A 144,179-nucleotide genomic window follows, 5' to 3' on the forward strand; every position below is an offset into this window, starting at 1 on the left:
TGGCAGGCCTCCTGCTGTTCGGGATGAACATCTCCTTGTAAATCCCCCGTGGTTTCTTGTACACTCGTGAAATTTGGCCAGGTAATGCAGTTTGCATCGATGCACAATTGCCCCTGCCTAGCTCTGCCGCGGTTGCAAACATTCAGGCGTGGCAGACAGATAGGCTGGTCCCCATAGGACACTGCCAGCTGACTGGGTATATCTGCTTCCCGTCCTTCTCACCTTAGTGTTACTGATTACAGCTTTGACGGCTACACTCTACTGAACCGGAACAGTTAGTTGAACCTCAATTTATGGCACTTTGTGAAGTGTTGAGAACTAGAGCTCAGTTGTTTGGCAAGCCACCACTGTCCATCCAGCACTATGGACGTCACTGCCTATCTCAGGCTCTAATTAGTGCATGGTTGAATTCAGCCCATTGACCTCTGCCGGGAACACTTAGAATGAGGTTCTGAGTTATAGCAACATAGGAGCGTTTCACTGCTTTCAAGGCTTCTTAGGAAGAATTCAGGAATCTTACTGCAGGCAGGCCTCCGGCTGTTCGGGGTGAACATCTCCTTGTAAATCCCCCGTGTTTTCGTGTACACCCGAGAAATTTGGCCAGATTATGCAGTTTGCATTGCTGCACAATTGCGCCTGGCTAGCTCTGCCGCGCTTGCATACGTTCAGGCGTGGCAGCCAGATAGGCTGGTCCCCGTAGGACACTGCCAGCAGACTGGGTATATCTGATTCCCGTTCTTCTCACCTGAGTACTACTCATTCCAGCTTTGACGGCTACACGCTACTCAACCGGAGCAGTAAGTTGAACCTCAACTGACGGCACTTTGTGAAAGTGTTGAGAACTAGAGCTCAGTTGTTTGGCACGCCACCACAGTCCATACAGCATTTTGGACGGCACTGTCTACATCTGGCTCTAATTAGTCCACGGTTGTGTTCAGCCGAATGACTTCTGCCGGGAACAGTCAGAATGAGGTTCTGAGTTATTGCAACAGGGGAGCGTTTCACTGCTTTGAAGGCTTCTTAGGAACAATTCTGGAAAGTTGCTGCCGGCAGGCCTCCGGCTGTTCCGCGTGAACATCTCCTTGTAAATCCCCGGGGGTTTCTTGTACACCCGTGAAATTTTCCAGGTTATGCAGTTTGCATTGCTGCACAATTGCGCCTGCCTAACTCTGCCGCGGTTGCAAACATTCAGGCGTGGCAGCCAGATAGGCTGGTCCCCGTAGGACACTGCCAGGGGACTGGGTATATCTGCTTCCCGTTCTTCTCACCTGAGTGCTACTGATTCCAGCTTTGTCGGCTACACTCTACTCAAGCGGCGCAGTAAGGTGAACCTCAATTGTGGCACTTTGTGAAAGTGTTGAGAACTAGAGCTCAGTTGTTTGGCACGTCACCACTGTCCATCCAGCACTATGAAATGCACTGCCTATATCTGGCTCTCATTAGTCCATCGTTGTGTTCAGCTGAATGACCTCTGCCGGGAACACTCAGAATGAGGTTCTGAGTTATTGCAACATAGGAGCGTTTCACTGCTTTCAAGGCTTCTTAGGAAGGATTCCGGAATCTTGCTGCCGGCAGGCCACCGGCTGTTCCGGGTGAAAATCTCCTTGTAAATCCCCCGTCGTTTATTGTACACCCATGAAATTTGGCCAGGTCATGCAGTTTGCATTGCTCCACAATAGCGCCTGTCTAGCTCTGCCGCATTTGTAAACATTCATGGGTGGCAGCCAGATAGACTGGACCCCGTTGGACACTGCCAGCGAACTGCTTATATCTGCTTCCCGTTCTTCTCACCGGAGTGCTACTGATTCCAGCTTTGACAGTTACATTCTACTCAACCGGAGCAGTAAGTTGAACCTCAAATTATGGCTCTTGGTGAAAGTGTTGAGAACTAGAGCTCAGTTGTTTGGCACGCCACCACTGTCCATCCAGCACTATGGAGGGCACTGCCTACATCTGGCTCTAATGAGTCCACGGTTGTGTTCAGCGGAATGAACTCTGCCCAGAAAACTCAGAATGAGGTTCTGAGTTATTGAAATATAGGAGCGTTTCACTGCTTTCAAGACTTCTTAGGAAGGATTCCGGAATCTTTCTGCTGGCAGGATTGCAGCTGTTCCGGGTGAACATCTTGTAAATCCCCCTTGGTTTCTTGTACACCCGTGATATTTGGCCAGGTTATGCAGCTTGCATTGCTGCACAGTCACGCCTGACTAGCTCTGTCGCGGTTGTAAACATTTAGACGTGGCAGCCACATAGGCTGGTCCCCTTAGGACACTGCCATCCGACTGGGTATATCTGCTTCCCGGTCTTCTCACATGAGTGCTACTGATTCCAGCTTTGACGGCTACACTCTACTCAACCGGAGCAGTAAGTTGAACCTCCACTTATGGCACTTTGTGAAAGTGTTGAGAACTATAGCTCAGTTGTTTGGCACGCGACCACTGTCCATCCAGCACTATGGACAGCACTTCCTACATCTGGCTCTAATTAGTCCATGGTTGTGTTCAGCCAAATGACCTCTGCCGGGAACACTCAGAATGAGGTTCTGAGTTATTGCAACATAGGAGCGTTTCACTGCATTCAAGGCTTAACATTAATATTTCCGGAATCTTGTTGCCGGATGGTCTCCGGCTGTTCCAGGTGAACATCTCCTTGTAAATCCCCCGTGGTTTCTTGAACACCCGTGATATATGGCTAGGTTATGCAGCGTGCATTGCTGCACAATTGCGCATGACTAGCTTTGCGGCGGTTGCAAACATTCAGGCGTTGCAGCCAGATAGGCTGGTCCCCGTAGGACACTGCCAGCGGACTGGGTATATCTGCTTCCCGTACTTCTCAGCTGAGTGCTACTCATTCCAGCTTTCACGGCTGCACTCTACTCAACCTGAGCAGTAAGTTGAACCTCAACTTATGGCACTTTGTGAAATTGATGAGAACTAGAGCTCAGTTTTTTGGCACCCAACCGATGTCCATCCAGCACTATGGATGGCACTCCCTACATCTGGATCTAATTAGTCCACAGTTGTGTTCAGCCGAATGACCTCTGCCAGGAACACTGAGAATGAGGGTCTGAGTTCCTGCAACTTAGGAGCGTTTCACTGCTTTCAAGGCTTCTCAGGCAGAATTCCAGAATGTTGGTGCCGGAAGGCCTCTGGCTGTTCAGGGTGAACATCTCCTTGTAAACCCCCGTGGTATCTTGTACACCAGTGAAATTGGGCCAGGTTATGCAGTTTGCATTGCTGCACAATTGTGCCTGCCAAGGTTTGCCTTGGTTGCCAGCATTCAGGCGTGGCAGCCAGATAGGCTGGTCCCGATTGGACACTGCCAGCAGACTGGGTATATCTGCTTCTCCTTCTTCTCACTGAGTGCTACTGATTCCATCTTTGACGGCTACACTCTACTCAACCGGAGCAGTAAGTTGAACCTCAACTTATGGCCCTTTGTGAAAGTGTTGAGAACTAGAGCTCAGTTGTTTGGAACGCCACCACTGTCCATCCAGCACTATGGACGGCACTGCCTACATCTGGCTCTAATTAGTCCAGGGTTGTGTTCAGCCGAATGACCTCTGCCGGGAACACTCAGAATGAGGTTCTGAGTAATTGCAACATAGGAGCGTTTCACTGCTTTCAAGGCTTCTTAAGAAGGATTCCGGAATCTTGCTGCGGGTAGGCCTCCAGTTGTTCCTGGTAAACATCTCATAGTAAATCCCCCGTGGTTTCTTGTACACCCGTGAAATTTGGTTAGGTTATGCAGTTTGCATTGCTGCACAAATGCACCTGCCTTGCTCTGCCACGGTTGGGAACATTCAGGCGTGGCAGCCAGATAGGCTGGTCCCCGTTGGACACTGCCAGCGGACTGGGTATATCTGCTTCTCCTTCTTCTCACTGAGTGCTACTGATTCCAGCTTTGACGTCTGCACTCTACTCAACCGGAGCAGTAAGTTGAACCTCAACTTAGGGCCTTTGTGAAAGTGTTGAGAACTAGAGCTCAGTTTTTTTGCACGCCACCACTGTCCATCCAGGACTATGGACGGCACTGCTTACATCTGGCTCTAATTAGTCCAAGGTTGTGTTCAGACCAATGATCTCTTCCGGAAACACTCAGAATGAAGGTCTGAGTTAATGCAACATAGGAGCATTTCACTGCTTTCAAGGCTTCTTAGGAAGAATTTCGGAATCTTGCTGCCGGCAGGCCTCCCCATTTTCCGGGTGAACATCTACTTGTAAATCCCCGTGGTTTCGTGTACACCCATGAAATTTGACCAGGTTATGCAGTTTGCATTGCTGCACAATCACGCCTGACTAGCTCTGCCGCGGTTGCAAACATTCAGGCGTGGCAGAAATATAGGCTGGTCTCCGAAGGACACTGCCAACGGACTGCGTATATCTGCTTCCCGTTCTTCTCACCTGAGTGCTACTGATTCCAGCTTTGACGGCTACAATCTACTCAACCGGAGCAGTAAGTTGAACCTCAACTTATGGCACTTTGTGAAAGTGTTGAGAAATAGAGCTCAGTTGTTTGGCACTCCACCACTGTGCATCCAGCACTATGAAAGGCACTGCCTATATCTGGCTCTAATGAGTCCACGGTTGTGTTTAGCTGAATGACCTCTGCCGGGAATACTCAGAATGAGGTTCGGAGTTACTGCAACATATGAGCGATTCAGTACTTTCACGGCTTCTTAGGAAGAATTCCGGAATCTTACTGATGGCAGGCCTCCAGCTGTTCCGGGTGAACATCTCCTTGTAAATCCCCCATGGATTCTTGTACCCCCGTTTAATTTTGCCAGGTTATGCAGCTGGAATTGCTGCACAATCACGCCTCCGTAGCTCTGCCGCAGTTGCAAACATTCAGGCGTGACAGCCAGATAGGCTGGTCCCCGTAGGACACTGCCAGCGGACTGGGTATATCTGCTTCACATTCTTCTCACCTGAGTGCTACTGATTCCAGCTTTGACGGCTACACTCTACTCACCCGGAGCAGTAAGTTGAACCTCAACTTATGGCTCTTTGTGAAAGTGTTGAGAACTAGAGCGCAGCTGTTTGTAATGCCACCACTGTCCATCCAGCACTATGGACGGCACTCCTACATCTGGCTCTACTTAGTCCACGGTTGTGTTTAGCCGAATGACCTCTGCCGGGAACACTCAGAATGAGGTTCTGATTAACTGCAACATAGGAGCGTTTCAGTACTTTCACGGCTTCTTAGGAAGAATTCTGGAATCTTACTGATGGCAGGCCTCCGGCTGTTCCAGGTAAACATCCCCTTTTAAATCACCCGGGGATTCTTGGACACCCGTGAAATTTGGCCAGGTTATGCAGTTTGCATTGCTGCACAATTGCGCCTGCCTAGCTCTGCCGCGGTTGCAAACATTCAGGCGTGGCAGCCAGGAAGGCTGGTCCACGTAGGACCCTGCCAGCGGACTGGGTATATCTGCTTCCAGTTCTTGTCACCTGAGTGCTACTGATTCCAGCTTTGAGGGCTACACTCTACTCACCCGGAGCAGTAAGTTGAACCTCAACTTGTGGCACTTTGTGAAAGTGTTGAGTACTAGAGCGCAGTTGTTTGGCACGCCACCACTGTCCATACAGCACTATGGAAGGCACTGCCTACATCTGGCTCTAATTAGTCCACGGTTGTGTTCAGCAGAATGACCTCTGCCGGGAACGCTCAGAATGAGTTTCTGAGTTATTGCAACATTGGAGCGAACACTGCTTTCAAGGCTTCTTAGGAATGATTCCGGAATCTTGCTGAAGGCAGGCCTCCGGCTGTTCCGGGTGAACATCTCCTTGTAAATCCCCCGTGGTTTCTTGTACACCCGTGAAATTTGGCCAGGTGATGCAGTTTGCATTGCTACACAATTGCGCCTGCCTAGGTCTGCCGCGGTTGCAAACATTCAGGCCTGGCAGGCACATAGGCTGGTCCTCGTAGGACACTCCCAGCGGACTGGGTATATCTTCTTCCCATTCTTCTCACATTAGCGCTACTGATTCCCGCTTTGACGGCTATACTCTACTCAACCGGAGCAGTAACTTGAACCACAACTTATGGCACTTTGTGAAAGTGTTGAGAACTAGAGCTCTGTTGTTTTGCAGGCCACCACTGTCCATCAAGCACTATGAAAGGCCCAGACTTCATCTGGCTCTAATTAGTCCACGGTTGTGTTCAGCCGAATGACCTCTGCCGGGGACTCTCATAATGAGGTTCTGAGTTATTGCAACATAGGAGCGTTTCACTGCTTTCAAGGCTTCTTAGGAAGGATTCTGGAATCGTGCTGCAGGCAGGCTTCTGGCTTTTCCGGGTGAACATCTCCTGGTAAATCCCCCGTGGTTTCTTGTACACCCGTGAAATTTGGCCAGGTTATGCATTTTGCATTGCTGCACAATTGCGCCTGCCTAGCTCTGCCGCGATTGCAAACATTCAGGAGTTGCAGCCAGATAGGCTGGTCCCCGTAGGACATTGCCAGCGGACTGGGTATATCTACTTCCCGTTCTACTCACCTTAGTGCTACTGATTCTAGCTTTGACGGCTACACTCTACTCAAGCAGAGCAATAAGGTGAACCTCAACTTGTGGCATTTTGTGAAAGTGTTGATAACTAGAGCTCAGTTGTTTGGCACGCCACCACTGTCCATCCAGCACTATGAAAGACACTGCCTATATTTGGCTCTAATTAGTCCACGGTTGTGTTCAGCCGAATGACCTCTACCGGGAACAATCAGAATGAGGTTCTGAGATATGGCAACATAGGAGCGTTTCACTGCTTTCAAGACTTCTCAGGAAGAACTCCAGAATGTTAGTGCCGGCAGGCCTCCGGCAGTTCCGGGTAAACATCTCCTTGTAAATCCCCCGTGGTTTCTTGTACACCCGTGCAATTTGACCAGGTTATGCAGTTTGCATTGCTGCACAATTGCGCCTGCCTATCTCTGCCGCGGTTCCAAACTTTCAGGTGTGGCAGCCAGATAGGCTGTTCCCCGTAGGAAACTGCCAGCGGACTGGGTATATATGCTTCCCGTTCTTCTCACCTGAGTGCTACTGACTCCAGCTTTGACGGTTACACTGTACTCAACCGGAGCAGTAAGGTGAACCTCAACTTATGGCCCTTTGTGAACGTGTTGAGAACTAGAGCTCAGTTGTTTGGCACGCCACCACTGTCCATCCAGCACTATGGACGGCACTGCCTACATCTGGCTCTAATTAGTCCACGGTTGTGTTCAGCCGAATGACCTCTGCCGGGAACACTCAGAATAAGGTTTTGAGTTATTTCAAGATAGTAGCGTTTGAATTCTATCTAGGCTTCTTCGGAAGGATTACCGAATCTTGCTGCTGGCAGGCCTCCGGCTGTTTCGGGTGAACATCTCCTTGTAAATCCCCCGTGGTTTCTTATACACCCGTGAAATTTGGCCATGTTATGCAGTTTGCATTGCTGCACAATTGCGCCTGCCTAGCTCTGCCGTGGTTGCAATCATTCAGGCGTGGCAGCCAGATAGGCTGGTCCCCGTAGGACACTGCCAGCGGACTGGGTATATCTGCTTCCCGTTCTTCTCACCTGAGTGCTACTTATGCCAGCTTTGACTACTACACTCTACTCACCCGGAGCAGTAAGGTGAACCTCAACTTGTGGCACTTTGTGAAAGTCTTGAGAAATCGAGCTCAGTTGTTTGGCACGCCACCACTGTCCATCCAGCACTATGAAAGGCACTGCCTATATCTGGCTCTAATGAGTCCACGGTTGTGTTTAGCTGAATGACCTCTGCCGGGAATACTCAGAATGAGGTTCGGAGTTACTGCAACATATGAGCGATTCAGTACTTTCACGGCTTCTTAGGAAGAATTCCGGAATCTTACTGATGGCAGGCCTCCAGCTGTTCCGAATGAACATCTCCTTGTAAATCCCCCGTGGATTCTTGGACACCCGTGAAATTTGGCCAGGTTATGCAGTTTGCATTGCTGCACAATTGCGCCTGCCTAGCTCTGCCGCGGTTGCAAACATTCAGGCGTGGCAGCCAGAAAGGCTGGTCCACGTAGGACACTGACAGCGGACTGGGTATATCGGCTTCCAGTTCTTGTCACCTGAGTGCTACTGATTCCAGCTTTGAGGGCTACACTCTTCTCAACCGGAGCAGTAAGTTGAACCTCAACTTGTGGCACTTTGTGAAAGTGTTGAGAACTAGAGCGCAGTTGTTTGGCACGCCGCCACTGTCCATACAGCACTATGGAAGGCACTGACTACATCTCGCTCTAATTAGTACACGGTTTTGTTCTGCCGAATGACCTCTGCCCAAATCACACAAAATGAGGTTCTGAGTTACTGCAACATAGGAGCGTTTCACTGCTTTCAAGGCTCCTCAGGTAGAATTCCATAATGTTGGTGTCGGCAGGCCTCCCGTAGTTCCGGGTAAACATCTCCTTGTAAATCCCCCGTGGTTTATCTTAAACCTGTGCAATTTGGCCAGGTTATGCAGTTTGCATTGCTGCACAATTGCGCCTGCCGAGCTCTGCCGTGGTTGCAAACATTCAGGCGTGGCAGCCAGATAGGCTGGTCCCCGCAGGATACTGCCAGCGGAGTGGGTATATCTGCTTCCCGTTCTTCTCACCTGTTTGCTACTGGTTCCAGCTTTGACGGCTACAATCTACTCAACCGGAGCAGTAATATGAACCTCAACTTATGGCACTTTGTGAAAGTGTTGAGAACTAGAGCTCATTTGTTTGGCACACCACCACTGTCCATCCGGCACTGCCTACATCTGGCTCTAATTATTCCACGGTTGTGTTCAGCCGAAAGACCTCTTCCGGGAACACTCAGAATTAGGATCTGAGTTATTGCAACATGGGAGCGTCTCACAGCTTTCAAGGCTTCTTAGGAAGAATTCCGGAATCTTGCTGCCAGCAGGCCTCCGGCTGTTCCAGGTGACATCTCCTTGTAAATCCCCCTTGGTTTCTGGTACACCCGTGATATTTGGCCAGGTTATGCAGTTTGCATTGCTGCATAATTGCGACTGCCGAGCTCTGCCCCAGTTGCAAACATTCAGGCCTGGCAGCCAGATAGGCTGTTCCCCGTAGGACACTGCCAGCGGAGTGGGTATATCTGCTTCTCGTTCTTCTCACCTGAGTGCTACTGATACCAGCTTTGACGGCTACACTCTACTCAACTGGAGCAGTAAGATGAACCTCAAATTAAGGCACTTTGTGAAAATGTTGAGAAATAGAGCTCAGTTTTTTGGCACGCCACTACTGTCCATCCAGCACTATGGACGGCACTGACTACATCTGGCTCTAATTAGTCCTCGGTTGTTTTCAGCCGAATGACCTCTGCCGGGAACACTCAGAATGAAGTTCTGAGTTATTGCGACATAGGAGAGTTTCACTGCTTTCAAGGCTTCTCAGGCAGAATTCCAGAATGTTGGTGCCGGCAGGCCTCGGGCTGTTCCGGGTGAACATCTCCTTGTAAAACCCCCGTGGTTTCTTGTACACCCGTGAAATTTGGCCAGGTTGTGCAGTTTGCATTGCTGCACAATTGTGCCTGCCTAGCTCTGCCGCGGTTCCAAATATTCAGGCGAGGCAGCCAGATAGGCTGGTCCCCGTAGGACACTGCCAGTGGACCGGGTATATCTGCTTCCCGTTCTTCTCACCTGAGTGCTACTGATTCCCGCTTTAACGGCTACACTCTACTCAACTGGAGCAGTAAGTTGAACCTCAACTTATGGCACTTTGTGAAAGTGTTGAGAACTAGAGCTCAGTTGTTTGGCACGCCACCACTGTCCATCCAGCACTATGGACTGCAATGCCTACCTCTGGCTCTATTTAGTGCACGGTTGGATTCAGCCGCATGACCTCTGCCGGGAACACTCAGAATGAGGTTCTGAGTTATTACAATATAGGAGCGTTTCACTGCTTTCAAGGCTTCTTAGGAAGAATTCCGGAAGCATGCTGCCGGCAGGCCTCCGGCTGTTCCAGGTGAACATCTCCTTGTAAATCCCCCGTTGTTTCTTGTACAACCCTGAAATTTGGCAAGGTTATGCAGTTTACATTGCTGCACAATTGCGCCTGCCTAGATCTGCCGCGGTTGCAAACATTCATGCATGGCAGCCAGATAGGCTGGTCCCCGTAGGACACTACCAGCAGACTGGGTATATCTGCTTCCCGTTATTCTCAGATGAGTGCTACTGATTCCAGCTTATACGGTTACACTCTACTCAACCGGAGCAGTGAGTTGAACCTCAACTGAGGGCACTTTGTGAAAGTGTTGAGAACTAGAGCTCAGTTGTTTGGCCTGCCACATCTGTCCATCCAGCACTATCGACGGCACTGCCTACATCTGGCTCTAATTAGGCCACAGTTGTGTTCAGCCAAATGACCTCTGCCAGGAACACTCAGAATGAGGTTCTGAGTTATTGCAACATAGGAGCCTTTCAATGCTTTCAAGGCTTCTTAGGAAAAATTCCGGAATGTTGCTGCTGGCAGGCCTCCAGATCTTCCGGGTTAACATCTGCTTGTAAATCCCCCGTGGTTTCTTGTGCACCCGTGAAATTTGGCCAGGTTATGCAGTTTGCATTGCTGCACAATTGCGCCTGCCTAGCTCTGCCACGGTTGCAAACATTCAGGCGTGCAGCCAGATAGGCTGGTTCCCGTAGGACACTGCCACAGGATTGGGTATATCTGCTTCCCGTTCTTCTCACCTGAGTGCTACTGATGCCAGCTTTGACTGCTACACTCTACACAACCGGAGCAGTAAGTTGAACCTCAACTGATGTCACTTTGTGAAAGTGTTGAGAACGTGTGCCCAGTTGTTTGGCACGCCACCAATGTCAATCCAGCACTAGGGACGGCACTTCCTACATCTGGCTCTAATTAGTCCACGGTTGTGTTCAGCAGAATGAACTCTGCTGGGAACACTCAGAATGAGGTTCTGAGTTACTATAACATAGGAGCGTTTCACTGCTTTCAAGGCTTCACAGGAAGAATTTCGGAATTTTGCTGCCGGCAGGCCTCCGGCTGTTCCGGGTGAACATCTGCTTGTAAATCCCCCGTGGTTTCTTGTACACCCGTGAAATTTGGCCAGGTTATGCAGTTTGCATTGCTGCACAATTGCGCCTGCCTAGCTCTGCCGCAGCTGCAAACATTCAGGCGTGCAGCCAGATAGGCTGGTCCCCGTACGACACTGTCAGCGCACTGGGTATATCTGCTTCCGTCCTTCTCACCTGAGTGCTACTGATTCCAGCTTTGACGGCTACACTCTATTCAACCGAGGCAGTAAGTTGAACCTCAACTTATGGCACTTTATGAAAGTGTTGAGAACTAGAGCTCAGTTGTTTGACACGCCACCACTGTCCATCCAGCACTATGGACGGCACTGCATACCTCTGGCTCTAATTAGTCCAGGGTTGTGTTCAGACGAATGACCTCTGCAGTGCACACTCAGAATGAGGTTCTGAGATATTGCAATATAGGAGCGTTTCACTGCTTTCAAGGCTTCTTAGGAAAAATTCCGGAATGTTGCTGCTGGCAAGGCTCCAGCTCTTCCGGGTGAACATCTGCTTGTAAATCCCCCGTGGTTTCTAGTTCACCCATGAAATTTGGCCAGGTTATGCAGTTTGCATTCCTGCATATTTGCCCCTGCCTAGCTCTGCCGCGGTTACAACCATTCAGGCGTGGCAGCCAGATAGGCTGGTCGCCGTAGGACACTGCCAACGGACTGGGTATATCTCCTTCCTGTTCTTCTCACCTGAGTCTTACTGATTCCAGATTTGAAGGCTACACTCTACTCAACCGGAGCAGTAAGTTGAACCTCAACTTATGGCACTTTATGAAAGTGTTGATTAGTAGATCTCAGTTGTTTGGCACGCCACCCCTGTCCATCCAGCACTATGGACGTCACCGCATACATCTGGCTCTAATTAGTCCACGATTATGTTCAGCCACATGACCTCTGCCAGGAACACTCAGAATGAGTTTCTGAGTTATTGTAACATAGGAGCGTTTCACTGCTTTCAAGGCTTTTTGGAAGAATTCCGGAATGTTGCTGCCGGCAGGCCTCCGGCTGCTCCGGGTGAACATCTCCATGTAAATCCCCCGTGGTTTCTTGAACACCAGTGAAATTTGGCCAGGTTATACAGTTTGCATTGCTGCACAATTGCGCCTGCCTAGCTCTGCCACGGTTGCAAACATTCAGGAGTGGCCACCAGATAGGCTGGTCCCCGTAGGACACTGCCAGGGGACTCTGTATATCTGTTTCCCGTTCTTCTCACCTGAGTGTTACTGATTCCAGCTTTGACGGTTACACTCTACTCAACCGGACCAGTAAGTTGAACCTCAACTTATGGCACTTTATGAAAGTGTTGAGAACTAGAGCTCAGTTGTTTGGCACGCCACCACTGTACATCCAGCAGTATGGACGGCACTGCCCACATCTGGCTCTAATTAGTCCACGGTTGTGTTCAGCCGAATGACCTCTGCCGGGAACACTCAGAATGAGGTTCTTAATTATTGCAACATAGTAGCGTTTCACTGCTTTCAAGGCTTCTTCGGAAGAATTCCGGAATCTTGCTGGCGGCCAAGCTCCGGCTGTTCTGGGTGAACATCTCCTTGTAAATCCCCCGTGGTTTCTTGTCCACCCGTGAAATTTGTCCAGGTTATGCAGTTTGCATTGCTGCACAATTGCGCCTGCCTAGCTCTGCCGCGTTTGCAAACATTCAGGCGTGGCAGCGAGATAGGCTGGTCCCCGAAGGACACTGCCAGCGGACTGGATATATCTGCTTCCCATTCTTCTCACCTGAGTGCTACTGATTCCAGCTTTGACGGCTACACTCTACTCAATCGGAGCAGTAAGTTGAACGTCAACTGATGGCACTTTGTGAAAGTGTTGAGAACTAGCCACCACTGTCCATCCAGCACTATGGACGGCAGTGCCTACGTCTGGCTCTAATTAGTCCACGGTTGTGTTCAGCCGAATGACCTCTGCCGGGAACACTCAGAATGAGGATCTGAGTTATTGCAACATAGGAGATTTTCACTGCTTTCAAGGCTTCATAGGAAGAATTCCGCACGGTTTCTTGCTGCTGGCAGGAATCCGGCTGTTCCGGGTGAACATCTCCCTTTAAATCCCCGGTGGTTTCTTGTACACCCGTGAAATTTGGCCAGGTTATGCAGTTTGCATTGCTGCACAATTGCGCCTGCCTAGCTCTGCCGCGGTTGCAAACATTCAGGCGTGCAGCCAGATAGGATAGTTCCCGTAGGACACTGCCACAGGATTGGGTATATCTGCTTCCCGTTCTTCTCACCTGAGTGCTACTGATGCCAGCTTTGAAGGCTACACTCTACTCAACCGGAGCAGTAAGTTGAACCTCAACTGATGTCACTTTGTGAAAGTGTTGAGAACGAGTGCTCAGTTCTTTGGCACGCCACCAATGTCCATCCAGCACTAGGGATGGCACTGCCTACATCTGGATCTAATTAGTCCACGGTTGTTTTCAGCCGAATTACCTCTGCCGGGAACACTCAGAATGAGGTTCTGAGTTACTATAACATAGTAGCGTTTCACTGCTTTCAAGGCTTCACAGGAAGAATTCCGGAATTTTGCTGCCGGCAGGCTTCCGGGTGTTCCGGGTGAACATCTCCTTCTAAATCCCCCGTGGTTTCTTGTCCACCCGTGAAATTTGGCCAGGTTATGCAGTTTCCATTGCTGCACAATTGCGCCTGCCTAGCTCTGCCGCGGTTGCAAACATTCAGGCGTGGCAGCCAGATAGGCTGGTCCCCTTAGGACATTGCCAATGGACTAGGTATATCTGCTTCTCGTTCTTCTCACCTGAGTGCTACTGATTCCAGCTTTGAATGCTACACTCTACTCAACCGGAGCAGTAAGTTGAACCTCAACTCATGGCACTTTATGAAAGTGTTGAGAAGTAGAGCTCAGTTGTTTGGCAAGCCACCACTGTCCATCCAGTACTATGGACGGCACTGCTTACATCCTGCTCTAATTAGTCCTCGGGTGTGTTCAGCGGAATGACCTCTGCCGGGAACACTCAGAATGAGGTTCTGAATTATTGCAACATAGGAGCGTTTCACTGCTTTCAAGGCTTCTTAGGAAGAATTCCGGAATGTTGCTGCCGGCAGGCCTAAGGCTGTTCCGGGTGAACATCTCCTTGTAAATCCCCCGTGGTTTCTTGTACACCCGTGAAATTTGGCCAGGTTATGCAGTTTGCATTGCTGCACATTGCGCCTGCCTAGCTCTGCCGGGGTTGCAAACATTCAGCCGTGGCAGCCAGATAGGCTGGTCCCGGTAGGACACTGCCAGCGGACTGGGTATATCTGTTTCCGGTTCTTCTCACCTGAGTGCTACTGATTCCAGCTTTGACGGCTACACTCTACGCAACCGGAGCAGTAAGTTGAACCTCAACTGATGGCATTTTGTGAAAGTGTTGAGAACTAGAGCTCAGTTGTTTGGCACGCCACCAATGTCCATCCAGCACTATGGACCTCACTGCCTATATCTGGCTCTAATTAGTCCACAGTTGTGTTCAGCCGAATGACCTCTGCCGGGAACACTCAGAATGAGGTTCTGAGTTATTGCAACCTTGGAGCGTTTCACTGCTTTCAAAGCTTCATAGGAAGAATTCCGCACGGTGTCTTGCTGCTGGCAGGAATCCGGCTGTTCCGGGTGAACATCTCCCTTTAAATCCCCGGTGGTTTCTTGTACACCCGTGAAATTTGGCCAGGTTATGCAGTTTGCATTGCTGCACAATTGCGCCTGCCTAGCTCTGCCGCGGTTGCAAACATTCAGGCGTGGCAGCCAGATAGGCTGGTCCCCATAGGACACTGCCAGGGACTGGGCATATCTGCTTCCCATTTTTCTCACCCGAGTGCTACTGATTCCAGCTTTGACGGCTACACTCTACTCAACCGGAGCAGTAAGTTGAACCTCAACTGATGGCACTTTGTGAAAGTGTTGAGAACTAGAGCTTAGTTGTTTTGCACGCCAAAACTGAACATCCAGCACTATGGACGGCACTACCTACATCTGGCTCTAATTAGTCCAAGGTTGTGTTCAGCCGAATGACCTCTGCCGGGAACACGCAGAATGAAGTTCTGAGATACTTCAACATAGGAGCGTTTCACTGCTTTCAAGGCTTCTTAGGAAGAATTCCGGAATCTTGCTGCTGGCAGGTCTCAAGCTCTTCCGAGTGAACATCTCCTTGTAATTGCCCCGTGGTTTCTTTTAAACCCATGAAATGTGACCAGGTTATGAAGTTTGCATTGCTGCACAATTGTGCCTGCCTAGCTCTGCCGCGGTTGGAAACATTCAGGCGTGGCAGCCAGATAGGCTGGTCCCCGTAGGACACTGCCAGGGACTGGGCATATCTTCCCCCCATTTTTCTCAACCGAGTGCTACTGATTCCAGCTTTGACGGCTACACTCTACTCAACCGGAGCAGTAAGTTAAACCTCAACTGATGGCACTTTGTGAAAGTGTTGAGAACTAGAGCTCAGTTGTTTGTCACGCCACCACTCACCATCCAGCACTATGGACGTCACTGCCTACATCTGGCTCTAATTAGTGTACGGTTGTGTTCAGCAGAATGACCTCTGCCGGAAACACGCAGAATGAGGTTCTGAGATACTTCAACATAGGAGCGTTTCACTGCTTTCAAGGCTTCTTAGGAAGAATTCCGGAATCTTGCTGCTGGCAGGCCTCAAGCTCTTCTGGGTGAACATCTCCTTGTAAATGCCCCGTGGTTTCTTTTAAACCCATGAAATGTGACCAGGTTATGAAGTTTGCATTGCTCCACAATTGTGCCTGCCTAGCTCTGCCGCGGTTGCAAACATTCAGGCATGGCAGCCAGATAGGCTGGTCCACGTAAGACACTGCCAGCAGACTGGGTATATCTGCTTCCCGTTCTCACCTGAGTGCTACTGATTCCCGCTTTGACGGCTACACTCTACTCAAACAGAGCATTAAGTTGAACCTCAACTGATGGCACTTTGTGAAAGTGTTGAGAACTAGAGCTCAGTTGTTTTGCACGCCACCACTGTCCATCCAGCACTATGGACGGCACTGCCTACATCTGTCGGTAATTAGTCCAAGGTTGTGTTCATCCGAATGACCTCTGCCGGGAACACTCAGAATGAGGTTCTGAGATATTTCAACATAGGAGCGTTTCAATGCTTTCAAGGCTTCTTAGGATGAATTCCGGAATCTTGCTGGCGGCAGGCCTACGGCTGTTCGGGTTAACATCTCCTTGTAAATCCCCCGTGGTTTCTTGTACAACCCTGTAATTTGGCCAGGTTATGCAGTTTGCATTGCTGCTCAATTGGGCCTGCCTAGCTGTGCCGCGGTTGGAAACATTCAGGCATGGCAGCCAGATAGGCTGGTCCCCGTAGGACACTGCAAGCGGACTGGGAATATCTGCTTCCCGTTCTTCTCACCTGAGTGCTACTGATTCCAGCTTTGACGGCTACACTCTACTCAACCGTGGCAGTAAGTTGAACCTCAACTGATGGCACTATGTGAAAGTGTTGAGAACTAGAGCTCAGTTGTTTGGCCCGCCACCACTCTCCGTCCAGCACTAGGGATCGCAATGCCTACATCTGGCTCTAATTAGTCCACGGTTGTGTTCAGCAGAATGGCCTCTGCTTGGAACAATCAGAATGAGGTTCTGAGTTATTGCAACATTGGAGCGTTTCACTGCTTTCAAGGCTTCTTAGGAAAAATTCCGGAATGTTGCTGCTGGCAGGCCTAAGGCTCTTCCTGATGAACATCGGCTTGTAAATCCCCCGTGGTTTCTTGTACACCCGTGAAATTTGGCCAGGTAAGGCAGTTTGCATCGCTGCACAATTGCGCCTGCCTAGCTCTGCCGCGGTTGCAAACATTCAGGCGTGGCAGCCATATAGGCTGGTCCCCGTAGGACACTGCCAACGGACTGGTTATATCTGCTTCCCGTTCTTCTCACCTGAGTGCTACTGATTCCAGCTTTGACGGCTACACTGTACTCAACCGGAGCAGTAAGTTGAACCTCAACTTATGGCACTTTGTGAAATTGTTGAGAACTAGAGCTCAGTTGATTGGCACGCCACCACTGTTCATCCAGCACTATAGAAGGCACTGCCTACATCTGGCTCTAATTAGTCCACGGTTGTGTTCAGCCGAATGACCTCTGCCGGGAACACTCAGAATGAAGTTCTGAGATATTTCAACATAGGAGCGTTTCACTGCTTTCAAGGCTTCCTAGGAAGAATTCAGAAATCTTTCTGCAGCCAGGCCTCCGGCTGTTCCGGGTGAACATCTCCTGATAAGTCCCCCGTGGTTTTTTGTACACCCGTGAAATTTGGCCAGGTTATGCAGTTTGCATTACTGCATAATTGCACCTGCCTAGCTCTGCCAAGGTTGCAAACATTCAGGCGTGGCAGACAGATAGGCTGGTCCCCGTAGGACATTGCCAGCGTACTGGGTATATCTGCTTTCCGTTCTCACCTGAAGGCTACTGATTCCAGCTTTGATGGCTACACTCTACTCAACCGGAGCCATAAGTTGAACTTCAACTTATGGAACTTAGTGAAAGTGTTGAGAACTAGAGCTTAGTTGTGTTGCACGCCACAACTGTCCATCAAGCACTAAGGATGGCACTGCCTACATTTGGCTCTAATTAGTCCACGGTTGTGTTCAGCCGAATGACCTCTGCCGGGAACACTCAGAATGAGGTTCTGAGTTACTGCAACATAGGAGCGTTTCACTGCTTTCACGGCTTCTTAGGAAGAATTCCGGAAACTTGCTGCCTGCAGGCCTCCGGCTTTTCCGGGTGAACATCTCCTTTTAAATCCTCTGTGGTTTCTTGTACACCTGTGAAATTTTTCCAGGTTATGCAATTTGCATTGCTGCACAATTGCGCCTGCCTAGCTCTGCCGCGGTTGCAAACATTCAGGCGTGGCAGCCAGAGAGGCTGGACCCCATAGGACACTGCCAGCGGACTGGCTATATCTGCTTCCCGTTCTTCTCAGCTGAGTGCTACTGATTCCAGCTTTGACGGCTACACTCTACTCAATCGGAGCAGTAAGTTGAACCTCAACTGATGGCACTTTGTGAAAGTGTTGAGAACTAGACCTCAGTTGTTTGGCATGCCACCACTGTCCATCCAGCACTTTGGACGACACTGCCTACATCGGGCTCTAATTAGTCCACGGTTGTGTTCAGTCGAATGACCTCTGCCCGGAACACTCAGAATGAGATTCTGAGTTATTGCAACATAGGAGCGTCTCACTGCTTTCAAGGCTTCTTAGGAAAAATTCCGGACGGAATCTTGCTGCCAGCAGGCCTCCGGTTATTCCGGGTGAACATCTCCTTGTAAAACCCCAGTGGTTTCTTGTACACCCGTGAAATTTGGCCAGGTTATGCAGTTTGCATTGCTACACTATTGCGCCTGCTTAGCTCTGCCGCGGTTGCAAACATTCAGGCGTGGCAGCCAGAGAGTCTGGTCCCCGTAAGACACTGCGAGCGGACTGGGTATATTTGCTTCCCGTTCTTCTCACCTAAGTGCTACTGATTCCATCTTTGACGGCTACACTCTACTCAACCGGAGCAGTAAGTTGAACCTCAACTGACGGCACTTTGTGAAAGTGTTGAGAACTAGAGCTCAGTTGTTTGGTACGCCACCACTGTCCATCCAGCACTATGGACGGCACTGCCTACATCTGGCTCTAATTAGTGCACGGTTGTGTTCAGCCGAATTACCTCTGCCGTTAAGACTCAGAATGAGGTTCTGAGTAATTGCAACATAGGAGCGTTTCACTGCTTTCAAGGCTTCTCAGGCAGAATTCCAGAATGTTGGTGACGGCAGGCCTCCGGCGGTTCCGGGTGAACATCTCCTTGTAAATCCCCTGTGCTTTCTTTTACACCAGTGAAATTTGGCTAGGTTATGCAGTTTGCATTGCTGCACAATTGCGCCTGCCAAGGTGTGGCTGGGGTGCAAACATTCAGGCGTGGCAGCCAGATATGCTGGTTTCCTTAGGACACTGCCAGTAGATTGGGTATATCTGCTTCCCGTTCTTCTCACTTGAGTGCTACTTATTCCAGCTTTGACGGCTACACTCTACTCAACCGGAGCAGTAAGTTGATCCTCAACTTATGGCACTTTGTGAAAGTGTTGAGAATTAGAGCACTATGGACGGCACTGCCTACATCTTGCTCTAATTAATCCATGGTTGTGTTCAGCGGAATGACCTCTGTCTGAAACACTCAGAATCAGGTTCTGAGTTACTGCCACATATGAGCGTTTCACTGCTTTCAACGCTTCTTAGGAACGATTCGGGAATCTTGGTGCCGGCAGGCCTCCGGCTGTTCCGTGTGAACACCTCCTTGTAAATCACCCGTGGTTTCTAGTACACCCGTGAAAATTGGCAGGGTTATGCAGTTTGCATTGCTGCACAATTGCGGCTGCCTACATCTACCACGGTTGCAACCATTCAGGCGTGGCAGCCAGATAGGCTGGTCTCCGTAGGACACTGCCGGCGGACTTCGTCTATCTGCTTCCCGTTCTTCTCACCTGAGTGCTACTGATTCCAGCTTTGACACTACACTCTACTCAACCGGAGCAGTAAGTTGAACCTCAACTTATGGCTCTTTGTGAAAGTGTTGAGAACTAGAGCTCAGTTGTTCGGCACGCCACCACTGTCCATCCAGTACTACGGACGGCACTGACTACATCTGGCTGAATTAGTCCACGGTTGGGTTCAGCCGAATGACCTCTGCCGGGAACACTCAGAATGAGGTTCTGAGTTATTGGAACATAGGAGTGTTTCACTGCTGTCAAGGCTTCTCAGGAAGAATTCCAGAATGTTGGTGTCGGCAGTCCTCGGGCTGTTCCCAGTGAACATCTCCTTATAAATCCCCGGTGGTTTCTTGAACACCCGTGAAATTTGGCCAGGTTATGCAGTTTGAATTGCTGCACAATGGCGCCTGCCTAGCTCTGCCGTGGTTGCAAACATTCAGGCGTGGCAGCCAGTTGGCCTGTACCTGTAGGACACTGCCAGGGGACTGGCTAGATCTGCTTCCCGTTCTTCTCCCATGAGTGCTACTGATTCCAGCTTTGAAGGCTACACTCTACTCAACCGGAGCAGTCAGTTGAACCTCACCTTATGGCACTTTGTGAAAGTGTTGAGAACTACAGCTCAGTTGTTTGGCACGCCACCACTGTCCATCCAGCACTATGGAAGGCACTTCATACATCTGGCTCTAATTAGTCCACTGTTGTGTTCAGCCAAATGACCTCTGCCGGGAACACTCAGAATGAGGTTCTGAGTTATTGCAACATAGGAGCGTTTCAATGCTTTCAAGGCTTCTCAGGAACAATTCGGGAAGGTTCCTGTGGGCAGGCCTTCGGCTGTTTTGGGTGAACATCTCCTTGTAAATCCCCCTTGGTTTCATGTACACCCGGGAAATTTGGCCAGGTTATGCAGTTTGCATTGCTGCACAATTGCGCCTACCTAGCTCTACCGGGTTTGCAAACATTCAGGCGTGGCAGCCAGATAGGCTGGTCCCCGTAGGACACTGCCAGCGGAATGGGTATATCTGCTTCCCGTTCTTCTCACCTGAGTGCTACTGATTCCATCTTTGACGGCTACACTCTAATCACCCGGAGGAGTAAGGTGAACCTCAACTTAAGGCACTTTGTGAAAGTGTTGAGAACCAGAGCTCAGTTGTTTGGCACGCCACCACTGTCCATCCAGCACTATGGAGGGCACTGTCTACATCTGCCTCTAATTAGTCCACGGTTGTGTTCAGCCCAATGACCTCTGCATTATGAGGTTCTGAGTTCCTGCAACATAGGAGTGTTTCAGTGCTTTCAAGGATTCATAGGAAGAATTCCGGAATCTTGCTGCCGGCAGGCCTCCCGCTGTTCCGGGTGAACATCTCCTTGTATATCCCCCGTGGTTTCATGTACAACCGTGAAATTTGGCCGGATTATGCAGTTTTCATTGCTGCACAATTGGGCCTCCCTAGCTCTGCCGCGTTTGCAAACATTCAGGCGTGGCAGCCAGATAGGCTGGTCCCCGTCGGACACTGCCAGCGGACTGGGTATATCTGCTTCCCGTTCTTCTCACCTGAGTGCTGCTGATTCCAGGTTTGACGGCTAAACTCTACTCAACCGGAACAGTAAGTTGAACCTCAACTTATGGCCCTTTATGAAAGTGTTGAGAACTAGAGCTCAGTTGTTTGGCACACCACCACTCTCCTCCAGCACTATGGACGGCACTGCTTACATCTGGCTCTAATTAGTCCACGGTTGTGTTCAGCCGAATGACCTCTGCCGGGAACACTCAGAATGAGGTCTGAGTTACTGCAACATAGGAGCATATCCCTGCTTTCAAGGCTTCTTAGGAAGAATTCCGGAATCTTGCTGCCGGCAGGCCTCCGGCTGTTCCGGGAGAACATCTCCTTTTAAATCCCCCATGATTTCTTGTAAATCCGTGCAATTTGGCCAGGTTATGCAGTTTGCATTGCTGCACAATTGAGCCTGCCTAGCTCTGCCGCATTTGCAAACATTCAGGCGTGGCAGCCAGATCGGCTGGTCCCCATAGGACACTGCCAGTGGACTGGGTATATCTGCTTCGAATTCTTCTCACCTGATTGCTACTGATTCCAGCTTTGACCGTTACACTTTACTTAACCGGAGCTGTAAGTAGAACCTCAACTTATGGCACTTTGTGAAAGTTTTGAGACCTAGAGCTCAGTTGTTTGGCACTCCACCACTGTCCATCCAGCACTCTGGATGGCACTGCCTACATCTGGCTCTAATTAGTCCACGGTTGTGTTCAGCCGAATGATCTCTACCGGGAACACTCACAATGAGGTTCTGAGTTACTGTAACTTAGGAGCGTTTCACTGCTTTCAAGGCTTCTTAGGAAGCATTCCGGAATCTTGCTGCCGGCAAGCCTCCGGCTGTTCTGGGTGAACATCTCCTTGTAAATCCCCCGTGGTTTCTTGTACACCCGTGATATTTGGCCAGGTTATTCAGTTTGCATTTCTGCACAATTGCGCCTGCCTAGATCTGTGGTGGTTGCAAACATTCAGGCGTGGCATCCAGATAGGCTGGTCCCCGTTGGACACTGCCAGCAGACTAGGTATATCTGCTTCCCGTTCTTCTCACCTGAGTGCTACTGATTCCAGCTTTGACGGCTACACTCTACAAAACCGGAGCAGTAAGTAGAACCTCAACTTATGGCACTTTGTGAAAGTGTTGGGAACTAGAGCTCAGTTATTTGGCACGCCACCACTGTCCATCCAGCACTATGGATGGCACTGCGTATATCTGGCGCTAATTAGTCCACGGTTGTTTTCAGCCAAATGACCTCTGTCGGGAAAACTCAGAATGAGGTTCTGAGTTATTGCAACATAGGAGCGTTTCACTGCTTTCAAGGCTTCTCAGGAAGGATTCCGGAATCTTGCTATAGGCAGGCCTCCGGCTCTTCCGGGTAAACATCTCCTTGTAAATCCCCCGTGGTTTCTTGTACACCCGTGATATTTGGCCAGGTTATGCAGTTTGCATTGCTGCACAATTGTGCCTTCCTATCTCTGCCGCGGTTGCAAACATTCAGGCGTGGCAGCCCGATAGGCTGGTCCCCGTAGGACACTGCCAGTGGAATGGGTATATCTGCTTACCATTCTTCTCACCTGAGTGCCACTGATTCCAGCTTTGACGGCTACACTCTACTCAAACGGAGCAGTAAGTTGATCCTCAACTTATGGCACTTTGTGAAAGTGTTGAGAATTAGAGCTCAGTTGTTTGGCACGCCACCACTGTCCATCCAGGACTATGGACGGCACTGCCTACATCTTGCTCCAATTAATCCATGGTTGTGTTCAGCGGAATGACCTCTGTCTGAAACACTCAGAATCAGTTTCTGAGTTACTGCCACATATGAGCGTTTCACTGCTTTCAACGCTTCTTAGGAAGGATTGGGGAATCTTGGTGCCGGCAGGCCTCCGGCTGTTCCGGGTGAACACCTCCTTGTAAATCACCCGTGGTTTCTTGTACACCCGTGAAAATTGGCTAGGTTATGCAGTTTGCATTGCTGCACAATTGCGGCTGCCTACATCTACCACGGTTGCAACCATTCAGGCGTGGCAGCCAGATAGGCTGGTCTCCGTAGGACACTGCCGGCGGACTTCGTCTATCTGCTTCCCGTTCTTCTCACCTGAGTGCTACTGATTCCAGCTTTGACACTACACTCTACTCAACCGGAGCAGTAAGTTGAACCTAAACTTATGGCTCTTTGTGAAAGTGTTGAGAACTAGAGCTCAGTTGTTTGGCACGCCACCACTGTCCATCCAGTACTACAGACGGCACTGCCTACATCTGGCTGAATTAGTCCACGGTTGGGTTCAGCCGAATGACCTCTGCCGGGAACACTCAGAATGAGGTTCTGAGTTATTGGAACATAGGAGTGTTTCACTGCTGTCAAGGCTTCTCAGGAAGAATTCCAGAATGTTGGTGCCGGCAGTCCTCGGGCTGTTCCCAGTGAACATCTCCTTGTAAATCCCCCGTGGTTTCTTGAACACCAGTGAAATTTGGCCAGGTTATGCAGTTTGAATTGCTGCACAATTGCGCCTGCCTAGCTCTGCTGCGGTTGCAAACATTCAGGCGTGGCAGCCAGTTGGCCTGTACCCGTAGGACACTGCCAGGGGACTGGCTAGATCTGCTTCCCGTTCTTCTCCCCTGAGTGCTACTGATTCCAGCTTTGAAGGCTACACTCTACTCAACCGGAGCAGTCAGTTGAACCTCACCTTATGGCACTTTGTGAAAATGTTGAGAACTACAGCTCAGTTGTTTGGCACGCCACCACTGTCCATCCAGCACTATGGAAGGCACTTCATACATCTGGCTCTAATTAGTCCACTGTTGTGTTCAGACGAATGACCTCTGCCGGGAACACTCAGAATGAGGTTCTGAGTTATTGCAAGATAGGAGCGTTTCAATGCTTTCAAGGCTTCTCAGGAAGAATTCGGGAAGGTTCCTGTGGGCAGGCCTTCGGCTGTTCTGGGTGAACATCTCCTTGGAAATCCCCCGTGGTTTCATGTACACCCGGGAAATTTGGCCAGGTTATGCAGTTTGCATTGCTGCACAATTGCGCCTGCCTAGCTCTACCGGGTTTGCAAACATTCAGGCGTGGCAGCCAGATAGGCTGGTTCCCGTAGGACACTGCCAGGGGACTGGCTAGATCTGCTTCCCGTTCTTCTCACCTGAGTGCTACTGATTCCAGCTTTGACGGCTACACTCTAATCACCCGGAGGAGTAAGGTGAACCTCAACTTAAGGCACTTTGTGAAAGTGTTGAGAACCAGAGCTCAGTTGTTTGGCACGCCACCACTGTCCTTACAGCACTATGGACGGCACTGCCTATATGTGGCTCTAATGAGTCCACGGTTGTGTTCAGCCGAATGACCTCTGCCGGGAACACTCAGAATGAGGTCTGAGTTACTGCAACATAGGAGCGTATCCCTGCTTTCAAGGCTTCTTAGGAAGAATTCCGGAATCTTGCTGCCGGCAGGCCTCCGGCTGTTCCGGGTGAACATCTCCTTTTAAATCCCCCATGATTTCTTGTAAATCCGTGCAAATTGGCCAGGTTATGCAGTTTGCATTGCTGCACAATTGAGCCTGCCTAGCTCTGCCGCATTTCCAAACATTCAGGCATGGCAGCCAGATAGGCTGGTCCCCGTAGGACACTGCCAGCGGACTGGGTATATCTGCTTCCCATTCTTCTCACCTGATTGCTACTGATTCCAGCATTGAAGGCTACACTCTACTCAATGGGAGCAGTAAGTTGAACCTCAACTTATGTCACTTTGTGAAAGTATTGAGAACGAGAGCTCAGTTGTTTGGCACGCCACCCCTGTCCATCCAGCACTATGGACGGCACTGCCTATATCTGGCTCTAATTAGTCCACGGTTGTGTTCAGCCGAATGACCTCTGCCCAGAAAACTCAGAATGATTTTCTGAGTTATTGAAACAAAGGAGTGTTTCACTTCTTTCAAGGCTTCTTAGGAAGGATTCAGGAATCATTCTGCCGGCAGGTTTCCAGCTTTTCCAGGTGAACATCTCCTTGTAAATCCCCCGTGGTTTCTTGTACACCCGTGATATTTGGCCAGGTTATGCAGTTTGCATTGCTGCACAATTGCGCCTGCCTTGCTCTGCCGCGGTTGCAAACATTCAGGCGTGGCAGCCAGAGAGGCTGCTCCCTGTAGGACACTGCCTGCGGACTGGGAATATCGGCTTCCCGTTCTTCTCACCTGAGTGCTACTTATTCCAGCTTTGATGGTTACAATCTACTCAACCGGACCAGTAAGTTGAACCTCAACTGAAGGCATTTTGTGAAAATATTGTGAAATAGAGCTCAGTTGTTTGGCATGCCACAACTGTCCATCCAGCAATATGGAAGGCACTGCCTACATCTGGCTCTAATTAGTCCACGGTTTTGTTCAGCCGAATGACCTCTGCCGGGAACACTCAGAATGATGTTCTGAGTTATTGCAACATAGGAGCATTTCACTGCTTTCAAGGCTTCTCAGGAAGAATTCGGGAAGGTTCCTGCAGGCAGGCCTCCGGCTGTTCCGGGTGAACCTCTCCTTGTAAATCCCCCGTGGTTTCGTGTACACTTGTGAAATTTGGCCAGGTTATGCAATTTGCATTGCTGCACAATTGCGCCTGCCTAGCTCTGCCGCATTTGCAAACATTCAGGCGTGGCAGCCAGATAGGCTGGTCCCCGTAGGACACTGCCAGCGGACTTGGTATATCTGCTTCCCCTTCTAATCACCTGAGGGCTACTGGTTCCACCTTTCCCGGCTACACTCTATTCAACCAGAGGAGTAAGTTGAACCTCAACTTATGGCACTTTGTGAAAGTGTTGAGAACTAGAGCTCATTTGTTTGGGACGCCACCACTGTCCATCCAGCACTATGGACGGCACTGCCTACATCTGGCTCTAATTATTCCACGGTTGTGTTCAGCCGAATGACCTCTGCCGGGATCACTCAGAATGAGGTTCTGAGTTACTGCAACATAGCAGCATTTCACTGCTTTCAAGGCTTCTTAGGAAGAATTCTGGAATCTTGCTGCAGGCAGGCCTCCTGCTGTTCCGGTTGAACATCTCCTTGTAAATCCCCCGTGGTTTCTTGTACACCCGTGAAATTTGGCCAGGTTATTCAGTTTGCATTGCTGCACAATTGTGCATCCCTAGCTGTGCCGCGGTTGCAAACATTCAAGTGTGGCAGCGCGATATGCTGGTCCCCCTAGGCCACTGCCAGTGGACTGGGTATATCTGCTTCACGTTCTTCTCACCTGAGAGCTACTGATTCCAGGTTTCGCGGCTACACTCTATTCAACCGGAGCAGTAAGTTGAACCTCAACTTAAGGCATTTTGTGAAAATGTTGAGAAATACAGCTCAGTTGTTTGGCACCCCACCACTGTCCATCCAGCACTATGGACGGTACTGCCTACACCTGGCTCTATTTAGTCCACGGTTGTGTTCAGCCGAATGACCTCTGTCGGGAACACTCAGAATGAGGTTCTGAGTTACTGCAACATAGGAGCGTTTCACTGCTTTGAAGGCTTCTTAGGTAGAATTCCGGAATATTGCTGAGGGCAGGACTCCGGCTTTTCTGGTTGAACATCTCCTTGTAAATCCCCCGTGGTTTCTTGTACACCCGTGAAATTTGGCCAGGTTATGCAGTTTGCATTGCTGCACAATTGCGCCTGCCTAGCTATGCCGCGTTTGCAAACATTCAGGCGTGGCAGCCAGATAGGCTCGTGCCCGTAGGACACTGCAATTGGAGTGGGTATATCTGCTTCCCGTTCTTCTTACCTGAGTGCTAATGATTCCAGCTTTGACAGCTAAACTCTACTCAACAGGAGCAGTAAGTTGAACCTCAACTTATGGCATTTTGTGGAAGTGTTGACAAGTAGAGATCAATTATTTGGCACTCCACCACTGTCCATCCAGCACTATGGACGGCACTGCCTACATCTGGCTCTAATTAGTCCAAGGTTGTTTTCAGGTGAATGACCTCTGCCGGGAACACTCAGAATGAGGTTCTGAGTTATTGCAAAATAGGAGCTTTTCACTGCTATCCAGGCTTCTTAGGAAGAATTCAGGAATCTTACTGCCGGCAGTCCTCCGGCTATTCCTCGTGATCATCTCCTTGTAAATCCCCCGTGGATTCTTGTACACCCGTGAAATTTGGCCAGGTTATGCAGTTTGCATTGTTGCACAATTGCATTTGCTTTGTCTGCCACGGTTGCAAATCTTCAGGCGTGGCAGCCAGATAGGCTGGTCCCCGTAGGACACTGCCAGAGGACTGGGTATATCTGCTTCCCGTTCTACTCACCTGAGTGCTACTGATTCCAGCTTTGAAGGCTACACTCTAATCAACCGGAGCAGTAAGTTGAACCACAACCTATGGCACTTTGTGAAAGTGTTGTGAACTTGAGCTCTGTTGTTTGGCACGCCACCACTGTCCATCCAGCACGATGGACGGCACTGCCTCCATCTGGCTCTAATTAGTGCACGGTTGAGTTCAGCCGAATGACCTCTGCCGGGAACACTCAGAATGAGGTTCTGAGTTATTGCAACATAGGAGTGTTTCGCTGCTTTCAAGGCTTCTTAGGAAGGATTCTGGAATCTTGCTGCCGGCTTGCCTCCGGCTGTTCCGGGTGAACATCTCCTTGTAAATCCCCCGTGGTTTCTTGTACACCCGTGAAATTTGGATAGGTTATGCAGTTTGCATTGCTGCACAATTGCGCCTGACTAGCTCCGCCTCAGTTGCAAACATTCAGTCCTAGCAGCTAGATAGGCTGGTCACCGTAGGACCCTGCCAGCGGACTGGGTATATCTGCTTCCTGTTCTTCTCACCTGAGTGCTACTGATTCCAGGTTTGACGGTTAAACTCTACTCACCCGGAGCAGTAAGGTGAACCTCAACTTATGGCACTTTGTGAAAGTGTTGAGAACTAGAGCGAAGTTGTTTGGCACACCACTAATGTCCATCCAGCACTATGGACGGCAATGCCTACATCTGGCTCTAATGAGTCCACGGTTGTGTTCAGCCGAATGTCCTCAGCCGGGAACACTCAGAATGAGGTTCTGAGTTACTGCAACATAGGAGCGTTTCATTGCTTTGAAGGATTCTTAAGAAGAATTCTGGAATCTTGCTGCCAGCATGCCTCCGGCTGTTCCGGGTGAACATCTACTTGTAAATCCCCCTTGGTTTCTTGTACACCCGTGAAATTTGGCCAGGTTGTGCAGCTCTCATTCCTGCACAATAGCGCCTGCCTAGCTCTGCCGCGGTTGCAAACATTCAGGAGTGGCAGCCAGATAGGCTGGTCCCCGTAGGACACTGCCAGCGGACTGGCTATATCTGCTTCCCGTTCTTCTCACCTGAGTGCTACTGATTCCAGCTTTGACGGCTATACTCTACTCAACCGGAGGAGTAAGTTGAACCTCAACTTGTGGCACTTTGTGAAAGTGTTGAGAACTAGAGATCAGTTGTTTTGAAGGCCACCACTGTCCATCAAGCACTATGAACGGCCCTGCCTTCATCTGGCTCTAATTAATCAAAGGTTGTGTTCATCCGAATGACCTCTGCCGGGAACCCTCAGAATGAGGTTCTCAGTTATTGCAACATAGGAGCGTTTCAGTGATTTCAAGGCTTCTCAGGAAGAATTCCGGAATGTTGCTGCCGGCAGGCCTCCGGCTGTTCCGGTTGAACATCTCCTTGTAAATCCCCCGTGGTTTCTTGTACACCCGTGAAATTTGGCCAGGTTATGCAGTTTGCATTGCTGCACAATTGCGCCTGCCTAGCTCTGCCGCGGGTGCAAACATTGAGGTGTGGCAGCCAGATAGGCTGGTCCCCGTTAGACACTGCCAGCGGACTGGGTATATCTGCTTTCCGTTCTTCTCAACTGAGTTTTACTGATTCCAGCTTTGAGAGCTACACTCTACTCACCCGGAGCAGAAAGTTGAACCTCAACTTATGGCACTTTGTAAAAGTGTTGAGAACTAGAGCGCAGTTGTTTGGCACTCCACCACTGTCCATCCAGCACTCTGGATGGCACTGCCTACATCTGGCTCTAATTAGTCCTCGGTTGTGTTCAGCCGAATGATCTCTACCGGGAACACTCACAATGAGGTTCTGAGTTACTGTAACTTAGGAGCGTTTCACTGCTTTCAAGGCTTCTTAGGAAGCATTCTGGAATCTTGCTGCCGGCAAGCCTCCGGCTGTTCTGGGTGAACATCTCCTTGTAAATCCCCCGTGGTTTCTTGTACACCCGTGATATTTGGCCAGGTTATTCAGTTTGCATTGCTGCACAATTGCGCCTGCCTAGATCTGTGGTGGTTGCAAACATTCAGGCGTGGCATCCAGATAGGCTGGTCCCCGTTGGACACTGCCAGCAGACTAGGTATATCTGCTTCCCGTTCTTCTCACCTGAGTGCTACTGATTCCAGCTTTGACGGCTACACTCTACAAAACCGGAGCAGTAAGTAGAACCTCAACTTATGGCACTTTGTGAAAGTGTTGGGAACTAGAGCTCAGTTATTTGGCACGCCACCACTGTCCATCCAGCACTATGGACGGCACTGGGTATATCTGGCGCTAATTAGTCCACGGTTGTTTTCAGCCAAATGACCTCTGTCGGGAAAACTCAGAATGAGGTTCTGAGTTATTGCAACATAGGAGCGTTTCACTGCTTTCAAGGCTTCTCAGGAAGGATTCCGGAATCTTGCTATAGGCAGGCCTCCGGCTCTTCCGGGTAAACATCTCCTTGTAAATCCCCCGTGGTTTCTTGTACACCCGTGATATTTGGCCAGGTTATACAGTTTGCATTGCTGCACAATTGTGCCTTCCTATCTCTGCCGCGGTTGCAAACATTCAGGCGTGGCAGCCCGATAGGCTGGTCCCCGTAGGACACTGCCAGTGGAATGGGTATATCTGCTTACCATTCTTCTCACCTGAGTGCCACTGATTCCAGCTTTGACGGCTACACTCTACTCAAACGGAGCAGTAAGTTGATCCTCAACTTATGGCACTTTGTGAAAGTGTTGAGAATTAGAGCTCAGTTGTTTGGCACGCCACCACTGTCCATCCAGGACTATGGACGGCACTGCCTACATCTTGCTCCAATTAATCCATGGTTGTGTTCAGCGGAATGACCTCTGTCTGAAACACTCAGAATCAGTTTCTGAGTTACTGCCACATATGAGCGTTTCACTGCTTTCAACACTTCTTAGGAACGATTGGGGAATCTTGGTGCCGGCAGGCCTCCGGCTGTTCCGGGTGAACACCTCCTTGTAAATCACCCGTGGTTTCTTGTACACCCGTGAAAATTGGCTAGGTTATGCAGTTTGCATTGCTGCACAATTGCGGCTGCCTACATCTACCACGGTTGCAACCATTCAGGCGTGGCAGCCAGATAGGCTGGTCTCCGTAGGACACTGCCGGCGGACTTCGTCTATCTGCTTCCCGTTCTTCTCACCTGAGTGCTACTGATTCCAGCTTTGACACTACACTCTACTCAACCGGAGCAGTAAGTTGAACCTAAACTTATGGCTCTTTGTGAAAGTGTTGAGAACTAGAGCTCAGTTGTTTGGCACGCCACCACTGTCCATCCAGTACTACAGACGGCACTGCCTACATCTGGCTGAATTAGTCCACGGTTGGGTTCAGCCGAATGACCTCTGCCGGGAACACTCAGAATGAGGTTCTTAGTTATTGGAACATAGGAGTGTTTCACTGCTGTCAAGGCTTCTCAGGAAGAATTCCAGAATGTTGGTGCCGGCAGTCCTCGGGCTGTTCCCAGTGAACATCTCCTTGTAAATCCCCCGTGGTTTCTTGAACACCAGTGAAATTTGGCCAGGTTATGCAGTTTGAATTGCTGCACAATTGCGCCTGCCTAGCTCTGCTGCGGTTGCAAACATTCAGGCGTGGCAGCCAGTTGGCCTGTACCCGTAGGACACTGCCAGGGGACTGGCTAGATCTGCTTCCCGTTCTTCTCCCCTGAGTGCTACTGATTCCAGCTTTGAAGGCTACACTCTACTCAACCGGAGCAGTCAGTTGAACCTCACCTTATGGCACTTTGTGAAAGTGTTGAGAACTACAGCTCAGTTGTTTGGCACGCCACCACTGTCCATCCAGCACTATGGAAGGCACTTCATACATCTGGCTCTAATTAGTCCACTGTTGTGTTCAGACGAATGACCTCTGGCGGGAACACTCAGAATGAGGTTCTGAGTTATTGCAAGATAGGAGCGTTTCAATGCTTTCAAGGCTTCTCAGGAAGAATTCGGGAAGGTTCCTGTGGGCAGGCCTTCGGCTGTTCTGGGTGAACATCTCCTTGGAAATCCCCCGTGGTTTCATGTACACCCGGGAAATTTGGCCAGGTTATGCAGTTTGCATTGCTGCACAATTGCGCCTGCCTAGCTCTACCGGGTTTGCAAAAATTCAGGCGTGGCAGCCAGATAGGCTGGTCCCCGTAGGACACTGCCAGGGGACTGGCTAGATCTGCTTCCCGTTCTTCTCACCTGAGTGCTACTGATTCCAGCTTTGACGGCTACACTCTAATCACCCGGAGGATTAAGGTGAACCTCAACTTAAGGCACTTTGTGAAAGTGTTGAGAACCAGAGCACAGTTGTTTGGCACGCCACCACTGTCCATCCAGCACTATGGACGGCACTGCCTATATGTGGCTCTAATGAGTCCACGGTTGTGTTCAGCCGAATGACATATGTCGGGAACACTCAGAAAGAGGTTCTGAGTTAATGCAACATAGGAGCGTTTCACTGCTTTCAAGGCTTCTTAGGAAGAATTCCGGAATCTTGCTGCTGGCAGGCCTCCAGCTGTTCCGGGTGAACATCTACTTGAAAATCCCCCGTGGTTTCTTGTACACCAGTGAAATTTGGCCAGGTTATGCAGATTGCATTGCTATACAATTGCGTCTGCCTTGCTCTGCCGCGGTTGCAAACATTCAGGCGTTGCAGCCAGATAGGCTGGTCCCTGTAAGACACTGCCAACGGACTGGGTATATCTGCTTCCCGTTCTTCTCACCTGAGTGCTACTGATTCCCGCTTTCAGGGCTACACTCTACCCAACCGGAGCAGTAAGTTGAACCTCAACTTATGGCACTTTGTGAAAGTGTTGAGAACTAGAGCTAAGTTGTTTGGCACGCCGCCACTGTACATCCAGCACTATGGACGGCATTGTCTACATCTGGCTCTAATTAGTCCACGGTTGTGTTAAGCTGAATGACCTCTGCCGGGACCACTCAGCATGAGATAATGAGTTATTGCAACATAGGAGCGTTTCACTGCTTTCAAGGCTTCTTAAGAAGGATTCTGGAATCTTGCTGCGGGCAGGCCTCCGGTTGTTCCGGGTGTATATCTACTTGAAAATCCCCCGTGGTTTCTTGTACACCCGTGAAATTTGGCCATGTTCTGCAGCTTGCATTGCTGCACAATTGCGCCAGCCTAGCTCTGCCGCGGTTGCAAACATTCAGGCGTGGCAGCCAGATAGGCTGGTCCCCGTAGGAGACTGCCAGGGGACTGGGCATATCTGCTTCACGTTCTTGTCACCTGAGTGCTACTGATTCCAGCTTTGATAGCTACACTCTACTCAACCGGAGGAGTCATTTGAACCTCAACTTATGCCACTTTGTGAAAGTGTAGAGAACTAGAGCTCTGTTCTTTGGCACACCACCACTTTCCATCCAGCACTATGGACGGCACTGCATACATCTGGCTCTAATTAGTCCACTGTTGTGTTCAGCCGAATGACCTCTGCCCGGAACACTCCGAATGAGGTTCTGAGTTACCGCAACATAGGAGCGTTTCACTGCTTTCAAGGCTTCTTAGGAAGAATTCCGGAATCTTGCTGCCGGCAGGCCTCCTGCTGTTCCGGGTGATCATCTCCTTGTAAATCACCTGTGTTTTCTTGTACACCCATGAAATTTGGCCAAGTTATGCAGTTTGCAATGCTGCACAATTGTGCCTGCCTAGCTCTGCCGTGGTTACAAACATTCAGGCCTGACAGCCAGATAGGCTGGTCCCCATTGGACACTGCCAGCGGACTGGGTATATCTGCTTCCCGTTCTTCTCACCTGATTGCTACTGATTCCAGCTTTGAAGGTTACACTCTACTCAACCGGAACAGGAAGTTGAACCTCAACTTATGGCCCTTTGTGAAAGTGTTGAGAAGTAGAGCTCTGTTGTTTGGCACGCCACCACTGTCCATCCAGCACTATGGACGGCACTGCCTACATCTGGCTCTAATTAGTCCACGGTTGTGTTCACCCGAATGACTTCGGCCGGGAACACTCAGAATGAGGTTCTGAGTTTTTGCAACATAGGAGCGTTTCACTGCTTTCAAGGCTTCTTAGGAAGAATTCCGGAATCTTGCTGCCGGCAGGCCTCCTGCTGTTCCGGGTGAAAATCTCCTTGTAAATCCCCCTTGTTTTCTTGTACACCCGGGAAATTCGGCCAAGTTATGCAGTTTGCATTGCTGCACAATTGTGCCTGCCTAGCTCTGCCGCGGTTGCAAACATTCAGGCATGGCAGCCAGATAGGCTGGTCCCCGTAGGACACTGCCAGCGTACTGGGTATATCTGCTTCCCGTTCTTCTCAACTGAGTGCTACTGATTCTAGCTTTGACGGCTACACTCAACTCAACCCAACCGGAGCAGTAAGTTGAACCTCCACTTATGTCACTTTGTGAAAGTGTTGAGAACTAGAGCTCAGTTGTTTGGCTCGCCACCACTGTCCATCCAGCACTCTGGACGGCACTGCCTACATCTGGCTCTAATTAGTCCACGGTCGTGTTCAGACCAATGAGCTCTTCCAGAAACACTCAGAATGAGGTTCTGAGTTACTGCAACATAGGAGCGTTTCACTGCTTTCAAGGCTTCTTAGGAAGAATTTCGGAATCTTGCTGCCGGCAGGCCTCCCCCTTTTCCGGGTGAACATCTACTTGTAAATCCCCCGTGGTTTCTTGTACACTCGTGAAATTTGACCAGGTTATGCAGTTTGCTTGCTGCACAATTGTGCCTTCCTAGCTCTGCCGCGGTTGCAAACATTCAGGCGTGGCAGAAAGATAGGCTGGTCCCCGAAAAACACTGCCAACGGACTGCGAATATCTGCTTGCCGTTCTTCTCACCTGAGTGCTACTGATTCCAGCTTTGAGGACTACAATCTACTCAACCGGAGCAGTAAGTTGAACCTCAACTTATGGCACTTTGTGAAAGTGTTGAGAACTAGAGCTCAGTTGTTTGGCACGCCACCACTGTCCATCCAGCACTATGGACGGCACTGCCTACATCTTGCTCTAATTAGTCCACGGTTATGTTCAGCCGAATGACCGCTGCCGGGAACACTCAGAATGAGGTTCTGAGTTATTTCAACATAGTAGCGTTTCAATGCTTTCAAGGCTTCTTAGGAAGGATTACGGAATCTTGCTGCCGGCAGGCCTCCGGCTGTTCCGGGTGAACATCTCCTTGTAAATCCCCCGTGGTTTCTTGTACACCCGTGAAATTTGGCCAAGTTATGCAGCTTCCATTGCTGCACAATCACGCCTGACTAGCTCTGCTGCGGTTGTAAACATTCAGGCGTGGCTCCCAGATAGGCTGGTCCCCGTAGGACACTGCCAGCGGACTAGGTATATCTGATTCCCGTTCTTCTCATCTGAGTGCTACTGATTCCTGCTTTGACGGCTACACTCTACTCAACCGGAGCACTAAGGTGAACCTCAACTTATGGCACTTTTTGAACGTGTTGAGAATTAGAGCTCAGTTGTTTGGCACGCCACCACTGTACATCCAGTACTATGGACGGCACTGCCTACATCTGCCTCTTATTAGTCCACGGTTGTGTTCAGCCGAATGACCTCTGCCGGGAACACTCACAATGAGGTTCTGAGTTATTGCAACATAGGAGTGTTTCACTTCTTTGAATGTTTCTCAAGAAGAATTCCGGAATGTTGCTGCCAGCAGGCCTCCGGCTGTTCCGGGTGAACATCTCCTTGTAAATCCTCCGTGGTTTCTTGTACACCCGTGAAATTTGGCCAGGTCATGCAGTTTGCATTGCTGCACAATTGCGCCTGCCTAGATCTGCCACGGTTGCAAAAATTCAGGCGTGGCAACCAGATAGGCTGATCCCCGTAGGAAACTGCCAGCGGACTGGCTATATCTGCTTCCCGTTCTTCTCACCTGAGTGCTACTGATTCCAGCTTTGATGGCTACACTCTACTCAACCGGAGCAGTAATTTGAACCTCAATGTATGGCACTTTGTGAAAGTGTTGAGAACTAGAGCTCAGTTGTTTGGCACGCCACCACTGTCCATCTAGCACTATGGACGGCACTGCCTACATCTGGCTCTAATTAGTCCACGGTTGTGTTCAGCTGAATGACCTCTGCCGGGAACACTCAGAATGAGGGTCTGAGTTATTGCAACATAGGAGCGTTTCACTGCTTTCAAGGCTTAACATTAAGATTTCCGGAATCTTTTTGCCGGAAGGACTCCGGCTGTTCCAGGTGAACATCTCCTTGTCAATCCCCCGTGGTTTCTTGAACACCCTTGATATTTGGCTAGCTTATGCAGCATGCATTGCTGCACAATTGCGCCTGACTTGCTTTGTGGCGGTTGCAAACATTCAGGCGTTGCAGCCAGATAGGCTGGTCCCCGTAGGACACTGCCAGCGGACTGGGTATAACTGCTTCCCGTACTTCTCAGCTGAGTGCTACTGATTCCAGCTTTGACGGCTACACTCTACTCAACCGGAGCAGTAAGTTGAACTTCAACTTATGGCCCTTTGTGAAAGTGTTGAGAACTAGAGCTCAGTTGTTTGTCACGCCACCACTGTCCATCCAGCACTATGGATGGCTCTGCCTACATCTACCTCTAATTAGTCCACGGTTGTGTTCAGCCATATGACCTCTGCCGGGAACACTCAGAATGAGGGTCTGAGTTTCTGCACCTTAGGAGCGTTTCACTGCTTTCAAGTCTTCACAGGAAGAATTCCGGAATCTTGCTGCTGGTAGGCCTCAGGCTGTTCCGGGGGAACATTTCCTTGTAATTCCCCCATGGTTTCTTGTACATCCGTGAAATTTGGCCAGGTTCTGCAACTTGCATTGCTGCAAAATTGCGCCTCCCTGGCTCGGCCACGGTTGCAAACATTCAGGCGTGGCAGCCATAAAGCCTGGTCCCCGTAGGACACTGCCAGCGGACTGGGTATATCTGCTTCACCTTCTTCTCACCTGAGTGCTACTGATTCCAGCTTTGACGGCTACACTCTACTCAACCCGAGGAGTAATTTGAACCTCAACTTATGCCACTTTCTGAAAGTGTAGAGAACTAGAGCTCAGTTGTTGGGCACACCACCACTTTCCATCCAGCCATAAGGACAGCAATGCCTACATCTCCCTCTAATTAGTCCACGGTTGTGTTCAGCCGAATGACAAATGCCGGGAACACTCAGAATGAGGTTCTGGGTTATTGCAACATAGGAGCGTTTCACTGCTTTCAAGGCTTCTTAGGAAGGATTCCGGAATCTTGCTGCCGGCAGGCCTCCGACTCTTCCGGGTGAACATCTCCTTGTAAATCCGCCGTGGTTTCTTGTACACCCGTGAAATTTGGCCAGGTTATGCAGTTTGCATTGCTGCACAATTGCGCCTGCCTAGCTCTGCCACGGTTGCAAACTTTCTGGCCTGGCAGCCAGATAGGCTGGTCCCTGTAGGACACTGCCAGCGGACTGGGTATATCTGCTTCCCATTATTCTCCCCTGAGTGCTACTGATTCTAGCTTTGACGGCTACACTCTACTTAACCGGAGCAGTAAGTTGAACCTCAACTTATGGCACTTTGTGAAAGTGTTGAGAACTAGAGCTCAGTTGTTTGGCACATCACTACTGTCCATCCAGCACTATGGACGGCACTGCCTACATCTGGCTCTAATTAGTCCAGTGTTGTGTACAGCCGAATGAACTCTGCCCATAACACTCAGAATGATGTTCTGAGTTACTGCAACATAGGAGCGTTTCACTGCTTTCAAGGCTTCTTAGGAAGAATTCCGGCATCTTGCTGCCGGCAGGCCTCCTGCTGTTCCGGGTGAAAATCTCCTTGTAAATCCCCCGTATTTTCTTGTACACCCGTGAAATTTGGCCAAGTTATGCAGTTTGCATTGCTGCACATTTGCGCCTGCCTAGCTCTGCCGCGGTTGTAAACATTCAGGCGTGGCAGCCAGATAGGCTGGTCCCCGTAGGACACTGCCAGCGGACTGGGTATATCTGCTTCCCGTTCTTCTCAATTGAGTGCAACTGATTCCAGCTTTGACGGCTACACTCAACTCAACCGGAGCAGTAAGTTGAACCTCCACTTATGGCACTTTGTGAAAGTGTTGAGAACTAGAGCTCAGTTGTTTGGCTCGCTACCACTGTCCATCCAGCACTCTGGAAGGCACTGCCTACATCTGGCTCTAATTAGTCCACGGTTGTGTTTAGCCGAATGACCTCTGCCTGGAACACTCAGAATGACGTTCTGAGTTATTGCAACATAGGAGCGTTTCACTGCTTTCAAGGCTTCTCAGGCAGAATTCCAGAATGTTGGTGACGGCAGGCCTCCGGCGGTTCCGGGTGAACATCTCCTTGTAAATCCCCTGTGCTTTCTTTTACACCAGTGAAATTTGGCTAGGTTATGCAGTTTGCATTGCTGCACAATTGCGCCTGCCAAGGTGTGGCTGGGGTGCAAACATTCAGGCGTGGCAGCCAGATATGCTGGTCTCCTTAGGACACTGCCAGTAGATTGGGTATATCTGCTTCCCGTTCTTCTCACTTGAGTGCTACTTATTCCAGCTTTGACGGCTACACTCTACTCAACCGGAGCAGTAAGTTGATCCTCAACTTATGGCACTTTGTGAAAGTGTTGAGAATTAGAGCACTATGGACGGCACTGCCTACATCTTGCTCTAATTAATCCATGGTTGTGTTCAGCGGAATGACCTCTGTCTGAAACACTCAGAATCAGGTTCTGAGTTACTGCCACATATGAGCGTTTCACTGCTTTCAACGCTTCTTAGGAACGATTCGGGAATCTTGGTGCCGGCAGGCCTCCGGCTGTTCCGTGTGAACACCTCCTTGTAAATCACCCGTGGTTTCTAGTACACCCGTGAAAATTGGCAGGGTTATGCAGTTTGCATTGCTGCACAATTGCGGCTGCTTACATCTACCACGGTTGCAACCATTCAGGCGTGGCAGCCAGATAGGCTGGTCTCCGTAGGACACTGCCGGCGGACTTCGTCTATCTGCTTCCCGTTCTTCTCACCTGAGTGCTACTGATTCCAGCTTTGACACTACACTCTACTCAACCGGAGCAGTAAGTTGAACCTCAACTTATGGCTCTTTGTGAAAGTGTTGAGAACTAGAGCTCAGTTGTTCGGCACGCCACCACTGTCCATCCAGTACTACGGACGGCACTGCCTACATCTGGCTGAATTAGTCCACGGTTGGGTTCAGCCGAATGACCTCTGCCGGGAACACTCAGAATGAGGTTCTGAGTTATTGGAACATAGGAGTGTTTCACTGCTGTCAAGGCTTCTCAGGAAGAATTCCAGAATGTTGGTGCCGGCAGTCCTCGGGCTGTTCCCAGTGAACATCTCCTTATAAATCCCCGGTGGTTTCTTGAACACCCGTGAAATTTGGCCAGGTTATGCAGTTTGAATTGCTGCACAATGGCGCCTGCCTAGCTCTGCCGTGGTTGCAAACATTCAGGCGTGGCAGCCAGTTGGCCTGTACCTGTAGGACACTGCCAGGGGACTGGCTAGATCTGCTTCCCGTTCTTCTCCCATGAGTGCTACTGATTCCAGCTTTGAAGGCTACACTCTACTCAACCGGAGCAGTCAGTTGAACCTCACCTTATGGCACTTTGTGAAAGTGTTGAGAACTACAGCTCAGTTGTTTGGCACGCCACCACTGTCCATCCAGCACTATGGAAGGCACTTCATACATCTGGCTCTAATTAGTCCACTGTTGTGTTCAGCCAAATGACCTCTGCCGGGAACACTCAGAATGAGGTTCTGAGTTATTGCAACATAGGAGCGTTTCAATGCTTTCAAGGCTTCTCAGGAACAATTCGGGAAGGTTCCTGTGGGCAGGCCTTCGGCTGTTTTGGGTGAACATCTCCTTGTAAATCCCCCTTGGTTTCATGTACACCCGGGAAATTTGGCCAGGTTATGCAGTTTGCATTGCTGCACAATTGCGCCTACCTAGCTCTACCGGGTTTGCAAACATTCAGGCGTGGCAGCCAGATAGGCTGGTCCCCGTAGGACACTGCCAGCGGAATGGGTATATCTGCTTCCCGTTCTTCTCACCTGAGTGCTACTGATTCCATCTTTGACGGCTACACTCTAATCACCCGGAGGAGTAAGGTGAACCTCAACTTAAGGCACTTTGTGAAAGTGTTGAGAACCAGAGCTCAGTTGTTTGGCACGCCACCACTGTCCATCCAGCACTATGGAGGGCACTGTCTACATCTGCCTCTAATTAGTCCACGGTTGTGTTCAGCCCAATGACCTCTGCATTATGAGGTTCTGAGTTCCTGCAACATAGGAGTGTTTCAGTGCTTTCAAGGATTCATAGGAAGAATTCCGGAATCTTGCTGCCGGCAGGCCTCCCGCTGTTCCGGGTGAACATCTCCTTGTATATCCCCCGTGGTTTCATGTACAACCGTGAAATTTGGCCGGATTATGCAGTTTTCATTGCTGCACAATTGGGCCTCCCTAGCTCTGCCGCGGTTGCAAACATTCAGGCGTGGCAGCCAGATAGGCTGGTCCCCGTCGGACACTGCCAGCGGACTGGGTATATCTGCTTCCCGTTCTTCTCACCTGAGTGCTGCTGATTCCAGGTTTGACGGCTAAACTCTACTCAACCGGAACAGTAAGTTGAACCTCAACTTATGGCCCTTTATGAAAGTGTTGAGAACTAGAGCTCAGTTGTTTGGCACACCACCACTCTCCTCCAGCACTATGGACGGCACTGCTTACATCTGGCTCTAATTAGTCCACGGTTGTGTTCAGCCGAATGACCTCTGCCGGGAACACTCAGAATGAGGTCTGAGTTACTGCAACATAGGAGCATATCCCTGCTTTCAAGGCTTCTTAGGAAGAATTCCGGAATCTTGCTGCCGGCAGGCCTCCGGCTGTTCCGGGAGAACATCTCCTTTTAAATCCCCCATGATTTCTTGTAAATCCGTGCAATTTGGCCAGGTTATGCAGTTTGTATTGCTGCACAATTGAGCCTGCCTAGCTCTGCCGCATTTGCAAACATTCAGGCGTGGCAGCCAGATCGGCTGGTCCCCATAGGACACTGCCAGTGGACTGGGTATATCTGCTTCGAATTCTTCTCACCTGATTGCTACTGATTCCAGCTTTGACCGTTACACTTTACTTAACCGGAGCTGTAAGTAGAACCTCAACTTATGGCACTTTGTGAAAGTTTTGAGACCTAGAGCTCAGTTGTTTGGCACTCCACCACTGTCCATCCAGCACTCTGGATGGCACTGCCTACATCTGGCTCTAATTAGTCCACGGTTGTGTTCAGCCGAATGATCTCTACCGGGAACACTCACAATGAGGTTCTGAGTTACTGTAACTTAGGAGCGTTTCACTGCTTTCAAGGCTTCTTAGGAAGCATTCCGGAATCTTGCTGCCGGCAAGCCTCCGGCTGTTCTGGGTGAACATCTCCTTGTAAATCCCCCGTGGTTTCTTGTACACCCGTGATATTTGGCCAGGTTATTCAGTTTGCATTGCTGCACAATTGCGCCTGCCTAGATCTGTGGTGGTTGCAAACATTCAGGCGTGGCATCCAGATAGGCTGGTCCCCGTTGGACACTGCCAGCAGACTAGGTATATCTGCTTCCCGTTCTTCTCACCTGAGTGCTACTGATTCCAGCTTTGACGGCTACACTCTACAAAACCGGAGCAGTAAGTAGAACCTCAACTTATGGCACTTTGTGAAAGTGTTGGGAACTAGAGCTCAGTTATTTGGCACGCCACCACTGTCCATCCAGCACTATGGATGGCACTGCGTATATCTGGCGCTAATTAGTCCACGGTTGTTTTCAGCCAAATGACCTCTGTCGGGAAAACTCAGAATGAGGTTCTGAGTTATTGCAACATAGGAGCGTTTCACTGCTTTCAAGGCTTCTCAGGAAGGATTCCGGAATCTTGCTATAGGCAGGCCTCCGGCTCTTCCGGGTAAACATCTCCTTGTAAATCCCCCGTGGTTTCTTGTACACCCGTGATATTTGGCCAGGTTATGCAGTTTGCATTGCTGCACAATTGTGCCTTCATATCTCTGCCGCGGTTGCAAACATTCAGGCGTGGCAGCCCGATAGGCTGGTCCCCGTAGGACACTGCCAGTGGAATGGGTATATCTGCTTACCATTCTTCTCACCTGAGTGCCACTGATTCCAGCTTTGACGGCTACACTCTACTCAAACGGAGCAGTAAGTTGATCCTCAACTTATGGCACTTTGTGAAAGTGTTGAGAATTAGAGCTCAGTTGTTTGGCACGCCACCACTGTCCATCCAGCACTATGGACGGCACTGCCTACATCTTGCTCCAATTAATCCATGGTTGTGTTCAGCGGAATGACCTCTGTCTGAAACACTCAGAATCAGTTTCTGAGTTACTGCCACATATGAGCGTTTCACTGCTTTCAACGCTTCTTAGGAAGGATTGGGGAATCTTGGTGCCGGCAGGCCTCCGGCTGTTCCGGGTGAACACCTCCTTGTAAATCACCCGTGGTTTCTTGTACACCCGTGAAAATTGGCTAGGTTATGCAGTTTGCATTGCTGCACAATTGCGGCTGCCTACATCTACCACGGTTGCAACCATTCAGGCGTGGCAGCCAGATAGGCTGGTCTCCGTAGGACACTGCCGGCGGACTTCGTCTATCTGCTTCCCGTTCTTCTCACCTGAGTGCTACTGATTCCAGCTTTGACACTACACTCTACTCAACCGGAGCGGTAAGTTGAACCTCAACTTATGGCTCTTTGTGAAAGTGTTGAGAACTAGAGCTCAGTTGTTTGGCACGCCACCACTGTCCATCCAGTACTACAGACGGCACTGCCTACATCTGGCTGAATTAGTCCACGGTTGGGTTCAGCCGAATGACCTCTGCCGGGAACACTCAGAATGAGGTTCTGAGTTATTGGAACATAGGAGTGTTTCACTGCTGTCAAGGCTTCTCAGGAAGAATTCCAGAATGTTGGTGCCGGCAGTCCTCGGGCTGTTCCCAGTGAACATCTCCTTGTAAATCCCCCGTGGTTTCTTGAACACCAGTGAAATTTGGCCAGGTTATGCAGTTTGAATTGCTGCACAATTGCGCCTGCCTAGCTCTGCTGCGGTTGCAAACATTCAGGCGTGGCAGCCAGTTGGCCTGTACCCGTAGGACACTGCCAGGGGACTGGCTAGATCTGCTTCCCGTTCTTCTCCCATGAGTGCTACTGATTCCAGCTTTGAAGGCTACACTCTACTCAACCGGAGCAGTCAGTTGAACCTCACCTTATGGCACTTTGTGAAAGTGTTGAGAACTACAGCTCAGTTGTTTGGCACGCCACCACTGTCCATCCAGCACTATGGAAGGCACTTCATACATCTGGCTCTAATTAGTCCACTGTTGTGTTCAGACGAATGACCTCTGGCGGGAACACTCAGAATGAGGTTCTGAGTTATTGCAAGATAGGAGCGTTTCAATGCTTTCAAGGCTTCTCAGGAAGAATTCGGGAAGGTTCCTGTGGGCAGGCCTTCGGCTGTTCTGGGTGAACATCTCCTTGGAAATCCCCCGTGGTTTCATGTACACCCGGGAAATTTGGCCAGGTTATGCAGTTTGCATTGCTGCACAATTGCGCCTGCCTAGCTCTACCGGGTTTGCAAACATTCAGGCGTGGCAGCCAGATAGGCTGGTTCCCGTAGGACACTGCCAGGGGACTGGCTAGATCTGCTTCCCGTTCTTCTCACCTGAGTGCTACTGATTCCAGCTTTGACGGCTACACTCTAATCACCTGGAGGAGTAAGGTGAACCTCAACTTAAGGCACTTTGTGAAAGTGTTGAGAACCAGAGCTCAGTTGTTTGGCACGCCACCACTGTCCATCCAGCACTATGGACGGCACTGCCTATATGTGGCTCTAATGAGTCCACGGTTGTGTTCAGCCGAATGACCTCTGCCGGGAACACTCAGAATGAGGTCTGAGTTACTGCAACGTACGAGCGTATCCCTGCTTTCAAGGCTTCTTAGGAAGAATTCCGGAATCTTGCTGCCGGCAGGCCTCCGGCTGTTCCGGGTGAACATCTCCTTTTAAATCCCCCATGATTTCTTGTAAATCCGTGCAAATTGGCCAGGTTATGCAGTTTGCATTGCTGCACAATTGAGCCTGCCTAGCTCTGCCGCATTTCCAAACATTCAGGCATGGCAGCCAGATAGGCTGGTCCCCGTAGGACACTGCCAGCGGACTGGGTATATCTGCTTCCCATTCTTCTCACCTGATTGCTACTGATTCCAGCATTGAAGGCTACACTCTACTCAATGGGAGCAGTAAGTTGAACCTCAACTTATGTCACTTTGTGAAAGTATTGAGAACGAGAGCTCAGTTGTTTGGCACGCCACCCCTGTCCATCCAGCACTATGGACGGCACTGCCTATATCTGGCTCTAATTAGTCCACGGTTGTGTTCAGCCGAATGACCTCTGCCCAGAAAACTCAGAATGATTTTCTGAGTTATTGAAACAAAGGAGTGTTTCACTTCTTTCAAGGCTTCTTAGGAAGGATTCAGGAATCATTCTGCCGGCAGGTTTCCAGCTTTTCCAGGTGAACATCTCCTTGTAAATCCCCCGTGGTTTCTTGTACACCCGTGATATTTGGCCAGGTTATGCAGTTTGCATTGCTGCACAATTGCGCCTGCCTAGCTCTGCCGCGGTTGCAAACATTCAGGCGTGGCAGCCAGAGAGGCTGCTCCCTGTAGGACACTGCCTGCGGACTGGGTATATCGGCTTCCCGTTCTTCTCACCTGAGTGCTACTTATTCCAGCTTTGATGGTTACAATCTACTCAACCGGACCAGTAAGTTGAACCTCAACTGAAGGCATTTTGTGAAAATATTGTGAAATAGAGCTCAGTTGTTTGGCATGCCACAACTGTCCATCCAGCAATATGGAAGGCACTGCCTACATCTGGCTCTAATTAGTCCACGGTTTTGTTCAGCCGAATGACCTCTGCCGGGAACACTCAGAATGATGTTCTGAGTTATTGCAACATAGGAGCATTTCACTGCTTTCAAGGCTTCTCAGGAAGAATTCGGGAAGGTTCCTGCAGGCAGGCCTCCGGCTGTTCCGGGTGAACCTCTCCTTGTAAATCCCCCGTGGTTTCGTGTACACTTGTGAAATTTGGCCAGGTTATGCAGTTTGCATTGCTGCACAATTGCGCCTGCCTAGCTCTGCCGCATTTGCAAACATTCAGGCGTGGCAGCCAGATAGGCTGGTCCCCGTAGGACACTGCCAGCGGACTTGGTATATCTGCTTCCCCTTCTAATCACCTGAGGGCTACTGGTTCCACCTTTCCCGGCTACACTCTATTCAACCAGAGGAGTAAGTTGAACCTCAACTTATGGCACTTTGTGAAAGTGTTGAGAACTAGAGCTCATTTGTTTGGGACGCCACCACTGTCCATCCAGCACTATGGACGGCACTGCCTACATCTGGCTCTAATTATTCCACGGTTGTGTTCAGCCGAATGACCTCTGCCGGGATCACTCAGAATGAGGTTCTGAGTTACTGCAACATAGCAGCATTTCACTGCTTTCAAGGCTTCTTAGGAAGAATTCTGGAATCTTGCTGCAGGCAGGCCTCCTGCTGTTCCGGTTGAACATCTCCTTGTAAATCCCCCGTGGTTTCTTGTACACCCGTGAAATTTGGCCAGGTTATTCAGTTTGCATTGCTGCACAATTGTGCATCCCTAGCTGTGCCGCGGTTGCAAACATTCAAGTGTGGCAGCCCGATATGCTGGTCCCCCTAGGACACTGCCAGCGGACTGGGTATATCTGCTTCCCGTTCTTCTCACCTGAGAGCTACTGATTCCAGGTTTCGCGGCTACACTCTACTCAAGCGGAGCAGTAAGTTGAACCTCAACTTAAGGCATTTTGTGAAAATGGTGAGAAATACAGCTCAGTTGTTTGGCACCCCACCACTGTCCATCCAGCACTATGGACGGTACTGCCTACACCTGGCTCTATTTAGTCCACGGTTGTGTTCAGCCGAATGACCTCTGTCGGGAACACTCAGAATGAGGTTCTGAGTTACTGCAACATAGGAGCGTTTCACTGCTTTGAAGGCTTCTTAGGTAGAATTCCGGAATATTGCTGAGGGCAGGACTCCGGCTTTTCTGGTTGAACATCTCCTTGTAAATCCCCCGTGGTTTCTTGTACACCCGTGAAATTTGGCCAGGTTATGCAGTTTGCATTGCTGCACAATTGCGCCTGCCTAGCTATGCCGCGTTTGCAAACATTCAGGCTTGGCAGCCAGATAGGCTCGTGCCCGTAGGACACTGCAATTGGAGTGGGTATATCTGCTTCCCGTTCTTCTTACCTGAGTGCTAATGATTCCAGCTTTGACAGCTAAACTCTACTCAACAGGAGCAGTAAGTTGAACCTCAACTTATGGCATTTTGTGGAAGTGTTGACAAGTAGAGATCAATTATTTGGCACTCCACCACTGTCCCTCCAGCACTATGGACGGCACTGCCTACATCTGGCTCTAATTAGTCCAAGGTTGTTTTCAGGTGAATGACCTCTGCCGGGAACACTCAGAATGAGGTTCTGAGTTATTGCAAAATAGGAGCTTTTCACTGCTATCCAGGCTTCTTAGGAAGAATTCAGGAATCTTACTGCCGGCAGTCCTCCGGCTATTCCTCGTGATCATCTCCTTGTAAATCCCCCGTGGATTCTTGTACACCCGTGAAATTTGGCCAGGTTATGCAGTTTGCATTGTTGCACAATTGCATTTGCTTTGTCTGCCACGGTTGCAAATCTTCAGGCGTGGCAGCCAGATAGGCTGGTCCCCGTAGGACACTGCCAGAGGACTGGGTATATCTGCTTCCCGTTCTACTCACCTGAGTGCTACTGATTCCAGCTTTGAAGGCTACACTCTAATCAACCGGAGCAGTAAGTTGAACCACAACCTATGGCACTTTGTGAAAGTGTTGTGAACTTGAGCTCTGTTGTTTGGCACGCCACCACTGTCCATCCAGCACGATGGACGGCACTGCCTCCATCTGGCTCTAATTAGTGCAAGGTTGAGTTCAGCCGAATGACCTCTGCCGGGAACACTCAGAATGAGGTTCTGAGTTATTGCAACATAGGAGTGTTTCGCTGCTTTCAAGGCTTCTTAGGAAGGATTCTGGAATCTTGCTGCCGGCTTGCCTCCGGCTGTTCCGGGTGAACATCTCCTTGTAAATCCCCCGTGGTTTCTTGTACACCCGTGAAATTTGGATAGGTTATGCAGTTTGCATTGCTGCACAATTGCGCCTGACTAGCTCCGCCTCAGTTGCAAACATTCAGTCCTAGCAGCTAGATAGGCTGGTCACCGTAGGACCCTGCCAGCGGACTGGGTATATCTGCTTCCTGTTCTTCTCACCTGAGTGCTACTGATTCCAGGTTTGACGGTTAAACTCTACTCACCCGGAGCAGTAAGGTGAACCTCAACTTATGGCACTTTGTGAAAGTGTTGAGAACTAGAGCGCAGTTGTTTGGCACGCCACTAATGTCCATCCAGCACTATGGACGGCAATGCCTACATCTGGCTCTAATGAGTCCACGGTTGTGTTCAGCCGAATGTCCTCAGCCGGGAACACTCAGAATGAGGTTCTGAGTTACTGCAACATAGGAGCGTTTCATTGCTTTGAAGGATTCTTAAGAAGAATTCTGGAATCTTGCTGCCAGCATGCCTCCGGCTGTTCCGGGTGAACATCTACTTGTAAATCCCCCTTGGTTTCTTGTACACCCGTGAAATTTGGCCAGGTTGTGCAGCTCTCATTCCTGCACAATAGCGCCTGCCTAGCTCTGCCGCGGTTGCAAACATTCAGGAGTGGCAGCCAGATAGGCTGGTCCCCGTAGGACACTGCCAGCGGACTGGCTATATCTGCTTCCCGTTCTTCTCACCTGAGTGCTACTGATTCCAGCTTTGACGGCTATACTCTACTCAACCGGAGGAGTAAGTTGAACCTCAACTTGTGGCACTTTGTGAAAGTGTTGAGAACTAGAGATCAGTTGTTTTGAAGGCCACCACTGTCCATCAAGCACTATGAACGGCCCTGCCTTCATCTGGCTCTAATTAATCAAAGGTTGTGTTCATCCGAATGACCTCTGCCGGGAACCCTCAGAATGAGGTTCTCAGTTATTGCAACATAGGAGCGTTTCAGTGATTTCAAGGCTTCTCAGGAAGAATTCCGGAATGTTGCTGCCGGCAGGCCTCCGGCTGTTCCGGTTGAACATCTCCTTGTAAATCCCCCGTGGTTTCTTGTACACCCGTGAAATTTGGCCAGGTTATGCAGTTTGCATTGCTGCACAATTGCGCCTGCCTAGCTCTGCCGCGGGTGCAAACATTGAGGTGTGGCAGCCAGATAGGCTGGTCCCCGTTAGACACTGCCAGCGGACTGGGTATATCTGCTTTCCGTTCTTCTCACCTGAGTGCTACTGATTCCAGCTTTGAGAGCTACACTCTACTCACCCAGAGCAGAAAGTTGAACCTCAACTTATGGCACTTTGTAAAAGTGTTGAGAACTAGAGCGCAGTTGTTTGGCACTCCACCACTGTCCATCCAGCACTCTGGATGGCACTGCCTACATCTGGCTCTAATTAGTCCTCGGTTGTGTTCAGCCGAATGATCTCTACCGGGAACACTCACAATGAGGTTCTGAGTTACTGTAACTTAGGAGCGTTTCACTGCTTTCAAGGCTTCTTAGGAAGCATTCCGGAATCTTGCTGCCGGCAAGCCTGCGGCTGTTCTGGGTGAACATCTCCTTGTAAATCCCCCGTGGTTTCTTGTACACCCGTGATATTTGGCCAGGTTATTCAGTTTGCATTGCTGCACAATTGCGCCTGCCTAGATCTGTGGTGGTTGCAAACATTCAGGCGTGGCATCCAGATAGGCTGGTCCCCGTTGGACACTGCCAGCAGACTAGGTATATCTGCTTCCCGTTCTTCTCACCTGAGTGCTACTGATTCCAGCTTTGACGGCTACACTCTACAAAACCGGAGCAGTAAGTAGAACCTCAACTTATGGCACTTTGTGAAAGTGTTGGGAACTAGAGCTCAGTTATTTGGCACGCCACCACTGTCCATCCAGCACTATGGACGGCACTGCGTATATCTGGCTCTAATTAGTCCACGGTTGTTTTCAGCCAAATGACCTCTGTCGGGAAAACTCAGAATGAGGTTCTGAGTTATTGCAACATAGGAGCGTTTCACTGCTTTCAAGGCTTCTCAGGAAGGATTCCGGAATCTTGCTATAGGCAGGCCTCCGGCTCTTCCAGGTAAACATCTCCTTGTAAATCCCCCGTGGTTTCTTGTACACCCGTGATATTTGGCCAGGTTATGCAGTTTGCATTGCTGCACAATTGTGCCTTCCTATCTCTGCCGCGGTTGCAAACATTCAGGCGTGGCAGCCCGATAGGCTGGTCCCCGTAGGACACTGCCAGTGGAATGGGTATATCTGCTTACCATTCTTCTCACCTGAGTGCCACTGATTCCAGCTTTGACGGCTACACTCTACTCAAACGGAGCAGTAAGTTGATCCTCAACTTATGGCACTTTGTGAAAGTGTTGAGAATTAGAGCTCAGTTGTTTGGCACGCCACCACTGTCCATCCAGCACTATGGACGGCACTGCCTACATCTTGCTCCAATTAATCCATGGTTGTGTTCAGCGGAATGACCTCTGTCTGAAACACTCAGAATCAGTTTCTGAGTTACTGCCACATATGAGCGTTTCACTGCTTTCAACGCTTCTTAGGAAGGATTGGGGAATCTTGGTGCCGGCAGGCCTCCGGCTGTTCCGGGTGAACACCTCCTTGTAAATCACCCGTGGTTTCTTGTACACCCGTGAAAATTGGCTAGGTTATGCAGTTTGCATTGCTGCACAATTGCGGCTGCCTACATCTACCACGGTTGCAACCATTCAGGCGTGGCAGCCAGATAGGCTGGTCTCCGTAGGACACTGCCGGCGGACTTCGTCTATCTGCTTCCCGTTCTTCTCACCTGAGTGCTACTGATTCCAGCTTTGACACTACACTCTACTCAACCGGAGCAGTAAGTTGAACCTCAACTTATGGCTCTTTGTGAAAGTGTTGAGAACTAGAGCTCAGTTGTTTGGCACGCCAACATTGTCCATCCAGTACTACGGACGGCACTGACTACATCTGGCTGAATTAGTCCACGGTTGGGTTCAGCCGAATGACCTCTGCCGGGAACACTCAGAATGAGGTTCTGAGTTATTGGAACATAGGAGTGTTTCACTGCTGTCAAGGCTTCTCAGGAAGAATTCCAGAATGTTGGTGCCGGCAGTCCTCGGGCTGTTCCCAGTGAACATCTCCTTGTAAATCCCCCGTGGTTTCTTGAACACCAGTGAAATTTGTCCAGGTTATGCAGTTTGAATTGCTGCACAATTGCGCCTGCCTAGCTCTGCTGCGGTTGCAAATATTCAGGCGTGGCAGCCAGTTGGCCTGTACCCGTAGGACACTGCCAGGGGACTGGCTAGATCTGCTTCCCGTTCTTCTCCCCTGAGTGCTACTGATTCCAGCTTTGAAGGCTACACTCTACTCAACCGGAGCAGTCAGTTGAACCTCACCTTATGGCACTTTGTGAAAGTGTTGAGAACTACAGCTCAGTTGTTTGGCACGCCACCACTGTCCATCCAGCACTATGGAAGGCACTTCATACATCTGGCTCTAATTAGTCCACTGTTGTGTTCAGACGAATGACCTCTGGCGGGAACACTCAGAATGAGGTTCTGAGTTATTGCAAGATAGGAGCGTTTCAATGCTTTCAAGGCTTCTCAGGAAGAATTCGGGAAGGTTCCTGTGGGCAGGCCTTCGGCTGTTCTGGGTGAACATCTCCTTGGAAATCCCCCGTGGTTTCATGTACACCCGGGAAATTTGGCCAGGTTATGCAGTTTGCATTGCTGCACAATTGCGCCTGCCTAGCTCTACCGGGTTTGCAAACATTCAGGCGTGGCAGCCAGATAGGCTGGTCCCCGTAGGACACTGCCAGGGGACTGGCTAGATCTGCTTCCCGTTCTTCTCACCTGAGTGCTACTGATTCCAGCTTTGACGGCTACACTCTAATCACCCGGAGGATTAAGGTGAACCTCAACTTAAGGCACTTTGTGAAAGTGTTGAGAACCAGAGCTCAGTTGTTTGGCACGCCACCACTGTCCATCCAGCACTATGGACAGCACTGCCTATATGTGGCTCTAATGAGTCCACGGTTGTGTTCAGCCGAATGACCTCTGCCGGGAACACTCAGAATGAGGTCTGAGTTACTGCAACATAGGAGCGTATCCCTGCTTTCTAGGCTTCTTAGGAAGAATTCCAGAATCTTGCTGCCGGCAGGCCTCCGGCTGTTCCGGGTGAACATCTCCTTTTAAATCCCCCATGATTTCTTGTAAATCCGTCCAAATTGGCCAGGTTATGCAGTTTGCATTGCTGCACAATTGAGCCTGCCTAGCTCTGCCGCATTTCCAAACATTCAGGCATGGCAGCCAGATAGGCTGGTCCCCGTAGGACACTGCCAGCAGACTGGGTATATCTGCTTCCCATTCTTCTCACCTAATTGCTACTGATTCCAGCATTGAAGGCTACACTCTACTCAACGGGAGCAGTAAGTTGAACCTCAACTTATGTCACTTTGTGAAAGTATTGAGAACGAGAGCTCAGTTGTTTGGCACGCCACCCCTGTCCATCCAGCACTATGGACGGCACTGCCTATATCTGGCTCTAATTAGTCCACGGTTGTGTTCAGCCGAATGACCTCTGCCCAGAAAACTCAGAATGATTTTCTGAGTTATTGAAACAAAGGAGTGTTTCACTTCTTTCAAGGCTTCTTAGGAAGGATTCAGGAATCATTCTGCCGGCAGGTTTCCAGCTTTTCCGGGTGAACATCTCCTTGTAAATCCCCCGTGGTTTCTTGTACACCCGTGATATTTGGCCAGGTTATGCAGTTTGCATTGCTGCACAATTGCGCCTGCCTAGCTCTGCCGCGGTTGCAAACATTCAGGCGTGGCAGCCAGAGAGGCTGCTCCCTGTAGGACACTGCCTGCGGACTGGGTATATCGGCTTCCCGTTCTTCTCACCTGAGTGCTACTTATTCCAGCTTTGATGGTTACAATCTACTCAACCGGACCAGTAAGTTGAACCTCAACTGAAGGCATTTTGTGAAAATATTGTGAAATAGAGCTCAGTTGTTTGGCATGCCACAACTGTCCATCCAGCAATATGGAAGGCACTGCCTACATCTGGCTCTAATTAGTCCACGGTTTTGTTCAGCCGAATGACCTCTGCCGGGAACACTCAGAATGATGTTCTGAGTTATTGCAACATAGGAGCATTTCACTGCTTTCAAGGCTTCTCAGGAAGAATTCGGGAAGGTTCCTGCAGGCAGGCCTCCGGCTGTTCCGGGTGAACCTCTCCTTGTAAATCCCCCGTGGTTTTGTGTACACTTGTGAAATTTGGCCAGGTTATGCAGTTTGCATTGCTGCACAATTGCGCCTGCCTAGCTCTGCCGCATTTGCAAACATTCAGGCGTGGCAGCCAGATAGGCTGGTCCCCGTAGGACACTGCCAGCAGACTTGGTATATCTGCTTCCCCTTCTAATCACCTGAGGGCTACTGGTTCCACCTTTCCCGGCTACACTCTATTCAACCAGAGGAGTAAGTTGAACATCAACTTATGGCACTTTGTGAAAGTGTTGAGAACTAGAGCTCATTTGTTTGGGACGCCACCACTGTCCATCCAGCACTATGGACGGCACTGCCTACATCTGGCTCTAATTATTCCACGGTTGTGTTCAGCCGAATGACCTCTGCCGGGATCACTCAGAATGAGGTTCTGAGTTACTGCAACATAGCAGCATTTCACTGCTTTCAAGGCTTCTTAGGAAGAATTCTGGAATCTTGCTGCAGGCAGGCCTCCTGCTGTTCCGGTTGAACATCTCCTTGTAAATCCCCCGTGGTTTCTTGTACACCTGTGAAATTTTTCCAGGTTATGCAATTTGCATTGCTGCACAATTGCGCCTGCCTAGCTCTGCCGCGGTTGCAAACATTCAGGCGTGGCAGCCAGAGAGGCTGGACCCCATAGGACACTGCCAGCGGACTGGCTATATCTGCTTCCCGTTCTTCTCAGCTGAGTGCTACTGATTCCAGCTTTGACGGCTACACTCTACTCAATCGGAGCAGTAAGTTGAACCTCAACTGATGGCACTCTGTGAAAGTGTTGAGAACTAGACCTCAGTTGTTTGGCATGCCACCACTGTCCATCCAGCACTTTGGACGACACTGCCTACATCGGGCTCTAATTAGTCCACGGTTGTGTTCAGTCGAATGACCTCTGCCCGAAACACTCAGAATGAGATTCTAAGTTATTGCAACATAGGAGCGTCTCACTGCTTTCAAGGCTTCTTAGGAAAAATTCCGGACGGAATCTTGCTGCCAGCAGGCCTCCGGTTATTCCGGGTGAACATCTCCTTGTAAAACCCCAGTGGTTTCTTGTACACCCGTGAAATTTGGCCAGGTTATGCAGTTTGCATTGCTACACTATTGCGCCTGCTTAGCTCTGCCGCGGTTGCAAACATTCAGGCGTGGCAGCCAGAGAGGCTGGTCCCCGTAAGACACTGCGAGCGGACTGGGTATATTTGCTTCCCGTTCTTCTCACCTAAGTGCTACTGATTCCATCTTTGACGGCTACACTCTACTCAACCGGAGCAGTAAGTTGAACCTCAACTGACGGCACTTTGTGAAAGTGTTGAGAACTAGAGCTCAGTTGTTTGGTACGCCACCACTGTCCATCCAGCACTATGGACGGCACTGCCTACATCTGGCTCTAATTAGTGCACGGTTGTGTTCAGCCGAATTACCTCTGCCGTTAACACTCAGAATGAGGTTCTGAGTAATTGCAACATAGGAGCGTTTCACTGCTTTCAAGGCTTCTTTCGAAGAATTCTGGAATCTTGCTGCCGGCAGGACTCCGGCTGTTCCGGGTGAACATCTTCTGGTAAATCCCCCGTGTTTTCTTGTACAACCCTGAAATTTTTCCAGGTTATGCAGCTTGCATTGCTGCACAATTGCGCCTGCCTAGCACTCCCGCGGTTGCAAACATTCAGGCGTAGCAGCCAGTTAGGCTGGTCCCCGTAGGAAACTGCCAGCAGACTGGGTATATCTGCTTCCCGTTATTCTCAGCTGAGTGCTACTGATTCCAGCTTTGAGGGGTACACTCTACTCAAACGGATCAGTGAGTTGAATCTCAACTGATGGCACTTTGTGGAAGTGTTGAGAACTAGAGCTCAGTTGTTTGGCATGCCACCACTCTCCATCCACACTATGGAGGGCTCTGCCTACATCTGGCTCTAATTAGTCCACGGTTGTGTTCAGCTGAATGACCTCTGCCTTTAACATTCAGAATGAGGTTCTGAGTTATTGCAACATAGGAGCGTTTCACTGCTTTCAAGGCTTCTTCGGAAGAATTCCGGAATCATGCTGCCGGCAGGCCTCAGGCTCTTCCGGGTGAACATCTCCTTGTAAATCCCCGGTGGTTTGTAGTACACCCCTAAAATTTGGCCAGGTTATGCAGTTTGCATTGCTGCACAATTGAACCTGCCTAGCTCTGCCGGGGTTGCAAACATTCAGACGTGGCAGCAAGATAGAGTGGTCCCCGTAGGACACTGCCAGCAGACTGGGTATATCTGCTTCCCGTTCTCACCTGAGTGCTACTGATTCCCGCTTTGACGGCAACACTCTACTCAACCGGAGCAGTAAGTTGAAACTCAACTGATGGCACTTTGTGAAAGTGTTGAGAACTAGAGCTCAGTTGTTTGGCACGCCACCACTGTCCATCCAGCACTATAGAAGGCACTGCCTACATCTGGCTCTAATTAGTCCACGGTTGTGTTCAGGTGAATGACCTCTGCCGGAACACTCAGAATGAAGTTCTGAGTTATTGCAACATAGGAGCCTTTCACTGCTTTGAAGGCTTCTTATGTACAATTCCGGAAAGTTGCTGCTGGCAGGCCTCCGGCTGTTCAGGATGAACATCTCCTTGTAAATCCCCCGTGGTTTCTTGTACACTCGTGAAATTTGGCCAGGTAATGCAGTTTGCATCGATGCACAATTGCGCCTGCCTAGCTCTGCCGCGGTTGCAAATATTCAGGCGTGGCAGCCAGATAGGCTGGTCCCCATAGGACACTGCCAGCTGACTGGGTATATCTGCTTCCCGTCCTTCTCACCTTAGTGTTACTGATTACAGCTTTGACGGCTACACTCTACTGAACAGAAACAGTTAGTTGAACCTCAATTTATGGCACTTTGTGAAGGTGTTGAGAACTAGAGCTCAGTTGTTTGGCAAGCCACCACTGTCCATCCAGCACTATGGACGTCACTGCCTATCTCAGGCTCTAATTAGTGCATGGTTGAATTCAGCCCATTGACCTCTGCCGGGAACACTTAGAATGAGGTTCTGAGTTATAGCAACATAGGAGCGTTTCACTGCTTTCAAGGCTTCTTAGGAAGAATTCAGGAATCTTACTGCAGGCAGGCCTCCGGCTGTTCGGGGTGAACATCTCCTTGTAAATCCCCCGTGGTTTCGTGTACACCCGAGAAATTTGGCCAGATTATGCAGTTTGCATTGCTGCACAATTGCGCCTGTCTAGCTCTGCCGGGCTTGCATACGTTCAGGCGTGGCAGCCAGATAGGCTGGTCCCCGTAGGACACTGCCAGCAGACTGGGTATATCTGATTCCCGTTCTTCTCACCTGAGTACTACTCATTCCAGCTTTGACGGCTACACGCTACTCAACCGGAGCAGTAAGTTGAACCTCAACTGACGGCACTTTGTGAAAGTGTTGAGAACTAGAGCTCAGTTGTTTGGCACGCCACCACAGTCCATACAGCATTTTGGACGGCACTGTCTACATCTGGCTCTAATTAGTCCACGGTTTTGTTCAGCCGAATGACTTCTGCCGGGAACAGTCAGAATGAGGTTCTGAGTTATTGCAACAGGGGAGCGTTTCACTGCTTTCAAGGCTTCTTAGGAACAATTCTGGAAAGTTGCTGCCGGCAGGCCTCCGGCTGTTCCGCGTGAACATCTCCTTGTAAATCCCCGGGGGTTTCTTGTACACCCGTGAAATTTTCCAGGTTATGCAGTTTGCATTGCTGCACAATTGCGCCTGCCTAACTCTGCCGCGGTTGCAAACATTCAGGCGTGGCAGCCAGATAGGCTGGTCCCCGTAGGACACTGCCAGAGGACTGGGTATATCTGCTTCCCGTTCTTCTCACCTGAGTGCTACTGATTCCAGCTTTGACGGCTACACTCTACTCAAGCGACGCAGTAAGGTGAACCTCAATTGTGGCCCTTTGTGAAAGTGTTGAGAACTAGAGCTCAGTTGTTTGGCACGTCAACACTGTCCATCCAGCACTATGAAATGCACTGCCTATATCTGGCTCTCATTAGTCCATCGTTGTGTTCAGCTGAATGACCTCTGCCGGGAACACTCAGAATGAGGTTCTGAGTTATTGCAACATAGGAGCGTTTCACTGCTTTCAAGGCTTCTTAGGAAGGATTCCGGAATCTTGCTGCCGGCAGGCCACCGGCTGTTCCGGGTGAAAATCTCCTTGTAAATCCCCCGTCGTTTATTGTACACCCATGAAATTTGGCCAGGTCATGCAGTTTGCATTGCTCCACAATAGCGCCTGTCTAGCTTTGCCGCATTTGTAAACATTCATGGGTGGCAGCCAGATAGACTGGACCCCGTTGGACACTGCCAGCGAACTGCTTATATCTGCTTCCCGTTCTTCTCACCGGAGTGCTACTGATTCCAGCTTTGACAGTTACATTCTACTCAACCGGAGCAGTAAGTTGAACCTCAATTTATGGCTCTTGGTGAAAGTGTTGAGAACTAGAGCTCAGTTGTTTGGCACGCCACCACTGTCCATCCAGCACTATGGAGGGCACTGCCTACATCTGGCTCTAATGAGTCCACGGTTGTGTTCAGCGGAATGACCTCTGCCCAGAAAACTCAGAATGAGGTTCTGAGTTATTGAAATATAGGAGCGTTTCACTGCTTTCAAGGCTTCTTAGGAAGGATTCCGGAATCTTTCTGCTGGCAGGATTGCAGCTGTTCCGGGTGAACATCTTGTAAATCCCCCTTGGTTTCTTGTACACCCGTGATATTTGGCCAGGTTATGCAGCTTGCATTGCTGCACAGTCACGCCTGACTAGCTCTGTCGCGGTTGTAAACATTTAGACGTGGCAGCCACATAGGCTGGTCCCCTTAGGACACTGCCATCCGACTGGGTATATCTGCTTCCCGGTCTTCTCACATGAGTGCTACTGATTCCAGCTTTGACGGCTACACTCTACTCAACCGGAGCAGTAAGTTGAACCTCCACTTATGGCACTTTGTGAAAGTGTTGAGAACTATAGCTCAGTTGTTTGGCACGCGACCACTGTCCATCCAGCACTATGGACAGCACTTCCTACATCTGGCTCTAATTAGTCCATGGTTGTGTTCAGCCAAATGACCTCTGCCGGGAACACTCAGAATGAGGTTCTGAGTTATTGCAACATAGGAGAGTTTCACTGCATTCAAGGCTTAACATTAATATTTCCGGAATCTTGTTGCCGGATGGTCTCCGGCTGTTCCAGGTGAACATCTCCTTGTAAATCCCCCGTGGTTTCTTGAACACCCGTGATATATGGCTAGGTTATGCAGCGTGCATTGCTGCACAATTGAGCATGACTAGCTTTGCGGCGGTTGCAAACATTCAGGCGTTGCAGCCAGATAGGCTGGTCCCCGTAGGACACTGCCAGCGGACTGGGTATATCTGCTTCCCGTACTTCTCTGCTGAGTGCTACTCATTCCAGCTTTGACGGCTGCACTCTTCTCAACCTGAGCAGTAAGTTGAACCTAAACTTATGGCACTTTGTGAAAGTGATGAGAACTAGAGCTCAGTTTTTTGGCACCCAACCGTTGTCCATCCAGCACTATGGATGGCACTCCCTACATCTGGATCTAATTAGTCCACAGTTGTGTTCAGCCAAATGACCTCTGCCGGGAACACTGAGAATGAGGGTCTGAGTTCCTGCAACTTAGGAGCGTTTCACTGCTTTCAAGGCTTCTCAGGCAGAATTCCAGAATGTTGGTGCCGGAAGGCCTCCGGCTGTTCAGGGTGAACATCTCCTTGTAAATCCCCCGTGGTATCTTGTACACCAGTGAAATTGGGCCAGGTTATGCAGTTTGCATTGCTGCACAATTGTGCCTGCCAAGGTTTGCCTTGGTTGCCAGCATTCAGGCGTGGCAGCCAGATAGGCTGGTCCCGATTGGACACTGCCAGCAGACTGGGTATATCTGCTTCTCCTTCTTCTCACTGAGTGCTACTGATTCCATCTTTGACGGCTACACTCTACTCAACCGGAGCAGTAAGTTGAACCTCAACTTATGGCCCTTTGTTAAAGTGTTGAGAACTAGAGCTCAGTTGTTTGGAACGCCACCACTGTCCATCCATCACTATGGACGGCACTGCCTACATCTGGCTCTAATTAGTCCAGGGTTGTGTTCAGCCGAATGACCTCTGCCGGGAACACTCAGAATGAGGTTCTGAGCTATTGCAACATAGGAGCGTTTCACTGCTTTCAAGGCTTCTTAAGAAGGATTCCGGAATCTTGCTGCGGGTAGGCCTCCGGTTGTTCCTGGTTAACATCTCATAGTAAATCCCCCGTGGTTTCTTGTACACCCGTGAAATTTGGTTAGGTTATGCAGTTTGCATTGCTGCACAAATGCACCTGCCTTGCTCTGCCACGGTTGGGAACATTCAGGCGTGGCAGCCAGATAGGCTGGTCCCCGTTGGACACTGCCAGCGGACTGGGTATATCTTCTTCTCCTTCTTCTCACTGAGTGCTACTGATTCCAGCTTTGACGTCTGCACTCTACTCAACCGGAGCAGTAAGTTGAACCTCAACTTAGGGCCTTTGTGAAAGTGTTGAGAACTAGAGCTCAGTTTTTTTGCACGCCACCACTGTCCATCCAGGACTATGGACGGCACTGCTTACATCTGGCTCTAATTAGTCCAAGGTTGTGTTCAGACCAATGATGTCTTCCGGAAACACTCAGAATGAAGGTCTGAGTTAATGCAACATAGGAGCATTTCACTGCTTTCAAGGCTTCTTAGGAAGAATTTCGGAATCTTGCTGACGGCAGGCCTCCCCATTTTCCGGGTGAACATCTACTTGTAAATCCCCGTGGTTTCGTGTACACCCATGAAATTTGACCAGGTTATGCAGTTTGCATTGCTGCACCATCACGCCTGACTAGCTCTGCCGCGGTTGCAAACATTCAGGCGTGGCTCCCAGATAGGCTGGCCCCCGTAGGACACTGCCAGCGTACTGGGTATATCTGATTCCCGTTCTTCTCATCTGAGTGCTACTGATTCCAGCTTTGACGGCTACACTCTACTCAACCGGAGCACTAAGGTGAACCTCAACTTATGGCACTTTGTGAACGTGTTGAGAACTAGAGATCAGTTGTTTGGCACGCCCCCACTGTCCATCCAGCACTATGGACGGCACTGCCTACATCTGCGTCTAATTAGTCCACTGTTGTGTTCAGCCGAATTACGTCTGCCGGAAACACTCACAATGAGGTTCTGAGTTATTGCAACATAGGAGCGTTTCATTTCTTTGAATGTTTCTCAGGAAGAATTCCGGAATGTTGCTGCCGGAAGGCCTCCGGCTGTTCCGGGTGAAAATCTCCTTGTAAATCCCCCGTGGATTCTTGTACACCCGTGATATTTGCCCTGGTTATGCAGCTTGCATTGCTGCACAATGGCGCCTGCCTAGTTCTGCCGAGCTTGCAAACATTCAGGCGTGGCACCAAGATTGGCTGGTCCCCGTAGGACACTGCCCGCGGACTGGGTATATCTGCTTCCCGTTCTTCTCACCTGAGTGCTACTGATTCCAGCTTTGATGGCTACACTCTACTCAACCGGAGCAGTAATTTGAACCCCAACTTATAACACTTTGTGAAAGTGTTGAGAACTAGAGCTCAGTTGTTTTGCACAACACCACTTTCCATCCAGAACTATGGACGGCAATGCCTACATCTGCTTCTAATTAGTCCACGGTTGTGTTCAGCCGAATGACATATGTCGGGAACACTCAGAAAGAGGTTTTGAGTTAATGCAATATAGGAGCGTTTCACTGCTTTCAAGGCTTCTTAGGAAGAATTCCGGAATCTTGCTGCTGGCAGGCCTCCAGCTGTTCCGGGTGAACATCTACTTGAAAATCCCCCGTGGTTTCTTGTACACCAGTGAAATTTGGCCAGGTTATGCAGTTTGCATTTCTATACAATTGCGTCTGCCTTGCTCTGCCGCGGTTGCAAACATTCAAGCGTTGCAGCCAGATAGGCTGGTCCCTGTAGGACACTGCCAGCGGACTGGGTATATCTGCTTCCCGTTCTTCTCACCTGAGGGCTACTGATTCCCGCTTTCAGGGCTACCCTCTACCCAACCGGAGCAGTAAGTTGAACCTCAACTTATGGCACTTTGTGAAAGTGTTGAGAACTAGAGCTAAGTTGTTTGGCACGCCGCCACTGTACATCCAGCACTATGGACGGCATTGTCTACATCTGGCTCTAATTAGTCCACGGTTGTGTTCAGTCGAATGACCTCTGCCGGGACCACTCAGCATGAGATAATGAGTTATTGCAACATAGGAGCGTTTCACTGCTTTCAAGGCTTCTTAAGAAGGATTCTGGAATCTTGCTGCGGGCAGGCCTCCGGTTGTTCCGGGTGAATATCTACTTGAAAATCCCCCGTGGTTTCTTGTACACCCGTGAAATTTGGCCATGTTCTGCAGCTTGCATTGCTGCACAATTGCGCCAGCCTAGCTCGGCCGCGGTTGCAAACATTCAGGCGTGGCAGCCAGATAGGCTGGTCCCCGTAGGAGACTGCCAGGGGTCTGGGCATATCTGCTTCACGTTCTTGTCACCGGAGTGCTACTGATTCCAGCTTTGATAGCTACACTCTACTCAACCGGAGGAGTCATTTGATCCTCAACTTATGCCACTTTGTGAAAGTGTAGAGAACTAGAGCTCTGTTCTTTGGCACACCACCACTTTCCATCCAGCACTATGGACGGCACTGCATACATCTGGCTCTAATTAGTCCACTGTTGTGTTCAGCCGAATGACCTCTGCCCGGAACACTCCGAATGAGGTTCTGAGTTACCGCAACATAGGAGCGTTTCACTGCTTTCAAGGCTTCTTAGGGAGAATTCCGGAATCTTGCTGCCGGCAGGCCTCCTGCTGTTCCGGGTGATCATCTCCTTGTAAATCACCTGTGTTTTCTTGTACACCAGTGAAATTTGGCCAAGTTATGCAGTTTGCAATGCTGCACAATTGTGCCTGCCTAGCTCTGCCGTGGTTACAAACATTCAGGCCTGGCAGCCAGATAGGCTGGTCCCCATTGGACACTGCCAGCGGACTGGGTATATCTGCTTCCCGTTCTTCTCACCTGATTGCTACTGATTCCAGCTTCGAAGGTTACACTCTACTCAACCGGAACAGGAAGTTGAACCTCAACTTATGGCCCTTTGTGAAAGTGTTGAGAAGTAGAGCTCTGTTGTTTGGCACGCCACCACTGTCCATCCAGCACTATGGACGGCACTGCCTACATCTGGCTCTAATTAGTCCACGGTTGTGTTCAGCCGAATGACTTCGGCCGGGAACACTCAGAATGAGGTTCTGAGTTTTTGCAACATAGGAGCGTTTCACTGCTTTCAAGGCTTCTTAGGAAGAATTCCGGAATCTTGCTGCCGGCAGGCCTCCTGCTGTTCCGGGTGAAAATCTCCTTGTAAATCCCCCTTGTTTTCTTGTACACCCGGGAAATTCGGCCAAGTTATGCAGTTTGCATTGCTGCACAATTGTGCCTGCCTAGGTCTGCCGCGGTTGCAAACATTCAGGCATGGCAGCCAGATAGGCTGGTCCCCGTAGGACACTGCCAGCGTACTGGGTATATCTGCTTCCCGTTCTTCTCAACTGAGTGCTACTGATTCCAGCTTTGACGGCTACACTCAACTCAACCCAACCGGAGCAGTAAGTTGAACCTCCACTTATGTCACTTTGTGAAAGTGTTGAGAACTAGAGCTCAGTTGTTTGGCTCGCCACCACTGTCCATCCAGCACTCTGGACGGCACTGCCTACATCTGGCTCTAATTAGTCCACGGTCGTGTTCAGACCAATGAGCTCTTCCAGAAACACTCAGAATGAGGTTCTGAGTTACTGCAACATAGGAGCGTTTCACTGCTTTCAAGGCTTCTTAGGAAGAATTTCGGAATCTTGCTGCCGGCAGGCCTCCCCCTTTTCCGGGTGAACATCTACTTGTAAATCCCCCGTGGTTTCTTGTACACTGGTGAAATTTGACCAGGTTATGCAGTTTGCTTGCTGCACAATTGTGCCTTCCTAGCTCTGCCGCGGTTGCAAACATTCAGGCGTGGCAGAAAGATAGGCTGGTCCCCGAAAAACACTGCCAACGGACTGCGAATATCTGCTTGCCGTTCTTCTCACCTGAGTGCTACTGATTCCAGCTTTGAGGACTACAATCTACTCAACCGGAGCAGTAAGTTGAACCTCAACTTATGGCACTTTGTGAAAGTGTTGAGAACTAGAGCTCAGTTGTTTGGTACGCCACCACTGTCCATCCAGCACTATGGACGGCACTGCCTACATCTTGCTCTAATTAGTCCACGGTTATGTTCAGCCGAATGACCTCTGCCGGGAACACTCACAATGAGGTTCTGAGTTATTTCAACATAGTAGCGTTTCAATGCTTTCAAGGCTTCTTAGGAAGGATTACGGAATCTTGCTGCCGGCAGGCCTCCGGCTGTTCCGAGTGAACATCTCCTTGTAAATCCCCCGTGGTTTCTTGTACACCCGTGAAATTTGGCCAGGTTATGCAGCTTCCATTGCTGCACAATCACGCCTGACTAGCTCTGCTGCGGTTGTAAACATTCAGGCGTGGCTCCCAGATAGGCTGGTCCCCGTAGGACACTGCCAGCGGACTAGGTATATCTGATTCCCGTTCTTCTCATCTGAGTGCTACTGATTCCTGCTTTGACGGCTACACTCTACTCAACCGGAGCACTAAGGTGAACCTCAACTTATGGCACTTTTTGAACGTGTTGAGAATTAGAGCTCAGTTGTTTGGCACGCCACCACTGTACATCCAGTCCTATGGACGGCACTGCCTACATCTGCCTCTTATTAGTCCACGGTTGTGTTCAGCCGAATGACCTCTGCCGGGAACACTCACAATGAGGTTCTGAGTTATTGCAACATAGGAGTGTTTCACTTCTTTGAATGTTTCTCAGGAAGAATTCCGGAATGTTGCTGCCAGCAGGCCTCTGGCTGTTCCGGGTGAACATCTCCTTGTAAATCCCCCGTGGTTTCTTGTACACCCGTGAAATTTGGCCAGGTCATGCAGTTTGCATTGCTGCACAATTGCGCCTGCCTAGCTCTGCCACGGTTGCAAACATTCAGGCGTGGCAACCAGATAGGCTGATCCCCGTAGGAAACTGCCAGCGGCCTGGCTATATCTGCTTCCCGTTCTTCTCACCTCAGTGCTACTGATTCCAGCTTTGACGGCTACACTCAACTCAACCCAACCGGAGCAGTAAGTTGAACCTCCACTTATGTCACTTTGTGAAAGTGTTGAGAACTAGAGCTCAGTTGTTTGGCTCGCCACCACTGTCCATCCAGCACTCTGGACGGCACTGCCTACATCTGGCTCTAATTAGTCCACGGTCGTGTTCAGACCAATGAGCTCTTCCAGAAACACTCAGAATGAGGTTCTGAGTTACTGCAACATAGGAGCGTTTCACTGCTTTCAAGGCTTCTTAGGAAGAATTTCGGAATCTTGCTGCCGGCAGGCCTCCCCCTTTTCCGGGTGAACATCAACTTGTAAATCCCCCGTGGTTTCTTGTACACTCGTGAAATTTGACCAGGTTATGCAGTTTGCTTGCTGCACAATTGTGCCTTCCTAGCTCTGCCGCGGTTGCAAACATTCAGGCGTGGCAGAAAGATAGGCTGGTCCCCGAAAAACACTGCCAACGGACTGCGAATATCTGCTTGCCGTTCTTCTCACCTGAGTGCTACTGATTCCAGCTTTGAGGACTACAATCTACTCAACCGGAGCAGTAAGTTGAACCTCAACTTATGGCACTTTGTGAAAGTGTTGAGAACTAGAGCTCAGTTGTTTGGCACGCCACCACTGTCCATCCAGCACTATGGACGGCACTGCCTACATCTGGCTCTAATTAGTCCACGGTTGTGTTCAGCCGAATGACCTCTGCCCAGAAAACTCAGAATGATTTTCTGAGTTATTGAAACAAAGGAGTGTTTCACTTCTTTCAAGGCTTCTTAGGAAGGATTCAGGAATCATTCTGCCGGCAGGTTTCCAGCTTTTCCGGGTGAACATCTCCTTGTAAATCCCCCGTGGTTTCTTGTACACCCGTGATATTTGGCCAGGTTATGCAGTTTGCATTGCTGCACAATTGCGCCTGCCTAGCTCTGCCGCGGTTGCAAACATTCAGGCGTGGCAGCCAGAGAGGCTGCTCCCTGTAGGACACTGCCTGCGGACTGGGTATATCGGCTTCCCGTTCTTCTCACCTGAGTGCTACTTATTCCAGCTTTGATGGTTACAATCTACTCAACCGGACCAGTAAGTTGAACCTCAACTGAAGGCATTTTGTGAAAATATTGTGAAATAGAGCTCAGTTGTTTGGCATGCCACAACTGTCCATCCAGCAATATGGAAGGCACTGCCTACATCTTGCTCTAATTAGTCCACGGTTTTGTTCAGCCGAATGACCTCTGCCAGGAACACTCAGAATGATGTTCTGAGTTATTGCAACATAGGAGCATTTCACTGCTTTCAAGGCTTCTCAGGAAGAATTCGGGAAGGTTCCTGCAGGCAGGCCTCCGGCTGTTCCGGGTGAACCTCTCCTTGTAAATCCCCCGTGGTTTCGTGTACACTTGTGAAATTTGGCCAGGTTATGCAGTTTGCATTGCTGCACAATTGCGCCTGCCTAGCTCTGCCGCATTTGCAAACATTCAGGCGTGGCAGCCAGATAGGCTGGTCCCCGTAGGACACTGCCAGCGGACTTGGTATATCTGCTTCCCCTTCTAATCACCTGAGGGCTACTGGTTCCACCTTTCCCGGCTACACTCTATTCAACCAGAGGAGTAAGTTGAACCTCAACTTATGGCACTTTGTGAAAGTGTTGAGAACTAGAGCTCATTTTTTTGGGACGCCACCACTGTCCATCCAGCACTATGGACGGCACTGCCTACATCTGGCTCTAATTATTCCACGGTTGTGTTCAGCCGAATGACCTCTGCCGGGATCACTCAGAATGAGGTTCTGAGTTACTGCAACATAGCAGCATTTCACTGCTTTCAAGGCTTCTTAGGAAGAATTCTGGAATCTTGCTGCAGGCAGGCCTCCTGCTGTTCCGGTTGAACATCTCCTTGTAAATCCCCCGTGGTTTCTTGTACACCCGTGAAATTTGGCCAGGTTATTCAGTTTGCATTGCTGCACAATTGTGCATCCATAGCTGTGCCGCGGTTGCAAACATTCAAGTGTGGCAGCCCGATATGCTGGTCCCCCTAGGACACTGCCAGCGGACTGGGTATATCTGCTTCCCGTTCTTCTCACCTGAGAGCTACTGATTCCAGGTTTCGCGGCTACACTCTACTCAACCGGAGCAGTAAGTTGAACCTCAACTTAAGGCATTTTGTGAAAATGTTGAGAAATACAGCTCAGTTGTTTGGCACCCCACCACTGTCCATCCAGCACTATGGACGGTACTGCCTACATCTGGCTCTATTTAGTCCACGGTTGTGTTCAGCCGAATGACCTCTGCCCGGAACACTCAGAATGAATTTCTGAGTTATTGCAATATAGGAGAGTTTCACTGCTTTCAAGGCTTCTTAGGAAGGATTCCGGAATGATGCTGCCGGCAGGCCTAAGTCTGTTCCTGGTGAATATCTCCTTATAAATCCCCAGTGGTTTCTTGTAAACCCGTGAAATTTGGCCAGGTGATGCAGTTTGTATTGCTGCACAATTACGCCTGCCTAGCTCTGTCGCGGTTGCAATCATTCTGGCCTGGCCGCCAGAAAGTCTGGTCCCCGTAGGACACTGCTAGCGGTCTGGGTATATCTGCTTCCCGTTCTTCTCACTTGAGTGCTACTGATTCCAGCTTTGACGGCTACACTCTACTCAACCGGAGCAGTGAGTTGAACCTCAACTTTTGTGCCTTTGTGAAAGTGTTGAGAACTAGAGCTCAGTTGTTTGGCACGCCACCACTGTCCATCCAGAACTATGGACGGCACTGCCTACATCTGTCTCTAATTAGTCCACGGTTGTTTTCAGCCGAATGACCTCTGCCGGGAACACTCAGAATGAGGTTCGGAGTTATTGCAACATAGGAGCGTTTTACTGCTTTCAAGGCTTCTTAGGAAAAATTCCGGAATATTGCTGCTGGCAACCCTCCATCTCTTCCTGATGAACATCGGCTTGTAAATCCCCCGTGGTTTCTTGTACACCCGTGAAATTTGGCCAGGTTATGCAGTTTGCATTGCTGCACAATTGCGCATGCCTAACTGTGCCGCGGTTGCAATCATTCAGGCATGGAAGCCAGATAGTCTGTAAAACACAGCCAGCGGACTGGGTATATCTGCTTCCCGTTCTTCTCACCTGAGGGCTACTGATTCCAGCTATGACAGCTACTCTCTACTCACCCGGAGCAGTAAGATGAACCTCAACTTATGGCACTTTGTGAAAGTGTACAGAACTAGAGCTCAGTTGTTTGGCACGCCACCAGCGTCCATCCAGCACTATGGACGGCACTGACTACATCTGGCTCTAATTACTCCACGGTTGTGTTCAGCCAAATGACCTCTGCCGGGAACACTCAGAATGAGGTTCTGAGTTACTGTAAAATAGGAGCATTTCACTTTTTTAAGGCTTCTTAGGAAGGATTCCGGAATCTTGCTGACGGCAGGCCTCCGGCTGTTCCGGGTGAACATCTTCTTGTAAATCCCCCGTGCTTTCTTGTACACCCGTGATATTTGGCCAGGTTATGCAGTTTGCATTGCTGCACAATTGCGCCTGCGTAGCTCTGTCGTGGTTGCAAACACTCAGTCGTGGCAGCCAGATAGGCTGGTCCCCGTAGAACACTGCCAGTTGACTGGTTATATCTGCTTACCGTTCTTCTCACCTGAGTGCAACTGATTCCAGCTTTGATGGCTACACTCTATTCAACCGGAGCAGTAAGTTGAACCTCAACTGATGGCACTTTGTAAAAGTGTTGAGAACTAGAGCTCACTTGTTTGGCACGCCACCAGTGTCCATCCAGCACTATGGATGGCACTGCCTACATCTGGCTCTAATTAGTCCACGGTTGTGTTCAGCCAAATTACCTCGGCCAGGAACACTCAGAATGAGGTTCCAAGTTGTTGCAATATAAGAGCGTTTCACTGCTTTCAAGGCTTCTAAGGAAGAATTCCGGAATCTTGCTGCCTGCAGGCCTCCGTCTCCTCTGGGTGAACATCTCCTTCTAAATCCCCGGTGGTTTCTTGTACACCCGTGAAATTTGGCCAGGTTTTGCAGTTTGCATTGCTGCACAATTGCGCCTGCCTAGCTCCGCCAGGGTTGCAAACATTCAGGCGTGGCAGCTAGATAGACTGGTCCCCGTAGGACACTGCCAGCAGACTTTGTATATATGCTTCCCGTTCACACCTGAGTGCTACTGATTCCCGCTTTAACGTCTACACTCTATTCAACGGGAGCAGTTAGTTGAATCTCAACTGACGGCACATAGTGAAAGTGTTGAGAACTAGAGCTCAGTTGTTTGGCACGCCACTACTATCCATCCAGCACTATGGACGGCACTGCCTACATCTGGCTCTAATTAGTCCACGGTTGTGTTCAGCCAAATGAGCTCTGCCAGGAACATTCAGAATGAGGTTCAGAAATATTGCAACATAGGAGGGTTTCACTGCTTTCAAGGCTTCTTAGGAAGAATTCCCGAATTTTGCTGGCGGCAGGCCTCTGGCTGTTACGGGTGAACATCTCCTTGTAAATCCCCCGTTTTTTCTTGTCCACCCGTGAAATTTTGCCAGGTTATGCAGTTTGCATTGCTGCACAATTGCACCTGCGTAGCTGTGCCCCAGTTGCAAACATTCAGGCGTGGCAGCCAGATAGGCTGGTCCTCGTAGGACACTGCCAGAGGACTGGGTATATCTGCTTCCCGATCTTCTCACCTGAGTGCTACTGATTCCAGCTTTAACGGATACACTCTACTCAACCGGAGCAGTAAGTTGAACCTCAACTGATGGCACTGTGAGAAAGTTTTGAGAACTAGAGCTCAGTTGTTTGGCACGCCACCACTGACCATCCAGCACTATGCAAGGCACTGCCTACATCTGGCTCTAATTAGTCCATGGTTGTGTTCAGCCGAATGACCTCTGCCGGGAACACTCAGAATGAGGTTCTGAGTTATTGCAACATAGGAGCGTTTCCCTGCTTTCAAGGCTTCTCAGGCAGAATTCCAGAATGTTGGTGCTGTCAGGCCTGCGGCTGTTCCAGGTAAACATCTCCTTGTAAATCCCCCGTGGTTTCTTGTACACCCGTGAAATTTGGCCAGGTTCTGCAGTTTGCACTGCTGCACAATTGCATCTGCCTAAGTCTGCCACGGTTGCAAACATTCAGGCGTGGCAACCATAGAGGCTGGTCCCCGTAGGACACTGCCAGAGGACTGGGTATATCTGCTTTCGGTTCTACTCACCTGAGTGCTACTGATTCCAGCTTTGAAGGCTACACTCTACTCAACCGGAGCAGTAAGTTGAACCACAACTTATGTCACTTTGTGAAAGTGTTGAGAACTAGAGCTCTGTTGTTTGCACGACACCACTGTCCATCCAGCACTATGGACGGCACTGCCTACATCAAGCTCTAATTAGTCCACGGTTGTGTTCAGCCGAATGACCTCTGCCGGGAACACTCAGAATGATGTTCTGAGTTATTGAAACATAGGAGCCTTTCACTGCTTTCAAGGCTTCTCAGGCAGAATTCCAGAATGTTGGTGCCTTCAGGCCTCTGTTTGTTCCGGGTGAACATCTCCTTGTAAATCCCCCGGGGTTTCTTGTACACCCGTGAAATTTGGCCAGGTGATTCATTGCTGGACAATTGCGCCTGCCTAGCTCTGCCGCGATTGCAAACATTCAGGAGTCGCAGCCAGATAGGCTGGTCCCCGTAGGACACTGCCAGAGGACTGGGTATATCTGCTTCCCTTTCTACTCACGTGACTGCTACTAATACCAGCTTTGAAGGCTACACTCTACTCAACCAGAGCAGTAAGTTGAACCTCAACTTATGGCCCTTTGTGAAAGTGTTGAGAACTAGAGCTTAGTTGTTTGGCACGCCACCACTGTCCATCGAGCACTACGGACGGCACTGCCTACATCTGGTTCTAATTAGTCCACGGTTGTGTTCATCCCAATGACCTCTGCCTGGAACACTCAGAATGAGGTTCTGAGTTATTGCAACATAGGAGCATTTCACTGCTTTCAAGGCTTCTTAGGAAGTATTCCGTAATATTGCTGCAGGAAGGCCTCCGGCTGTTCCGGGTGAACATCTCCTTGTAAATCACCCATGGTTTCTTGTCCACCCATGAAATTTGGACAGGTTATGCAGTTTGCATTGCTGCACAATTGCACCTGCCTAGCTCTGCCGCGGTTGCAAACATTCAGTTGTGGCAGCCAGATAGGCTGTTCCCCGTAGGACACTGCCAGCGGAATGGGTTTCTCTGCTTCCCGTTCTTCTCACCTGAGTGCTACTGATTCCAGCTTTGAAGGCTACCCTCTACTCAACCGGAGCAGTAAGTTGAACCTCAACTGATGGAAATTTGTGAAAGTGTTGAGAACTAGATCTCAGTTGTTTGGCACGCAACCACTGTCCATCCAGCACTATGGACGGCACTGCCTATATCTGGCTCTAATTAGTCCACGGTTATATTCAGCCGAATGACCAATTCCAGGAACACGCAGAATGAGGTTCTGTGATACTTCAACATACGTGCGTTTCACTGTTTTCAAGGCTTCTTAGGAAGAATTCCGGAATCTTGCTGCTGAGAGGCCTGCTGCTCTTCTGGGTGAACATCTCCTTGTAAATCCCCCGTGGTTTCTTGTAAACCCATGAAATGTGGCCAGGTTATGCAGTTTGCATTTCTGCACAATTGTGCCTACCTAGCTTTGCCTCGGTTGCAAACATTCAGGCGTGGCAGCCAGATAGGCTGGTCCCTGTAGGACACTGCCAGTGGACCGGGTATATCTGCTTCCCCTTCTTCTCAACTGAGTGCTACTGATTCCAGCTTCGAAGGCTACGCTCTACTCAACCGGAGCATTAAGTTGAACCTCAACTGATGGCCCTTTGTGAAAGTGTTGAGAACTAGAGCTCAGTTGTTTGGCACGCCACCACTGTCCATCCAGCACTATGGAAGGCACTGCATACAACTGGCTCTAATTCCTCCACGGTTGTATTCAGCCGAATGACATGTGCCGGGAACACTCAGAATCAGTTTCAGAGTTATTGCAACATAGGAGTTTTTCACTGCTTTCAAGGCTTCTTAGGAAGAATTCCGGAATCTTGCTGCCGGCAGGCCTCCGGGTGTTTCGATGAACATCTCCTTGTAAATCCCCCGTAGTTTCTTGTATACCCGTGAAATTTAGCCGATTATGCAGTTTGCATTGCTGCACAATTCTGCCTGCCTAGCTCTGCTACGGTTGCAAACATTCAGCCAGATAGGCTTGTCCCCTTAGGACATTGCAAGCAGACTGGGTATATCTGCTTCCCATTCTCACCTGAAGGCTACTGATTCCAGGTTTGAAGGCTACACTCTACTCAACCGGAGCAGTAAGTTGAATCTCAACTTATGGCACTTTGTGAAAGTGTTGAGAACTAGAGCTCATTTGTTTGACACGCCACCACTGTCCATCCAGCACTATGGACGGCACTGCCTACATCTGTCACTAATTAGTCCACGGTTGTGTTCAGCCGAATGACCTCTGCCGCGAACACTCAGAATCAGTTTCTGAGTTATGGGAACATAGGAGCGTTTCACTGCTTTAAAGGCTTCTTAGGAAGAATTCCGGAATCTTGCTACTGGTAGGCCTCCGAATGTTCTGGGTGAATATCTCCTTGTAAATCCCCGGTGGTTTTTTGTACATCTGATTAATATGGCCAGGTTATGCAGTTTGCATTGCTGCACAATTCTGCCTGCCTAGCTCTGCTGCGGTTGCAAACATTGAGGCGTGGCAGCCAGATAGGCTTGTCCCCGTAGGACATTGCAAGCAGACTGGGTATATCTGCTTCCCGTTCGCACCTGAACGCTACTGATTCCAGCTTTGAAGGCTACACTCTACTCAACCGGAGCAGTAAGTTGAATCTCAACTTATGGCACTTTGTGAAAGTGTTGAGAACTAGAGCTCATTTGTTTGACACGCCACCACTGTCCATCCAGCACTATGGACGGCACTGCCTACATCTGTCTCTAATTAGTCCACGGTTGTGTTCAGCCGAATGACCTCTGCCGCGAACACTCAGAATCAGTTTCTGAGTTATGGGAACATAGGATCGTTTCACTGCTTTCAAGGCTTCTTAGGAAGAATTCCGGAATCTTGCTACTGGTAGGCCTCCTAATGTTCTGGGTGAATATCTCCTTGTAAATCCCCGGTGGTTTTTTGTACATCTGATTAATACGGCCAGGTTATGCAGTTTGCATTGCTGCACAATTCTGTCTGCCTAGCTCTGCTGCGGTTGCAAACATTCAGGCGTGGAAGCCAGATAGGCTTGTCCCCGTAGGACATTGCAAGCAGACTGGGTATATCTGCTTCCAGTTCGCACCTGAAGGCTACTGATTCCAGCTTTGAAGGCTACACTCTACTCAACCGGAGCAGTAAGTTGAATCTCAACTTATGGCACTTTGTGAAAGTGTTGAGAACTAGAGCTCAGTTGTTTGGCACGCCACCACTGTCCATCCAGCACTATGGACGGCACTGCCTACATCTGGCTCTAATTAGTCCACGGTTGCGTTCAGCCCAATGACCTCTGCCGCGAACACTGAGAATCAGTTTCTGAGTTATGGCAACATAGGAGCGTTTCACTGCTTTCAAGGCTTCTTAGGAAGAATTCCGGAATCTTGCTACCGGTAGGCCTCTGAGTGTTCCGGGTGAATATCTCCTTGTAAATCCCCGGTGGTTTTTTGTACATCCGAGAAATTTGGCCAGGTTATGCAGTTTGCATTGCTGCACAATTGCGCCTGCCTAGCTCTGCAGCGGTTACAAACATTCAGGCGTGGCAGCCAGATAGGCTGGTCCCCGTAGGACACTGCAAGCAGACTGGGTATATCTGCTTCCCGTTCTTCTCACCTGAGTGCTACTGATTCCAGCTTTGATAGCTACACTCTACTCAACCGGAGCAGTAAGTTGAACCTCAACTAACGGCACTTTGTGAAAGTGTTGAGAACTAGAGCTCAGTTGTTTGGCACCGCACCACTGTCCCTACAGCATTATGGACGGCACTGCATACATCTGGCTCTAATTAGTTCACGGTTGTGTTCTGCCGAATGACCTCTGCCGGGAACAGTCAGAATGAGGTTCTGAGTTATTGCAACATAGGAGCGTTTCACTGCTTTCAAGGCTTCTTAGGAACAATCCCGAAATGTTTCTGCCTGCAGGCCTCCGGCTGTAATGGGTGAACATCTCCTTGTAAATCCCTCGTGGTTTCTTGTACACCCGTGAAATTTTGCCAGGTTATGCAGTTTGCATTGCTGCACAATTGCGCCTGCCTAGCTCTGCCTTGGTTGAAAACATTCAGACGTGGCAGCCAGATAGTCTGGTCCACTTAGGACACTGCCAGGGAAGTGGGTATATTTGCTTCACGTTCTTCTCAACTGAGTTATACTGATTCCAGCTTTGACGGCTAAACTCTACTCAACCGGAGAAGTAAGTTGAACCTGAACTGATTGCACTTTGTGAAAATGTGGAGAACTAGAGCTCAGTTGTTTAGCATGCCACCACTGTCCATCCAGCACTATGGACCGAACTGCCTACATCTGGCTCTAATTAGTCCACGGTTGTGTTCATCCAAATGACCTCTGCCGGGAACACTCAGAATCATTTTCTGAGTTATTGCAACATAGGAGCATTTAACTGCTTTCAAGGCTTCTTAGGAAGAATTCCGGAATATTGCTGCCGGCAGGCCTCCAGCTGTTCCGGGTGAACGTCTCCTTGTAAATCCCCCGTGGTTTCTTGTACACCCGTGAAATTTGACCAAGTTATGCAGTTTGCATTGCTGCACAATTGCGCCAGCCTAGCTCTGCCGCGGTTGCAAACATTAAGCGTGGCATCCAGATAGGTTGGTCCCTGTAAGACACTGCCAGCGGACTGGGTATATCTGCTTCCCGTTCTTCTTAGCTGAGTGCTACTGATTCCAGCTTTGACGGATACACTCTACTTAACTGGAGCACTAAGTTGAACCTCAACTGATGGCACTTTGTGAAAGTGTTGAGAACTAGAGCTCAGTTGTTTGGCACGCCACAACTGTCCATCCAGCACTATGGACGGCACTGCCTACATCTGGCTCTAAATAGTCCAGGTTTGTGTTCAGCCAAATGACCTCTACCGGGAACAGTCAAAATGAATTTCTGAGATATTGCAACATAGGAGCGTTTCACTGCTTTCAAGGCTTCTTAGGAAGAATACAGGAATCCTGCTGCAGCCAGGCCTCCGGCTGTTCGGGGTGAACATCTCCTGGTAAATCCCCCGTGGTTTCTTGTACAACCGTGAAATTTGGCCAGGTTATACAGTTTCCATTACTGCACAATTGCGCCTGCCTAGCTCTGCCGCGGTTGCAAACATTCAGGCGTGGCAGCCAGATAGTCTATTCCCCGTAGGACACTGCCAGGGGACTGGGTATATTTGCTTCCCGTTCTTCTCACCTGAGTGCTACGGATTCCAGCTTTGACGGTTACACTCTACTCAACCGGGGCATTAAGTTGAACCTCAACTGATGGCACTTTGTGAAAGTGTTGAAAACTAGAGCTCAGTTGTTTGGCACGCCACCACTGTCCATCCAGCACTATGGACCGCACTGCCTACATCTAGCTCTAATTAGTCCACGGTTGTGTTCAGTGGAATGACCTCTGCCGCGAACACTCAGAATCAGTTTCTGAGTTATTGCAACATAGGAGCGTTTCACTGCTTTCAAGACTTCTTAGGAAGAATTTAGGAATCCTGCTGCAGCCAGGCCTCCGGCTGTTCCGGGAGAACATCTCCTGGTAAATCCCCAGTGGTTTTTTGTACATCCGAGAAATTTGGCCAGGTTATGCAGTTTGCATTGCTGCACAATTGCACCTGCCTAGCTCTGCCGCGGTTGCAAACATTCAGGCCTGGCAGCCAGATAGGCTGTTTCCCGTAGGACACTGCCAGCGGACTGGGTATATCTGCTTCCCTTTCTTCTCACCTGAGTGCTACTGATTCCAGCTTTGAAGTCTAGACTCAGCTCAACAGGATAAGTAAGTTGAACCTCAACTTATGGGACTTTGTGAAAGTGTTGAGAACTGGAGCTCAGTTGTTTGGCATGCCTCCACTCTCCATCCAGCACTATGGACGGCATTGCCTACATCTGGCTCTAATTAATCCACGGTTGTGTTCAGCTCAATGACCTCTGCCGGGAACACTCAGAATGAGGTTCTGAGTTATTGCAACATAGGAGCCTTTCACTGCTTTCAAGGCTTCTTAGGAAGAATTCCAGAATCTTGCTGCCGGGAGGCCTCCGGCGGTTCTGGGTGAACATCTCCTTGTAAAATCAACGTGGTTTCTTGTACACCCATGAAATTTGGCCAGGTTATGCAGTTTGCATTGCTGCAAAATTGAGCATGCCTAGCTCTGCCGTGGTTGCAAACATTCAGGCGTGGCAGCCAGATAGGCTGGTCCCCGTAGGACACTGCCAGGGGAATGGGTATATTTGCTTCCCGTTCTTCTCACCTGAGTGCTACTGATTCCTGCTTTGACGACTACAATCTACTCAACCGGAGCAGCAAGTTGAACTTCAACTGATGGCACTTTGTGAAAGTGTTGAGAACTAGAGCTCAGTTGTTTGGCACGCCACCAGTGTCCATTCAGCACTATCGAAGGCACTGCCTACATCAGGCTCTAATTAGTCCACGGTTGTGTTCAGCTGAATGACCTCTGCAGGGAACACTCAAAATGAGGTTCTGAGTTACGGCAACATAGGAGCGTTTCAGTACTTTCACAGCTTCTTAGGAAGAATTCCGGAATCTTACTAATGGCAGGCCTCCGGCTGTTCCGGGTGAACATCTCCTTGTAAATCCCCCGTGGTTTCTTGTACACCCGTGAAATTTGGCCAGGTAATGCAGTTTGCATTGCTGCACAATTGCACCTGCCTAGCTCTGCCGCGGTTGTAAACATTCAGGCGTGGCAGCCAGATAGGCTGGTCCCCGTAGGACACTGCCAGGGGACTGGGTATATTTGCTTCCCGTTCTTCTCACCTGAGTGCTACTGATTCCAGCTTTGACGGCTACACTCTACTCAACTGGAGCAGTAAGTTGAACATCAACTGATGGCACTTTGTTAAAGTGTTGAGAACTAGAGCTCAGTTGTTTGGCACGCCACCACTGTCCATCCAGCACTATGGACGGCACTGCCTACATCTGGCTCTAATTAGTCCACGGTTGTGTTCAGCCAAATGACCTCTGCCGGGTACACTCAGAATGAGGTTTTGAGTTACTTTAACATAGGAGTGTTTCACTGCTTTCAAGGCTTCTCAGGAACAATTCCGGAATCTTGCTGCCGGCAGGTCTCAGGCTATTCCTGGTGAACATCTCTTTGTAAATCCCCCGTGGTTTCTTGTACACCCGTGAAATTTGGCCAGGTTATGCAGTTTGCATTGCTGCTCAATTGCGCCTGCCTAGCTCTGCCGCGGTTGCATACATTCAGGCGTGGCAGCCAGATAGGCTGGTCCCCGTAGGACACTGCCACCGGACTGGGTATATCTGCTTCCCGTTCTTCTCACCTGAGTGCTACTGATTCCTGCTTTGACGGCTACAATCTACTCAACCGGAGCAGTAAGTTGAACTTCAACTGATGGCACTTTATGAAAGTGTTGAGAACTATAGCTCAGTTGTTTGGCACGCCACCACTGTCCATCCAGCATTATGGACGGCACTGCCTACATCTGGCTCTAATTAGTCCACGGTTGTGTTCAATCTAATGACCTCAGTACAACACACTCAGAATGAGGATCTGGGTTATTGCAACATGGGAGCGTTTCACTGCTTTCAAGGCTTCACAGGAAGAATTCCGGAATGTTGCTGCCGTCTGGCCTCTGGCTGTTCCGGGTGAACATCTCCTTTTAAATCACCCGTTGTTTCTTGTACACGCATGAAATTTGGCCAGGTTATGCAGTTTGCAGTGCTTCACAATTGCGCCTGCCTAGCTCTGCCGCGGTTGCAAACATTCAGGCATGGCAGCCAGATATGTTGGTCCCCGTAGAACACTGCCAGCATACTGGGTATATCTGTTTCACGTTCTTCTCACCTGAGTGCTACTGATTCCAGCTTTGACGGCTGCACTTTACTCAACCGGAGCAGTAAGTTGAACCTCAACTGATGGCACTTTGTGAAAGTGTTGAGAACAGGAGCTCAGTTGTTTGGCACGCCACCACTGTCCATCCAGCACTATGGAAGGCACAGCCTAGATCTGGCTCTAATTAGTCCAGGTTGTGTTCAGCCGAATGACCTCTGCCGGGAACACTCAGAATGAGATTCTGAGTTATTGCTACATAGGAGCGTTTCACTGCTTTCAATGCTTCTCAGGAAGAATTGGGGAAGTTTCCTACCAGCAGGCCTCTGGCTGTTCCAGGTGAACATCTCCTTGTAAATCCCCCGTGGTTTCTTGTACACCCGTGAAATTTGGCCAGGTTATGCTGTTTGCATTGCTGCACAATTTCGCCTGCCTAGCTCTGCCACAGTTGCATACATTCAGGCGTGGCTGCCAGATAGGCTGGTCCCCGTAGGACACTGCAAGCGGACTGGGTATATCTGCTTCACGTTCTTCTCACCTGAGTGCTAGTGATTCCAGCCTTGAAGGCTTCACTGTACTCAACCGGAGCAGTAAGGTGAACCTCAACTTATGGCACTTTGTGAAAGTGTTGAGAACTAGAGCTCAGTTGATTGGCACGCCACCACTGTCCATCAAGTACTATGGACGGCACTGCCTACATCTGGCTCTAATTAGTCCACGGTTGTGTTCAGTCTAATGACCTCTGTACAACACACTCAGGATGAGGTTCTGAGTTATTGCAACATAGGAGCGTTTCCCTGCTTTCAAGTCTTCTTAGGAATAATTCCGTAATCTTGCTGCCGGCAGGCCCCCGGCTATTCCGGGTGAACTTCTCCTTGTAAATCCCCCTTGTTCCTTGTACACCCGTGAAATTTGGCCAGGTTATGCAGTTTGCATTGCTGCGCAATGGCGCCTGCCTAGCTGTGCCGCAGTTGCAAACATTCAGGCGTGGCAGCCACATACGTGGGTCCCCGTAGAACACTGCCAGCATACTGGGTATATCTGTTTCCCGTTCTTCTCACCTGAGTGGTACTGATTCCAGCTTTGACAGCTACACTCTACTCAACCGGAGCAGTAAGTTGAACCTCAACTGATGGCACATTGTGAAAGTGTTGAGAAGTAGAGCTCAGTTGTTTGGCACGCCACCACTGTCCATCCAGCACTATGGACGGCACTGCCTACATCTGGCTCTAATTAGTCCACGGTTGTGTTCAACCGAATGACCTGTGCCGGGAACACTCAGAATGAGGTTCTGAGTTATTGCAACATATCAGCGTTTCACTGCTTTCAAGGCTTCTTAGGAAGGATTGGGGAATCTTGCTGCCAGCAGGCCTCTGGCTGTTCCGGGTGAACATCTCCTTATAAATCCCCGGTGGTTTCTAGTACACCCGTGCAATTTGGCCAGGTTATGCAGTTTGCATTGCTGCACAATTGTGCCTGCCTTGCTCTGCCGCGGTTGCAAACATACAGGCATGGCAGCCCGATAGGCTGGTCCCCGTAGGACACTGCCAGTGGACTGGGTATATCTGCTTCCCGTTCTTCTCACCTGAGTGCTACTTATTCCAGCTTTGATGGCTACACTCTACTCAACCGGAGCAGTAAGTTGAACCTCAACTTATGGCACTTTGTTAAAGTGTTGAGAACTCGAGCTCAGTTGTTTGGCACGGCACCACAGTCCATCCAGCACTATGGACGGCACTGCCTACATCTGGCTCTAATTAGTCCACGGTTGTGTTCAGCCGAATGACCTCTGCCGGGAACACTCAGAATGAGGTTCTGAGTTATTGCAACATAGGAGCGTTTCACTGCTTTCAAGTCTTCTTAGGAAGAATTCCGGAATCTTGCTGCCGGCAGGTCTCCGGCTGTTCCGGGTGAACATTTACTTGTAAATCCCCTGTGGTTTCTTGTACACCCGTGAAATTTGGCCAGGTTATGCAGTTTGCATTACTGCACAATTGCGCCTGCCTAGCTCTGCCGCGCTTGCAATCATTCAGGCGTGGCAGCCCGATAGGCTGGTCCCGGTAGGACACTGCCAGCGGACTGGGTATATCTGCTTCCCGTTCTTCTCACCTGAGTGCTACTGATTCCAGCTTTGACAGCTACACTCTATTCCCCGGAGCAGTAAGGTGAACTTCAACTTGTGGCACTTTGTGAAAGTGTTGAGAACTAGAGCTCAGTTGTTTGGCACGCCACCACTGTCCATCCACACTATGAAAGACACTGCATATATATGGCTCTAATTATTCCACTGTTGTGTTCATCCGAATGACCTCTGCCGGGAACACTCAGAATGAGGTTCTGAGTTATTGCAACATACGAGCTTTTCACTGCTTTCAAGGCTTCTCAGGCAGAATTTCAGAATGTTGGTGTCGGCATGTCTCCGGCAGTTCCGGGTAAACATCTCCTTGTAAATCCCCCGTGGTTTCTTGTACACCCGTGAAATTTGGCCAGGTTATGCAGTTTGCATTACTGCACAATTGCGCCTGCCTAGCTCTGCCGCGCTTGCAATCATTCAGGCATGGCAGCCAGATATGCTGGTCCCCGTAGGACACTGCCAGCAGACTGGGTATATCTGCTTCCCTTTCTTCTCACCTGAGTGCTACTGATTCCAGCTTTGACGGTTACACTCTACTCAACCGGAGCAGTAAGGTGAAACTCAATTTATGGCACTTTGTGAAAGTGTTGAGAACTAGAGCTCAGTTGTTTGGCACGCCACCATTGTCCATTCAGCACTATCGAAGGCACTGCCTACATCAGGCTCTAATTAGTCCACGGTTGTGTTCAGCTGAATGACCTCTGCAGGGAACACTCAAAATGAGGTTCTGAGTTACGGCAACATAGGAGCGTTTCACTGATTTCAAGGCTTCTTAGGAAGAATTCCGGAATCTTACTAATGGCAGGCCTCCGGCTGTTCCGGGTGAACATCTCCTTGTAAATCCCCCGTGGTTTCTTGTACACCCGTGAAATTTGGCCAGGTAATGCAGTTTGCATTGCTGCACAATTGCACCTGCCTAGCTCTGCCGCGGTTGTAAACATTCAGGCGTGGCAGCCAGATAGGCTGGTCCCCGTAGGACACTGCCAGGGGACTGGGTATATTTGCTTCCCGTTCTTCTCACCTGAGTGCTACTGATTCCAGCTTTGACGGCTACACTCTACTCAACTGGAGCAGTAAGTTGAACATCAACTGATGGCACTTTGTTAAAGTGTTGAGAACTAGAGCTCAGTTGTTTGGCACGCCACCACTGTCCATCCAGCACTATGGACGGCACTGCCTACATCTGGCTCTAATTAGTCCACGGTTGTGTTCAGCCAAATGACCTCTGCCGGGTACACTCAGAATGAGGTTTTGAGTTACTTTAACATAGGAGTGTTTCACTGCTTTCAAGGCTTCTCTGGAACAATTCCGGAATCTTGCTGCCGGCAGGTCTCAGGCTATTCCTGGTGAACATCTCTTTGTAAATCCCCCGTGGTTTCTTGTACACCCGTGAAATTTGGCCAGGTTATGCAGTTTGCATTGCTGCTCAATTGCGCCTGCCTAGCTCTGCCGCGGTTGCATACATTCAGGCGTGGCAGCCAGATAGGCTGGTCCCCGTAGGACACTGCCACCGGACTGGGTATATCTGCTTCCCGTTCTTCTCACCTGAGTGCTACTGATTCCTGCTTTGACGGCTACAATCTACTCAACTGGAGCAGTAAGTTGAACTTCAACTGATGGCACTTTGTGAAAGTGTTGAGAACTAGAGCTCAGTTGTTTGGCACGCCACCACTGTCCATCCAGCATTATGGACGGCACTGCCTACATCTGGCTCTAATTAGTCCACGGTTGTGTTCAATCTAATGACCTCAGTACAACACACTCAGAATGAGGATCTGGGTTATTGCAACATGGGAGCGTTTCACTGCTTTCAAGGCTTCACAGGAAGAATTCCGGAATGTTGCTGCCGTCTGGCCTCTGGCTGTTCCGGGTGAACATCTCCTTTTAAATCACCCGTTGTTTCTTGTACACGCGTGAAATTTGGCCAGGTTATGCAGTTTGCAGTGCTTCACAATTGCGCCTGCCTAGCTCTGCCGCGGTTGCAAACATTCAGGCATGGCAGCCAGATATGTTGGTCCCCGTAGAACACTGCCAGCATACTGGGTATATCTGTTTCACGTTCTTCTCACCTGAGTTCTACTGATTCCAGCTTTGACGGCTGCACTTTACTCAACCGGAGCAGTAAGTTGAACCTCAACTGATGGCCCTTTGTGAAAGTGTTGAGAACAGGAGCTCAGTTGTTTGGCACGCCACCACTGTCCATCCAGCACTATGGAAGGCACAGCCTAGATCTGGCTCTAATTAGTCCAGGTTGTGTTCAGCCGAATGACCTCTGCCGGGAACACTCAGAATGAGATTCTGAGTTATTGCTACATAGGAGCGTTTCACTGCTTTCAATGCTTCTCAGGAAGAATTGGGGAAGTTTCCTACCAGCAGGCCTCTGGCTGTTCCGGGTGAACATCTCCTTGTAAATCCCCCGTGGTTTCTTGTACACCCGTGAAATTTGGCCAGGTTATGCTGTTTGCATTGCTGCACAATTTCGCCTGCCTAGCTCTGCCACAGTTGCATACATTCAGGCGTGGCTGCCAGATAGGCTGGTCCCCGTAGGACACTGCAAGCGGACTGGGTATATCTGCTTCACGTTCTTCTCACCTGAGTGCTAGTGATTCCAGCCTTGAAGGCTTCACTGTACTCAACCGGAGCAGTAAGTTGAACCTCAACTCATGGCACTTTGTGAAAGTGTTGAGAACTAGAGCTCAGTTGATTGGCACCCCACCACTGTCCATCAAGTACTATGGACGGCACTGCCTACATCTGGCTCTAATTAGTCCACGGTTGTGTTCAGTCTAATGACCTCTGTACAACACACTCAGGATGAGGTTCTGAGTTATTGCAACATAGGAGCGTTTCCCTGCTTTCAAGTCTTCTTAGGAATAATTCCATAATCTTGCTGCCGGCAGGCCCCCGGCTATTCCGGGTGAACTTCTCCTTGTAAATCCCCCTTGATCCTTGTACACCCGTGAAATTTGGCCAGGTTATGCAGTTTGCATTGCTGCGCAATGGCGCCTGCCTAGCTGTGCCGCGGTTGCAAACATTCAGGCGTGGCAGCCACATACGTGGGTCCCCGTAGAACACTGCCAGCATACTGGGTATATCTGTTTCCCGTTCTTCTCACCTGAGTGGTACTGATTCCAGCTTTCACAGCTACACTCTACTCAACCGGAGCAGTAAGTTGAACCTCAACTGATGGCACTTTGTGAAAGTGTTGAGAAGTAGAGCTCAGTTGTTTGGCAAGCCACCACTGTCCATCCAGCACTATGGACGGCACTGCCTACATCTGGCTCTAATTAGTCCACGGTTGTGTTCAACCGAATGATCTGTGCCGGGAACACTCAGAATGAGGTTCTGAGTTATTGCAACATATCAGCGTTTCACTGCTTTCAAGGCTTCTTAGGAAGCATTTCGGAATCTTGCTGCCGGCACGCCTCCAGCTGTTCCGGGTGAACATCTCCTTGTAAATCCCCGAGGATTCTTGTACACCTGTGAAATTTGGCCAGGTGATGCAGTTTGCATTGCTCCACAATAGCGCCTGTCTAGCTTTGCCGCATTTGTAAACATTCATGGGTGGCAGCCAGATAGACTGGACCCCGTTGGACACTGCCAGCGAACTGGGTATGTCTGCTTCCCGTTCTTCTCACCTGAGTGCTACTGATTCCAGCTTTGACGGCTACACTCTACTCAACCGGAACAGTAAGTTGAACCTCAACTTGTGGCACTTTGTGAAAGTGTTGAGAACTAGAGCGCAGTTCTTTGGCACGCCACTACTGTCAATCCAGCAATATGGAAGTCACTGCCAACATCTGGCTCTAATTAGTCCACGGTTGTGTTCAGCCGAATGATCTCTGATGGAAACACTCAGAATGAGGTTCTGAGTTATTGCAACATAGGAGCGTTTCACTGCTTTCAAGTCTTCTAAGGAAGAATTCCGGAAGCTTGCTGCCTGCAGGCCTCCGGCTGTTCCGGGTGAACATTTACTTGTAAATCCCCTGTGGTTTCTTGTACACCCGTGAAATTAGGCCAGGTTATGCAGTTTGCATTTCTGCACAATGTCGCCTGCCTACCTGTGCCGCGGTTGCAAACATTCAGGCGTGGCAGCCCCATAGGTTGTCCCCATAGGACACTGCCATCGGACTGGGTATATCTGCTTCCTATTCTTCTCACCTGAGTGGTACTGATTCCAGCTTTGAGGGCTACAATCTACTCAACTGGACCACTAAGTTGAACCTCAACTGATGGCCCTTTGTGAAAGTGTTGAGAACTAGAGTTCAGTTGTTTGGCACGCCACCACTGTCCATCCAGCACTATGGACTGCACTGCCTACATCTGGCTCTAATTAGTCCACGGTTGTGTTTAGCCGAATGACCTCTGCCGGGAACACTCAGAATGAGATTCTGAGTTATTGCAACATAGGAGCCTTTCACTGCTTTCAATGCTTCTCAGGAAGAATTCGGGAAGGTTCCTACCGGCAGGCCTCTGGCGGTTCCGGGTGAACATCTCCTTTAAATCCCCCGTGGTTTATTGTACACCCGTGAAATTTGGCCAGGTTATGCTGTTTACATTGTTCCACAATTGCGCCTGCCTAGCTCTGCCGCAGTTGCATACATTCAGGCGTGGCTGCCTGATAGGGTGGTCCCCTTAGGACACTGCCAGCGGACTGGGAATATCTGCTTCACGTTCTTCTCACCTGAGTGCTAGTGATTTCAGCCTTGAAGGCTTCATTGTACTCAACCGGAGCAGTAAGTTGAACCTCAACTTATGGCACTTTGTGAAAGTGTTGAGAACTAAAGCTCAGTTGTTTGGCACGCCACCAATGTCCAAACAGCAATATGTACGGCACTGCCTACATCTGGTTCTAATAAGTCCACGGTTGTGTTCAGCCGAAAGACCTCTGCCGGGAACACTCAGAAGGAGGTTCTGGGTTATTGCAACATAGGAGAGTTTCACTGATTTCAAGGCTTCTCAGGAAGAATTCCAGAAAGTTGTTGCTGGCAGGCCTCCAGCTGTTCCGGCTGAACATCTCCTTGTAAATCCCCCATGGTTTCTGGTAAACCCGTGAAATTTGGCCAGGATATGCAGTTTGCAGTCCTGCACAATTGCGCCTGCCTAGCTTTGCCGCGGTTGCAAACATTCAGGCCTGGCAGCCAGATAGGCTGGGCGCCATAGGACACTGCCAGCGGACTGTGTCTATTTGCTTCCCGTTCTTCTCACCTGAGGGCTTCTGATTCCAGCTTTGACGGTACACTCTACTCAACCAGAGACGTAAGTTGAACCTCAACTTATGGCAATGTGTGAAAGTGTTGAGAACAAGAGCTCAGTTGATTGGCACGCCACCACTGTCCATCCATTAGTATGGACGGCACTGCCTACATCTGGCTCTAATTAGTCCACGGCTGTATTCAGTCTAATGACCTCTGTACAACACACTCAGAATGAGGATCTGGGTTATTGCAAAATAAGAGCGTTTCACTGCTTTCAAGGCTTCACAGGAAGAATTCCGGAATCTTGCTGCCGGCAGGCCTCTGGCTGTTCCGGGTGAACATCTCCTTGTAAATCCCCCGTGGTTTCTTGTACACCCGTGAAATTTGGCCAGGTTATGCAGTTTGCATTACTGCACAATTGCGCCTGCCTAGCTCTGCCGCGCTTGCAATCATTCAGGCATGGCAGCCAGATAGGCTGGTCCCCGTAGGACACTGCCAGCAGACTGGGTATATCTGCTTCCCTTTCTTCTCACCTGAGTGCTACTGATTCCAGCTTTGACGGTTACACTCTACTCAACCGGAGCAGTAAGGTGAAACTCAATTTATGGCACTTTGTGAAAGTGTTGAGAACTAGGGCTCAGTTGTTTGGCACGCCACCAGTGTGCATTCAGCACTATCGAAGGCACTGCCTACATCAGGCTCTAATTAGTCCACGGTTGTGTTCAGCTGAATGACCTCTGCAGGGAACACTCAAAATGAGGTTCTGAGTTACTGCAACATAGGAGCGTTTCAGTACTTTCACGGCTTCTTAGGAAGAATTCCGGAATCTTACTAATGGCAGGCCTCCGGCTGTTCCGGGTGAACATCTCCTTGTAAATCCCCCGTGGTTTCTTGTACACCCGTGAAATTTGGCCAGGTTATGCAGTTTGCATTGCTGCACAATTTCACCTGCCTAGATCTGCCGCGGTTGCAAACATTCAGGCGTGGGAGCCAGATAGGCTGGTCCCCGTAGGACACTGCCAGCGGACTGGGTATAACTGTTTCCCGTTCTTCCCACTTGAGTGCTATTGATTCCAGCTTTGACAGCTACACTCTACTAAACCGGAGCAGGAAGATGAACCTCAACTTATGGCACTTTGTGAAAGTGATGAGAACTAGAGCTCAGTTGTTTGGCACGCCCCCACTGTCTATCCAGCACTATGGACGGCACTGTCTACATCTGGCCCTAATTAGTCCACGGTTGTGTTCAGCCGAATGACCTCTGCAGGAAACACTCCGAATGAGGTTCTGAGTTACTGCAACATAGGAGCGTTTCACTGCTTTCAAGGCTTCTTAGGAAGCATTTCGGAATCTTGCTGCCGGCACGCCTCCGGCTGTTCCGGGTGAACATCTCCTTGTAAATCCCCGAGGATTCTTGTACAACTGTGAAATTTGGCCAGGTGATGCAGTTTGCATTGCTGCATAATTGCGCCTGCCTAGCTCTGCCGCGGTTGCAAATATTCAGGAGTGGCACCCAGATAGGCTGGTCCTCGTAGGACACTGCCAGCGGACTGGGTATGTCTGCTTCCCGTTCTTCTCACCTGAGTGCTACTGATTCCAGCTTTGACGGCTACACTCTACTCAACCGGAACAGTAAGTTGAACCTCAACTTGTGGCACTTTGTGAAAGTGTTGAGAACTAGAGCGCAGTTCTTTGGCACGCCACTACTGTCAATCCAGCAATATGGAAGTCACTGCCAACATCTGGCTCTAATTAGTCCACGGTTGTGTTCAGCGGAATGACCTCTGATGGAAACACTCAGAATGAGGTTCTGAGTTATTGCAACATAGGAGCGTTTCACTGCTTTCAAGTCTTCTTAGGAAGAATTCCGGAAGCTTGCTGCCTGCAGGCCTCCGGCTGTTCCGGGTGAACATTTACTTGTAAATCCCCTGTGGTTTCTTGTACACCCGTGAAATTAGGCCAGGTTATGCAGTTTGCATTTCTGCACAATGTCGCCTGCCTACCTGTGCCGCGGTTGCAAACATTCAGGCGTGGCAGCCCCATAGGTTGTCCCCATAGGAAACTGCCAGCGGACTGGGTATATCTGCTTCCTATTCTTCTCACCTGAGTGGTACTGATTCCAGCTTTGAGGGCTACAATCTACTCAACTGGACCAGTAAGTTGAACCTCAACTGATGGCCCTTTGTGAAAGTGTTGAGAACTAGAGTTCAGTTGTTTGGCACGCCACCACTGTCCATCCAGCACTATGGACTGCACTGCCTACATCTGGCTCTAATTAGTCCACGGTTGTGTTTAGCCGAATGACCTCTGCCGGGAACACTCAGAATGAGATTCTGAGTTATTGCAACATAGGAGCGTTTCACTGCTTTCAATGCTTCTCAGGAAGAATTCGGGAAGGTTCCTACCGGCAGGCCTCTGGCTGTTCCGGGTGAACATCTCCTTTAAATCCCCCGTGGTTTATTGTACACCCGTGAAATTTGGCCAGGTTATGCTGTTTACATTGTTCCACAATTGCGCCTGTCTAGCTCTACCGCAGTTGCATACATTCAGGCGTGGCTGCCTGATAGGGTGGTCCCCTTAGGACACTGCCAGCGGACTGGGAATATCTGCTTCACGTTCTTCTCACCTGAGTGCTAGTGATTTCAGCCTTGAAGGCTTCATTGTACTCAACCGGAGCAGTAAGTTGAACCTCAACTTATGGCACTTTGTGAAAGTGTTGAGAACTAAAGCTCAGTTGTTTGGCACGCCACCAATGTCCAAACAGCAATATGTACGGCACTGCCTACATCTGGTTCTAATAAGTCCACGGTTGTGTTCAGCCGAAAGACCTCTGCCGGGAACACTCAGAAGGAGGTTCTGGGTTATTGCAACATAGGAGCGTTTCACTGATTTCAAGGCTTCTCAGGAAGAATTCCAGAAAGTTGTTGCTGGCAGGCCTCCAGCTGTTCCGGCTGAACATCTCCTTGTAAATCCCCCATGGTTTCTGGTAAACCCGTGAAATTTGGCCAGGATATGCAGTTTGCAGTCCTGCACAATTGCGCCTGCCTAGCTTTGCCGCGTTTGCAAACATTCAGGCCTGGCAGCCAGATAGGCTGGGCGCCGTAGGACACTGCCAGTGGACTGTGTCTATTTGCTTCCCGTTCTTCTCACCTGAGGGCTTCTGATTCCAGCTTTGACGGTACACTCTACTCAACCAGAGACGTAAGTTGAACCTCAACTTATGGCAATGTGTGAAAGTGTTGAGAACAAGAGCTCAGTTGATTGGCACGCCACCACTGTCCATCCATTAGTATGGACGGCACTGCCTACATCTGGCTCTAATTAGTCCACGGATGTGTTCAGTCTAATGACCTCTGTACAACACACTCAGAATGAGGATCTGGGTTATTGCAAAATGAGAGCGTTTCACTGCTTTCAAGGCTTCACAGGAAGAATTCCGGAATCTTGCTGCCGGCAGGCCTCTGGCTGTTCCGGGTGAACATCTCCTTGTAAATCCCCCGTGGTTTCTTGTACAGCCGTGAAATTTGGCCAGGTTATGCAGTTTGTATTGCTGCACAATGGCGCCTGACTTGCTGTGTTGCGGTTGCAAACATTCAGGCGTGGCAGCCAGATAGGCTGGTCCCGGTAGGACACTGCCAGCGGACTGGGTCTATATGCTTCCTGTTCTTCTCACCTGAGTGCTACTGATTCCAACTTTGAAGGCTACACTCTACTCAACCGGAGTAGTAAGGTGAACCTCAACTTATGGCACTTTGTGAAAGTGTTGAAACTAGAGCTCAGTTGCTTGGCACGCCACCACTCTGCATCCAGCAGTATGGACGGCACTGCCTACATCTCGCTCTAATTAGTCCACGGTTGTGTTCAGCCGAATGACCTCTGCCGGGAACACTCAGAATGAGCTTCTGAGTTATTGCAACATTGGAGCGTTTCACTGCTTTCACGGCTTCTTAGGAAGAATTCCGGAATCTTGCTGCCAGCAGCCCTCCGGCAGTTCCGGGTGAACATCTCCTTGTAAATCCCCCGTAGTTTCTTGTACACCCGTGAAATTTGGCCAGGTTATGCAGTTTGCATTGATGCACAATTGCTCCAGCCTAGCTCTGCCCCGCTTGCAAACATTCAGGCGTGAAACCGAGATAGTCTGGTCCCCGTAGGACACTGCCAGTGGACTGGGTATATCTGCTTCCCGTTCTTCTCACCTGAGTGCTACTGATTCCAGCTTTGACGGCTACACTCTACTCAACGGGAGTAGTAAGGTGAACCTCAACTTATGGCACTTTGTGAAAGTGTGGAGAACTAGATCTCAGTTGTTTGGCACGTCACCACTCTCCATCGAGCACTATGGACGGCACTGCCTACATCTGGTGTAATTAGTCCACGGTTGTGTTCAGTCGAATGACCTCTGCCGGGAACACTCAGAATGAGGTTCTGAGTTATTGCAAAATATGAGTGTTTCACTGCTTTCAAGGCTTCACAGGAAGAATTCCGGAAGCTTGCTGCCGGTAGGCCACCGGCTGTTCCGGGTGAACATCTCCTTGTAAATCCCCCGTGGTTTCTTGTACACCGGTGAAATTTGGCCAGGTTATGCAGCTTGCATTGCTGCACAATTGCAACTGCATATCTCTGCCGCGGTTGCAAACATTCAGGCGTGGCAGCCAGAGAGGCTGGTCCCCGTAGGACACTGCCAGCGGCCTGGGTATATCTGCTTCCTGTTCTTCTCACCTGAGTGCTACAGATTCCAGCTTTGACGGCTACACTCTACTCAAACGGAGCAGTAATTTGAACCTCAACTTATGCCACTTTGTGAAAGTGTTGAGAACTAGAGCTCAGTTGTTTTGCAGGTCACCACTGTCCATCCAGCACTATGGACCGCACTGCCTACATCTGGCTCTAATCAGTCCATGGTTGTATTCAGCCGAATGACCTCTGCCGGATACACTCAGAATGAGGTTCTGAATTACTGCAACATAGGAGCGTTTCACTGCTTTCAAGGCTTCTCAGGAAGAATTCCGGAATCTTGCTGCTGGCAGGCCTCCGGTTGTTCCGGGTAAACATCTCCTTGTAAATCCCCTGTGGTTTCTTGAACACAAATGAAATTTGGCCAGGTTAAGCAGTTTGCATTGCTGCACAATTGCGCTTGCCTAGCTCTGCTGCGGTTGCAAACATTCAGGCGTGGGAGCCAGATATGCTGGTCCCCGTAGGACACTGCCAACGGACTGGGTATATCTGCTTCCCGTTCTTCTCACCTGAGTGCTACTGATTCCAGCTTTGACGTCTCCACTCTACTCAACCGGAGCAGTAAGGTGAACCTCACCTTATGGCCCTTTGTGAAAATGTTGAGAATTAGAGCTCAGTTGTTTGGCACACCACCACTGTCCATCCAGCACTATGAACGGCACTGCCTACATCTCGCTCTAATTAGTCCACGGTTGTGTTCGTCCGAATGACCTCTGCCCAGAACACGCAGAATGAACTCCTGAGTTATTGCAACATAGGAGTGTTTCACTGCTTTCAAGGCTTCTTAGTAAGGATACCGTAATCCTGCTGCCAGCAGGCATCCAGTGGTTCCGGGGGAACATCTCCTTGTAAATTGCCCGTGGATTCTTGTACACCCGTGAAATTTTGCCTGGTTATGCAGTTTGCATTGCTGCACAAATGACACTTCCTAGGTTTGCCGCGGTTGCAAACATTCTGGCGTGGCAGCCAGATAGGCTGTTCCCCGTAGGATACTGCCAGCGGACTGGGTATATCTGCTTCCCGTTCTTCTCACCTGAGTGCTACTGATTCTAGCTTTGACAGCTACGCTCTACTTAACCGGAGCAGTAAGTTGAACGTCAACTTATGGCACTTTGTGAAAGTGTTGAGAACTAGAGCTCAGTTGTTTAGCGCGCCACCACTGTCCATTAAGCAGTATGGACGGCACTGCCTACATCTGGCTCTAATTAGTCCACTGTTGAGTTCAGCCGAATGACCTCTGCCCGGAACACTCAGAATGAGATTCTGAATTACTGCAACATAGGAGCATTTCACTGCTTTCTAGGCTTCTTAGGAAGAATTCCGGAATCTTGCTGCCGGAAGGCCTCCTGCTGTTCCGGGTGAATATCTCCTTGTAAATCCCCGGTGGTTTCTTGTACACCCGTGAATTTTGGCCAGGTTAAGCAGTTTGCATTGCTGCACAATCACTCCTGCCTAGCTCTGCCGCGGTTGCGAACATTCAGGCGTGGCAGCCAGACAGGCTGGTCCCAGTAGGACACTGCCAGCGGCCTGGGTATATCTGCTTCCCGTTCTTCTCACCTGAGTGCTACTGATTCCAGCTTTGACGGCTACAATCTACTCAACCGGAGCAGTTAGTTCAACCTCAACTTATGGCACTTTGTGAAAGTGTTGAGAACTAGGGCTCAGTTGTTTAGCATGCCACCACTGTCCATTCAGCACTATGGACGGCACTGCCTACATCTGGCTCTAATTAGTCCACAGTTGTGTTCAGCCGAATGACCTCTGCCCGGAACACTCAGAATGAGGTTCTGAGTTATTGCAACATAGGAGTGTTTCACTGCTTTCAAGGCTTCTCAGGCAGAATTCCAGAATGTTGGTGCCGCCAGGCCTCCGGCTGTTCCGGGTAAACATCTCTTTGTAAATCCCCGGTGGTTTCTTGTACACCCGTGAAATTTGGCCAGGTTATGCAGTTTGCATTGCTGCATAATTGCGCCTGCCTTTGTGTGCCTCGGTTGTAAACATTCAGGTGTGGCAGCCAGATAGCCTGGTCCCCGTAGGACACTACCAGCAGACTGGGTATATCTGCTTCCCTTTCTTCTCACCTGAGTGCTACTGATTCCAGCTTTGACGGTTACACTCTACTCAACCGGAGTAGTAAGTTGAACCTCAACTTATGGCACTTTGTGAAAGTGTTGAGAACTACAGCTCAGTTGTTTAGCAAGCCACCAATGTCCATCCAGCACTATGAACGGCACTGCCTACATCTCGCTCTAATTAGGAGTGTGTCACTGCTTTCAAGGCTTCTTAGGAAGGATTCCGTAATCTTGCTGCAGGCAGGCATCCAGTTGTTCCGGGTGAACATCTCCTTGTAAATCCCCCGTTGTTTCTTGTACACCCGTGAAATTTGGCCAGGTTATGCAGTTTGCATTGCTGCACAATTGCGCCTGCCTAGCTCTGCTGCGGTTGCAAACATTCAGGCGTGGCAGCCAAATAGGCTGGTCACCGTATGACACTGCCAGCCGCTTGGGTATATCTGCTTCCCGTTCTTCTCACCTGAGTGCTACTGATTCGAGCCTTGGCGGCTACAATCTAATCAACCGGAGCAGTAAGGTGAACGTCAACTTAAGGCATTTTGTGAAACTGTTGAGAACTAGAACTCAGTTGTTTGGCACGCCACCACAGTCCATCCATCACTATGGACGGCACTGCCTACATCAGCCTCTAATTAGTCCACGGTTGTGTTCAGCCGAATGACCTCTGCCGGGAACACTAAGAATGAGGTTCTGAGTTATTGCAACGTAGGAGGGTTTCACTGCTTTCAAGGCTTCTCAGGAAGAATTCGGGAAGGTTCCTGCCGGCAGGCCTCCGGCTGTTCCGGGTGAACATCTCCATGTAAATCCCCCGTGGTTTCTTGTACACCCGTGAAATTTGGCCAGGTGATGCAGTTTGCATTGCTGCACAATTGCGCCTGCCTAGCACTGCCGCGATTGCAAACATTCAGGCGTGGCAGCCAGATGGTCTGGTCCCCGTAGGACACTTCCAGCGGACTGTGTATATCTGCTTCCCGTTCTTCTCACCTGAGTGCTACTTATTCCAGCTTTGACGGCTACACTCTACTCACCCGGAGCAGTAAGGGGAACCTCAAATTATGGTACTTTGTGAAAGTGTTGAGAACTAGAACTCAGTTGTTTGGCACGCCACCACTGTCCATCCAGCACTATGGACGGCACTGCCTACATCTGCCTCTAATTAGTCCACGGTTGTCTTCAGCGGAATGAACTCTGCAGGGAACACTCAGAATGAGGTTCTGAGTTATTGCAACATAGGAGCGTTTCACTGCTTTCAAGGCTTCTCAGGAAGAATTCCGGAATGTTGCTGCCGGCAGGCCTCCGGGTGTTCCGGGTGAACATCTCCTTGTAAGTCCCCCGTGGATTCTTATACACCGGTGAAATTTGGCCAGGTTATCCAGTGTGCATTGCTGCACAATTGCGCCTGCCTAGCTCTGCCGCGGTTGCAAACATTGAGGCGTGGCAGCCAGATTGGCTGGTCCCCGTAGGACACTGCCAGCGGACTGTGTATATCTGCTTCACGTCCTACTCACCTGAGTGCTACTGATTCCAGCTTTGACGGCTACACTCTACTCAACCGGAGCAGTAAGGTGAAACTCAATTTATGGCACTTTGTGACAGTGTTGAGAACTAGAGTGCAGTTGTTTGGCACGCCACCAGTGTCCATTCAGCACTATCGAAGGCACTGCCTACATCAGGCTCTAATTAGTCCACGGTTGTGTTCAGCTGAATGACCTCTGCAGGGAACACTCAAAATGAGGTTCTGAGTTACGGCAACATAGGAGCGTTTCAGTACTTTCACGGCTTCTTAGGAAGAATTCCGGAATCTTACTAATGGCAGGCCTCCGGCTGTTCCGGGTGAACATCTCCTTGTAAATCCCCCGAGGTTTCTTGTACACCCGTGAAATTTGGCCAGGTTATGCAGTTTGCATTGCTGCACAATTTCACCTGCCTAGATCTGCCGCGGTTGCAAACATTCAGGCATGGGAGCCAGATAGGCTGGTCCCCGTAGGACACTGCCAGCGGACTGGGTATAACTGTTTCCCGTTCTTCCCACTTGAGTGCTACTGATTCCAGCTTTGACAGCTACACTCTACTAAACCGGAGCAGGAAGATGAACCTCAACTTATGGCACTTTGTGAAAGTGATGAGAACTCGAGCTCAGTTGTTCGGCACGCCACCACTGTCCATCCAGCACTATGGACGGTACTGCCTACATCTGGCTCTAATTAGTCCACGGTTGTGTTCAATCTAATGACCTCTGTACAACACACTCAGAATGAGGATCTGGGTTATTGCGACATGGGAGCGTTTCACTGCTTTCAAGGATTCACAGGAAGAATTCCGGAATCTTGCTGCCGGCAGGCCTCTGTCTGTTCCGGGTAAACATCTCCTTGTAAATCCCCCGTGGTTTCTTGTACAGCCTTGAAATTTGGCCAGCTTATGCAGTTTGGATTGTTGCACAATTCCGCCTGCCTAGCTCTGCCGCGGTTGCAAACATCAGGCGTGGCAGCCAGATAGGCTGGTCCCCGTAGGACACTGCCAGCGAACTGCGTATATCTGCTTCCCGTACTTCTCACCTGAGTGCTACTGATTCCAACTTTGAAGGCTACACTCTACTCAACCAGAGCAGTAAGTTGAACCTCAACTTATGGCCCTTTGTGAAAATATTGAGAAATAGAGCTCAGTTGTTTGGCACGCCACCACTGTCCATCCAGCACTATGGACGGCACTGCCTACATCTGGCTCTAATTAGTCCACGGTTGTGTTCAGCCAAATGACCTCTGCTGGGAACACTCAGAATGAGGTTCTGAGTTATTGCAACATAGGAGCATTTCACTGCTTTCAAGTCTTCTTAGGAATAATTCCAGAATCTTGCTGCTGGCAGGACTCCGGCTGTTCCGGGTGAACATTTACTTGTAAATCCCCTGTGGTTTCTTGTACACCCGTGAAATTAGGCCAGGTTATGCAGTTTGCATTTCTGCACAATGTCGCCTGCCTACCTGTGCCGTGGTTGCAAACATTCAGGCGTGGCAGCCACATAGGCTGTCCCCGTAGGACACTGCCAGCGGACTGGGTATATCTGCTTCCTGTTCTTCTCACCTGAGTGCTACTGATTCCGGCTTTGAGGGCTACAATCTACTCAACTGGAGCAGTAAGTTGAACCTCAACTGATGGCCCTTTGTGAAAGTGTTGAGAACTAGAGTTCAGTTGTTTGGCACGCCACCACTGTCCTTCCAGCACTATGGACGGCCCTGCATACATCTGGGTCTAATTAGTCCACGGTTGTGTTCATCCGAATGACCTCTGCCCAGAACACGCAGAATGAGGTTGTGAGTTACTGCAACATAGGAACGTTTCACTGCTTTAAAGGCTTCTCAGGCAGAATTCCAGTATTTTGTTGTCGACAGGCCTTTGGCTGTTCCGGGTAAACATCTCCTTCTAAATCCCCCGTGGTATCTTGTACACCCGTGAAATTTGGCCAGGTTATGCAGTTTGCATTGCTGCACAATTGTGCTTGCCCAGCTCTGCGGAGGTTGGAAACATTCAGCCGTGGCAGCCAGATAGGCTGTTCCCTGTAGGTCAGTGCCAGCGGACTGTGTATATCTGCTTCCTGTTCTTCTCACCTGAGTGCTACTGATTCCAGCTTTGACGGCTACACTCTATTCAACCGGAGCAGTAAGTTGAACCTCAATTTATGTCATTTTGTGAAAGTGTTGAGAACTAGAGCTCAGTTGTTTGGCACGCCACCACTGTCCATCCAGCACTATGGACCGCACTGCCTACATCTGGCTCTAATTAGTCCACGGTTGTGTTTAGCCTAATGAGCTCTGCCAGGAACACTCAGAATGAAGGTCTGAGTTATTACAACATAGGAGCGTTTCGCTGCTTTCAAGGCTTCTTAGGTACGATTCCAGAATTTTGGTGCCCACAGGCCTCGGGCTGTTCCGGGTGATCATCTACTTGTAAATCCCCGTGGTTTCTTGTACACCTTTGATATTTTGCCAGGTTATGCAGCATGCATTGCTGCACAATTGCGCCTACCTACCTCTGCCGCGGTTGCAAACATTCAGGCGTGGCAGCCAGATAGTCTGGTCCCCGTAGGAAACTGCCAGCAGACTGGGTATATCTGCTTCCCGTTCTTCTCACCTGAGTGCTACTGATTCCAGCTTTTACGGCTACACTCTACTCAAACGGAGCAGTAAGTTGAACCTCAAATTATGGCACTTTGTGAAAGTGTTGAGACCTAGAGCTCAGTTGCTTGGCACGCCACCACTCTGCATCCAGCAGTATGGACGGCACTGCCTACATCTGGCTCTAATTAGTCCACGGTTGTGTTCAGCCGAATGACCTCTGCCGGGAACACTCAGAATGAGCTTCTGAGTTATTGCAACATTGGAGCGTTTCACTGCTTTCACGGCTTCTTAGGAAGAATTCCGGAATCTTGCTGCCGGCAGCCCTCCGGCTGTTCCGGGTGAACATCTCCTTGTAAATCCCCCGTAGTTTCTTGTACACCCGTGAAATTTGGCCAGGTTATGCAGTTTGCATTGATGCACAATTGCTCCAGCCTAGCTCTGCCCCGCTTGCAAACATTCAGGCGTGGAACCGAGATAGTCTGGTCCCCGTAGGACACTGCCAGTGGACTGGGTATATCTGCTTCCCGTTCTTCTCACCTGAGTGCTACTGATTCCAGCTTTGACGGCTATACTCTACTCAACGGGAGCAGTAAGGTGAACCTCAATTTATGGCACTTTGTGAAAGTGTGGAGAACTAGATCTCAGTTGTTTGGCACGTCACCACTCTCCATCGAGCACTATGGACGGCACTGCCTACATCTGGTGTAATTAGTCCACGGTTGTGTTCAGTCGAATGACCTCTGCCGGGAACACTCAGAATGAGGTTCTGAGTTATTGCAAAATAGGAGTGTTTCACTGCTTTCAAGGCTTCACAGGAAGAATTCCGGAAGCTTGCTGCCGGTAGGCCACCGGCTGTTCCGGGTGAACATCTCCTTGTAAATCCCCCGTGGTTTCTTGTACACCGGTGAAATTTGGCCAGGTTATGCAGCTTGCATTGCTGCACAATTGCAACTGCATATCTCTGCCGCGGTTGCAAACATTCAGGCGTGGCAGCCAGAGAGGCTGGTCCCCGTAGGACACTGCCAGCGGCCTGGGTATATCTGCTTCCTGTTCTTCTCACCTGAGTGCTACAGGTTCCAGCTTTGACGGCTACACTCTACTCAAACGGAGCAGTAATTTGAACCTCAACTTATGCCACTTTGTGAAAGTGTTGAGAACTAGAGCTCAGTTGTTTTGCAGGTCACCACTGTCCATCCAGCACTATGGACCGCACTGCCTACATCTGGCTCTAATCAGTCCATGGTTGTATTCAGCCGAATGACCTCTGCCGGGTACACTCAGAATGAGGTTCTGAATTACTGCAACATAGGAGCGTTTCACTGCTTTCAAGGCTTCTCAGGAAGAATTCCGGAATCTTGCTGCTGGCAGGCCTCCGGTTGTTCCGGGTAAACATCTCCTTGTAAATCCCCTGTGGTTTCTTGTACACAAATGAAATTTGGCCAGGTTAAGCAGTTTGCATTGCTGCACAATTGCGCTTGCCTAGCTCTGCTGCGGTTGCAAACATTCAGGCGTGGGAGCCAGATATGCTGGTCCCCGTAGGACACTGCCAACGGACTGGGTATATCTGCTTCCCGTTCTTCTCACCTGAGTGCTACTGATTCCAGCTTTGACGTCTCCACTCTACTCAACCGGAGCAGTAAGGTGAACCTCACCTTATGGCCCTTTGTGAAAATGTTGAGAATTAGAGCTCAGTTGTTTGGCACACCACCACTGTCCATCCAGCACTATGAACGGCACTGCCTACATCTCGCTCTAATTAGTCCACGGTTGTGTTCGTCCGAATGACCTCTGCCCAGAACACGCAGAATGAACTCCTGAGTTATTGCAACATAGGAGTGTTTCACTGCTTTCAAGGCTTCTTAGTAAGGATACCGTAATCCTGCTGCCGGCAGGCATCCAGTGGTTCCGGGGGAACATCTCCTTGTAAATCCCCCGTGGATTCTTGTACACCCGTGAAATTTTGCCTGGTTATGCAGTTTGCATTGCTGCACAAATGACACTTCCTAGGTTTGCCGCGGTTGCAAACATTCTGGCGTGGCAGCCAGATAGGCTGTTCCCCGTAGGATACTGCCAGCGGACTGGGTATATCTGCTTCCCGTTCTTCTCACCTGAGTGCTACTGATTCTAGCTTTGACAGCTACGCTCTACTTAACCGGAGCAGTAAGTTGAACGTCAACTTATGGCACTTTGTGAAAGTGTTGAGAACTAGAGCTCAGTTGTTTAGCGCGCCACCACTGTCCATTAAATAGTATGGACGGCACTGCCGACATCTGGCTCTAATTAGTCCACTGTTGAGTTCAGCCGAATGACCTCTGCCCGGAACACTCAGAATGAGATTCTGAATTACTGCAACCTAGGAGCATTTCACTGCTTTCTAGGCTTCTTAGGAAGAATTCCGGAATCTTGCTGCCGGAAGGCCTCCTGCTGTTCCGGGTGAATATCTCCTTGTAAATCCCCGGTGGTTTCTTGTACACCCGTGAATTTTGGCCAGGTTAAGCAGTTTGCATTGCTGCACAATCACTCCTGCCTAGCTCTGCCGCGGTTGCGAACATTCAGGCGTGGCAGCCAGACAGGCTGGTCCCAGTAGGACACTGCCAGCGGCCTGGGTATATCTGCTTCCCGTTCTTCTCACCTGAGTGCTACTGATTCCAGCTTTGACGGCTACAAACTACTCAACCGGAGCAGTTAGTTCAACCTCAACTTATGGCACTTTGTGAAAGTGTTGAGAACTAGGGCTCAGTTGTTTAGCATGCCACCACTGTCCATTCAGCACTATGGATGGCACTGCCTACATCTGGCTCTAATTAGTCCACAGTTGTGTTCAGCCGAATGACCTCTGCCCGGAAAACTCAGAATGAGGTTCTGAGTTATTGCAACATAGGAGTGTTTCACTTCTTTCAAGGCTTCTCAGGCAGAATTCCAGAATGTTGGTGCCGCCAGGCCTCCGGCTGTTCCGGGTAAACATCTCTTTGTAAATCCCCGGTGGTTTCTTGTACACCCGTGAAATTTGGCCAGGTTATGCAGTTTGCATTGCTGCATAATTGCGCCTGCCTTTGTGTGCCTCGGTTGTAAACATTCAGGTGTGGCAGCCAGATAGCCTGGTCCCCGTAGGACACTACCAGCAGACTGGGTATATCTGCTTCCCTTTCTTCTCACCTGAGTGCTACTGATTCCAGCTTTGACGGTTACACTCTACTCAACCGGAGTAGTAAGTTGAACCTCAACTTATGGCACTTTGTGAAAGTGTTGAGAACTACAGCTCAGTTGTTTAGCAAGCCACCAATGTCCATCCAGCACTATGAACGGCACTGCCTACATCTCGCTCTAATTAGGAGTGTGTCACTGCTTTCATGGCTTCTTAGGAAGGATTCCGTAATCTTGCTGCAGGCAGGCATCCAGTTGTTCCGGGTGAACATCTCCTTGTAACTCCCCCGTTGTTTCTTGTACACCCGTGAAATTTGGCCAGGTTATGCAGTTTGCATTGCTGCACAATTGCGCCTGCGTAGCCCTGCCGCGGTTGCAAACATTCAGGCGTGGCAGCCAGATAGCCTGGTCCCCGTAGGACACTCCCAGCGGACTGGGTATATCTTCTTCCCGTTCTTCTCACCGGAGTGCTACTGATTCCAGCTTTGAGGGCTAGACTCTACTCAACCGGAGCAGTAAGTTGAACCTCAACTTATGGCAAATTGTGAAAGTGTTGAGAACTAGAGCTCAGTTGTTTGGCACGCCAGCACTGTCCATGCAGCACTATGGACGGCACTGCCTACATCTGGCTCTAATTAGTCCACGGTAGTTTTCAGCCGAATGACCTCTGCCGGGAACACTCAGAATGAGGTTCAGAGTTATTACAACATAGGAGCGTTTCACTGCTTTCAAGGCTTCTCAGGCAGAATTCCAGAATGTTGGTGTCGGCAGGCCTCGGGCTGTTCCGGGTGAATATCTCCTTGTAAATCCCCCGTGGTTTCTTGTACACCGGTGAAATTTGGCAAGGTTATGCAGTTTGCATTGCTGCACAATTGCGTCTCCCTAGCTCTGCCGGGGTTGCAAACATTCAGGCGTGGCAGCCAGATAGGCTGGTCCCCGTAGGACATTGCCAACGGACTAGGTATATCTGCTTCCCGTTCTTCTCACCTGAGTGCTACTGATTCCAGCTTTGACGGTACACTCTACTCAACCGGAGCAGTAAGTTGAACCTCAACTTATGGCCCTTTGTGAAAGTGTTGAGAACTATAGCTCAGTTGTTTGGCACGGCACAACTGTCCATCCAGCAAAATGGACGGCACTGCCTACATCTGGCTCTAATTATTCCACGGTTGTGGTCAGCCGAATGACCTCTGCCGGGAAGAATCAGAATGAGGGTCTGAGTTACTGCAACATTGGAGCGTTTCACTGCTTTCAAGGCTTCTTAGGAAGAATTCCGGAATATTGCTGCCGGCAGGCCTCCGGCTGTTCCGGGTGAACATCTCCTTGTAAATCCCCCGTGGTTTCTTGTATACCCGTGAAATTTGAAAAGGTTATGCAGTTTGAATTGCTGCACAATTGCGCCTGCCTAGGTCTGCAGCGGTTGCAAACATTCAGGCCTGGCAGCCAGATAGGATGGTCCCCGTAGGACACTGCCAGCGGACTGGGTAGAACTTCTTCTCGTTCTTCTCACCTGAGCCCTACTGATTCTAGCTTTCACGGCTACACTCTACTTAACCGGAGCAGTAAGTTGAACCTCAACTTATGGCACTTTGTGAATGTGTTGAGAACTAGAGCTCAGTTGTTTGGCACGCCACCACTGTCAATCCAGCACTATGGACCGCACTTCCTACATCTGCCTCTAATTAGTCCACGGTTGTGTTCAGCCGAATGACCTCTGCCGGGAACACTCAGAATGAGGTTCTGAGGTACTGCAACTTCGGAGCGTTTCACTGCTTTCAAGGCTTCTTAGGAAGAATTCGGGAAACTTTTGCAGGCAGGACTCCTGCTGTTCCGTGTGAACATCTCCTTGTAAATCCCCCATGGTTTCTTGTACACCCGTGAAATTTGGCCAGGTTATGCAGTTTGCATTGCTGCACAACTGCGCCTGCCTAGCTCTGCCCCGTTTACAAACATTCAGGCGTGGTAGCCAGATAGGCTGGTTCGCGTAGGACACTGCCAGCAGACTGGGTATATCTGCTTCCCGTTCTTCTCACCTGAGTGCTAATGATTCCAGCTTTGACGGCTACACTCTACTCACCCGGAGCAGTAAGGTGAACCTCAACTTATGGCACTTTGTGAAAGTGTTGAGAACTAGAGCTCAGTTGTTTGGCACGCCACCACTGTCAATCCAGCACTATGGACCGCACTTCCTCCATCTGCCTCTAATTAGTCCACGGTTGTGTTCAGCCGAATGACCTCTGCCGGGAACACTCAGAATGAGGTTCTTAGTTATTGCAACATAGGAGCGTTTCACTGATTTCAAGGCTTCTTAAGAAGAATTCCGGAATCTTGCTGCTGGCAGGCCTCCGGCTGCACCGGGTGAACATCTCCTTGTAAATCCTCCTTTGTTTCTTGTACACCCGTGAAATTTGGCCAGCTTATGCAGTTTGCATTGCTGCACAATTGCGCCTACCTAGCTCTACCGCGGTTGCAAACATTCAGGCGTGGCAGCCAGATAGACTGGTCCACGTAGGACACTGCCAGGCGACTGGGTATATCTGCTTCCCGTTCTACTCACCTGAGTGCTACTTATTCCAGCTTTGACGGCTACACTCTACACAACCGGAGCAGTAAGTTGAACCCCAACTTTTGGCCCTTTGTGAAAGTGTTGAGAACTAGAGCTCAGTTGTTTGGAACGCCACCACTGTCCATCCAGCACTATGGACGGCACTGCCTACATCTGGCTCTAATTAGTCCACGGTTGTGTTCAGCCCAATGACCTCTGCTGGGAACACTCAGAATGAAGTTCTGAATTATTTCAAGATAGTAGCGTTTGAATGCTTTCTAGGCTTCTTAGGAAGGATTCCGGAATCTTGCTGCCTGCAGGCCTCCGGCTGCTACGGGTGAACATCTCCTTGTAAATCCCTCATGGTTTCTTGTACACCCGTTTAATTTTGCCAGGTTATGCAGCTTGCATTGCTGCACAATCATGCCTGCCTAGCTCTGCCCCGGTTGCAAACATTCAGGCGTGGCAGCCAGATAGGCTGGTCCCCGTAGGACACTGCCAGCGGACTGGGTATATCTGCTTCCTGTTCTTCTCACCTGAGTGCTACTGATTCCAGCTTTGACGGCTACACTCTACTCACCCGGCCCAGTAAGGTGAACCGCAACTTGTGGCACTTTGAGAAAGTGTTGAGAACTAGAGCTCAGTTGTTTGGCACGCCACCACTGTCCATCCAGCACTATGGACGGCACGGCCTACATCTGGCTCTAATTAGTCCACGGTTGTGTTCAGCCGAATGACCTCTACCCAGGAAACTCAGAATGAGGTTCTGAGTTATTGAAACATAGGAGCGTTTCACTGCTTTCAAGGCTTCTTAGGAAGGATTCCGGAATCTTTCTGCCGGCAGGCTTCCATCTGTTCCGGGTGAACATCTCCTTGTAAATCCCCCGTGGTTTCTTGTACACCCGTGATATTTGGCAAGGTTATGCAGTTTGCATTGCTGCACAATTGCGCCTGCCTCGCTCTGCCTTGGTTGCAAACATTCAGGCCTGGCAGCCAGATAGGTTGGTCCCCATAAGACACTGCCAGCGGACTGGGTAGAACTGCTTCCCGTTCTTCTCACCTGAGCCGTACTGATTCTAGCTTTCACTGCTTCACTCTACTTAACCGAAGCAGTAAGTTGAACCTCAACTTATGGCAATTTGTGAAAGTGTTGAGAACTAGAACTCAGTTGTTTGGCACGCCAACACTTTCCATCCAGCACTATGGAGGGCACTGCCTACATCTGGCTCTAATTAGTCCACTGTTGTGTTCAGCCGAATGACCTCTGCCCGGAACACTCAGAATGAGGTTCTGAGTTACTGCAACTTCGGAGCGTTTCACTGCTTTCAAGGCTTCTTAGGAAGAATTCGGGAAACTTTTGCCGGCAGGACTCCTGCTGTTCCGTGTGAACATCTCCTTGTAAAAACCCCTTGGTTTCTTGTACACCCGTGAAATTTGGCCAGGTTATGCAGTTTGCATTGCTGCACAACTGCGCCTGCCTACCTCTGCCGCGTTTGCAATCATTCAGGCGTGGCAGCCAGATAGGCTGGTCCCCGTAGGACACTGCCAGCGGACTGGGTATATCTGCTTCCCGTTCTTCTCATCTGAGTGCTACTGATTCCAGATTTGACGGCTACACACTACTCACCCGGAGCAGTAAGGTGAACCTCAACGTATCGCACTTTGTGAAAGTGTTGAGAACTAGAGCTCAGTTGTTTGGCACGCCACCACTGTCAATCCAGCACTATGGACCGCACTTCCTACACCTGCCTCTAATTAGTCCACGGTTGTGTACAGCCGAATGACCTCTGCCAGGAACACTCAGAATGAGGTTCTGAGTTATTTCAAGATAGTAGCGTTTGAATGCTTTCTAGGCTTCTTAGGAAGGATTACGGAATCTTTCTGCCTGTAGGCCTCCGGCTCTTCCGAGTGAACATCTCATTGTAAATCCCCCGTGGTTTCTTGTACACCTATTTAATTTTGCCAGGTTATGCAGCTTGCATTGCTGCACAATCACGCATGCCTAGCTCTGCCGCGGTTGCAAACATTCAGGTGTGGCAGCCAGATAGGCTGGTCCACGTAGGACACTGCCAGCGGATTGGGTATATCTGCTTCCTGTTCTTCTCACCTGAGTGCTACTTATTCCAGCTTTGACGGCTACACTCTACTCACCCGGCGCAGTAAGGTGAACCTCAACTTGTGGCACTTTGAGAAAGTGTTGAGAACTAGAGCTCAGTTTTTTGGCACGCCACCACTGTCCATCCAGCACTATGAAGACACTGACCATATATGGCTCTAATTAGTACACGGTTGTGTTCTACCGAATGACCTCTGCTCGGAACACTGAGAATGAGTTTCTGAGTTACTGCAACATAGGAGCATTTCACTCCTTTCAAGGATTCTTAGGAAGAATTCGGGAATCTTTTGCCGGCAGTCATCCTGCTGTTCCGGGTGAACATCTCCTTGTAAATCCCCCGTGTTTTCTTGTACACCCGTGAAATTTGGCCAGCTTATGCAGTTTGCATTGCTAAACAATTGCACCTGACTAGCTCTGCCGCGGTTGCAAACCTTCAGGCATGGCAGCCAGATATGCTGGTCCCCGAAGACACTGCCAGTAGATTGGGTATATCTGCTTCCCGTTCTTCTCACCTGAGTGCCACTGATTCCAGTTTTGACGGCTATACTCTACTCAACCGGAGCAGTAAGTTGAACCTCAACTTATGGCACTTTATGAAAGTGTTGAGAACTAGAGCTCAGTTGTTTGGCACGCCACCACTGTCCATACAGCACTATGGATAGAACTGCCTACATCTGGCGCTAATTAGTCCACAGTTTTGTTCAGCCGAATGACCTCTGCCCGAAACACTCAGAATGAGGTTCTGAGTTACTGCAACATGGGAGCGTTTCACTGCTTTCAAGGCTTCTTAGAAAGAATTCCCGAAATCTTGCTGCCAGAAGGCCTCCTGCTGATCCGGGTGAACATCTCCTTGTAAATCTCCCGTGGTTTCTTGTACACCCGTGCAATTTGGCCAGGTTATGCAGTTTGCATTGCTGCACAATTGCGCCTGCGTAGCTCTGCCGCGGTTGCAAACATTGAGGCGTGGGAGCCAGATAGCCTGGTCCCCGTAGGACACTCCCAGCGGACTGGGTATATCTTCTTCCCGTTCTTCTCACCGGAGTGCTACTGATTCCAGCTTTGAGGGCTAGACTCTACTCAACCGGAGGAGTAAGTTGAACCTCAACTTATGGCAAATTGTGAAAGTGTTGAGAACTAGAGCTCAGTTGTTTGGCACGCCAGCACTTTCCATGCAGCACTATGGACGGCACTGCATACATCTGGCTCTAATTAGTCCACGGTAGTTTTCAGCCGAATGACCTCTGCCGGGAACACTCAGAATGAGGTTCAGAGTTATTGCAACATAGGAGCGTTTCACTGCTTTCAAGGCTTCTCAGGCAGGATTCCAGAATGTTGGTGTCGGCAGGCCTCGGGCTGTTCCGGGTGAATATCTCCTTGTAAATCCCCCGTGGTTTCTTGTACACCGGTGAAATTTGGCAAGGTTATGCAGTTTGCATTGCTGCACAATTGCGTCTCCCTAGCTCTGCCGGGGTTGCAAACATTCAGGCGTGGCAGCCAGATAGGCTGGTCCCCGTAGGACATTGCCAACGGACTAGGTATATCTGCTTCCCGTTCTTCTCACCTGAGTGCTACTGATTCCAGCTTTGACGGCTACACTCTACTCAACCGGAGCAGTAAGTTGAACCTCAACTTATGGCCCTTTGTGAAAGTGTTGAGAACTAGAGCTCAGTTGTTTGGCACGCAACCACTGTCCATTCAGCACTATGGACGGCACTGCCTACATCTGGCCCTAATTAGTGCACGGTTGTGTTCAGCCCTATGACCTCTGCCAGGAACACTCAGAAAGAGGTTCTGAGTTTCTGCAACATAGGAGCGTTTCACTGCTTACAAAGCTTCTAAGGAAAAATTCCGGAATATTGCTGCCGGCAGGCCTCCGGCTGTTCCGGGTTAACATATCCTTGTAAATCCCCCTTGGATTCTTGTTCACCCGTGAAATTTGGCCAGTTTATGCAGTTTGCATTGCTGCACAATTGCGGATGCCTAGCTTTGCCGCGGTTGCAAACATTCAGACGTGTCAGCAAGATAGCCTGGTCCCCGTAGGACACTCCCAGCGGACTGGGTATATATGCTTCCCGTTCTTCTCACCTGATTGCTACTGATTCCAGCTTTGACCGCTACACTCTACTCATCCGGAGCAGTAAGTTGAACCTCAACTTATGGCCCTTTGTGAAAGTGTTGAGAAGTAGAGCTCAGTTGTTTGGCACGCCACCACTGTCCATCCAGCACTATGGATGGCACGGCCTACATCTGGCTCTAATTAGTCCACGGTAGTTTTCAGCCGAATGACCTCTGCCGGGAACACTCTGAATGAGGTTCAGAGTTATTGCAACATAGGAGCGTTTCACTGCTTTAAAGGCTTCTCAGGCAGAATTCCAGAATGTTGGTTCCGGCAGGCCTCCGGCTTTTCCGGGTGAACATCTCCTTGTAAATCCGCCGTGGTTTCTTGTACACCCGTGAAATTTGGCCAGGTTATGCAGCGTGCATTGCTGCACAATTGCGCCTGCCTAGGTCTGACGCGGTGGCAAACATTCAGGCGTGGCAGCCAGATAGGCTGGTCCCCGTAGGACACTGCCAGCGGACTAGGTATATCTGCTTCCCGTTCTTCTCACCTGAGTGCCACTGATTCGAGCGTTGACCGCTACACTCTACTCACCCGGACCAGTAAGTTGAACCTCAACTTATGGCACTGTGTGAAAGTGTTGAGAACTAGAGCGCAGTTGTTTGGCACGCCACCACTGTCCATCCAGCACTATGGACGGCACTGACTACTTCTGCCTCTAATTAGTCCACGGTTGTGTTTAGCCGAATGACCTCTGCAGGGAACATTCAGAATGAGGTTCTGAGTTACTGAAACATAGGAGCGTTTCAGTACTTTCACGGCTTCTTAGTAAGAATTCCGGACTCTTACTGCCAGCAGGCCTCCGGCTGTTCCACCTGAACATCTCCTTGTAAATACCCTGTGGATTCTTGTACAACCGTGAAATTTGGCCAGGTTATGCAGTTTGAATTGCTGCACAGTGGCAACTGCCTACCTCTGCCACGGTTGCAAACATTCAGGCGTGGCAGCCAGATAGGCTGGTTCCCGTACTACACTGCCAGTGGACTGGGTTATATCTGCTTCCCGTTCTTCTCACCTGAGTGCTACTGATTCCAGCTTTGACGGCTACACTCTACTCAACCAGAGCAGTAAGTTGAACCTCCACATATGGCACTTTGTGAAAGTGTTGAGAACTAGAGCTCAGTTGTTTGGCCAGCCACAACTGTCCATCCAGCACTATGGACGGCACTGCCTACATCTGGCTCTAAATAGTCCATGCTTGTGTTCAGCCGAATGACCTCTACCGGGAACACTCAGAATGAAGTTCTGAATTATTGCGACATAGGAGTTTTTCACAGCTTTCAAGGCTTCTCAGGCAGAATTCCAGAATGTTTGTGCCGGCAGGCCTCCGGCTGTTCCGGGTGAACATCTCTTTTAAAATCCCCCGTGGTTTCTTGTACACCCGTGTAATTTGGCCAGGTTATGCAGTTTGCATTGCTGCACAATTGAGCCGGCCTAGCTCTGCGGCGGTTGCAAACATTCAGGCGTGGCAGCCAGAAAGGCTGGTCCCCGTTGTACACTGACAGCGGACTGGGTATATCTGCTTCACATTCTTCTCACCTGAGTGCTCTACTGATTCCATCTTTGACGGCTACACTCTATACAACCGGAGGAGTAAGTTGAACCTTCACATATGTCACTTTGTGAAAGTGTTGAGAACTAGAGCTCAGTTGTTTGGCACGCCACAACAGTCCATCCAGCACTATGGACGGCACTGCCTACATCTAGCTCTAATTAGCCCACGGTTGTGTTCAGCCGAATGACCTCTGCCGGGAACACTCAGAATGTGGTTCTGAGTTACTGCCACATAGGAGCGTTTCACTGCTTTCAAGGCTTCTTAGGAAGAATTGCGGAATCTTGCTGCGGGCAGGCCTCTGGCTATTGGGGTGCACATCTCCTTTTAAATCCCCCGTGGTTTCTTGTACACCAGTGATATTCGGCCAGGTTATGAAGTTTGTATTGCTGCACAATTTCAACTGCCTAGCTCTGCCGCGGTTGCAAACATTCAGGCCTGGCAGTCAGATAGGCTGGTCCCCGTAGTACACTGTCAGCGGACTGGGTAGATCTGCTTCCCGTTCTTCTCACCTGAGTGCTACTGATTCCAGCTTTGACGGCTACACTCTATTCACCCGGAGCAGTAATTTGAACCTCAACTTATGGCCCTTTGTGAAAGTGTTGAGAACTAGAGCTCAGTTGTTTGGCACGTCACCACAGTCCATCCCGCACTATGGACGGCACTGCCTACATCTGGCTCTAATTAGCCCACGGTTGTGTTCAGCCGAATGACCTCTGCCGGGAACACTGAGAATGAGTTTCTGAGTTACTGCCACATAGGAGCGTTTCACTGCTTTCAAGGCTTCTTAGGAAGAATTCCGGAATCTTGCTGCCCGCAGGCCTCTGGCTATTCCGGGTGCACATCTCCTTGTAAATCCCCCGTGGTTTCTTGTACACCAGTGATATTCGGCCAGGTTATGCAGTTTGTATTGGTGCACAATTTCGCCTGCCTATCTCTGCCGCGGTTGCAAACATTCAGGCCTGGCAGCCAGATAGGCTGGTCCCCGTAGTACACTGCCAGCGGACTGGGTATATCTCCTTCCCGTTCTTCTCACCTGAGTGCTACTGATTCCAGCTTTGACGGCTACACTCTACTCACCCGGAGCAGTAAGTTGAACGTCAACTTATGGCCCCTTGTGAAAGTGTTGAGAATTAGAGCTCAGTTGTTTGGCAAGCCAGTACCCTCGATCCAGCACTATGGACGGCACTGCCTACATCTGCCTCTAATTAGTCTACGGTTGTGGTCAGCCGAATGACCTCTGCCCGGAACACTCATAATGAGTGTCTGAGTTACTGCAACATAGGAGCGTTTCACTGCTTTCAAGGCTTCTTAGGAAGAATTCCGGAATGTTGCTGCCCGCAGGCCTCTGGCTGTTCCAGGTTAACATCAACCTGTGAATCCCCCGTGGTTTCTTGTACACCCGTGAAATTTGGCCAGGTTTTGCAATTTTCATTGCTGCACAATTGTGCCTGCCTAGCTCTGCCGCGGTTGCAAACATTAAGGCGTGGCAGCCAGATAGGCTGGTCCCCATAGGACACGGCCAGCGGACTAGGTATATATGTTTCCCGTTCTTCTCAACTGAGTGCTACTGATTCCAGCTTTGACGGCTACACTCTACTCAACCGGAGCAGTAAGTTGAACCTCAACTTATGGCCCTTTGTGAAAGTGTTGAGAACTAGAGCTCAGTTGTTTGGCACGCCACCACTGTCCATCCAGCCCAATGGACGGCACTGCCTACATCTGACTCGAATTAGTCCACGGTTGTGTTAAGCCCAATGACTTCTGCCAGGAACACTCAGAATGAGGTTCTGAGTTACTGCAACATAGGAGCGTTTCACTGCTTTAAAGGCTTCTCAGGCAGAATTCCAGAATGTTTGTTCCGGCAGGCCTCCGGCTTTTCCGGATGAACATCTCCTTGTAAATCCGCCGTGGTTTCTTGTACACCCGTGAAATTTGGTCAGGTTATGCAGTTTGCATTGCTGCACAATTGCGCCTGCCTAACTCTGCCGCGTTTGCAAACATTCAGGCCTGCCAGACAGATAGGCTAGTCCCCGTAGGACACTGCCAGCGGACTGGGTATATCTGCTTCCCGTTCTTCTCACCTGAGTGCTACTGATTCCAGCTTTGACGTCTACACTGTACTCAACCGGAGCAGTCAGATGAACTTCAACTTATGGTCCTTTGTGAAAGTGTTGAGAACTAGAGCTCAGTTGTTTGGCACGCCACCAATGTAAATCCAGCTCTATGGAGGGCACTGCCTGCATCTGGCTCTAATTAGTCCACGGTTGTGTTCAGCCGAATGACCTCTGCCCTGAACACTCAGAATGAGGTTCTGAGTTATTGCAACATAGGAGCGTTTCACTACTTTCAAGGTTTCTTAGGAAGGATTTTGGAATCTTGCTGCCACCTCGCCTCCGGCAGTTCTGGGTGAACATCTCCTGTTAAATCCCCCGTGGTTTCTTGTACACCCGTGAAATTTGGCCAGGTTATGCAGTTTGCATTGCTGCACAATTGCGACTGCCTAGCTCTGCCGCATTTGCAAACATTCAGGCGTGGCAGCCAGATAGGCTAGTCCCCGTAGGACACTGCCAGCGGACTGGGTATATCTGCTTCCCGTTCTTCTCACCTGACTGCTACTGATTCCTGCTTTGACGGCTACATTCTACTCAACCGGAGCAGTAATTTGAATCTAAACTTATGGCCCTTTGTGAAATTTTTGAGAACGATAGCTCAGTTGTTTGGCACGGCACAACTGTCCATCCAGCATTATGGACGGCACTGCCTACATCTGGCTCTAATTATTCCATGGTTGTGGTCAGCCGAATGACCTCTGCCGGGAAGAATCAGAATGAGGGTCTGAGTTACTGCAACATTGGAGCGTTTCACTGCTTTCAAGGCTTCTTAGGAAGAATTCCGGAATATTGCTGCCGGCAGGCCTCCGGCTGTTCCGGGTGAACATCTCCTTGTAAATCCCCCGTGGTTTCTTGTATACCCGTGAAATTTGAAAAGGTTATGCAGTTTGAATTGCTGCACAATTGCGCCTGCCTAGGTCTGCAGCGGTTGCAAACATTCAGGCCTGGCAGCCAGATAGGATGGTCCCCGTAGGACACTGCCAGCGGACTGGGTAGAACTTCTTCTCGTTCTTCTCACCTGAGCCCTACTGATTCTAGCTTTCACGGCTACACACTACTTAACCGGAGCAGTTAGTTGAACCTCAACTTATGGCACTTTGTGAATGTGTTGAGAACTAGAGCTCAGTTGTTTGGCACGCCACCACTGTCAATCCAGCACTATGGACCGCACTTCCTACATCTGCCTCTAATTAGTCCACGGTTGTGTTCAGCCGAATGACCTCTGCCGGGAACACTCAGAATGAGGTTCTGAGTTACTGCAACTTCGGAATGTTTCACTGCTTTCAAGGCTTCTTAGGAAGAATTAGGGAAACTTTTGCAGGCAGGACTCCTGCTGTTCCGTGTGAACATCTCCTTGTAAATCCCCCATGGTTTCTTGTACACCCGTGAAATTTGGCCAGGTTATGCAGTTTGCATTGCTGCACAACTGCGCCTGCCTAGCTCTGCCCAGTTTACAAACATTCAGGCGTGGTAGCCAGATAGGCTGGTTCGCGTAGGACACTGCCAGCAGACTGGGTATATCTGCTTCCCGTTCTTCTCACCTGAGTGCTAATGATTCCAGCTTTGACGGCTACACTCTACTCACCCGGAGCAGTAAGGTGAACCTCAACTTATGGCACTTTGTGAAAGTGTTGAGAACTAGAGCTCAGTTGTTTGGCACCCCACCACTGTCAATCCAGCACTATGGACCGCACTTCCTCCATCTGCCTCTAATTAGTCCACGGTTGTGTTCAGCAGAATGACCTCTGCCGGGAACACTCAGAATGAGGTTCTTAGTTATTGCAACATAGGAGCGTTTCACTGATTTCAAGGCTTCTTAGGAAGAATTCCGTAATCTTGCTGCTGGCAGGCCTCCGGCTGCACCGGGTGAACATCTCCTTGTAAATCCTCCTTTGTTTCTTGTACACCCGTGAAATTTGGCCAGCTTATGCAGTTTGCATTGCTGCACAATTGGGCCTACCTAGCTCTACCGCGGTTGCAAACATTCAGGCGTGGCAGCCAGATAGACTGGTCCCCGTAGGACACTGCCAGCCGACTGGGTATATCTGCTTCCCGTTCTTCTCACCTGAGTGCTACTTATTCCAGCTTTGACGGCTACACTCTACATAACCGGAGCAGTAAGTTGAACCCCAACTTTTGGCCCTCTGTGAAAGTGTTGAGAACTAGAGCTCAGTTGTTTGGCACGCCACCACTGTCCATCCAGCACTATGGACGGCACTGCCTACATCTGGCTCTAATTAGTCCACGGTTGTGTTCAGCCCAATGACCTCTGCTGGGAACACTCAGAATGAAGTTCTGAATTATTTCAAGATAGTAGCGTTTGAATGCTTTCTAGGCTTCTTAGGAAGGATTCCGGAATCTTGCTGCCTGCAGGCCTCCGGCTGCTACGGGTGAACATCTCCTTGTAAATCCCTCATGGTTTCTTGTACACCCGTTTAATTTTGCCAGGTTATGCAGCTTGCATTGATGCACAATCACGCCTGCCTAGCTCTGCCGCGGTTGCAAACATTCAGGCGTGGCAGCCAGATAGGCTGGTCCCCGTAGGACACTGCCAGCCGACTGGGTATATCTGCTTCCTGTTCTTCTCACCTGAGTGCTACTGATTCCAGCTTTGACGGCTACACTCTACTCACCCGGCCCAGTAAGGTGAACCTCAACTTGTGGCACTTTGAGAAAGTGTTGAGAACTAGAGCTCAGTTGTTTGGCACGCCACCACTGTCCATCCAGCACTATGGACGGCACGGCCTACATCTGGCTCTAATTAGTCCACGGTTGTGTTCAGCCGAATGAACTCTACCCAGGAATCTCAGAATGAGGTTCTGAGTTATTGAAACATAGGAGCGTTTCACTGCTTTCAAGGCTTCTTAGGAAGGATTCCGGAATCTTTCTGCCGGCAGGCTTCCAGCTGTTCCGGGTGAACATCTCCTTGTAAATCCCCCGTGGTTTCTTGTACACCCGTGATATTTGGCAAGGTTATGCAGTTTGCATTGCTGCACAATTGCGCCTGCCTAGCTCTGCCTTGGTTGCAAACATTCAGGCCTGGCAGCCAGATAGGTTGGTCCCCATAGGACACTGCCAGCGGACTGGGTAGAACTGCTTCCCGTTCTTCTCACCTGAGCCGTACTGATTCTAGCTTTCACTGGTACACTCTACTTAACCGGAGCAGTAAGTTGAACCTCAACTTATGGCACTTTGTGAAAGTGTTGAGAACTAGAACTCAGTTGTTTGGCACGCCAACACTTTCCATCCAGCACTATGGAGGGCACTGCCTACATCTGGCTCTAATTAGTCCACTGTTGTGTTCAGCCGAATGACCTCTGCCCGGAACACTCAGAATGAGGTTCTGAGTTATTGCAACTTCGGAGCGTTTCACTGCTTTCAAGGCTTCTTAGGAAGAATTCGGGAAACTTTTGCCGGCAGGACTCCTGCTGTTCCGTGTGAACATCTCCTTGTAAAAACCCCTTGGTTTCTTGTACACCCGTGAAATTTGGCCAGGTTATGCAGTTTGCATTGCTGCACAACTGCGCCTGCCTACCTCTGCCGCGTTTGCAATCATTCAGGCGTGGCAGCCAGATAGGCTGGTCCCCGTAGGACACTGCCAGCGGACTGGGTATATCTGCTTCCCGTTCTTCTCACCTGAGTGCTAATGATTCCAGATTTGACGGCTACACACTACTCACCCGGAGCAGTAAGATGAACCTCGACGTATCGCACTTTGTGAAAGTGTTGAGAACTAGAGCTCAGTTGTTTGGCATGCCACCACTGTCAATCCAGCACTATGGACCGCACTTCCTACACCTGCCTCTAATTAGTCCACGGTTGTGTACAGCCGAATGACCTCTGCCAGGAACACTCAGAATGAGGTTCTGAGTTATTTCAAGATAGTAGCGTTTGAATGCTTTCTAGGGTTCTTAAGAAGGATTACGGAATCTTTCTGCCTGTAGGCCTCCGGCTCTTCCGAGTGAACATCTCATTGTAAATCCCCCGTGGTTTCTTGTACACCTATTTAATTTTGCCAGGTTATGCAGCTTGCATTGCTGCACAATCACGCCTGCCTAGCTCTGCCGCGGTTGCAAACATTCAGGTGTGGCAGCCAGATAGGCTGGTCCCCGTAGGACACTGCCAGCGGATTGGGTATATCTGCTTCCTGTTCTTCTCACCTGAGTGCTACTTATTCCAGCTTTGACGGCTACACTCTACTCAACCGGCGCAGTAAGGTGAACCTCAACTTGTGGCACTTTGAGAAAGTGTTGAGAACTAGAGCTCAGTTGTTTGGCAAGCCACCAATGTCCATCCAGCACTATGAAGACACTGACCATATATGGCTCTAATTAGTCCACGGTTGTGTTCTCCCGAATGACCTCTGCTCGGAACACTGAGAATGAGGTTCTGAGTTACTGCAACATAGGAGCATTTCACTCCTTTCAAGGATTCTTAGGAAGAATTCGGGAATCTTTTGCCGGCAGTCCTCCTGCTGTTCCGGGTGAACATCTCCTTGTAAATCCCCCGTGTTTTCTTGTACACCCGTGAAATTTGGCCAGCTTATGCAGTTTGCATTGCTAAACAATTGCGCCTGACTAGCTCTGCCGCGGTTGCAAACCTTCAGGCATGGCAGCCAGATATGCTGGTCCCCGAAGACACTGCCAGTAGATTGGGTATATCTGCTTCCCGTTCTTCTCACCTGAGTGCCACTGATTCCAGCTTTGACGGCTATACTCTACTCAACCGGAGCAGTAAGTTGAACCTCAACTTATGGCACTTTATGAAAGTGTTGAGAACTAGAGCTCAGTTGTTTGGCACGCCACCACTGTCCATACAGCACTATGGATAGAACTGCCTACATCTGGCGCTAATTAGTCCACAGTTTTGTTCAGCCGAATGACCTCTGCCCGAAACACTCAGAATGAGGTTCTGAGTTACTGCAACATGGGAGCGTTTCACTGCTTTCAAGGCTTCTTAGAAAGAATTCCCCAAATCTTGCTGCCAGAAGGCCTCCGGCTGATCCGGGTGAACATCTCCTTGTAAATCTCCCGTGGTTTCTTGTACACCCGTGCAATTTGGCCAGGTTATGCAGTTTGCATTGCTGCACAATTGCCCCTGCGTAGCTCTGCCACGGTTGCAAACATTCAGGCGTGGCAGCCAGATAGCCTGGTCCCCGTAGGACACTCCCAGCGGACTGGGTATATCTTCTTCCCGTTCTTCTCACCGGAGTGCTACTGATTCCAGCTTTGAAGGCTAGACTCTACTCAACCGGAGCAGTAAGTTGAACCTCAAATTATGGCAAATTGTGAAAGTGTTGAGAACTAGAGCTCAGTTGTTTGGCACGCCAGCACTGTCCATGCAGCACTATGGACGGCACTGCCTACATCTGGCTCTAATTAGTCCACGGTAGTTTTCAGCCGAATGACCTCTGCCGGGAACACTCAGAATGAGGTTCAGAGTTATTGCAACATAGGAGCGTTTCACTGCTTTCAAGGCTTCTCAGGCAGAATTCCAGAATGTTGGTGTCGGCAGGCCTCGGGCTGTTCCGGGTGAATATCTCCTTGTAAATCCCCCGTGGTTTCTTGTACACCGGTGAAATTTGGCAAGGTTATGCAGTTTGCATTGCTGCACAATTGCGTCTCCCTAGCTCTGCCGGAGTTGCAAACATTCAGGCGTGGCAGCCAGATAGGCTGGTCCCCTTAGGACATTGCCAATGGACTAGGTATATCTGCTTCCCGTTCTTCTCACCTGAGTGCTACTGATTCCAGCTTTGACGGCTACACTCTACTCAACCGGAGCAGTAAGTTGAACCTCAACTTATGGCCCTTTGTGAAAGTGTTGAGAACTAGAGCTCAGTTGTTTGGCACGCCACCACTGTCCATCCAGCACTATGGACGGCACTGCCTACATCTGGCCCTAATTAGTGCACGGTTGTGTTCAGCCGAATGACCTCTGCCAGGAACACTCAGAAAGAGGTTCTGAGTTTCTGCAACATAGGAGCGTTTCACTGCTTTCAAAGCTTCTTAGGAAGAATTCTGGAATATTGCTGCCGGCAGGCCTGCGGCTGTTCCGGGTGAACATATCCTTGTAAATCCCCCTTGGATTCTTGTTCACCCGTGAAATTTGGCCAGGTTATGCAGCGTGCATTGCTGCACAATTGCGCCTGCCTAGGTCTGACGCGGTGGCAAACATTCAGGCGTGGCAGCCAGATAGGCTGGTCCCCGTAGGACACTGCCATCGGACTAGGTATATCTGCTTCCCGTTCTTCTCACCTGAGTGCCACTGATTCGAGCGTTGACCGCTACACTCTACTCACCCGGACCAGTAAGTTGAACCTCAACTTATGGCACTGTGTGAAAGTGTTGAGAACTAGAGCCTAGTTGTTTGGCACGCCACCACTGTCCATCCAGCACTATGGACGGCACTGACTACTTCTGCCTCTAATTAGTCCACGGTTGTGTTTAGCCGAATGACCTCTGCCGGGAACATTCAGAATGAGGTTCTGAGTTACTGAAACATAGGAGCGTTTCAGTACTTTTACGGCTTCTTAGTAAGAATTCCGGACTCTTACTGCCAGCAGGCCTCCGGCTGTTCCACCTGAACATCTCCTTGTAAATACCCTTTGGATTCTTGTACAACCGTGAAATTTGGCCAGGTTATGCAGTTTGCATTGCTGCACAGTGGCAACTGCCTACCTCTGCCACGGTTGCAAACATTCAGGCGTGGCAGCCAGATAGGCTGGTTCCCGTACTACACTGCCAGCGGACTGGGTTATATCTGCTTCCCGTTCTTCTCACCTGAGTGCTACTGATTCCAGCTTTGACGGCTACACTCTACTCAACCAGAGCAGTAAGTTGAACCTCCACATATGGCACTTTGTGAAAGTGTTGAGAACTAGAGCTCAGTTGTTTGGCCAGCCACAACTGTCCATCCAGCACTATGGACGGCACTGCCTACATCTGGCTCTAATTAGTCCATGCTTGTGTTAGCCGAATGACCTCTGCCGGGAACACTCAGAATGAGGTTCTGAATTATTGCAACATAGGAGTTTTTCACAGCTTTCAAGGCTTCTCAGGCAGAATTCCAAAATGTTTGTGCCGGCAGGCCTCCGGCTGTTCCGGGTGAACATCTCTTTTAAAATCCCCCGTGGTTTCTTGTACACCCGTGTAATTTGGCCAGGTTATGCAGTTTGCATTGCTGCACAATTGAGCCGGCCTAGCTCTGCGGCGGTTGCAAACATTCAGGCGTGGCAGCCAGAAAGGCTGGTCCCCGTTGTACACTGACAGCGGACTGGGTATATCTGCTTCACATTCTTCTCACCTGAGTGCTACTGATTCCATCTTTGACGGCTACACTCTATACAACCGGAGGAGTAAGTTGAACCTTCACATATGTCACTTTGTGAAAGTGTTGAGAACTAGAGCTCAGTTGTTTGGCACGCCACCACAGTCCATCCAGCACTATGGACGGCACTGCCTACATCTAGCTCTAATTAGCCCACGGTTGTGTTCAGCCGAATGACCTCTGCCGGGAACACTCAGAATGAGGTTCTGAGTTACTGCCACATAGGAGCGTTTCACTGCTTTCAAGGCTTCTTAGGAAGAATTGCGGAATCTTGCTTCGGGCAGGCCTCTGGCTATTGGGGTGCACATCTCCTTTTAAATCCCCCGTGGTTTCTTGTACACCAGTGATATTCGGCCAGGTTATGAAGTTTGTATTGCTGCACAATTTCAACTGCCTAGCTCTGCCGCGGTTGCAAACATTCAGGCCTGGCAGTCAGATAGGCTGGTCCCCGTAGTACACTGCCAGCGGACTGGGTAGATCTGCTTCCCGTTCTTCTCACCTGAGTGCTACTGATTCCAGCTTTGACGGCTACACTCTATTCAACCGGAGCAGTAATTTGAACCTCAACTTATGGCCCTTTGTGAAAGTGTTGAGAACTAGAGCTCAGTTGTTTGGCACGTCACCACAGTCCATCCCGCACTATGGACGGCACTGCCTACATCTGGCTCTAATTAGCCCACGGTTGTGTTCAGCCGAATGACCTCTGCCGGGAACACTCAGAATGAGGTTCTGAGTTACTGCCACATAGGAGCGTTTCACTGCTTTCAAGGCTTCTTAGGAAGAATTCCGGAATCTTGCTGCCCGCAGTCCTCTGGCTATTCCGGGTGCACATCTCCTTGTAAATCCCCTTTGGTTTCTTGTACACCAGTGATAATCGGCCAGGTTATGCAGTTTGTATTGGTGCACAATTTCGCCTGCCTATCTCTGCCGCGGTTGCAAACATTCAGGCCTGGCAGCCAGATAGGGTGGTCCCCGTAGTACACTGCCAGCGGACTGGGTATATCTGCTTCACGTTCTTCTCACCTGAGTGCTACTGATTCCAGCTTTGACGGCTACACTCTACTCACCCGGAGAAATAAGTTGAACGTCAACTTATGGCCCCTTGTGAAAGTGTTGAGAACTAGAGCTCAGTTGTTTGGCAAGCCAGTACCCTCGATCCAGCACTATGGACGGCACTGCCTACATCTGCCTCTAATTAGTCTACGGTTGTGGTCAGCCGAATGACCTCTGCCGGGAACACTCATAATGAGTGTCTGAGTTACTGCAACATAGGAGCGTTTCACTGCTTTCAAGGCTTCTTAGGAAGAATTCCGGAATGTTGCTGCCGGCAGGCCTCTGGCTGTTCCGGGTTAACATCTACCTGTGAATCCCCCGTGGTTTCTTGTACACCCGTGAAATTTGGCCAGGTTTTGCAATTTTCATTGCTGCACAATTGTGCCTGCCTAGCTCTGCCGCGGTTGCAAACATTAAGGCGTGGCAGCCAGATAGGCTGGTCCCCATAGGACACGGCCAGCGGACTAGGTATATATGCTTCCCGTTCTTCTCACCTGAGTGCTACTGATTCCAACTTTGACGGCTACACTCTACTCAACCGGAGCAGTAAGTTAACCTCAACTTATGGCCCTTTGTGAAAGTGTTGAGAACTAGAGCTCAGTTGTTTGGCACGCCACCACTGTCCATCCAGCCCAATGGACGGCACTGCCTACATCTGACTCGAATTAGTCCACGGTTGTGTTAAGCCCAATGACTTCTGCCAGGAACACTCAGAATGAGGTTCTGAGTTACTGCAACATAGGAGCGTTTCACTGCTTTCAAGGCTTCTTAGGAAGAATTCCAGAATGTTGGTTCCGGCAGGCTTTCGGCTGTTCCGGGTGAATATCTCCTTGTGAATCCCCAGTAGTTTCTTGTACACCGGTGAAATTTGGCCAGGTTATGCAGTTTGCATTGCTGCACAATTGTGCCTGCCTAGCTCTGCCGCGGTTGCTAACATTCAGGGGTGGCAGCCAGAGAGGTTGGTCTAAGTAGGACACTTCCAGCGGACTGCGTATATCTGCTTCCCGTTCTTCTCACCTGAGTGCTACTGATTCCAGATTTGACGTCTACACTCTACTCAACCGGAGCAGTCAGATGAACCTCAACTTATGGCCCTTTGTGAAAGTGTTGAGAATTAGAGCTCAGTTGTTTGGCACGCCACCAATGTCCATGCAGCAGTATGGACGGCACTGCGTTCATCTGGCTCTAATTAGTCCACGGTTGTGTTCAGCCGAATGACCTCTGCCCGGAACACTCAGAATGACGTTCTTAGTTATTGCAACATAGGCGCATTTCACTGCTTTCAAGGCTTCTTAGGAAGGATTGCAGAATCTTTCTGCCGACAGGCTTACGGCTGTTCCGGGTGAACATCTTGTAAATCCCCCGTGGTTTCTTGTACACCCGTGAAATTTGGCCAGGTTATGCAGTTTGCATTGCTGTACAATTGCGCCTGCCTAGCTTTGCCGCGGTTGCAAACATTCAGGGGTGGCAGCCAGATTGGGTGGTCCCCGTAGGACTCTGCCTGCGGGCTGGGTATATCTGCTTCCCGTTCTTCTCACCTGAGTGCTACTGATTCCAGCTTTGACGGCTACACCCTACTCTTTCTGAGCAGTAAGTTGAACCTCAACTGAAGGCACTTTGTGAAAGTGTTGAGAACTAGAGCTCAGATGTTTGGCACGCCACCATTTTCCATCCAGCACTATGGACGGCACTGCCTACATCTGGCTCTAATTAGTCCACGGTTGTGTTCAGCCGAATGACCTCTGCCGGGAACACTCAGAATGAGGTTCTGAGTTACTGCCACATAGGAGCGTTTCACTGCTTTCAAGGCTTCTTAGGAAGGACTCCGGAATCTTTCTGCCGGAAGGCTTCCTGCTGTTCTGGGTGAACATCTAATTGTAAATCCCCCGTGGTTTCTTGTACACCCGTGAAATTTGGCCAGGTTATGCAGTTTGCATTGCTGCACTATTGTGCCTGGCTAGATCTGCCTCGGTTGCAAACATTCAGGCTTGGCAGCAAGATAGGTTGGTCCCCGAAGGACACTGCCAGCGGACTGGGTATATCTGCTTCCCGATCTTCTCACCTGAGTGCTACTGATTCCGGCTTTGACGGCTACACTCTACTCATCCGGAGCAGTAAGTTGAACCTCAACTTATGGCACTTTGTGAAAGTGTTGAGAACTAGAGTGCAATTGTTTGGAAAGATACCACTCTCCACCCAGCACTATGGACGGCACTGCCTACATCTGTCTCTAATTAGTACACGGTTGTGTTCAGCTGAATGACCTCTGCCCGGAACACTCATAATGATGTTCTGAGTTATTGCAACATAGGTACGTTTCACTGCTTTCAAGGCTTCTCAGTCAGAATTACAGAATGTTGGTGCCGGCAGGCCTCCGGCAGTTCCGAGTAAACATCTCCTTGTAAATCCCCCGTGGTTTCTTGAAAACCGGAGAATTTGGCCAGGTTATGCAGTTTGCATTGCTACACAATTGCGCCTGCCTAGCTCAGCCGCGGTTCCAAACATTCAGGCGTGGCCGCCAGAAGGCTGGTCCCCGTAGGACACTGCCATGTAACTGGGTATATCTGCTTCCCCTTCTTCTCACCTGAGTACTACTGATTCCAGCTTTGACGTTTACACTCTACTCAACCGGAGGAGTAAGGTGAACCTCAACTTATGGCCCTTTGGGAAATTGTTGAGAATTAGAGCTCAGTTGTTTTTTCACGCCACCACTGTCCATCCAGCACTATGGACGGCACTTCATATATCTGGCTCTAATGAGTCCACGGTTGTGTTCAGCCGAATGACCTCTGCCGGTAACAGTCAGAATGAGGTTCTGAGTTACTGTAACAAAGAAGCGTTTCACTGCTTTCAAGGCTTCTCAGGCAGAATTCCAGAATGTTGGTTCCGGCAGGCCTCCGGCTGTTCCGGGTGAACATCTCCTTGTAAATCCCCCGTGGTTTCTTGTACATCCCTGAAATTTGGCCAGGTTATGCAGTTTGCCTTGCTGCACAAGGTCGCCTGCCTAGCTCTGCCACGTTCGCAAACTTTCAGGCGTGGCAGCCAGAAAGTGTGCTCCCCGTAAGACACTGCAATCGGACTGGGTATATCTGCTTCCCGTTCTTCTCACCTGAGTGCCACTGATTCCAGCTTTGACGGCTATACTCTACTCAACCGGAGCAGTAAGTTAAACCTCAACTTATGGCACTTCGTGAAAGTGTTGAGAACTAGAGCTCAGTTATTTGCAACGCCACCACTGTCCATCCAGCACTATGGATAGCACTGCCTACATCTGGCTCTAATTAGTCCACAGTTGTGTTCAGCCGAATGACCTCTGCCGGGAACACTCAGAATGAGGTTCAGAGGTATTGCAACATGGGAGCGTTTCCCTGCTTTCAAGTCTTCTCAGGCAGAATTCCAGAATGTTGGTGCCGGCAGGCCTCGGGTTGTTCCGGGTGAACATCTCCTAGTAAATCCCCCGTGGTTTCTTGTACACCGTGAAATTTGGCCAGGTTATGCAGCTTGCATTGCTGCACAATTGCGTCTCCCTAGCTCTGCCACGGTTGCAAACATTCAGGCGTGGCAGCCAGATAGGCTGGTCCCCGTAGGACACTGCCAGCAGGCTATGTATATCTCCTTCCGTTCTTCTCCCCTGAGTGCTACTGATTCCAGCTTTGGCGGCTACACTGTACTCAACCGGACCAGTAAGTTGAACTTCCACTTATGGCATTTTGTGAAAATGTTGAGAACTAGAGCTCAGTTGTTTGGCACGCCACCACTGTCCCTCCAGCAATATGGACGGCACTGCCTACATCTGGCTCTAATTAGTCCACGGTTGTGTTCAGCCGAATGACCTCTGCCGGGAACACTGAGAATGAGGTTCAGAGTTATTGCAACACAGGAGCGTTTAACTGCTTTAAAGGCTTCTCAGGAAGTATTCGGGAAGGTTCCTGTGGGCAGACCTCCGGCTTTTCCGGGTGAATATCTCCTTGTAAATACCCCGTGGTTTCTTGTACACCCGTGAAATTTGGCCAGGTTATGCAGTTTGAATTGCTCTACAATTTCGCCTGCCTTGCCGTGCCAAGTTCGCAAACTTTCAGGCGTGGCAACCAGATAGGCTGGTCCCCGTAGGACACTGCCAGCGGACTGGCTTTATCTGCTTACCGTTCTTCTCACCTGAGTGCTACTGATTCCAGCTTTGACGGCTAAACTCTACTCACCCGGAGCAGTAAGGTGAACCTCAACTTATGGCACTTTGTGAAAGTGTTGAGAACTAGAGCTCAGTTGTTGGCACGCCACCACTGTCCATCCAGCACCATGAACGGCACTGCCTACATCTGGCTCTAATTAATCCACGGTTGTGTTCAGCCGAATGACCTCTGCGGGAACACTCAGAATGAGGTTTTGAGTTACTGCAACATAGGAGCGTTTCACTGCTTTCAAGGCTTCTTAGGAAGAATTCCGGAATCTAGCTGCCGGCAGGCCTCCGGCTGTTTGGGGGGAACATCTCCTTGTAAATCGCCGATGGTTTCTTGTACATCCGTGAAATTTGGCCAGGTTATGCAGTTTGCATTGCTGCACAATTTTGCCTGCCTAGCTCTGCCTCATTCGCAAACATTTAGGCGTGGCAGCCAGATAGGCTGGTCCCCGTAGGACACTGCCAGCGGACTGGGTATATCTGCTTCCCGTTCTTCTCACCTGAGTGCTACTGATTCCAGCTTTGACGGCTACACAATACTCACCAGGAGCAGTAAGGTGAACCTCAACTTATGGCCCTTTGTGAAAGTGTTGAGAACTAGAGCTCAGTTGTTTGGCATGCCACCACTGTCCATCCAGCACTATGGACGGCACTGCATATATCAGGCTCTAATGAGTCCACGGTTGTGTTCAGCCGAATAACCTCTGCCGGGAACACTCAGAATGAGGTTCTGAGTTATTGCAACATAGGAGCGTTTCACTGCTTTCAAGGCTTCTTAGTAAGAACTCCGGAATCTTGCTGCTGGCAGGCCTCCGGCTGTTCCTGGTGAACATCTCCTTGTAAATCCCCCGTGGTTTCTTGTACACCTGTGAAATTTGGCCAGGTTATGCAGTTTGCATTGCTGCAAAATTGCGCCTTCCTAGCTCTGAAGCGGTGGCAAACATTCAGTTGTGGCAGCCAGATAGGCTGGTACCCGTAGGACACTGCCAGCGAACTGGGCATATCTGATTCCCGTTCTTCTCACCTGAGTGCCACTAATTCCAGCGTTCACTGCTACACTCTACTTCCCCGGACCAGTAAGGTGAACCTCAACTTGTGGCACTTTGTGGAAGTGTTGAGAACTAGACCTCAGTTTTTTGGCACGCCACCACTGTCCATCCAGAACTATGAAAGACACTGACTATATCTGGTTCTAATGAGTCCACGGTTGTGTTCAGCTGAATTACCTCTGCCGGGAACACTCAGAATGAGGTTCTGAGTTATTACAACATAGGAGCCTTTCACTGCTTTCAAGGCTTCTCAGGCAGAATTCCAGAATGTTGGTGCCGGCAGGCCTCCGGCAGTTCCGTGTAAACATCTGGTAAATCTCCCGTGGTTTCTTGTACACCCTTGAAATTTGGCCAGGTTATGCAGTTTGAATTGCTGCACAATTGTGCCTGCCTAGCTCTGTCGCTGTTCCAATCATTCAGAAGTGGCAGCCAGATAGGCTGGTCCCCGTAGGACACTGCCAGCCAAATGGGTATATCTGCTTCCCGTTCTTCTCACCTGAGTGCTACTGATTCCAGCTTTGACGGTTACACTGTACTCAACGGAAGCAGTAAGCTGAACCTCAACTTATGGCACTTTGTGAAAGTGTTGAGAACTAGAGCTCAGTTGTTTGGCACGCCACCACTGTCCATCCAGCCCTATGGACGACACTGCCTACATCTGGCTCTAATTAGTCCACGGTTGTGTTCAGCCGAATGACCTCTGCCGGGAACAGTCAGAATGAAGTTGTGAGTTATTTCAAGATAGTAGCTTTTGAATGCTTTCTAGGCTTCTTTTTAAGGATTACGGAATCTTGCTGCCGGCAGGCCTCTGGCTGTTCCGGTTGAACATCTGCTTGTAAATCTCCCGTTGTTTCTTATACACTCGTGAAATTTGGCAAGATTATGCAGTTTGCATTGCTGCACAATTGCGCCTGCCTAGCTCTGCCAGGGTTGCAAATATTCAGGCGCGGGTGCCAGATAGGCTGGTCCCCGTAGGACACTGCCAGCGGACTGGGTATATCTGCTTCCCAATCTTCTGACCTGAGTGCTACTGATTCCAGCTTTGACCGCTACACTTTACTCACCAGGCGCAGTAAGATGAACCTCAACTTGTGGCACTTTGTGAAAGTGTTGAGAACTAGAGCTCAGTTGTTTGGCACGCCACCACTGTCCATCCATCACTATGAAAGGCACTGCATATATCTGGCTCTAATGAGTCCAGGGTTGTGTTCACTCGAATGACCTCTGCAGGGAACACTCAGAATGAGGTTCTGAGTTACTGCAAAATAGGAGTGTTTCACTGCTTTCAAGGCTTCTCAGGAAATATTCCGGAATCTTGCTGCCGGCAGGCCTCCGGCTGTTCCGGGTGAACATCTCCTTGTAAATCCCCCGTGGTTTCTTGTACACCCGTGACATTTGGCCAGGTTATGCAGTTTGCATTGCTGAACAATTGCGCCTGCCTAGCTCTGCCGCGGTTGCAAACATTCAGGCGTGGCAGCCAGATAGGCTGGTCCCCGTAGGACACTTCCAACGGACTGGGTATATCTGCTTACCGTTCTTCTCACCTGAGTGCTAGTGATTCCAGCTGTGACGGCTACACTCTACTCAACCGGAACAGTTAAATGAACCTCAACTTATGGCCCTTTGTGAAAGTGTTGAGAACTAGAGCTCAGTTGCTTGGCACGCCAACACTGTCCATCCAGCACTATGGACGGAACTGCCTACATCTGGCTCTAATTAGTCCACGGTTGTGTTCAGCCGAATGACCTCTGCCAGGAACACTCAGAATGAGGTTCTGAATTACTGCAACATAGGAGCCTTTCAGTACTTTCATGGCTTCTTAGGAAGAATTCCGGAAACTTACTGATGGCAGGCCTCCGGCTGTTCCGGGTGAACATTTCCTTATAAATCCCCCGTGGTTTCCTGTACACCTGTGAAATTTGGCCAGGTTATGCAGTTTGCATTGCTGCACAATTGCGCCTGCCTAGCTCTGCCGCCGTTGCGAACATTCAGGCGTGGCAGCCAGATAGGCTGGTCCCCGAAGGACACTGCCAACGGACTGGGTATATATGCTTCCCGTTCTTCTCACCTGAGTGCCACTGATTCCAGCTTTGACGGCTACACTCTACTCAACCGGAGCAGTAAGTTGAACCTGAACTTATGGCACTTTGTGAAAGTGTTGAGAACTAGAGCTCAGTTGTTTGGCACGCCACCACTGTCCATCCAGCACTATGGACGGCACTGCCTACATCTGGCTCTAATTAGTCCACGGTTGTGTTCAGCCGAATGACCTCTGCAGGGAACACTCAGAATGAGGTTCTGAGTTACTGCAACATAGGAGCATTTCACTGCTTTCAAGGCTTCTCAGGCAGAATTCCAGAATGTTGGTGTTTGCAGGCCTCCGGCTGTTCCGGGTAAACATCTCCTTGTAAATCCCCCGTGGTTTCTTTACACCCGTGAAATTTGGCCAGGTTATGCAGGTTGCATTGCTGCACTATCACGCCTGCCGAGCTCTGCCGCGCTTGCAAACATTCAGGCGTGGCAAGCAGATAGGCTGGTCCCTGTAGGACACTGCCAGCGGACTGGGTATATCTGATTCCGGTTCTCCTCACCTGAGTAATACTGATTCCAGCTTTGAGGGCTACACTCTACTCACCCGTCGCAGTAAGATGAACCTCAACTTGTGGCACTTTGTGAAAGTGTTGAGAAGTAGAGCTCAGTTGTTTGGCACGCCACCACTGTCCATCCAGCACTATTCAATGCACTGCCTATATCTGGCTCTATTTAGTCCACGGTTGTGTTCCCCCGAATGACCTCTGCCGGGAACAATCAGAATGAGGTATTGAGTTATTGCAACATAGGAGCGTTTCACTGCTTTCAAGGCTTCTCAGGCAGAATTCCAGAATGTTGGTGCCTGCAGGCCTCTGGCAGTTCCGGGTAACCATCTCCTTGTAAATCCCGCATGGTTTCTTGTAAAATCGTGCAATTTGGCCAGGTTATGCAGTTTGCATTGCTGCACAATTGCGCCTACCTAGCACTGCTGCGGTTGCAAACATTCAGGCGTGGCAGCCAGATAGGCTGGTCCACGTAGGACACTGCCAGCGAACTGGGTATATCTGCTTCCCTTTCTTCTCAGCTGAGTGCTACTGATTCCAGCTTTGACGGTTACACTCTACTGAACCGGAGCAGGAAGATGAACCTCAACTTATGGCACTTTGTGAAATTTGAGAACTAGAACTCAGTTGTTTGGCGCGCCACCACTGTCCACCCTGCACTATGGACGGCACTGCATATATTGGCTGTAATGAGTCCACGGTTGTGTTCAGCCGAATGACCTCTGCCGGGAACACTCAGAATGAGGTTCTGACTTTCTTTAACATAGGAGCATTTCACTGCTTTCAAGGCTTCTCAGGAAGAATTCCGGAATCTTGCTGCCGGCAGGCCTCTGGCTGTTCCGGGTGAACATCTCCTTGTAAATCCCCCGTGGTTTCTTGTACACCCGTGACATTTGACCAGGTTATGCAGTTTGCATTGCTGCACAATTGCGCCTGCCTAGCTCTGCCGCGGTTGCAAACATTCAGGCATGGCAGCCAGATAGGCTGGTCCCCGTAGGACACTGCCCACGGACTGGGTATATCTGTTTCCCGTTCTTCTCACCTGAGTGCTAGTGATTCCAGCTTTGACGGCTACACTCTACTCAACCGGAACAGTTAAATGAACCTCAACTTATGGCCCTTTGTGAAAGTTTTGAGAACTAGAGCTCAGATGTTTGGCACGCCACCACTGTCCATCCAGCACTATGGACGGAACTGCCTACATCTGGCTCTAATTAGTCCACGGTTGTGTTAAGCCGAATGACCTCTGCCAGGAACACTCAGAATGAGTTTCTGAGTTATTGCAACATAGGAGCGTTTCAGTACTTTCATGGCTTCTTAGGAAGAATTCCGGAATCTTACTGATGGCAGGCCTCCGGCTGTTCCGGGTGAACATCTCCTTATAAATACCCCGTGGTTTCCTGTACACCCGTGAAATTTGGCCAGGTTATGCAGTTTGCATTGCTGCACAATTGCGCCTGCCTACCTCTGCCGCGGTTCCAAGCATTCAGGCGTGGCACCCAGATAGGCTAGTACCCGTAGGACACTGCCAGCAGACGGGGTATATCTCCTTCCCATACTTCTCACCTGAGTGCTACTGATTCCAGCTTTGACGGCTACACTCTACTCAACCGGAGCAGTAAGGTGAACCTCAAATTATGGCACTTTGTGAAAGTGTTGAGGACTAGAACTCAGTTGTTTGACACGGCACCAGTGTCCATCCAGCACTATGGACGGCACTGCCTACATCTGGCTCTAATTAGTCCATGGTTGGTTCAGCCGAATGACCTCTGCAGGGAACCCTCAGAATGAGGTTCTGAGTTATTGCAACATATGAGCGTTTCACTGCTTTCAAGGCTTCTTAGGGAGAATTCCGGAATCTTACTGATAGCAGGCCTCCGGCTGTTCCGGGTGAACATCTCCTTCTAAATCCCCCGTGGTTTCTTGTACACCCGTGAAATTTGGCCAGGTGATGCAGTTTGCATTGCTGCACAATTGCGCCTGCCTACCTCTGCCGCGGTTGCAAGCATTCAGGCGTGGCAGCCAGATAGGCTGGTCTCCGTAGGACACTGCCAGCGGACTGGGAATATCTGCTTCCCGTTCTTCTCACCTGAGTGCTACTGATTCCAGCTTTGACGGTTACACTCTACTCAACCGGAGCAGTAAGGTGAAGCTCAACTTATGGCACTTTGTGAAAGTGTTGAGAACTAGAGCTCAGTTGTTTGCCGCCGCGCCACCACTGTCCATCAAGCACTATGGACGGCAATGCATATATCTGGCTCTAATGACTCCACGGTTGTGTTCAGCCAAATGACCTCTGCCGGGAACACTCAGAATGAGGTTCTGAGTTACTGCAACATAGGAGCGTTTCAGTACTTTCACGGCTTCTTAGGAAGAATTCCGGAATCTTACTGATGGCAGGCCTCCGACTGTTCCGAGTAAACATCACTTTGTAAATCCCCCGTGGATTCTTGTACACCCGTGAAATTTGGCCAGGTTATGCAGTTTTCATTGCTGCACAATTGCGCCTGCCTACCTCTGCCGCGGTTGCAAACATTCAGGCGTGGCAGCCAGATAGGCTGGTCCCCGTAAGACACTGCCAGGGGACTGGGTATATCTGCTTCCCGTTCTTCTCTCCTGAGTGCTACAGATTCCAGTTTTGACGGTTACACTCTACTCAACAATAGGAGTAAGTTGAACCGCACCTTATGGCACTTTGTGAAAGTGTTGAGAACTAGAGCTCAGATGTTTTTTCACACCACCACTGTCCATCCAGCACTATGGACGGCACTGCTTACATCAGGCTCAAATTAGTCCATGGTTGTGTTCAGCCGAATGACCTCTGCCGGAAACACTCAGAATGAGTTTCTTAGTTATTGCAACATAGGTGCCTTTCACTGCTTTCAAGGCTTCTCAGGCAGAATTCCAGAATGTTGGTGCAGGCAAGCCTCCGGCAGTTCCGGGTAAACATCTCCTTTTAAATCCCCCGTGGTTTCTTGTAAACCCGTGCAATTTGGCCAGGTTATGCAGTTTGCATTGCTGCACAATTGCGCCTGCCTAGCTCTGCCGCGGATCAAAACATTCAGGCGTGGCAGCCAGAAGGCTAGTCCTCGTAGGACACTGCCAGCGAACTGGGTATATCTGCTTCCCGTTCTTCTCACCTGAGTGCTACTGATTCCAGCTTTGACGGTTACACTCTACTCAACCGGGGGAGTAAGGTGAACCGCACCTTATGGCACTTTGTGAAAGTGTTGAGAACTAGAGCTCAGATGTTTTTTCACACCACCACTGTCCATCCAGCACTATGGACGGCACTTCATATATCTGGCTCTAATGAGTCCACGGTAGTGTTCAGCCAAATGACCTCTGCCGGGAACACTCAGAATGAGGTTCTGAGTTACAGCAACATAGGAGCGTTTCAGTCCTTTCACGGATTCTTAGGAAGTATTCCGGAATCTTACTGATGGCAGGCCTCCGGCTGTTCCGAGTGAACATCTCCTGGTAATTCCCTGCGGATTCTTGTACACCCGTGAAATTTGGCCAGGTGATGCAGTTTGCATTGCTGCACAATTGGGCCTGCCTAGCTCTGCCGCAGATGCAAACATTCAGGCGTGGATGCCTGATAGGCTGGTCCCCGTAGGACACTGCCAGCGGAGTGGGTATATCTGCTTCCCGTTCTTCTCAGCTGAGTGCTACTAATTCCAGCTTTGAAGGCTACACTCTACTCAACCGGAGCAGTAAGTTGAACCTGAACTTATGGCACTTTGTGAAAGTGTTGAGAACTATAGCTCAGTTGTTTGGCACACCACCACTGTCCATCCAGCACTATGGACGGCATTGCCTACATCTTGCTCTAGTTAGTCCACGGTTGTGTTCAGCCGAATGACCTCTGCCGGGAACACTCAGAATGAGGTTCTGAGTTTTTGCAACATAGGAGCGTTTCACTGCTTCAAGGCTTCTCAGGCAGAATTCCAGAATGTTGGTGCCGTCAGGCCACCGGCTGTTCCGGGTGAACATATCCTTGTAAATCCCCCGTCGTTTATTGTACACCCATGAAATTTGGCCAGGTCATGCAGTATGCATTGCTGCACAATTGCGCCTGCCTAGCTCTGCCGCGTTTGCAATCATTCAGGTGTGGCAGCCAAATAGGCTGGTCCCCGTTGGACACTGCCGGCGGACTGGGTATATCTGCTTCCCGTTCTTCTCACCTGAGTGCTACTGATTCCAGCTTTGACGGGTACACTCTACTGAACCGGAGCAGTTAGTTGAACCTCAAATTATGGCCCTTTGTGAAAGTTTTGAGAACTAGAGCTCAGTTGTTTGGCAGGCCACCACATTCCATCCAGCACTATGAAAGGCATTGCCTATATCTGGCTCTAATTAGTCCACGGTTGTGTTGAGTCGAATGACCTCTGCCGGGAACACTCAGAATGAGGTTCTGAGTTATTGCAACATAGGAGCGTTTTACTGCTTTCAAGGCTTTTTAGGAAGGATTCCGATAACTTGCTACCGGCAGGCAACCGGCTGTTCGGGGTGAACATCTCCTTGTAAAACCACCGTGGTTTCTTGTACACCCGTGAAATTTGGCCAGGTCATGCAGTTTGAATTGCTGCACAATTGAGCATGCCTAGTTCTGCCAGGGTTGCAAATATTCAGGCGTGGCAGCCAGATAGGCTGGTCCCCGTAGGACACTGCCAGCGGACTGGGTATATCTGCTTCCCGTTCTCCTCCCCTGAGTGCTACTGATTCCACCTTTGACGATTACACTCTACTCAACCTGAGCAGTAAGTTGAACCTCAACTTATGGCACTTTGTGAAAGTGTTGAGAACTAGAGCGCAGTTGTTTGGCACGCCACCACTGTCCATCCAGCATTATGGACGGCACTGCATACATCTGGTTCTAATTAGTCCACGGTTGTGTTTAGCCGAATGACCTCTGCAGGGAACCCTCAGAATGAGGTTCTGAGTTACTGCAACATATGAGCGTTTCACTGCTTTCAAGGCTTCTCAGGAAGGATTCCGGAATCTTGCTGCTGGCAGGCATCCGGCTGTTCCGGGTGAACATCTCCTTGTAAATCCCCCGTGGATTCTTGTACACCCGTGAAATTTGGCCAGATGATGCAGTTTGCATTGCTGCACAATTGTGCCTGCCTACCTCTGCCACGGTTGCAAACATTCAGGCGTGGCAGCCAGATAGGCTGGTCCCCGTAGGACATTGCCAGCGGACTGGGTATATCTGCTTCCCGTTCTTCTCACCTGAGTGCTACTGATTCCAGCTTTGACGGTTACACTCTACTCAACCGGAGCAGTAAGGTGAACCTCAACTTAGTCCCCTTTGTGAAAGTGTTGAGAACTAGAGCTCAGTTGTTTGGCACGCCACCACTGTCCATCCAGCACTATGGACGGCACTGCATATATCAGGCTCTAATGAGTCCACGGTTGTGTTCAGTCGAATGACCTCTGCCGGGAACACTCAGAATGAGGTTCTGAGTTATTACATCATAGGAGCGTTTCACTGCTTTCAAGGCTTCTCAGGCAGAATTCCAGAATATTGGTGCCGGCAGGCCTACGGCAGTTCTGGGTAACCATCTCCTTGTAAATCCCCCGTGGTTTCCTGTACACACGAGAAATTTGGCCAGGTTATGCAGTTTGCATTGCTGCACATTTGCGCCTGCCTAGCTCTGCTGCGGTTGCAAACATTCAGGTTTGGCAGCCAGATAGGCTGGTCCCCGTAGGACACTTCCAGCGGACTGGGTATATCTGCTTCCCGTTCTTCTCTCCTGAGTGCTACTGATTCCAGCTTTGAAGGCTACACTCTACTCAACCGGAGCAGTAAGTTGAACCTGAACTTATGGCACTTTGTGAAAGTGTTGAGAACTAGAGCTCAGTTGTTTGGCACACCACCACTCTCCATCCAGCACTATGGACGGCATTGCCTACATCTTGCTCTAGTTAGTCCACAGTTGTGTTCAGCCGAATGACCTCTGCCGGGAACACTCAGAATGAGGTTCTGAGTTATTGCAACATAGGAGCGTTTCACTGCTTCAAGGCTTCTCAGGCAGAATTCCAGAATGTTGGTGCCGTCAGGCCACCGGCTGTTCCTGGTGAACATATCCTTGTAAATCCCCCGTCGTTTATTGTACACCCATGAAATTTGGCCAGGTCATGCAGTATGCATTGCTGGACAATTGCGCCTGCCTAGCTCTGCCGCGTTTGCAATCATTCAGGCGTGGCAGCCAGATAGTCTGGTCCCCGTAGGACATTGCCAGCGGACTGGGTATATCTGCTTCCCGTTCTTCTCACCTGAGTGCTACTGATTCCAGCTTTGACGGTTACACTCTACTCAACCGGAGCAGTAAGGTGAACCTCAACTTAGTGCCCTTTGTGAAAGTGTTGAGAACTAGAGCTCAGTTGTTTGGCACGCCACCACTGTCCATCCAGCACTATGGACGGCACTGCATATATCAGGCTCTAATGAGTCCATGGTTGTGTTCAGTCGAATGACCTCTGCCGGGAACACTCAGAATGAGGTTCTGAGTTATTACATCATAGGAGCGTTTCACTGCTTTCAAGGCTTCTCAGGCAGAATTCCAGAATATTGGTGCCAGCAGGCCTACGGCAGTTCTAGGTAACCATCTCCTTGTAAATCCCCCGTGGTTTCCTGTACACCCGTGAAATTTGGCCAGGTTATGCAGTTTGCATTGCTGCACAAATGCGCCTGCCTAGCTCTGCCGCGGTTGCAAACATTCAGGTTTGGCAGCCAGATAGGCTGGTCCCCGTAGGACACTGCCAGCGGACTGGGTATATCTGCTTCCCGTTCTTCTCTCCTGAGTGCTACTGATTCCAGCTTTGAGGGCTACACTCTACTCAACCGGAGCAGTAAGGTGCACCTCAACTTAGTGCCCTTTGTCAATTGTTGAGAACTAGAGCTCAGTTGTTTGGCACGCCACCACTGTCCATCCAGCACTATGGACGGCATTGCCTACATCTTGCTCTAATTAGTCCACTGTTGTGTTCAGCCGAATGACCTCTGACGGGAACACTCAGAATGAGGTTCTGAGTTATTGCAACATAGGAGCGTTTCAGTGCTTCAAGGCTTCTCAGGTAGAATTCCAGAATGTTGGTGCCATCAGTATACCGGCTGTTCCGGGTGAACATATCCTTGTAAATCCCCCGTCGTTTATTGTACACCCATGAAATTTGGCCAGGTCATGCAGTATGCATTGCTGCACAATTGCGCCTGCCTAGCTCTGCCGCGTTTGCAATCATTCAGGCGTGGCAGCCAAATAGGCTGGTCCCCGTTGGACACTGCCGGCGGACTGGGTATATCTGCTTACCGTTCTTCTCACCTGAGTGCTACTGATTCCAGCTTTGACGGCTACACTCTACTGAACCGGAGCAGTTAGTTGAACCTCAAATTATGGCCCTTTGTGAAAGTTTTGAGAACTAGAGCTCAGTTGTTTTGCAGGCCACCACATTCCATCCAGCACTATGAAAGGCATTGCCTATATCTGGCTCTAATTAGTCCACGGTTGTGTTGAGTCGAATGACCTCTGCCGAGAACACTCAGAATCAGGTTCTGAGTTATTGCAACATAGGAGCGTTTTACTGCTTTCAAGGCTTTTTAGGAAGGATTCCGATAACTTGCTGCTGGCAGGCAACCGGCTGTTCCGGGTGAACATCTCCTTGTAAAACCACCGTGGTTTCTTGTACACCCGTGAAATTTGGCCAGGTTATGCAGTTTGAATTGCTGCACAATTGAGCATGCCTAGATCTGCCGCGGTTGTAAATATTCAGGCGTGGCAGCCAGATAGGCTGGTCCCCGTAGGACACTGCCAGCGGACTGTGTATATCTGCTTCCCTTTCTCTTCCCCTGAGTGCTACTGATTCCACCTTTGACGATTACACTCTACTCAACCCGAGCAGTAAGTTGAACCTCAACTTATGGCACTTTGTGAAAGTGTTGAGAACTAGAGCGCAGTTGTTTGGCATGCCATCACTGTCCATCCAGCATTATGGACGGCACTGCCTACATCTGGCTCTAATTAGTCCACGGTTGTGTTTAGCCGAATGACCTCTGCCGGGAATACTCAGAATGAGGTTCTGAGTTACTGGAACATAGGAACTTTTCAGTCCTTTCACGGCTTCTTAGGAAGAATTTCGGAATCTTACGAATGGCAGGCCTGCGGATGTTCCGGGTGAACATCTCCTTATAAATTCCCCGTGGTTTCTCGTACACTCGTGAAATTTGGCCAGGTGATGCAGTTTGCATTGCTGCACAATTTCGCCTGGCAAACTCTGCCGTGGTTGCAAACATTCAGGCGTGGCAGCGAGATATTCTGGTCCCATTAGGACACTGCCAGCGGACTGGGTATATCTGCTTCCCATTCTTCTCACCTGTGTGGTACTGATTCCAGCTATGACGGCTACACTCTAGTCACCCGGAGCAGTAAGTTGAACCTCAACTTATGGCACTTTGTGAAAGTGTTGAGAACTAGAGCGCAGTTGTTTGGCAAGCCACCACTGTCCATCAAGCTCTATGGACAGCACTGCCTATATCTGGCTCTAATGCTTCCATGGTTGTGTTCAGCCGAATGACCTCTGCCGGGAACACTCAGAATGAGGTTCTGAGTGATTGCAACATAGGAGCGTTTCACTGCTTTCAAGGATTCTTAGGAAGGATTCAGGAAACTTGCTGCCGGTAGGCAACCGGCTGTTCGGGGTGAACATCTCCTTGTAAATCCACCGTGGTTTCTTGTACACCCGTGAAATATGGCCAGGTTATGCAGTTTGCATTGCTGCACAATTGCGCCTGCCAAGCTCTCCCGCGTTTGCAAACATTCAGGCATGGGAGCCAGATAGGCTGGTCCCCTTAGGACACTGCCAACGGACTGGATATATCTGCTTCCCGTTATTCTCACCTGAGTGCTACTGATTCCAGCTTTGACGGCTACACTCTACTGAACCGGAGCAGTTAGTTGAACCTCAAATTATGGCCCTTTGTGAAAGTTTTGAGAACTAGAGCTCAGTTGTTTGGCACGCCACCACTGTCCATCCAGCAATATGGACGGCACTGCATAAATCTGGCTCTAATTAGTCCACGTTTGTGTTGAGCCGAATGACCTCTGCCGGGAACACTCAGAATGAGGTTCTGAGTTATTGCAACGTAGGGGCGTTTCACTGCTTTCAAGGCTTCTCAGGCATAATTCCAGAATGTTGGTTCCGGCCGGCCTCCGGGTATTCCGTGTAAACATCTCCTTGTAAATCCCCCGTGGTTTCTTGTACACCCGTGAAATTTGGCCAGGTTATGCAGTTTGAATTGCTGCACAATTGAGCAGGCCTAGCTCTGCCGCGGTTGCAAACATTCAGGCGTGGCAGCCAGATAGGCAGGTCCCCGTTGGACACTGCCAGAAGACTGGGTATATCTGCTTCACGTTCTTCTCTCCTGAGTGCTACTGATTCCAGCGTTGACGGTTACACTGTACTCAACGGGAGCAGTAAGGTGAACCTCAACTTATCGGACTTTGTGAAAGTGTTGAGAACTAGAGCTCAGTTGTTTGGCACGCCACCACTATCCATCCAGCACTATGGACGGCACTGCCTACATCTGGCTCTAATGAGTCCACAGTTGTGTTCAGCCGAATGACCTCTGCCGGGAACACTCAGAATGAGGCTATGAGTTACTGCAACACAGGAGTGTTTCACTGCTTTCAAGGCTTCTCAGGAAGAATTCCGGAATCTTGCTGCTCGCAGGTCTCCGGCTGTTCCAGGTGAACATCTCCTTGTATATCCGCCGTGGTTTCTTGTACACCCGTGAAATTTAGCCAGGTAATGCAGTTTGTATTGCTGCACAAATGAGCATGCCTAGCTCTGCCGCAGTTGCAAACATTCAGCAGTGGCACCCAGATAGGCTGGTCCCCGTAGGACACTGCCTGCGCATGGGTATATCTGCTTAACGTTCTTCTCACCTGTGTGCTACTGATTCCAGCTTTGACGGCTACAGTGTACTCAACCGAAGCAGTAAGGTGAACCTCAACTTATGGCACTTTGTGAAAGTGTTGAGAACTAGAGCTCAGTTGTTTGGCACGCCACCACTGTCCATCCAGCACTATGGACGGCACTGCCTACATCTGGCTCTAATTAGTCCACAGTTGTGTTCAACCAAATGACCTCTGCCGGGAACACTCAGAATGAGGTTCTGAGTTATTGCAACATAGGAGCGTTTCACTGCTTTCAAGGCTTCTTAGAAAGGATTCCGGAATCTTGCGGCTGGCAGGCCTCCGGCGGTTCCGGGTGAACATCTCCTTGTAAATCCCCCGTGGTTTCTTGTACACCGGTGATATTTGGCCAGGGTATGCAGTTTGCATTGATGCACAATTGCGCCTCCCTAGCTCTGCCGCGGTTGCAAATATTCAGGCGTGGCAGCCCTATATGCTGGTCCCCGTAGGACACTGAAGGGGGACTGATTATATCTGCTTCCCGTTCTTCTCACCTGAGTGCTACTGATTCCAGCTTTTACTGCTACACTCTACTCAACCGGAGCTGTAAGTAGAACTTCTACTTATGGCACTTTGTGAAAGTGTTTAGAACTTGAGCTCAGTAGTTTGTCACGCCACCACTGTCCATCCAGCACTAAGGACGGCACTGCCTACATCTGTCTCTAATTAGTCCACGGTTGTGTTCAGCCAAATGACCTCTGCCGGGAACACTCAGAATGAGGTTCTCAGTTATTTCAACATAGGAGCGTTTCACTAATTTTAAGGTTTCTCAGGCAGAATTCCAGAATTTTGGTGCCGACAGGCCTCCGGCTGTTCCTGGTAAAAATCTCCTTTTAAATCCCCCGTTGTTTATTGTACAGCCGGGTAATTTGGCCAGGTGATGCAATTTGCAATGCTGCACAATTGCGCCTGCTGAGCTCTGCCGCCGTTGCAAACATTAAGGCGAGGCAGCCAGATAGGCTGGTCCCCGTAGGACACTGCCAATGGCTTGGTATATCTGCTTCCCGTTCTTCTCACCTGAGTGCTACTGATTCCAACTTTGACGGCTACACTCTACTCAACAGGAGCAGTAAGTAAAACCTCAAATTATGGCACTTTGTTAAAGTGTTGAGAACTAGAGCTCAGTTATTTGGCACGCCACCACTGTCCATCCAGCACTGTGGACGGCACTGCCTATATCTGGCTCTAATTAGTCCAAGGTTTTGTTCAGCCGAATGACCTCTGCCGGGAACACTCAGAATGAGGTTCTGAGTTATTGCAACATTGGAGCGTTTCACTGCTTTTAAGGCTTCGTAGGAAAGATTCCAGAATCTTGCTGCCGGCAGGCGTCCGGCTGTGCCAGGTGAACATCTCCATGTAAATCCCCCGTGGTTTCTTTTACACCCGTGAAATTTGGCCAGGTTATGCAGTTTGCATTGCTGCACAATTGCGTCTGCCTAGCTCTGCCGTGATTGCAAACATTCAGGAGTGGCATCCAGAATGCCTGGTCCCCGTAGGACACTGCCAGCGGACTGGGTATATCTGCTTCCCGTTCTTCTCACCTGAGGGCTACTGATTCCAGCTTTGATGTCTACACTCTACTCAACCGGAGCTGTAAGTAGAACCTCAACTTATGGCACTTTGTGAATGTGTTGAGAACTAGCGCTCAGTTGTTTGGCACGCCACCACTGTCCATCCAGCACTATGGATGTCACTGCCTACATCTGACTCTAATTAGTCCAGGGTTGTGTTCAGCCGAATGACCTCTGCCCGGAAAACTCAGAATGAGGTTCTGAGTTACTGAAACATATGAGCGTTTCACTGCTTTCAAGCCTTCTTAGGAAGAATTCCGGAATGTTGCTGCCGGCAGGCCTCCGGATGTTCCGGGTGAAAATGTCTTTGTAAATCCCCCGTCATTTCTGGTACACCCGTGAAATTTGCCCTGGTTATGCAGTTTGCATTGCTGCACAATTGCGCCTGCCTAGCTCCGCCCCGGTTGCAAACATTCAGGCGTGGCAGCCAGAGAGGCTGGTCCCCGTAGGACACTGCCAGGGGACTGGTTTTATCTGCTTCCCGTTCTTCTCACTTGGGTGCTACTGATTCCAGCTTTGACAGCTACACTCTACCCAACCGGAGCAGTAAGTTAAACCTCAACGTATGGCACTTTGTGAAAGTGTTGAGAACTAGAGCTCAGTTGTTTGGCACGCCACCACTGTGCATCCACCACTACGGACGGCACTGCCTACATATGGCTCTATTTAGTCCACGGTTGTGTTCAGCCGAATGACCTCTGCCGGGAACACTCAGAAGGAGGTTCTGAGTTATTGCAACATAGGAGCGTTTCACTGCTTTGAATGTTTCTCAGGAAGAATTGTGGAATGTTTCTTCCGGCAGGCCTCCGGCTGTTCCGGGTGAACATCTCCTTGTAAATCCCCTGTGGTTTCTTGTACATCCGTGAAATTTGGCCAGGTTATGCAGTTTGCATTGCTGCACAATTACGCCTGCCTAGCTCTGCCGCGGTTGCAAACATTCAGGCATGGCAGCCAGATAGGCTGGTCTCCGTAGGACACTGCCAGCGGACTGGGTATATCTCCTTCCCGTTCTTCTCACCTGAGTGCTACTGATTCCAGCTTTGACGGCTACACTCTACTCACCTGGAGAAGTAAGTTGAACCTCAACTTATGTCACTTTGTGAAAGTGTTGAGAACTAGAGCGCAGTTGTTTGGTATGCCACCACTGTCCATCCAGCACTAGGGACGACACTGCCTACATCTGACTCTAATTAGTCCACGGTTGTGTTCAGCCAAATGACCTCTGCCGGGAACACTCAGAATGAGGTTCTGAGTTATTGCAACATAGGAGCGTTTCACTGCTTTCAAGGCTTCTCAGGAAGGATTCCGGAATCTTGCTGCCGGCAGGCCTCGGGCTCTTCCGGGTGAACATCTCCTTGTAAATTCCCTGTGGTTTCTTGTACACCCATGAAATTTGGCCAGGTTATGCAGTTTGTATTGCTGCACAATTGCGCCTGCCTAGCTCTGCCACGGTTGCAAACATTCAGGCGTGGCAGCCAGATAGGCTGGTCCCCTTGTTCACTGCGAGCGGACTGGGTATATCTGCTTCCCGTTCTCCTCCCCTGAGTGCTACTGATTCCACCTTTGACGATTACACTCTACTCAACCTGAGCAGTAAGTTGAACCTCAACTTATGGCACTTTGTGAAAGTGTTGAGAACTAGAGCGCAGTTGTTTGGCACGCCACCACTGTCCATCCAGCATTATGGACGGCACTGCATACATCTGGTTCTAATTAGTCCACGGTTGTGTTTAGCCGAATGACCTCTGCAGGGAACCCTCAGAATGAGGTTCTGAGTTACTGCAACATATGAGCGTTTCACTGCTTTCAAGGCTTCTCAGGAAGGATTCCGGAATCTTGCTGCTGGCAGGCATCCGGCTGTTCCGGGTGAACATCTCCTTGTAAATCCCCCGTGGATTCTTGTACACCCGTGAAATTTGGCCAGATGATGCAGTTTGCATTGCTGCACAATTGTGCCTGCCTACCTCTGCCACGGTTGCAAACATTCAGGCGTGGCAGCCAGATAGGCTGGTCCCCGTAGGACATTGCCAGCGGACTGGGTATATCTGCTTCCCGTTCTTCTCACCTGAGTGCTACTGATTCCAGCTTTGACGGTTACACTCTACTCAACCGGAGCAGTAAGGTGAACCTCAACTTAGTCCCCTTTGTGAAAGTGTTGAGAACTAGAGCTCAGTTGTTTGGCACGCCACCACTGTCCATCCAGCACTATGGACGGCACTGCATATATCAGGCTCTAATGAGTCCACGGTTGTGTTCAGTCGAATGACCTCTGCCGGGAACACTCAGAATGAGGTTCTGAGTTATTACATCATAGGAGCGTTTCACTGCTTTCAAGGCTTCTCAGGCAGAATTCCAGAATATTGGTGCCGGCAGGCCTACGGCAGTTCTGGGTAACCATCTCCTTGTAAATCCCCCGTGGTTTCCTGTACACACGAGAAATTTGGCCAGGTTATGCAGTTTGCATTGCTGCACATTTGCGCCTGCCTAGCTCTGCTGCGGTTGCAAACATTCAGGTTTGGCAGCCAGATAGGCTGGTCCCCGTAGGACACTTCCAGCGGACTGGGTATATCTGCTTCCCGTTCTTCTCTCCTGAGTGCTACTGATTCCAGCTTTGAAGGCTACACTCTACTCAACCGGAGCAGTAAGTTGAACCTGAACTTATGGCACTTTGTGAAAGTGTTGAGAACTAGAGCTCAGTTGTTTGGCACACCACCACTCTCCATCCAGCACTATGGACGGCATTGCCTACATCTTGCTCTAGTTAGTCCACAGTTGTGTTCAGCCGAATGACCTCTGCCGGGAACACTCAGAATGAGGTTCTGAGTTATTGCAACATAGGAGCGTTTCACTGCTTCAAGGCTTCTCAGGCAGAATTCCAGAATGTTGGTGCCGTCAGGCCACCGGCTGTTCCTGGTGAACATATCCTTGTAAATCCCCCGTCGTTTATTGTACACCCATGAAATTTGGCCAGGTCATGCAGTATGCATTGCTGCACAATTGCGCCTGCCTAGCTCTGCCGCGTTTGCAATCATTCAGGCGTGGCAGCCAAATAGGCTGGTCCTCGTTGGACACTGCCGGCGGACTGGGTATATCTGCTTCCCGTTCTTCTCACCTGAGTGCTACTGATTCCAGCTTTGACGGGTACACTCTACTGAACCGGAGCAGTTAGTTGAACCTCAAATTATGGCCCTTTGTGAAAGTTTTGAGAACTAGAGCTCAGTTGTTTGGCAGGCCACCACATTCCATCCAGCACTATGAAAGGCATTGCCTATATCTGGCTCTAATTAGTCCACGGTTGTGTTGAGTCGAATGACCTCTGCCGGGAACACTCAGAATGAGGTTCTGAGTTATTGCAACATAGGAGCGTTTTACTGCTTTCAAGGCTTTTTAGGAAGGATTCCGATAACTTGCTACCGGCAGGCAACCGGCTGTTCGGGGTGAACATCTCCTTGTAAAACCACCGTGGTTTCTTGTACACCCGTGAAATTTGGCCAGGTCATGCAGTTTGAATTGCTGCACAATTGAGCATGCCTAGCTCTGCCGGGGTTGCAAATATTCAGGCGTGGCAGCCAGATAGGCTGGTCCCCGTAGGACACTGCCAGCGGACTGGGTATATCTGCTTCCCGTTCTCCTCCCCTGTGTGCTACTGATTCCACCTTTGACGATTACACTCTACTCAACCTGAGCAGTAAGTTGAACCTCAACTTATGGCACTTTGTGAAAGTGTTGAGAACTAGAGCGCAGTTGTTTGGCACGCCACCACTGTCCATCCAGCATTATGGACGGCACTGCCTACATCTGGCTCTAATTAGTCCACGGTTGTGTTTAGCCGAATGACCTCTGCAGGGAACCCTCAGAATGAGGTTCTGAGTTACTGCAACATATGAGCGTTTCACTGCTTTCAAGGCTTCTCAGGAAGGATTCTGGAATCTTGCTGCTGGCAGGCCTCCGGCTGTTCCGGGTGAACATCTCCTTGTAAATCCCCCGTGGATTCTTGTACACCCATGAAATTTGGCCAGATGATGCAGTTTGCATTGCTGCACAATTGTGCCTGCCTACCTCTGCCACGGTTGCAAACATTCAGGCGTGGCAGCCAGATAGTCTGGTCCCCGTAGGACATTGCCAGCGGACTGGGTATATCTGCTTCCCGTTCTTCTCACCTGAGTGCTACTGATTCCAGCTTTGACGGTTACACTCTACTCAACCGGAGCAGTAAGGTGAACCTCAACTTAGTGCCCTTTGTGAAAGTGTTGAGAACTAGAGCTCAGTTGTTTGGCACGCCACCACTGTCCATCCAGCACTATGGACGGCACTGCATATATCAGGCTCTAATGAGTCCATGGTTGTGTTCAGTCGAATGACCTCTGCCGGGAACACTCAGAATGAGGTTCTGAGTTATTACATCATAGGAGCGTTTCACTGCTTTCAAGGCTTCTCAGGCAGAATTCCAGAATATTGGTGCCAGCAGGCCTACGGCAGTTCTAGGTAACCATCTCCTTGTAAATCCCCCGTGGTTTCCTGTACACCCGTGAAATTTGGCCAGGTTATGCAGTTTGCATTGCTGCACAAATGCGCCTGCCTAGCTCTGCCGCGGTTGCAAACATTCAGGTTTGGCAGCCAGATAGGCTGGTCCCCGTAGGACACTGCCAGCGGACTGGGTATATCTGCTTCCCGTTCTTCTCTCCTGAGTGCTACTGATTCCAGCTTTGAGGGCTACACTCTACTCAACCGGAGCAGTAAGGTGCACCTCAACTTAGTGCCCTTTGTCAATTGTTGAGAACTAGAGCTCAGTTGTTTGGCACGCCACCACTGTCCATCCAGCACTATGGACGGCATTGCCTACATCTTGCTCTAATTAGTCCACTGTTGTGTTCAGCCGAATGACCTCTGACGGGAACACTCAGAATGAGGTTCTGAGTTATTGCAACATAGGAGCGTTTCAGTGCTTCAAGGCTTCTCAGGTAGAATTCCAGAATGTTGGTGCCATCAGTATACCGGCTGTTCCGGGTGAACATATCCTTGTAAATCCCCCGTCGTTTATTGTACACCCATGAAATTTGGCCAGGTCATGCAGTATGCATTGCTGCACAATTGCGCCTGCCTAGCTCTGCCGCGTTTGCAATCATTCAGGCGTGGCAGCCAAATAGGCTGGTCCCCGTTGGACACTGCCGGCGGACTGGGTATATCTGCTTACCGTTCTTCTCACCTGAGTGCTACTGATTCCAGCTTTGACGGCTACACTCTACTGAACCGGAGCAGTTAGTTGAACCTCAAATTATGGCCCTTTGTGAAAGTTTTGAGAACTAGAGCTCAGTTGTTTTGCAGGCCACCACATTCCATCCAGCACTATGAAAGGCATTGCCTATATCTGGCTCTAATTAGTCCACGGTTGTGTTGAGTCGAATGACCTCTGCCGGGAACACTCAGAATCAGGTTCTGAGTTATTGCAACATAGGAGCGTTTTACTGCTTTCAAGGCTTTTTAGGAAGGATTCCGATAACTTGCTGCTGGCAGGCAACCGGCTGTTCGGGGTGAACATCTCCTTGTAAAACCACCGTGGTTTCTTGTACACCCGTGAAATTTGGCCAGGTTATGCAGTTTGAATTGCTGCACAATTGAGCATGCCTAGATCTGCCGCGGTTGTAAATATTCAGGCGTGGCAGCCAGATAGGCTGGTCCCCGTAGGACACTGCCAGCGGACTGTGTATATCTGCTTCCCTTTCTCTTCCCCTGAGTGCTACTGATTCCACCTTTGACGATTACACTCTACTCAACCCGAGCAGTAAGTTGAACCTCAACTTATGGCACTTTGTGAAAGTGTTGAGAACTAGAGCGCAGTTGTTTGGCATGCCATCACTGTCCATCCAGCATTATGGACGGCACTGCCTACATCTGGCTCTAATTAGTCCACGGTTGTGTTTAGCCGAATGACCTCTGCCGGGAATACTCAGAATGAGGTTCTGAGTTACTGGAACATAGGAACTTTTCAGTCCTTTCACGGCTTCTTAGGAAGAATTTCGGAATCTTACGAATGGCAGGCCTGCGGATGTTCCGGGTGAACATCTCCTTATAAATTCCCCGTGGTTTCTCGTACACTCGTGAAATTTGGCCAGGTGATGCAGTTTGCATTGCTGCACAATTTCGCCTGGCAAACTCTGCCGTGGTTGCAAACATTCAGGCGTGGCAGCGAGATATTCTGGTCCCATTAGGACACTGCCAGCGGACTGGGTATATCTGCTTCCCATTCTTCTCACCTGTGTGGTACTGATTCCAGCTATGACGGCTACACTCTAGTCACCCGGAGCAGTAAGTTGAACCTCAACTTATGGCACTTTGTGAAAGTGTTGAGAACTAGAGCGCAGTTGTTTGGCAAGCCACCACTGTCCATCAAGCTCTATGGACAGCACTGCCTATATCTGGCTCTAATGCTTCCATGGTTGTGTTCAGCCGAATGACCTCTGCCGGGAACACTCAGAATGAGGTTCTGAGTGATTGCAACATAGGAGCGTTTCACTGCTTTCAAGGATTCTTAGGAAGGATTCAGGAAACTTGCTGCCGGTAGGCAACCGGCTGTTCGGGGTGAACATCTCCTTGTAAATCCACCGTGGTTTCTTGTACACCCGTGAAATATGCCCAGGTTATGCAGTTTGCATTGCTGCACAATTGCGCCTGCCAAGCTCTCCCGCGTTTGCAAACATTCAGGCATGGGAGCCAGATAGGCTGGTCCCCTTAGGACACTGCCAACGGACTGGATATATCTGCTTCCCGTTATTCTCACCTGAGTGCTACTGATTCCAGCTTTGACGGCTACACTCTACTGAACCGGAGCAGTTAGTTGAACCTCAAATTATGGCCCTTTGTGAAAGTTTTGAGAACTAGAGCTCAGTTGTTTGGCACGCCACCACTGTCCATCCAGCAATATGGACGGCACTGCATAAATCTGGCTCTAATTAGTCCACGTTTGTGTTGAGCCGAATGACCTCTGCCGGGAACACTCAGAATGAGGTTCTGAGTTATTGCAACGTAGGGGCGTTTCACTGCTTTCAAGGCTTCTCAGGCATAATTCCAGAATGTTGGTTCCGGCCGGCCTCCGGGTATTCCGTGTAAACATCTCCTTGTAAATCCCCCGTGGTTTCTTGTACACCCGTGAAATTTGGCCAGGTTATGCAGTTTGAATTGCTGCACAATTGAGCAGGCCTAGCTCTGCCGCGGTTGCAAACATTCAGGCGTGGCAGCCAGATAGGCAGGTCCCCGTTGGACACTGCCAGAAGACTGGGTATATCTGCTTCACGTTCTTCTCTCCTGAGTGCTACTGATTCCAGCGTTGACGGTTACACTGTACTCAACGGGAGCAGTAAGGTGAACCTCAACTTATCGGACTTTGTGAAAGTGTTGAGAACTAGAGCTCAGTTGTTTGGCACGCCACCACTATCCATCCAGCACTATGGACGGCACTGCCTACATCTGGCTCTAATGAGTCCACAGTTGTGTTCAGCCGAATGACCTCTGCCGGGAACACTCAGAATGAGGCTATGAGTTACTGCAACACAGGAGTGTTTCACTGCTTTCAAGGCTTCTCAGGAAGAATTCCGGAATCTTGCTGCTCGCAGGTCTCCGGCTGTTCCAGGTGAACATCTCCTTGTATATCCGCCGTGGTTTCTTGTACACCCGTGAAATTTAGCCAGGTAATGCAGTTTGTATTGCTGCACAAATGAGCATGCCTAGCTCTGCCGCAGTTGCAAACATTCAGCAGTGGCACCCAGATAGGCTGGTCCCCGTAGGACACTGCCTGCGCATGGGTATATCTGCTTAACGTTCTTCTCACCTGTGTGCTACTGATTCCAGCTTTGACGGCTACAGTGTACTCAACCGAAGCAGTAAGGTGAACCTCAACTTATGGCACTTTGTGAAAGTGTTGAGAACTAGAGCTCAGTTGTTTGGCACGCCACCACTGTCCATCCAGCACTATGGACGGCACTGCCTACATCTGGCTCTAATTAGTCCACAGTTGTGTTCAACCAAATGACCTCTGCCGGGAACACTCAGAATGAGGTTCTGAGTTATTGCAACATAGGAGCGTTTCACTGCTTTCAAGGCTTCTTAGAAAGGATTCCGGAATCTTGCGGCTGGCAGGCCTCCGGCGGTTCCGGGTGAACATCTCCTTGTAAATCCCCCGTGGTTTCTTGTACACCGGTGATATTTGGCCAGGGTATGCAGTTTGCATTGATGCACAATTGCGCCTCCCTAGCTCTGCCGCGGTTGCAAATATTCAGGCGTGGCAGCCCTATATGCTGGTCCCCGTAGGACACTGAAGGGGGACTGATTATATCTGCTTCCCGTTCTTCTCACCTGAGTGCTACTGATTCCAGCTTTTACTGCTACACTCTACTCAACCGGAGCTGTAAGTAGAACTTCTACTTATGGCACTTTGTGAAAGTGTTTAGAACTTGAGCTCAGTAGTTTGGCACGCCACCACTGTCCATCCAGCACTAAGGACGGCACTGCCTACATCTGTCTCTAATTAGTCCACGGTTGTGTTCAGCCAAATGACCTCTGCCGGGAACACTCAGAATGAGGTTCTCAGTTATTTCAACATAGGAGCGTTTCACT

Source organism: Dipodomys merriami, unplaced genomic scaffold (assembly GCF_024711535.1).
Source record: "Dipodomys merriami isolate MVZ:Mamm:240054 unplaced genomic scaffold, mDipMer1.0.p SCAF_360, whole genome shotgun sequence".
In the NCBI taxonomy this organism is placed as follows: Eukaryota; Metazoa; Chordata; class Mammalia; order Rodentia; family Heteromyidae; genus Dipodomys; species Dipodomys merriami.